The sequence below is a fragment of the Dermacentor andersoni genome, chromosome 11 (assembly GCF_023375885.2).
Source record: "Dermacentor andersoni chromosome 11, qqDerAnde1_hic_scaffold, whole genome shotgun sequence".
Classification (NCBI taxonomy): domain Eukaryota; kingdom Metazoa; phylum Arthropoda; class Arachnida; order Ixodida; family Ixodidae; genus Dermacentor; species Dermacentor andersoni.
Window position 1 is genome coordinate 97531804 of NC_092824.1, and position 123203 is coordinate 97655006.

The 123203-nt window shown below is 47.8% G+C and overlaps 1 protein-coding gene across 2 annotated transcripts; it reads right to left on the reverse strand.

Annotated features, from left to right (window-relative positions):
• Positions 1-22416: 22416 nt before the first annotated feature.
• Hil (peptidase hillarin) lies at positions 22417-121393 on the reverse strand. 2 transcript variants are annotated; one of them, XM_050185860.3, is made up of 7 exons: positions 119763-121393; positions 34317-34433; positions 33531-33818; positions 30256-30396; positions 29086-29168; positions 25968-26111; positions 22417-24534 (listed from the first exon to the last, which is right to left on the reverse strand). In XM_050185860.3, exons 1-7 carry the CDS (start codon positions 120276-120278, stop codon positions 23430-23432), a joined length of 2394 nt encoding a protein of 797 aa, XP_050041817.2. In that variant the 5' UTR covers positions 120279-121393; the 3' UTR covers positions 22417-23429. The 2 variants fall into 2 exon arrangements, with proteins under 2 accessions (XP_050041817.2, XP_050041819.2); XM_050185862.3 differs by lacking the exon at positions 119763-121393 and adding an exon at positions 48386-48532.
• Between the last annotated feature and the right edge of the window lie 1810 nt (positions 121394-123203).

Below are 123203 nucleotides of genomic sequence, written 5' to 3' on the forward strand. Positions count from 1 at the left end.
GAAATTTCGGCCCAAGCCGTCTAATTACGCATACAAGACGGCGGCACCAGCTATGAGGCCCCTCCCTAGTGTGACGCAGCTGTCCCGTATGATGCTCCGTCTGACAAGAATACGGAGTGGCAGGCGACGGTGATTACTTTTCCTTCTTGGCCAGCGAAACCGAAGGATGACTGCGTGGCGGCTTGGCCGAGCTCTTTTTTAAAGCAATCACTTGCAGAGTCGGCGACAAAGCGCGGTGCCACCGTACGCGTACTGACGTAGCAATCAAGTGCAGGATTACGATACTGGCTTTGGTTTAGTTTATTTTTTTTTTTGCCTTTTGGAGGCTGAAAGTCATGCAAGCGCTAAGCATAAAACAAAAGTGACAGCCGCCGGGCAGCACCTAAGTGGCCAGTGGTGTTCCAGCCACGCTGTACCTGTCCGAAGTGTATGATTTGAGGGCCCTGCATTGTGTACGCTTGAAAAACTGCTGTGAAATATCAGGATGACTGAACTGGCGTGAGTAGTGCACTTCATTGGTGTGTGCCTGACGATGTTTTTTATTATTCGAGGTTTTTGCAAAAGTGCCGAACAGATCAGGCATCGCCTTGCAAGCGCATTGAGTGAATCCCTGAGCTTCCATTATGTGCGTTCGCCTTAGCCACTGATTGCCTCTACTAAGCTGGGCCGTTGGAAAAAGCAAGCTCTGCGTTGGGACCTTCTGCGTTGAAAAATGGCTACTTCGTCTCGGTCGAGGTACTATTCTACGGCAGAAAAAAATTGATGTGCTGTTATCAATGGCGGAGATGAACGTCAATTCCGCGTTAGCAAGGAGTCTGTACGCGTATCGCCGTCCGGATCGACGAGTTCCAACCAAAGCTATATTTGTTAGCATTTTCAGACGTTTTCGCACAACAGGCTCAGTTCATAAAAAAAAAACAAAAAAAAACAACAACAGCCGAAGAAGAGCATCATTGATGAGGACATTTAAATTGACGTCCTTGCCTGCGCGCATGCATGTCAAATGTAAGCATCAGATAGATTTCTAAACAATGCGGGAAAAGTGTGGGAACAATGCACAACGTTTAAAAAAGCCCGAATTTCATCCATACTATGTGAGTCTTCATCGGGACCTAAGTGAGGCAGACTTTGGAAATCGGGCAGACTTATGTCATTGGGCCCTAATAAAAATTGACCAAGATGAGGATTTCGTACAAAGAGTGATTTGGACTGATGAGTCTCGATTTTGCAGGAACGGCACAGTGAACATTCACAATGCTCACTACTGGTCGCTAGGAAATCCTCACTGGCTGCGGCAACACAACCAACAAATTCGCTGGGGTCTAAATGTATGGTGTGACATACTTGGGGACAGAATCATTGGCCCTGACTTCTTCGAGGGAAACCTCGATGGAAAAAAATTATGCGCACGAAATTCTTGCTGTTGTCGCAGATAAATTTGCCTCGAGTCTGCCTCTCAACGAATTGCGGCAAGTTTGGTTCCAGCATAACGGGGTCCCACCACATTTCTCCTCCACTACACAGAACTGGTTAAACTGTAACTTTCCACGGCAGTGGATTGGCGCGAAAAAGAGACGTTTCGGCCGCTGAGATCCCCTGATCTCTCTCCACTGGACTTCTTGTGGGACTACGTGAAAGATTGCGTTTACGCAGTTGAGCCCACCGATGTCAACGACATGAAGATGAGAATAGTTACCGCCTGTAGAAGCGTCAACCCGGAAGTGCTGCGCAGAGTTGTCGACTCGATGTGAGAGCGGTTCGTGTATTGTGTTTTGGCGGAAGGCAAGCATTTCGAACATTTTTACCCTTTGTTTCTTGGCAATTGTTATGATTCTAAGTTGCGTAAGATTTCATATCAATCGAAGCTAATATTGTGTAAGCAATGATGTATTTGAAGCAAATTTATAAAATGTTTGTTTCCTTTGTGTGTAGGGCATGGATTTACACTGTAATTGGTTTATTTTTTGTTGCTGTTCTTTTATCCCCACTTCTTCCGAGGTAATGCCGGAATTGGAGCTGTGTGTAAATACATATGAATGTGACAACGGTGACACACTTTCATGCTTTGTCATGAGGACTGGTATATGTGTTCTAACTTTAAAAAGGTGCGTTTAATTTTAAAAAGGTGCGTAAACCCGCGTTTCCTAAGCGCTGACAATGCACGGCCGTAAATTCCCTTTACGCTTGTGAAAGGCGCCCTGGAAGCTTTAGTGGTTAGTAATGTTCTCTATGGCAGCTGACGCTGTCACTTCATGTTGTGGGATGACATTAATTTCAATGATTCTGCAAACAAAGCTTCCATTATTATTTAAAAAAAGAAACAGTGCAGTATCACTGCACCTGAGTGCAAAAGAAGTCTTTAAGCGGCACGGCGTCTTGTCACCCACCCTACTAGCAATTGCTCAAAGAAACAGGGCTCGTCTCACGTCGCCCGCACAGTCATTCTTCGGTTTCGATGGCCAAGAACGGAAACGCTGGCCGAGAACGAGAAGTAATCACCGTCGCCTATCATCCCACATTCTTGTCAGGCGGAGCATCATACGCAACAGCTGCGTCACACTAGGGAGGGGCCTCATAGCGGGTGCCACCGTGTCGCATGCGTAATTAGACGGCCTGGGCTGAAATTTCAGACGTGCATACCTCGGGACACAGGCGCGTTACTAAAATTGTACAAAATGGAATAGTCATAAAATGGCACCACCTCTGAATTTTCAATATAAACATACATGCTAACTGCAGTTAATAAAAAGTTTGTTATCGAATTTAATTAAATACTGACATTACGACGACTATTATCCTCACAGTTTGCGAGCGCCTGGCCGCATAACCTAGGTAGACAAATGGCTTCTGTGTGCTCGTCTTCGCATTTTTTTTAAGGCGGAAAGTCTAACGTTGAACATCCTGTATATATATGTGATTAAGTTTGTAGGGACAACATGGCCACAATTAGCACATGACCAGGGTAGTTGGAGAAATATGGGAGAGGCCTTTGCCCTGCAGTGGGTGTATCCAGGCTGATGACGACGATGATGATATATGTAATAACATCGAGTAAAACATATGTAAAACAGCCTCTAGGGCTTCACTTACGTGTCAGCCGGCCGCAGTCACAATTTTATATCTGTCTGACGTAATTCGCTCGGTTACCCGTCTCATCAATCGCTCCAATGTGACCACACACGAGAGAGAGAGAGAGAAAGGCAAAGGAAAGACAGGGAGGTTAACCAGAAATTATCTAACCACACAAGTGTGTACTCACCACACAAGTGTGTACTCAAGCGCGTAGGCGCTTAGGAGACTTTCTTAAATTTGTTATCTGGAGAAGATAAGCCCGAACGCTGCAATGACCAACGCATCATTTATACTACACCGATCTTCAGAGCTCAAAATTTTAATTGAAGCAAGGTTTTTAGGACGACGGAGCGAGGTTGCAGCTGCCTTAGTTCAGAAACAAATTACTGACGAATAATTCAATACGAATTTTGCTGCAACAACATTTGATTGTAATATTGTTGTGCAAATGTACATGTGCGGACAAAAGTAAATAGGACACGGGAGTGGCAGCCGACTGCAATGCAAGGTCCAGCACCCTCCAGCAGCCTCAAAGCTGCTAGAGGGCATTGGGATGGAACTACTGGGATCGCCGGACTGCGAGCATGCGTAATGCAATTTCATGCTTTCTCATGAGGCTGGGATGTAGGGATGGAGGCTGAGACGTTTCATGCTTTCTCAAAAGAGCACTGAAATGTAGTTCGACAACAGGTCCCGTATGCAAATTACTTTTGTCCGCACCTGTACTCTCCGTGGCCAGAAATAAATGGGAACTAGTTGTTTTATTTTCCTTGATGTGAAACTATGCTCAGACATTACATGTTATTTAAACGGCAAGACGCTGCTTGTATCTAATATGTTCTTAAGGAGGAATGTCTAGGTGGAGAGAGGGTAAAAAATGCAAACTGCATTTTGTGTGAGCGAGGTGCGCAATATTTCTTACTTCTTGCTCAAGGGTCGAAATACATGTACGACGTGTACAACGGTATAGTTACGCTGTCCGCCACTGTGCTGTAGCCGCCTGCCTGCCTAGTTATGTCCAATCTTAAGCCCTGGCCGTGCTACCAGATTATTCATCCTCTTGTTTGTGAAGGCGAACAATTGTGTCAGTGCGTATGAGTTTGTGAGAGATAGAAAAAATGACAAGGCAATAGTACAACGACCACCACACGACGTCAAAGACGAAAACTGCGTGGAATCACGAAAAAAATTCACCGACGATTACCATACTCCCTAATACGAAATTTGCGCGCAGCTGTATACGTGTTTTGATTTCTCGATATACTGACCGGTGCGAACAATCTGTATACATCGTTCGGCACGTTGCAAATGGAGCCAATTGAGGTGCGACTGCCTCGCTAATCTGGAGACCGCGAGAGGCAGCGCGTGGGTGACGCGTGGGCGCGATTCACAGCAACCACCGCCGACAGACCTCTCAGACGACGGGCGCTACTCCAGCGCCATCTCGTGGCCAATGGTCGCAGCACTACGCTTTTCTGATCCCAATGTAAGCGGGTAGACTGAACGAACCAACGAACAAATGAGTGGATGAGGAATGAATTGAACCAGCGAACTAACAACTAATGGACAAACCAACGAGTCCTTTTTCTTGTCCAGTCTAACCACTGAACATCGATCATTCACGACAACGGGCGAAAGAAGCAAAAAAAAAAAAAGAGTAGCTATTCATCTAAAAGTTGCAACCATAAACATTCTACACCCAACAGTGCAATTTTTTTCTGCCGCAGCAGTAAATAGTCGAGCCATCGAGGACATAGTCATCATCACGTCGTCATGTCAACGTCGTTGCGTCGCAAACCTGTTGTCTTCGTCAGTATATCACTGATGAGTGACATGCTGATATATTAACGGGTTCTTAATATAATGTGACGCAAATCAGGGGGATCCACAGATAACTCCTAAACAATGACGTGAACACAGAATCGAAAAGAGAGTTCCCGAAAGCTACTAACAGGAAGCCCCTACTGCACACAAAGCAATGTTTCAAGAATCGCCCTCAAGGAAAACAGGCACTCGCAAAAACAAAGTAGCATGCAATGCCCTGGATTCACTCCTAAAGCAGCATGCACAACGTAAACTAGTTTGTTCATTATTTTAACTTATTGCGCTCACGAACACCGAACAAACGATTTCCCATAATGATAAGATCGCTCTTAAAAGATACTCGGGGACATGAGCACGTAGCCGCAACAGCAGTGTACATGGCCGTCGGTGACCGACTACACAGAGCTGCTGAACCACGCTATGTTTTTTTTTTTTTTTTTAATATTACAGCTGGCTCAAATACGCGTGATTACAAATCTGTTCTAGTTCTCTGTGCACACACCTGTCATCAGCATTCTTCCTTCGACAAGCATCACACATCGCCTTTGTCCTCGTGACATCGCTACGTAGATGTTTCACACTGTGCATCCGCCTGATTCGCATTTCAAAATAGCTTCTGAACCGTGCAGTGCACAATTTTAAAAAAATGTACGATGTGATGGTTGGGCATAAACATTGCATAAATTTACTCGTTGTATAGAATGAAATTAAGCAATTGTATGCATCAGCGTTAGTTGTATGGTAGTTATATATTAGGCTTCCCTTCGAATAGATTATCGTGTTCCTTGGGCCTGCACAATATTTTCTTTTCGGCAGAAACCAGCAAAACTGCAGAAACCAGCAAAAACATCACAAAACGTTGTCCTTGAATGCGCCTTCAGCAAACTTTGAATGTCGTGTCGGAATGTGGAACGAACAGGTTATGTTTTTACCGCGCCGACATCAGATTCGACGAGGGGCTGAACGGAACTGGCAGCTCTAGTACACTTGTCTAACGGTTGATGCACCTACTTCGCGAGCAGGAAAAAAGCGTTTTACAGCAAATATCAACAAAATGTACGCATCGCTTAGCAGCTACACAAAAAGTTAATTGTGCGTAATTACTTCACTTCAAAGCAATTGAAAGGATTTTGCTCACCTTGTCACTTGGGGAACGGAACTTGGCTCGGCTGTTCCAGTTTTCGAGCTGGCCCCAGTTTTTGAACCATGAGCCACGGGAAGTCCTACATGCACGAGCACCCAGCATTCTTTTAGCCAATTTTGTGCCGCCTTCGAAAAATGTGCGGCCTGATGACACTATCTAATATTATTCACGAAAACAGGCAAGCCCTCTCGCGCTGAATCACATGCACCGACGAATGGAAAAAATGGCAGCCAACGCGAAAGGAAGCCGCGATATTAGGGCAGGCTACAACACCTGCTACTGTGGCAAAAGGAACGTTGAAGCACGAAGAAATGGCCGCAATCAGAAAACGCGATAGGAGCGAATTTATATTTTCGACACGCCGACATGAAATCCAGTGCAATGCTGCACTGGACTGGGAGCAGTTTGAATTTCGTCTAATGGTTGAGGAGCCTACTTCGCGAGCAACAAAAAGAAAGCGTTTCAAAGCAAAAGAAGCGGAAGGCACTTGCCATAGATAATACGTGATATTTTGATTGTGCGTATTTATTGCAAAACAGTTGCAAGAATTGGTCTCACCTCTTCTGCTGGGAAACGTAGCTGGGCCCGGCTGTCCGTCCCCGCATTGCTCGAACCACGAGCCACGGTAATGTCCTACGAAAATGAGCAGCCAGTGTTCTTTCGGTCACTCTGTGGTCCCTACGAAAAAGCAGCTGAGTTGCGGTCAGAAGGCAGAAACTAAAGCTGTTCGCGAAATCCGGTGAGCACTCTTGCACGCGACCACATGCACCGACATGCGGCAAAATGGAAGGCAAGGTCAAAGCAAGCCGCGATATCAGTGCTGGCTACATCGCCCGCTATTGCGGTGAGGGCAACGTCCCCATGCAAAGAAAGTGCCGAAATCAAACAGTGCCAAAAAAAAAAGAACAAAAAGACGCTGATTTAGACGATGGTAGCCTACGAAGTCGCCCAACTTGACGTTTTGAGAAAGAAATTGCAACAGAACGATAGGGGGATGAAAACAATCGTTTGCCAGCTGTGATTGTTTAAGGGGGCGTTACCTTGCGATTACCAGCAGAACTAAAAACATATACCTTGTTTGTACGTTGAAGTAGGCAGTTGCAGCATATATATACAGTACAATGTATACCAACGTCCTCATTTAGGATAGCCCAACCATAATGGACTCAAAAAATCCGCTCTTACGAAAGTTTTCCTCACGTCTTGCCATTTTTAGGTCAGTATGGTTTACAGGCCGGAAAATCCAACGAAGACGTTCGTGTTGGACGATGTCGACTTAAGGTGTAGCGTGAAAGCTTTTAGTGGCTTACATATGGCACCGTACTTTTGCCGCAGACGTGAATTAAGTTACGTACTATTGTTAACGACTTTTAGGTGGTCATGAATGTTGCTATACCACGAAAAGTGAAACAACTGGAAACGAGACAACGCGGACAGCGCTGCCTGCCGTCTATGTTCTCTGTAACATAGTGCACTCGGAATATATGTGGCTGACTCGCCTTTACAAAGAATACCGGCATCTTAGGGTGGACAAAAAAGATATGCGCTCTGCTATGCTAGTAAAATATAACTTTAACAGTACTGTCACTGCGTTTTTTCGTCTTGCTGGAGCCTGCGTTGCTAGTTTTGATATTGTGGGCCCAGGTTCAATCGCGGCCACATATTTGTGTAAAATTGTGCAAGTTGCTCTTGTCGAATGGCATCATTTGAACGGAGTGTTCGTTTTGCCCTAACGAGATGCTCGCGTGCTCTGCACAAATGGATGGGCCTGTATACTTATTCAGGACCACCCACCAATTGCACCAACCTTGCTAAGCGTTAAGTTCGTCGGACCACTGCAGTGAAGTTCAGCCCCTATTCGAGTAAATTTCTAGAAGCACCTCATTTCTGGCGCGTTTTAAGAGGCATGCTCGAAAAATAAAAACGCATCTCCTCCAGGGTGCGCCTTTCAAGACGTGTCCGTCGATGCAGTTTCTGGCTTGTTGCTCTTGAGAAAGGTCGCTCTCGACAACGTTTCTGCAGTGCCGTTTTTTATGGCCTATAGTTCACGCTGAGAAGTCAGGCGTCCGATAATAGCAAATGACCTACCGTCACAGAAGAAGGCCGTGCAAGCGCTATTGCGCTTTTTGCGATCTACCGGCCTGTGTGAACGACTTTAACTGGAACGCCTTTTGTGTGTGTGCCTCCATGTGTGCGTGTTTTTTTTTTCCTTCTTTTTTAGCGTTTTCCCTCTCTGTCATCTTTCTAACCCCTATCCCCCATCCCCAGTGTAGGGTAGCAAACCGGAGACTCATATCTGGTTAACCTCCCTGCCTTTCCACTTCATTCTCTCTCTCTCTCCTGCCACCACAATACCTAGTCGCTCGCGATTTTCGCTGCCTCGTCACGCTTTTTTTTTTTTCGGGAGTGGGTACTAATCGTTCTCGAACTTTCTCGAAGACAAGGAGATTAAGCATAGGTACGCGATTATTTCCGTCAGCGTCATCTGAAGGCTGCGCTCGGACACATAGCGTTCCCGCGCTTCCAGTTGACAAAAGAATTGAAAAAAAAAAATAATATTGACAGTCACTTTAGCGTACGCGAAAGAGGGTGAAGGCGAAAGCCTGCGTGCTCAAGAGGCATTCATTAAATTACTTGACATTCTCATTCGAATGTGTTGTTACTTTTTATTACTTGTTTTCTCCCGCCAGATGTCGTGGGTTCCAGAGCCTTAATTGACGCTAGCTTAATCAACTGTGTCTTGATTAACTTTGCCCTAATTAATACCAAAGGTCAAGGGCGCGACTCCCACGAAAGGTCGTGGGTTCAAGTGTTTGAATTAACCCTACGTTAATTAACATAGCTTTTTTTTGCATGATGAGTGGTTTTGGAGCCAGCTGTGGAAGAAGACGACGACGAACGCGCCAGCAGTGGCAAGAGCGCGTGTATGCGCAAGGCGAGCTTAGATTACTTTTTCTACCGAACGCCGTATTTTCCCGATCATCGCGGGTTCGAGCCACTAAGGCTTTCACCTTGAATGAAAGGCACCTTCACGGGCCAGTCAACTTTATATCTGTCTGACGCAATTAGCGTGGATAACTCTTCTTACCAATCGTGCTAACGTGGCGCACAATTGCAAATAGCACATCGACATACGAAATACAGAAGCCTTACGCCATAGCGGAAGATCTACAACACGACATATCTTTCCACTGGATTCCAAATCACTGTGAAATCATAGGAAATGCAACAGCTGATCACGTGGCACGTGCAGCACATCAAGAAGATTAATTATCACTACTTTCTCTAGCGGCGAGTGATCCGCGGTATCTATCGAACAAACTATGTGGTAGATTATCCAAGGAAACTTGGTTCATAAATGGTGCTCAGAACTAAATTATATAATATAGATCCTGGAATAGAATTCAATATTGTGTTTAAAATTAGTCGATCTGTTGAAACAACAGTTCGTAATCTTCGGCTAGGTACTGCCCATATCAAAAGCTTCCTGTAGAGGATAAAAAAAACACAGTGCTACATGCTCATGTGAACAGGCTGAAGAAGACAAAGTACACCTTCTTATACAGCGTAAAAATCATGATGCCCCCCTCAAGAACTTTTCGGAAAAACTACACGGCTTGGATAGACGGCTACTATGCTTAGGAAGAATTTTGGGTTCATGGCCAACATAAAGACTTCAAAACATCACTGCGCCCCTTAGTACAATTTTTGGAGGAATCAAAAATACTGAGTCATACAACAGTTATTTCTCGCATTGTTATTATTAACAAGCACCCTTAATTACATCTTCATTGTGCCTTCGTTTCCATGTAGCATTTGTATTTGTCGTATTTAGAGTGCGGCATTCAAGAGTGACCTATGTGAACATCTTGGTGTTGTGAACATTTATGCTGTGTTAAATCATGTGTTGCATGTGAACACTTCGGTTTTGTGAGTACTTATGCTGTGTGAACTGTTCTCTTGCGCGAACATTTATTTATGTTGCAGTACTGACACTTAGTACGTGAATGTTTGTTCATGTGTTCATTAGTCCAGTTTTGTGATTGTTGACAATTTCCGGACGATAACTATCACACGTGAGAGAAGAGGGTAGCCGGCGCCGCACATAGGCGCCAACCTCTCCCCGAATACATTTAATAATAATAATAATAATAATAATAAAAAGGCTTTCGCCTTATAACAAAGGCACGCTCGCATGCCTCACCTGTGTGTCAGCCGCGGTCTAGTTTATATCTGTCTGACGCAGTTCGCGCGGTTAACTCTTCACATTTGTGTGCGCGTGCGTGTCGCAGCTCATGAGACCTCACTGTGTAATTATCATCACGACAAGATGAGTCTTAACTCTGTAATTTCTAGCGCATCCTTTATACTAGACCCTGAGTTTCAGAGCTCAAAAATTATATTTAAGCAAATGAACCTGACTCGTAGCCTATACTAACGCCTTTAATACGCTGGAGCGAAGTTTCTGCCGTGGATATTGTAAAACAGTAATTACTAAATAGATCATTACTATACTAAAGCTTTTACTAAAAGAACATATTAATCGGCTTTTATTTCTTGGTGCAAATGCACTCTTCTTGGCTACAAAAAGAAAAAGGCGGACAAGTTGCTTTTATGTACCGTAACATGTAACTGCGTTGGGGCATTACGGGGTGAATTAAACAAGATATTGCTTGCACATAATACGTTTTTTATGGAGTAACAACTAACTTACAAATATCAATTTCCTCACTAAATACCAGCTGTTTAATTGACTGCAAGGAAAACTTGTAATTTCACAATAAAAATAAGCTAATACTTAAGGTGTAACAGTTCATTCGAAGCATTGTGCCTTGCAATGTTTCGCGAAATGCTAACTCTAAAATATACGACGACGCGCATTGCTTCCGCAGCAACTTTTCCGTAGTATGTATTTACGCTGGCAGCGGGAACGCATTCACTGCAATAGCAAAGCGCTTCCCTGCAGATTCCGATTCTCGAAGGTGGAGCGGCCACAGAATTTTTGGCAGAGGATAGCGCTTTCAGTCCTATAGCTGACGTCAACTCTGCAATTACAGCGGGCATTACGAATGAAATCAATATCGCTGAAATTAAGTTTCTGTAGTTGTGTTCGCTGAGCTAAGCGAACAAGTTATTCTACACATGCAATATACTTGTATTGCTTTATATTACGCTGTAGTTACAATATCAACAGTTACGGCGTAAATTAGAATTTACACCGCTTCTATGAAGTGTAACCAGTAATAATTGTTTTCTGAGGAACCCGCGTTTCTTTATTGTTTTTTTTTTTTTTTACTAGTACGAATCTGAGGCAGACGTCGCCGAATAGCACGCGAATAAGGAAGTGAAAATTTTTTAGCGACATTTTTTTTTTTTTTTTTTGTAACGCACCATCTCTCTTGCATTCACTTCACTCCGCACTCGTTTGAATAGTCCTCAGACTTCATCTGAGGGCTATTAAATATATAATAAAAAAGAAATACGCAGTACATTCATCATATTTGCCAATTTGCAACCAAAGAACGCCCCAAACTTATAGGCGCCGATATCATTGGATTTGTATTCCTGCGTCGAGTAAATGAACAACTGGCAAAGCTTAGCAACGGCATTATAAGAAGTGAGGCGCCACAAAAAATAAAGGAAGAACGGTTGGAATGGTACTCGCCGTCGACGTCTGGTTCCCGCCCACGGCCGGTAGTGCCTAGGCCCTCCTTACACGAATGCCGGCTGGAATCCGCAGCTTTTCTAATGCTCGTTTCGCTTTGCGCTGATGGTGCCGATTTGTCTTCTCGTAAAACACCGCTAAAACGCACACAAAACTCAGTGCTTACATCCCTGAAGGCAAGGTTGCGGACGGACGCCCTCCGCTGTTCGAACGCCATTTGCAAACTGAGTGGGCGGATGTTGTCAAGCAAACCCAACTTCCGGCAAGCTTACTAAAAAAAATAAAAAAATAAATACCAAATATAACCAAGCGGTGCCACAGCACCACCTGGTTATGAGGTCTGCCGTAGCGAAAGCACCGAGATTAATTTCCACCACCGTATGCAATACATGGCATACATGAACGTTCTCGCAATGCGCCCTAACGGGAGGCAGCTTCCGCAGCGGGGATCGAACCCGCGACCTTGCGCACAGCAGCGTAGGGCCTTAACCACTGCGCTAATGCCACTGGTGCGCATCCACGTTTTATTTGCTGGGGATAGCATTCCTGAAGATCACTGTGTTGGAATTATCATATTCGGCATATTAATTACTGTCGTTAAGGCGCAGAAGCAAACAAAGCGCACGCAGACGCACGCGAAGCTTTCCCGAGGCCGTAATTAACGCCATATCCCGCACAAACAATTTGACCTTCGTTATTAAATTACCCTTCCGCAAAAAAAAAAAAAAAATGAATCAGGATCATTTCACTTTGTGAAAGTGGGTGACCATAGGAGCCGTACATATGGTGATAAAAATTTGAAGGCCCAATCCACTTAGTGAAGGCGGATTGCCAGCGAAGCTGTTGCCGTCCACTTAACCTTAACGCGCATCGTATTCCCGTTGCCCATCGGGAGTTCTTACTTCGCATGGCCTACCCGTAGCTCAGATTGCATATGTTACGTACGATGTGTTGTTCGGCGACTCTCGCCGCGATCCATCACGCACGGTGACACCATGCCGCCCGTGTGCGCGTGCGCTACATGTGTTTTTTTTTTTTTTTTCGCGCCAAATGGTCGATTTCTAGAAAGCCGAGTTTTCTGTGGACCGCCACGAAAGACTCGCCGGTTGGTAGAGGTAAACAACTTCGCTGTAATATGGTGATTAAAAATAAAGGACACGTACCACAATGAATTTCGTTTTCTCATAAATTTTTGTTATTCTATTAAATTGCATACTCAATGTTTTTTTAACCTTCTTTTGTTTGCGAAAGACGTGTATCAATTCACAAAAAGAAAAGAAAGTACATATATTAAAAGAGAAATCGAAAGTTTCGCTAGGGATCGAACCACGGTACCTCGAAACACCAGCGAGAAACGTTCGCGCGGCGCCATGAAAACGAACACCGACGACTTTAGAACTGCTGATGTGTACGGGCGCTTTCTTTCTGTTTAAAAATATAATGAAAAAGATCTCCAGGCACAGCCGTAGTCTGCATTGGAAAGGTTTCATAATTGGTGGATTTCCGCAACATATTTTCCATTGTCGCAACGCCAGGTACGCTATTTAGCATTCGGAACCTAGGGCAATCGCTCCAGATTCGAACCCGGGACCTTCTGGTCCCGCAAGGGGACGGCGTATCCACTGCACTACCGAGGTGGATAAAAGATGCCGTGCTCATTTGGGCTTCTTTTCGACATTTTATGGTTCGCTTAACGCTGCTACGCGGCAATAAGTAATTAGAATGGAGGCTCTCGATTTTGGTATTTTTAATTGACGGTATATAAGGAGATGTTTGGACACGAGTACGGCGCATGCGACTTCTTCGCTCTTGAATGCAACACACGGTTGCAAAATACAACACATAAAAATTAACATGCAGTTACAACAAGGTTGCGTTATCACATACGAGTCCACATGGCAGCACGACACTTCAAAGACGCGCTTAAAGCAATAATGCGAACAACAGTATTGCACAAGAAACTCTCAAGCAACGATGCCAATTAATTTAGACTATCCAAAGTCTACCCAAAACACGAATACGTGTGCGTTCGCCAAGGCCCCAAAGGGAATGCCGCCCGCGCCGTTGGCAATCGAACCTGCGATTTCGTGCTCAGCAGCAGCCGCTTGATTGAAGAAAACGTTCATTCGTAAGGGCTATACTGAGGATTCTACATGGAACCGGCTATTCTGGTCACTTCACAGAGTGCCGTCTTCAACGATTTGAGCGAAAGATCGTAACCGAGAGTTTTAACAGGCACTCACTTTTCCCCCCTACTTTCATGTGTAGCGCGTACGGCATTGCTGCTGTCCACTGACCGGCAACATTCGAGAGTGGCTTCCGGGATATTGGGGAAATGAATTTCGTAAGAAAACTTGGAACACTAAAGGAAACACAGCAACTTGCGCTATTTCGACATTGAACACACATATGCCCACGAAAGGTGGGCAGGCCATTTTTTTTTTTTAGAAGGATGTGGAGCGCGTGCGCGTTAGTCAGTGCAGCCTATCGCATGCGGTGGTACGTGTGTATTTGAAAGTAATCCTTAAAAAAAAAAAAAAGATGCTGGCAGACACCACTGACTCTTTGATTCCATTAATTCAATTACTGCGCACAGCAGTCGTGCGAAGGCGAACGCTTGCTTCTCTCCATTGGCGACACGTAGAAGTGATAGCGCGAGCTGGCTCGAAGCTTATCTCTCTATTTACGCGTGAGCGTATATGCTTGTAGATTCGCGATGCGTGTGTATGAAGCTCAAGTGATAAAGGTTGGCACAGCGTCAATAATCAGTTCAGCGGCGCAGCTGTCCCGGCGGATGATGGATGACGTAGATAAGAATGGGCGATCGGCGCTGCGTATGACGTCATCGGCACAAGTAGCGTCGTGCACAGCGGATGGATTAAACCCCCGACATGACTCGGCGCAGCACTTGATCAGTTCTGCGTCAGCGGTTGGAGAGAAATGGAAGTACGCTCACGCGAAATACGGGTTTACTTCATGGAAAGAGGGTGGTTTATCTAATTTTTTTTTTCTTTCATGCTCGTTTCTACTCTCACAGTCGCCATGCCGAAGCCCTTTCTTTCGTACTGCGCATCGTCCTGCGTAGCCCGGCCAATCCACTCAGCCGAGAATGACACCGCGAAGAAAGAAATTCAAGAAGAGCGGACACTCCCATAGAGCCCAGCGGCCGAATCGACTGCAGTGCACCAAGCCGCCGGCATCAATACCTGAACCACACTTCCGGTTTCGGTTTTAGGCGCGCGCGTTTTGAACGCTACCTGGCACGCGTCACGCTGATTGCACTATTCGGCGCGGCATATTTTTTTTTTTTTCGCTTATACGGCTCTACCGTACGCGGTCTGTGCGTAATCGTTTTATTATTGAGTAAAAATGATTGCGAACGATCTTTACAAGCCTATACGGAATATGTGCATAGTGAAATTTCATAACGTAGACGCAGGACACCTTATGAAATGAGGAAATGTTTATTTTGCTCTATATAAATGCTCGTCTTTCTTGTGCATTCATCCAACGTTGTGGCACCTCGTAAGCAGCAGCAGTTCCCGTACGAAAGTCCACCGGGTAGCATCAGCTGAAAAAAAAAGTAAATTATAATGATGTGTCATTTTAGTATTTAGGCCTTAGGAAAACGACGTGTAGAGGCAAAACGTGTCAAAGTGGTAAGTGGGTGGCATTAAAAACAAAGCAAATTCGCTTTTACATACGTGGCGTAGAAAATACCATACTCATCCCAAACAGTACCATAAAATATGAAGAGAACGTTTGATTTCCAAGCATTGCCCCATTCCCGGGCATTAGTTCGCCACTTTAAGAGCAGAAATACACTGGCTACTGCGCGTTTCCAAAACAACTTTGCCTGAGCCGATGTGATGGTACACTATACGTACACAGAGGTGCCCGCAGCACAGGCCCTCAACCAGACTATGCTAGACGCTCGCTGAATGTCTTCTACTAGCACTCAAGATAAATTCGTGGGCGCCAAGCCTATTTTCAGTTTTTCAGAAGACAATTTTCGAGTTACGAGTTTCTAGTTTTTTTAGTTCCTCAGCGTTCTCTTTTACGCGTTCTGCCGGCGCAAGCAACACACTCCCGTGTTGTCACTCTAGGCAATCGCTCGCAGCGTTTTCAACAAGCGTGAGTACCGAAAGAAAGTATATGTTGTTGCGGGGCCATAAAAAGCGCCACAAACTTGTTCGACTAAGATTCATACACGCCAAACTAACTGTCACCGCGGCCGAGCTATTTTTCGCTAACTGCATCACAACGCGAGGCGCAGCGAGCGTGCCTCAAAATTATCCCAAACAGTAAAGAAATTAATTAAAGTGATGTTGGTGGGGGTAAGAGGAAGCGTCACGAACTTGGCCCAGTAAGATTCAGTACACGCGAAACTAACCACGTCACACGGCCGAGATGCTTTTCGCTGTCACAAAGCCGAGTGCAGCCACCGTGCCCAAAAAACTACCCAAATAAGTTACAATAATGTTACGACCCATAGAAAGCGTCATAAACATCTTCCAGTACGACGCATCAACTCCAATTAACTGCGCCAGGATGGCCAAGGTGTTTTCCGCTAACTGCTTCACCAGTATCGGTACGTGCCGCAAGCCTGATCGCTTCAAACGCGTCGCAGACTGTCAAACAAGATGTCTCATCTTGCCGTAGTCCAATAGGGCAGTGGTGCCGTCTGGAAGTGAAGAAGGAATGCAAGAATTCGCCGATAGCCCAACAAACCAGGCTACATCAAAAAAAAAGGGGGGGGGGGGGAAGAAAAAAGAACACGGATCGCCAAACTGGCGAACTTCGCATGCGCAGCCGGCCTCGCTCGCTTCGGTGGCGTGTTTGGCACATGACGCATGCATTTGGCTCGTCTGCCGTGCTGTTAGCTTGTTGCTAGGTAACGCATGAAAAATAAGTCACATTGTATGCTAACGGACTAACAGACTAAGTGCATTCAATAGATAATAAGGTGGTTGCTCTCACTAGCACTTGTAGGTTTTAACTGCCAACGACAGTTACGAGCTAAGAAATGGGCCGGTCATGTTTAGCCGTTTCGTATAGTCATGATCCTATCCTAGCCTGGCACACCCGTTAGCCGAAGTAAAAAAAAAAGATAAACGCTTCATAGTACCGAGCATTCGCCCGTATCCACGATAGATACGCGACGCGCGGGAATCGAACCACTAACCTCGACTTCACCTTATCAGGTAGTTAGATCAACGTTCATCGAAACCACTCGGCTACAGCTGGCGCAATCGCTTCGGGTTACCAGCAGGCATCATGAGTTTGATCTGGAGACGACGTTACGAAAACAGTAATTTTGAAACAATGGTGAGACGAGTGCAATACGCATTCTAACTTTTTATCGCGATGTTACAAACCAAGTAAATTGCTGTTTGCCAAGTTAAATTTTACCCTTTGATTATCTACGAGAGTTGAGGGGAGTCACTTGCGTTAATAAAGTTATAACACATAGTCATTTCATACTTCAATACTCTACACTACACAACGCCGCACTTGGAAACGAACTTCTGATAATTTAAACCTCCCACCAATTAAATGTATACATGGAAAACGTCTGCTAGTGGGGGGGGGGGGTTATCGGAACTAAAGTATGGAATAGCTTACTACATAAAATTTGGATCTCACAGAACTTGTTTAGATAACCAAATAAACATTATCTTTAACTAATGTTTTCTACTTCCTGAAGTGATGGGTTTTCGTGTTTTGATTTTCTCTATTCCTTTGTAATTCTTTTTTTTACTTTGTAGACGTGCTTATAGTGAAGTGTTGTATGATGCTATTCTATTATATTTATCAGCTGAAGAACCTCACTGCGACGCCTGTGCTGAGCCGGGGTGCCTCAAGGGCCGCGGAAGACAGTAACAACTTTTCCCTTCTTGATAAAGGACCACTTCTCTCTGCTGCAGCGAGCTGAAAGCGGTTTCACTGAAGTTGGCAGAATCGCTACAACATTCCTATCGGTAAAGTAGTTCGTTCAAAAGTAAGTCAGAGCAGTCTGCAGCAATTTCCCGCTCTCCCTCTCTTTTATTTTATTTTCATATCTTAAAAACAGTGCAAATACGTACATTTTATTCTGCGTAACGGCTTCACTGCAAGACAAGACACTGCAAGTAGTCGGTTTCACTACAGCACAGACCGTGGGAAAAAAATTTAGGCTTGATTGTGCGAAAGATAAGCCTCGCACTGTACGAGTAACGCCACGGTTTAAAGCTTCGCGCCACCAAGCTTTTTAATGCAAGTACGTACACATTCTACTACTCATTGGCTTCACTGCAAAACAGGACACTGCAAGTAGTCGGCTTCACTACATCCATGAACGTGGGAAAAATTTTTTTGGCTTGATTCTGCGAAAGTTAAGCGTCACACTGTAAAAGTAGCGTCACTGTTTCAAGTTTCGCGCCACCAAACTTTCCCCGTTTTTTTTTATTAGACTGTAATACATACATTTTTTGCTACGCATTGGCTTCACTGCAAGGCAAAAACATGCAAGTAGTCGGCTTCACTGCAGCACAGACCGTGGGAAAAAAATTTGGCTTGATTCTGCGAAAGATAAGCATCACACTGTAAAAGTAGCGTCACTGTTTCAAGTTTCGCGCCACCAAACTTTCCCCGTTTTTTTTTTTATTAGACTGCAATACATACATTTTTTGCTACGCATTGGCTTCACTGCAAGGCAAAAACATGCAAGTAGTCGGCTTCACTACAGCACAGACCGTGGGGAAAAAATTTTGGCTTGATTTTGGGAAAGATAAGCCTCGCACTGTAGAAGTGCCGTCACCGTTTCAAGTTTCGTGCCACCAAAGTTTCTACCCGTTTTTTTTTATTAGACTAATACCTACATTTTTTACTACGCATTGGCTTCACTGCAAGGCAAAAACCTGCAAGTAGTCGGCTTCACTACAACACAGACCGTGGGAAAAAATTTTGGCTTGATTTTGGGAAAGATAAGCCTCGCACTGTAGAAGTGCCGTCACCGTTTCAAGTTTCGTGCCACCAAAGTTTCTACCCGTTTTTTTTTTATTAGACTAATACCTACATATTTTACTACGCATTGGCTTCACTGCAAGGCAAAAACCTGCAAATAGTCGGCTTCACTACAACACAGACCGTGGGAAAAAATTTTTGGCTTGATTTTGCGAAAGATAAGCTTCGCACTGTAAAAGTGCCGTTACCGTTTCAAGTTTCACGCCGCCAAAGTTTCTACCCGTTTTTTTACAAGATTGTAATACCGACATTTTATACTACGTATTGGCTTCACTGCAAGGCAAAAACCTGCAAGTAGTCGGCTTCACTACAGCACAGACCGAGGGAAAAAAATTTTGGCTTGATTTTGCGAAAGATAAGCTTCGCACTGCATAAGTAGCGCCATCGTTTGAAGTTTCGCGCCACCAAACTTTCTTCTCGTCTTTTTCCTTCCCTCGGGTCTCGTCCTCCCGTTCGCCTCCTTTCTATTGGCCTACACTTTGCGTCACGTGACGCCATGCCATCGTTTATTTTTTTTCAATGTACGTACGTGATTCATCGCACTGGCCAACATCGGGGTTTGCCGGCCACAACGGCTTAAATGAGTGCGTACAGAGCTGCTACGTCACGTGATTGTGGTAGTTCAAGAGGAGGGATCAAAATGTTAGCATGCTTGGCGGGTACACAAGACTGAAGGTGCAGCGGCGCCAAATTTAAGATGACGAAACTGCGTAGTAGGACCGAAAATGTCGTAAAAAAATTTTTCCCATTGTCTGTGCTGTGGTGAAGCCCATTTCCAGCGTTTTGTATTGCGGTGCAGCCAACATACCGAAGCGTACCTTTCGCTCAAATTACATGACCATCTTTGCGCAGCCTTTATGCTACATATCCTGCTGAGGTCGACGCACTCTCACATGTCGTTGGCAGTCTGAATACTATGATCCTCATCGATTGTGACGTGAATACATTTTTTTAAACCCGAGGCCTTGATATTTTAAACGACATCCGGAACCACCACTTGGCATATGTATTTGTCCGCTTGCAGACACAATTAGTGACAACAGCTCTTCAACGTTGCTACAGCGCTTCAAGGGAAGGACAATCGTGAGCGTTACTTTTGTCAACATTCGAGCAGTCATATGAAATGGCGAAGCGGTGCATGGCTTTAAAGCTTGTTAACGCAGTTATTGAACTGTAACTGACAGCCTGTGTAGCCATCATTTAAATATAAGTATAGCTACATTGAAAAAAAAAAAGATATACCAAGGCGCCGGATTTGAACCAGGAGCCTCGCCTTCACATTATCTGGGTGAAAGATCAACCGCCCTCGAAACGACTCGGCCACGACCTCTTTCGACGTAGGGGCTCGGCAACACGTTCATATCGGTAATTCTGCATTTGATTTAGCGGCCACGCTACGAAAGGAACAGTATTTGAACAGCTCTTCGTTCGTTTAGTGACTAGCTGTTGCAGCGAGCTGAAAGCTGAGGCATTTGAAGTTCGTGAAGACCCCCCAGTATTACAACTGATGGTTTACTTCGCTTAAACGTAATTTTTTAGAGCGAGATTGTTTGTGGCTAGGCTTTCATGCATTTTGTTCTGCGTCAGCAAAAGCTATCATCATCAGCAATGGCTCACATCCCCCTTAAACGAGCAAAAAATGCACTCGCTCATTGCCCTCGTAATGCAGAGGATATATATATATATATATATATATATATATATATATATATAAAAGAATGAAGGGAAAATCAGACATCCATCCAATCGTAGCAGTTGCTACAGAAGCCCATACGGTTTCCCGAAAGAAATGCCTCACAGTTGAAGGAAAATTAGTCCTGCTCCGGGACTCGAACCCGGGACCACCACCTTTCCACGGCAGCCGCTCTTCCATCTGAGCTAACGACGCAGCTAGCAGATGGCATATATATATATATATATATATAAACGAGAAGAATGGAGGTTACATTTACCCTATGTTGTCCTTGGTGCTAGAGTTTGTTGGCTTCTTATGATGACTAATGAAAATCGGCCCCTCGGTTAACCCCCTTTCTTCTCGTTTATTACCCAATGAGGGTCTCGAATCCGGCAACATTGGTGCCTTCAGGTAGCATATGTGGGGTTATTGACCGGTTGCTCTCACTCAAAAAGATTACTTTCTCGTGACGCCTGCGGCAGAAAGGATGTTCCACATCCACCGCCATGGTTTGTCAGTGGTGGCGCTGGCTATCACTCCCAGGGTGCTATTACACTCTTAGACAAAGTTACACCCTTTGGCTTGCCCCTTCTGCCACACAACAAGAATCGTTATCTGCCTTGATGCGTTTCCTTTCTTTAACGCTGCGAGCCCGGAACTTTCCAGTAACGAACGGCACGCGCGTTATCAGAAGGGGCAATCCAAAGGGTGTAAACTGTTCTATGCTGATAACACGCGTGCCGTTCGTTACTGAAAAGTACCGGGCTCGCAGCGTTAAAGAAAGGAAACGCATCAAGGCAGATAACGATAATTGTTGTGTGGCAGAAGGGGCAAGCCAAAGGGTGTAACTTTGCCTAAGAGTGTAGGAAACATAAATACCCAAGAAAGTGGTTGGGGAAACTGTACCACTGTAGCTCAATTGGTAGAACATCGCACGCGTAATTCGAAGGTTTTGGGATCGTTCCCCTCCTGCGGCAAGTTGTTTTTTCATCCAATAATTTCACGTTTCTTTATTTCATTTGGTGTCAGTGTCTGTTGGCTGGTCATGATATATATATATATATATATATATATATTTAATCAACGAGAAGAAAGGGAACCGAATGGCCCGATTTTTATTATCACAAGAAGTCATCAAGCAAGGAGACTAAGGACAACATAGGGGAAATTACTTGTGCTGAATAAGTTGAAGCAATAATAAATTAATGGAAATGAAAGTTGATGAAAAAAGCAACTGGCCGCAGCTGGGATACGCACCCACGTCTTCGCATTGCGCGTGCAATGCTCTTACCAGTTGAGCTACCGCAGCGCCGTTTTCCCATCTACTGTGTGTGGTACTTATGTTTTTTTTTATCTTATCGCTATTTCATTTCTTTAACTCAATTAGTAAGTACAAGTAATTTCCTCTGTGTTGTCCTTGGTGTCATTGTTGGCTTGTATAGTGCATATATATATATATATATATATATATATATATATATATATATATATATATATATATATATATATATTACGTGCGTACGTGTCAAGTGTTGACACTGGAGCCTTAGTTTGGCCTCTAGCATCTCGTGCCCAGTATCCTAAGTACCAAGGCATAGCCACAAAATGTGATGGATGTTCGCCGTGGACGCCGTAATTTTTTCTTACCTCTCTCCATGGTTCGGCAGTTTCTTGAAGATCGTGCAAGCTCGTGTAACATGCCTTGCCGTTGTGAGCAGGTTGCAGCAGCGTGGCACTTGCCCGGATGACAGTCACCATTACTGGATGATCATACTTTACCTTGTTTTAATCTTGCTTTGAAGTGACGGCATTTGTTTCCACGAAGCATCCTGTTACTAAGGACGTACGTTCAAAAGCACTAGTGATAATTTGGATGTACTCTGAACACGAGTTAAGGTGGGCGCCTTAACGGTTTCCAAGGGTCCTGCGGGTATTTGGGTGCAGCTTCCACACCTCCCTCACACCCCACTCCACCCACAAAGGATGTGCTCTCGCCTCGGAAGTTCGCACGCAACCAAACAAACACAGAACTTGGCTGTAAAAATATATTAAACTTTATTAACTTACAGTGTATATATCAGAGTTAGTACAACGTATAAATATGAAACAAGAGCTACAGAGTACAAAATATGTGTGATTGAATTGGACCCTGGTGTCGAGAAGACATATCGGACACCAGACGTTGGCGTTTTGGTCTATGCATCATCGAGATAATTTTTCACATCATAAGGCACAAGTCGAAAAGAACGTAAGAATTGCAACGGCCTAAACAAGAAAATGTGTGTAAACAGTGTAAAGATATTTTGATGAAAACTATCTGAAGTAATGTGTCTTAATCTTTACAAAAAATATATAGGCGCTCTGTGTTAAAATTTAAATAAGTAGCAGCAGAACACGACCAGCAAAAGTGGTCACCTATAATAGCACATCACACACAAGTGTAAGACGACGAAAAGTTCTGTAAAAGCTCACAACAAACGTGTCACATTAGGAGAGAAACAAAAACAAAAAAATCACGTTATGGACATGGCGATGGAGCATCCAGCTCTCAATGGAATGCACTTTGAAGTAGTTTCACGTTAGAAACGGGATTAATCCGAAGCCGCAATGCGCTGAACTCGGTGTGCACACACAAAAGCTACATCTCGCAGAAGTAAGGCACACGTTTAGCAGCCGATCACGTGACAGGCGACGATCGCAGATGTCTGGATGCTTTACTGCACAGGGAATTCGCATCGATGGGCAACGCGAACCACTCATTCGACACTCAACACCGGCAACTTCCACGAGGCGTCGAACAAGTTCCACGCACAAAAGCAGGAGGGGCTACACTTCGTGGGCAAGGCGGTCGTTTCGCCACCGATCACGTGACCGATAACGATGGCAGCTTTGTGGAAGCTTTCTGCATAGCCAAGCCCCATCAATATGCAACAAAACTCGAACTGATCTCGAGGTTGGCTTTGGCGGCCTCAATCCAGGTGGGTAGCGAGCTCCTCGATGCCGCAGCTGCGAAGGAAGAGGGCACGGATTCCTCATTTCGAATATCATTTGGAGACGTTGATGAGATACTTGCAACAGTGCGTCAGCAAGTGCTTCTCTCCGGTCTCTATCTCGCCGTTCATCTCTCGCGTGTAGATGTCCATGCCGTACTGGCCGTCGTCCGGGAAGGCCAGGAAGAAAGTGACCAGGTCATCGTGTACCGTGTGCGAGACGAACTTTGAGAGCTTCTTCTCCTCGACGCCGTTCTTGTGCAGGGTCGCCATGAAGTCGGTCAGCGGCCGCGTCATGCGGAACCGCACCTCCAGTTCCCTCGAGGAGAAGATGAGCGCGTCCTCGTGAGTCTCCGGCACGAGGCCGAAGAGACGCGTCGCCTTCATGGGACCCCACTCGCCGGAGGCACAGTCGGGCAGCGGTACCATGACCGTCTGCAGGTCTTCGCAGACGATTTTGAACTTGCACACGCTCTTGAACTTCATCGGCTCGCCCGTGAGGTACTCCCGCGGCGTGACCGCGTTGGCGAACACGTCCAGCAGGAGGGATCCCGAGCACGGGGCGTGCACCCGGAAGGCGACGACGTTGCCGACCATGCTCTGCATGACGAACCGCTTGAGGCTGACGCCGTCGAAGGAGTCGCGGTCGCTGTCGTAGAACTTGAGGTTGTAGTGGAAGATGAGGCTGTGCGACATGTCCTCCGGCATGCCGATCCGCACCGTGGCGGCGCCCGTGCTGTCCGTGTACAGGGTGGCCTTGGTGTCGGTGTCCGGGAAGTACAGGCCGTACCGGAAGAAGAGCGACCGCACGAACGGAAGCTCCTCGAACTCGCGCAGCGAGATGGGCCTCTTGAGCAGCTGCCACTCGGGCTGAAGCGGGAAGAACTCGTAGATGAACTCGCGGGCGTCGGTGAGGAAGTAGTGGTCGTCGTACTCGTAGCGAAGCGAGTCGGACTTGCCCTTGCTGCCCGGCTTGGGCACCTCCTTGGCGTTGACCAGGTGCCGGGCGCCCCAGTTGCACTGGACGAACCGCCAGGCGCCGGCGACGTACACGGCGTTCCAGGAGTTGCGGAACCGGTTGTCCTCGAACCGCACGCCAGGCTGGTAGCCGGCGCTCTTGGAGTAGCCCTTGATGACCACACAGTGCAGGCCGGCGTAGCTGGAGAGAAGCACAGAGCGAGCAAGGGTCAGGCAGGTGCGTACAAAGATCAATTCGCTCCACCCCGTACATTTCGTGAACTCGTTTATTGGCAGTTCTGCGCTTGCACAGAAAAAAGAAGAGCGCGGCATTTGACGAAACCTGCATCTCATGTAGAACTGCAGAGGTGTCGCGCGCGCTCGTTCTGCACGACACCTAAACAGTGAGAAACGGGTGTCGGCGAGCAAATTCAGCCATGTTGCACAAAGGAAACAAATATTTAGTTCCAGTATCTCACCATCTAGGGCAAGGAAGTGCAGATGAATAGAATAATATCCGTGCTCGCGCGGAAGCACCCAGACAAAAGACATGCAGCCCTAATTTTCACACTAAAGTTCTGCAGAAGGGGATAAATGCAATACGTCAGAATTGGCAGACACCGCCGCACTGCTTTCAGGCTTCTTCCTTTCTTTTCAATAACATACCCTTCAAAACGTGTCCTTTTGTTCTTGTTCGGACAAAATGACACAGTAACAGCAAATAAAGCTTAATTAAGCGCAGTTAAAGGGATTCAAATTACTTAACTGTATCGATAGAAGAGATGAGATAAGTAGGAGCTGATGTAATCAGCCACTGAGATGCTACCACGTCAGAGAACAATATCAGTAAGGTATTTCTGATACGAAAAAGGATGTTCGTCATATCACAAAAACGCCATTCAATGCACATATAATGAACTATTTTCAGTGTTTGATATCACTTGTCTACGAAATTTATATGGGTTAACTTTGTCCTTAAATACCAGAGGTATTTTGAGCACAATAGTGCGGATTGTGCAACCTAGCATAACCAGGAGATGTTATCCAACACTAGGGAATGAAAGAGATGGCTGCTACCACATTCCCGTACAAATTATGGATACAATCGTTTAACCAATTGCGTCCCATCCTTACTATATAATCTAGATGAAAGCACAGTCGAGGTAAATGATGTTGCTACGAAAACAATGCGACACTACCTAATTCAAACCGGGTTGTTTATTTTCGTAACGTTACTTTATAGCTACAAGAAGTCGCTACCTTCTTATAGTGGCTTTGTTTTTCAATAACATGCAAGAATACTAGCGTTTGTGTGCAAGTGTGTATCTGTACTCCCCCAGGAAACATTTTTACTACCACGTGTAAGATTTTTGCGTAGAGGATATAACCTTTCAGACATTTCTAGAGACTTATATGCTGTCTTTGTTTTCTTACGTTAGTAGAATGTTAATATGAGCAATTCCTAACCTTTAGCAATAGAAAATAACTACGTATGCCTATTGCATCTGCGTATTTATGCACACCATTTATACTGACTAAGCATAGTGATTTGTGACCTCCTTCCTCCCACACACCCTATTGTATATTTATCCTTACACATTTCCGTCGGCAAAGGGCGAAACACATTTTCCTCACCTGCAGAGCCTCTTGAAGAGCACGTGATAGCTCTCGGTGCCGTGCTTGATTCCCCTGAGAATGCCCATCGGCGTGTCCGCGATCACGTTCTCGTCGAAGTGCATCGTGTTCAGGTTCTTGACGGTGATCCACCGGAATATTGTCCTGGAACAGAGGAAAACCACCCTCGCATCAGCGACTCTTGCAGTTCCTTAATTACTGCTGACATTCCGGCTGCCTGAAACTGGCAGTGATAAGCGTGCAGGCTTTACGTGTGCATGGTCACCTTACCCGTTTGCCTTCAATAAAGGATCAACTTTTTTTTTTGCGCCTTTGTTCGTTAAACGCTACACAAGCTACTGGAGCGTAATCCTCAATGTGCGCCTCGATTTTTTTTTCAGAGCCAAGCAAGCACGTGAGCAGTCGTGGCAGACGTCGTCGCTCATCGGGGCGTTGTTCCATGTCGACTTTGTTGGCGACACAACGTAAGTGAAGATGATAATTTGCGCGCTTTGCCAACGATATGATTGTACTTCAGCCGGGAGGGCACGGTGAACCGATTTTCCGCAAAGTCGAAGTGAAAAACACTCTCCGCAACACCATTTTTCTTAGTGTGTGGCATATGTCTGTGTGCGCGTTATGTAATTGTGAGGGATCCATTTCGTGGTCCCATTTTGAAACTCCTTAAGGAATGCTAGATGCTTAAAAGTCTCAGATTTGTTCATTGTGAAAAAAAAAAAGGTGTTCGAAGAGTAATTACAGTTTCGCGGTGTGTAAGCGTTTCTATGTCTTATATAAAAATTTAAGTTAAAATGAAAAATATTCGGGACCCGTTTTGCGACTGCCCTCATCTGAACATAGGCACCCAGCTGGCTCATCCAGTGCAGTGACGTCATTGCGCTTTCCCACCAGGCTGGTACTTCGTTCATCTACACAGGGAGCATTTCAGATGACAGATGGAATCAGAGATCAATGCCAGAAACAGGCTCCCCTGAATAGACTAAAGTATCCATATTCCTACGACGTTCCGTTGTAGGCATACGGATGCAGCAGCCCTGAAAACTCAGGCTCGGCTCATTTCATGACTAAAAAGACAAGAAAGACACAGTCTGAGTCCCCCTTCTTTGGTAGAACGAAAAGAATGAGTTCAAGATTCAATAAGAGGGTGAATTTAAATTTTTTTTTTTTTTTTGGCGTTAGAAGGAGAAGCATCGTTAGCATGACCATACAAGGGTAAAAAAAGAAGGCTTAATTTTCTAACTTTTAATGGTCGCGGATAATTTTTTAATGTTCTACCGATTCAAGTGACTTTCTGTCTGGATACAAAATATACCTCTAATTGCATGGTGCGTCATATACGATATGCGACAATTGCTGCTCGTAAAATGGAACCGTGCGTTTCTTTAGAAAGTTATGTTTTTTCGGGTATTTCCGGCATTAAAAAATTTAGATGAAACTGATTTTTTTTCACTAGAAAGAAAATAATCAAGTAGGGCATATGGACCATGGTGTTACCTGTTAAGTAAGGGTTATGGGTTAAATGAGTTAAGTAGAGGGCTAGCAATCATAAGTGTAACATCACGGTGATGATTCCCGGCACAAGGGATTCTTATTTGGATCAATGTGACCCCCATCAAAGGGTCCTGCGACACTCTGAACATGGTAAGTAAATCATACTAGACATGACGCAAAGCTAACGTGAGCATCTGAGCCAAATATTACTCCATTCCGTGGAGCTAGGAATGTACATTGCCTCTGTAAAGATCGGTCCTCCTTTCCCACGGCTCCGTCAAACCCTCTCCATCTAAACTGGACATGACGACGCCATGACAACCTCGTATGACTATTGGCTATAGATGCGTGTAAACGTCAACAGCAATTTTAACTTCATCAAAGCCCACAAAGGTGTTCGCAAGTGGTAACAACGCTCACGATACTTGATGCATTAAAAAAATTATGAGATAATACTGCGTTCAGAGTGTGCGCAAAAAAAAAAAAAAAAAAAAGTTTTCCAGTATTCGGCGACCGTTGCCTGCTCGAGCTGTGATGCCTCCTCCGTAACGTGAAATCGTGGCGTGGCTGAAATTTCGCTAACGTTTCGCTGACAGTTATCACAGTGCGCGTCTGCGCATTCCTGTGCGTCTTTCGCTCTGTGTGTAAAATTTGCATGCGCGCTCACTTCAGCGCAGCTAGAGGCTTAGCGCGAACGTGCCACGTTAGTTGTTTTCGTGGCTGTGGAATTCGTGCGAGACGTGCTTCCACAGCACCCCACCCCCCCCTCTTTTTTTTTTTTTTTTTTTTTTTTTTTACTGAAAATGAACGTGAAAGTGCTTTGTCGGTGTGCAGTTGTTGGTCGCAAAGACGGCGAGAATTGTAAAAAAAAAAAAAATGAAGCGCATCGATTATGGCAAGACGATCGCAGCCACGGCAAACCTGGCTAGGTGTCAGCCTCCGAGTTTATAGCTTTTAGTCGAGTTTAGCGTGTCGTTGTCGCGAAAACCGGATGCGGTGACGTCTCCGTGAACGCCTAAAACCAAATTTAAAAAAAAGATATGTAGTTTTACGTGCCAAAACCACTGTCTGATTATGAGACCCGCCGTAGTGGAGAACTCCGGAAATTTCGACCACCTGGGATTCTTTAACGTGCCCCTAAATCTAAGTACACAGGTGTTTTCGCATTTCACCCCCATCGAAATGCGGCCGCCGGGATTCGATCCCGCGACCTCGTGCTCAGCGCCTACAACCAAATGTAAACTGCGCTCTGCCGTAACGTTCAGTGGGCGTTCAGGGCCCCGTCCCGTCCCACACCTGCTGTAGTAACCTCCGCGATGCAAGCTGTTCGAGAAGCGGGAAAGAAGGGTGATCTTTGAATGACGTGAACTCCGTTTCTATACTGAACGAATTGAAACACTTTTGCTGGAAGATATTTCTGAAAGTGTGTGTGCGTTCATGTTAAATGTCTTGCTCAACTTCGATAGAAAGTGTGGCAGGGCCCCCATTTAAGCGAAGGCTGGTGTGTCGACGACGCTGGTCATTCTCAGTTAGGTCCAACCATCACTATCATGCAGGCTTTGTGATAACCGTGGAAGATCGTAAAATTAGTGCTCACAAGTAAAGCACTTGGTGAACAGCTTCTTACCTCGCCTTCTCAACGTCCGACACGCAGCTGCATATTAACTGCCGCACCAGGTCTGTGAATGTCTGCTGGTCCGCTTGCGCCACCTGCATGTCAGACGAAGCAACACTTTGCATTCACGCGACGCCTGTAACTGAGATGGCATTCGCGAAACGCTGGAGCTTTTACGGTGTCTTTTGACACGTCACAACACTCGCGAGCAGCAAAATTTTGGAGAGCGAGGCTGCAACATAAACTCAAATTTCTTCCTGCACAGCTCCGCAACGTGGGATTGCCTGATTACACTGCGTTATGCTTCCATACATGGCGATACAATGAACCTATAAGTTTTATCACTTGACTGCAGCCCAAGCTGCGAAGGAAAAAACTTCTTTTTTCGCGCCACCATTGGTCTTCAAATTTTTTCTCGCGATTGTTAACCATTGAAAAGGCAGAGGGGCGGGGGGGGAGGGGGGGTCGTAAAATTGCGAAGCAGTGACAGCGATAATTGGCGCTACTGATAATACCCGCCGCTCGTAAACCTGCTTCTCTCGCTCTGTTTATTTCCCTGATTCCTTAATTGTGAAATAATTTGTTTCTAATAATTTAAGCGATTGATTGATTTTGGACGCAAAATTGGAAATAGAAATCTGTGCCCTCCACAGCGTCCGCTAATACCTAAACATGAATTTTTCTGCCAAATAAAAGGGTATCGAGTCTTGGAAGAAAATGCTTCACGGTGCTAAATTATTGTTACTCTCAAGCGTACCCGCCTAAATGATAACGCTGTAAATAAGAGAGAGAGAGAGAGAGAGAGAGAGAAAAGCAATGAGCCAGTACTTTGCACCACAAACTCTCGTAAGTTTACTATCACATACCTATAGTTTGCGAATGCGATAGCATTTGTGCATTTATGCCATAGCGGAGTATGCGATAGTACACTTAGATCGTGATGATTGTGACGTCTGGATAGCTGCGCGTCGTGCCATTACAGGCGACCTTGCACAATCATTTATCGAAGTGACGTTTCTGTAACCTGGTATGTTTCAGGAACTTGCCATTTCGGGTTTTCGAATTTTGAGTAACCTCGAGTTTCCTGTAAGGGGCCTCGAAAGTTGAAGTAGCTCGCCTATAATGCTACCGCATTAAAGAGCGAGATCACAGGCGGTCATCGTAGGGAAAACAGGCACTCACGTTTATCGCGATCTGGTCGAGTTCCGAGAACACCTCGGGGTCGGTGTAGATGTCCGTCTTGGAGATGGATGCCGGCGTCGGCGGGGGCGGATGACTCGGGTATGGGTTGATTTCGTCGTTCGTGAACTCCTCGCCTTCTCGCTGCATTGGATATCGGACGTGGAAAAAAAGAATCGAGCTCAGACTTACGCCACATATATCGCGAGTCTATAAAACAATGGGCGGCGATCTTCACTTAAAAATAATTACAATAAAAAAAAGGTTTCTTTTCAAACAGGCCTGCAATTCAAGAATGGGGCTGACAGATGGAATGGCACACTATTGTATAGAGGTTATAAACAGGAATGAAGTGCCTCAGAAAGGCTGGCCAACGTTTCGATAGGTGGACCTAACTTCCTCAAAGGCCTTTGACGAAGATAGGTCCTCCTATCGAAACGTTGGCCAGCCTTTCTGAGGCACCTTGTCTCTGTTTATAAACTTTATACCACAGGCCTGCAATTACGAATTCTGCTGGGACTGCGCGGTTATTTCACATTTCAAATTTAAATCGAGCGCATTTTTTTTTTTCAAATTCAGTATTAAGCTCAACAATGATTGATGAAGAGAGATTCAATGTAAGGGAAAATGCTAGAGGTCGGCCTGAACTCATGCTAGTAGCATGAAGAAACGCCGAAACTTGTGGCCCACTCGACCGCTCGAAGTGTCCGCTCGAGCGGATCAATGGATGCGAAGATATTTGTTTTACTAGGTATATGAAGTTATACTGAGCCTTTCCACTGTTTCGTAAACGTTTCTGTGTGCGCCGGCAAGTTAAATGCTTATTGTTTGCACTGGTTGGTGTCCTTTATTTGCAAACAGTTGAGTCAGATTGCCATATATCACTGCACAATCTATACGGCACGCGTATTCCTCCGATGCTCGGCCTCACACAAAATTCAAGATAGTCTTGTGTATGGAAGAAAATAAGATATTTGAAGTATGCCTTTCCTCCATACCTCCTTTCTTTTACTTTGAAGATAGAAAACAAAATATACTCGCTATTCCGAACGGCCGGCTTCCCGAATGTTCTTGTTGAAATGGTAGCAAAAGAACGCGAAAGGGAGAGAGACAGGAAGAAGGGTTGACATGAGTACGTCTTTCCCTCTCTCCTGTTCCTGTTTTTTGTTCCTTGTTTAAGTCGAACGTCACTATAACGAAGTCGCACATGACAGGAAAAGATCTTAGTTACTTGATATTGTGTGTAACTATATTGTCAGGCTATATATATAAGCTATAACTATATATTAGAGAAATATTTCAGATGGACTTCGCTATACTCGACAGTTCAGTTATATCGGTGTTCCGTTATGTGGAGGTTTGACTGTTGTTTATTGTCACACATTAACTAGCCCAGATAACCATATTTGTGCACAATTTGGATTCGAGAACTTTGCGCCGTGGCTGGATACACCCGTACGAGCTCCTCCCAGTTCTCGTTGATGAGGTGGAGCCGTTACATCTGATACGCTGTGCAAATATATTGTTACGCGCTGATATGTGTGAGAAACGTTCTAGATTTACTTAACTTTACCCGATAATTCCGTTATATCGGTGATCGTTATGTCGTAGTTCGATTGTTAGTTGCCGTCACACCCTACCTAGTGTGCACCAGATGACCATCATCGGGGCGCACCCTTCGGATACTTCGTTATACCCAATAATTCCGTTATTTATTTATTTATTTATTTACAGCATACTGCAGGCCGTGTGGCCCAAGCAGGAGGGGCATGGTAACAAATAAAAGTACATGTATAAAAGGCAGAATTGCAAAAATATAAAATTCAGGAAATGAAACAATATAACACGAAACAGCAATGTTAGTTAGGAAATACTAAGAATATGAGTTTGAATTGATTCAGGTGAGTTCAGATGATGGAAAGGGATGAGGTTCCATTCTTCTGTGGTTCGAGGAAAGAATAAAAATTTAAAGAGGTTTGTCCTGGCGACGTAAGGGGAGAGAGCGAGGGGGTGGGAATGACGGGTTTTCCTGGATTTACGGTTTATCAAGGAGTAAAGAAACTGCAGGCTTATTACTTTTCGCCTCGTTTGAAGGGTGTGAAAGCCATTTGTCCGCAGTAATTCAGAGACAGACTCTTCTCGGCCGTATTTGGAAAAAATAAAACGTATGGCTCTTCTCTGTATCCTTTCAAGGGCGTATATGTTGATTTTGGTAAACGGGTCCCAAATAACGCACGAGTATTCCAATTTGGGTCGAATAAATGTGGTATAGGCTAAGGATTTTACTTCATGGGATGCATGTTTAAGCTTATGGCGAAGTAGACATAGCTTTCTGAAAGCAGCGGAGGCGGTAGCAGCAATATGGCTGTTCCAATTTAGGTTGTTAGTAATTGTAATTCCAAGATACTTGTACTCGCTCACTTCGGCCAAGGGATCTTGGCCAATAGAATAAGAAAATTTTAGGGGTAGTTTTTTGTTTGTTATACGTAGAAGCACAGATTTATCTCAGTTAAGTTTCATTCCCCACTTGTTGCTCCACTCAAGAATGTTGTTTAACGCTAAATGAGGAGATAGTTGATCATGAACTGTATTAATATCGTTAAAAATGATACAGTCGTCTGCGAACAGACGAATATTGACAGGGGCCTCTATTACATCAACTATGTCGTTACAATAAATAAGAAATAGTAGTGGGCCAAGGACGCTGCCTTGAGGCACGCCAGAGGTTACTGAAAGAGAATCGGACTGCTGCCCATCAATCACTACGTACTGTTTGCGACGCGTCAAGTAAGCTGAAACCCAGGACAGGATAAAGGCAGGAAGACCAAGGAATTCTAATTTAAAAATTAATTTGTCGTGAGGAACTACATCAAATGCTTTGGTGATTGTTATGTCGATGTTCGACTGCTAGTTGCCGTCACACCCTAGTGTGTACCAGATGACCATCCTCGGGGCGCACCGTTCGGATACTTCGTTATACCCAATAATTCCGTTATATCGGTGATCGTTATGTCGAGGTTCGAATGTTAGTAGCCATCACACCCTAGTGTGTACCAGATGACCACCATCGGGGCGCACCCTTCGGATACTTCGCTATACACGATGATTCCGTTGTATCGGTGATCGTTATGTCGAGCTTCGACTGTTGCCGTCACACCCTATACCTAGTGTACCAGACGACCATCCTCGGGGCGCACCGTCCGGATTCGACAACTGTGAACTGAGAACTGAGCGCTGTGAACTGTGAACAACTGTGAACTGAGCGCCCGCGCACTCACCCGTATGAGCTCGTCCCTCTTCTCGTTGATGAGGTTGAGCATCTCCTCGCTGTGCTTCTCGACGAGGTCGGCGGTGGCGGCTCGCTCCTGCTCGAGCAGCTTGCGCGTGAGCGATTCCTTCTTGCGGTCCAGCTTGATGGTCATGTTCTTCTCGAGGTCCTCCTTCTCCTTCTGGTGGCGCACGGTGAGGAGCCGCTCTTCCTCGCTGGTGATGAGCCGCTGCTTCTTGCGCCGCATCTCCTGCTGGTAGCGGTACGTGAGGCGCTCGAGCTCCTTCTCCCACTCTTCCTGCGAGGAGGCACACACAGGGCCATCGATTTATTTATTTATTGAGACTCAACGTGGCTTCGGAACAATTTTGACCACCTGGGGTTCTTGAACATGAACCCAAAGCGCGGCTGAAAAGCGTTGTAGCATTTCACTCCATTGAAATGTGGCCAGCGCGCGGCTTAGGATCGAACCATTGACTACTCAATCCAATGTTTGGTGAAGGTTCTTTGATAAACTGACGGAGTGAAATGCTTCAATGATTCACTGAATGACTGTTTACTTTATTGATTGATTGATTGATTGATTGATTGATTGATTGATTGATTGATTGATTGATTGATTGATTGATTGATTGATTGATTGATTGATTGATTGATTGAACCTACCTTATCATAGTCGCAGAATAAGCAGACTATAAGGTACTCAGTCTTCGTCAGTGCCAAACAACATACAAGAAATACGAAAATGTGGCATACTATAATTTCGCTAAAATGAATGCACTGTACAACGTCGTACCTGAATTTGGTGCGTGATATGGTGCTCTTCTTCTTGTCGCTTTTTGGCAAACTGCCGGTAGAGGTCGTCCTCCTCGAGTCGATGTCGCATCTCTAACGTCCGTTGCGTTTCTGGATCCTGAAATAGATTTAAAGGTTGGGAGAAGACATTAAATACAGTTTACTTATTTCATGTGACATCAGATATTGTGGCCACTGCAGTGGAATTATGCTTAAAGTGTAAACCGTTGCAAATGTGTCAATGCTTAATCGTCTAATTACCCCAACAGCGCAGGTCAAATACCATCATTTCTTAAACACACACAAAAAGAAAAAGAAAACGTTGAATGCTTAAGCGCTAGCCATGCGTGGCCGCATTAGCGCGGCCGCGTTAACCAAAGCCCACAGTATGCAACCGACCGAGGGCGGTTCGAATTCTATTTGTTCTTTAGAAGGGGGGGGGGGGGGGGGGGGGGTCCTACTCTACAGGAAACCCATCCATTCGGGGCAAATACATCGGATTTGCCTCGATACATCCCATGGGCCACAAACGCTCGGTGACCGTACCTTTGTTCGTGCAGGCAGTCTGTGTTTACTCGGACGTATCCTCACGTAGGCACGTAGCGGAAATAATAAGACCTGGCAAGCAATGGGTACCCCCGCCAAAGTCAGCAAGGACACCGTTCGAATGAGAAGGTAGTCTGACGGTTCCAGCTGGCATAAGCGCGATCACAAGAAAAAAAAAACGCACAGGACAACGCTGGACTAACAAATGTTGTAAGTCCCACTATTGTTATTCCAGCGTAGTCCTGTGTGTTTCTGTTTTCTTCTGCCTGCGTATACACTTGCTGAAACCGTCACACTATCACCATGCACCAACTGGCCCAGAAAACCACCTTACTCTACGGAGAAGGAATCGCTACATTATGCTGGCCTAGTAATTCGGGACTTGACACCGGGGCCACGCGAGCCATGGTGCCTGTATAACTGAGCAAAAAAAAAATGGCAGTTTTCGGCCACACGGCGAAACATTTACAGCGATAGCAAGGTTTAGCGTTGCATACGAACTCATCGGACGTGAACTGCACGTAGTTGCGACATGTTGAAGCGAAGTACCACGCATGACAACTATGCTGTTTGGCAGAAGGAACAGCGCCCTGGCAGCTACCAGGCAGCTCAGAACGCTAGCGCGACGAGGAATGCCGCCAGATGGTGTTGTAAGTAACACCACATCGATTGTGCACGAGATTAGACCGACGAGAAAGCGTCGACGTTAGTTAGTCAGCGCCTAGTGAAATTTTAGGTAACATTTGAAGCTTGATGTTTACTGCCCGCTCCACTCAGGCCAATACCTAGACACAGCAGTTAAGTAGGGGGCGCTAGTGTTCCTGTAGTCCTGCAAGCCGCGGGAGGAGCGTTGACAGTGTAGTGCTTCCATTGCGCTTCGTCGTTCTTGCAGCCAAACGCACTCCGCGTCTCTTGAAGGCCCTCCAACGGCATGCGTCGCCGATAAAAGGGACAGCACGGCAACGACGACGCCATTGGCGTGAACCCGCCTCGAGCGTCCGCATAAGTGTTGCCATAAAAAGCTCAAGAGCACTTCACCGCACCGCAGGAATTTCCTGCGCTCCAGGAATGCGCCAGTCGCAGTCAGCTTCAAAACGCGAAAAAGTAATAAAAGAAAAGATACAACAAGAGGGTTCAAGTGATAATAAAGAACCATATAAAGGATGAGCGAAACAAAGTATGGGGAGCCATCTCCGGGAGACGGAACAAAAGACCCGTCGCCGACAGAAGTTGACGGCTTCCGAGAGGAGACGACGCGTATTAGCGACACAGCTTCTTCGCGGCGAATCAGGGCGTTACCGGTGGGCGGCATTGCTTTGAGGGCGAGTCCCTATTCACGCAACCGCTCGCGAGCACACACACACACACACATGCGCGCACCTGAGCACAACAGAGCTTCTGCGCACGGATGCGTGCTATCGCTCCTCGGCCAGGGGGGCGCACGAGCGTGCGTTTCGCGTAACCACGTCTCCGTCGCGCCCAGCTAACCTGCCAGGGCAGCCGCCGAGGAGCGAAGAAATATTACGCTCGGCGTAGTTCGCACCACGCTCCAGATCCTTCGCACGTCGGCATTCTTTTAACCCTTGCGTGGAAATCATCTAGACCTAAGCGGATTGATCTGAGGTAAAAAAAAAAAAGAAATAAAAGGCAGAGGGTATCACTGCGAAGCATGACAATATCATTGCATAGCACAGCGTGACACAGCGTATACCGTAGCTGGTGATGGCAGAGCAGAGGATAGCGCAGCGCTGCAAATTATACAGTGTAGTGTAACATGTAGCACAACATAGCATAGAGAAAAGCTTAGCATGGCATAAAAAAGTAGAGCGTAACGTCGTAACACATAGCCCAACGGGTCACAGTGGAGTGAGCGACGTAACATGGCATAGCAGATGATAACGTGACATAGAATAACATGACAAATACAGCATAGCACAGCATATTATGCAGCATACAACAAAACCTCCCAGTTAAATCGGACACAGTGTGACCTAGCAGAGGATAGCATAGCCTATAGAGTATAGCACGGCATGAGCACGGCCTGTTTACAAATTCACAGTGCCAACTCTGACGAAGAACCACACACAGGACGCACACTGTCCCACTTCGAGCACCGTTTACTCAGAAAGGTGCTTTAATAACGCGCCTTAACTTTAACTATTTCAAGAATAGCGTAAAACGGAATTCGGTTGGAAGCACTGTCGGACTCTTCACTGACTGCTGGTATCAATCACGTGGCTCTCTGAAGTCACAAGAATACGAGCAGCAATAAGGGTACGGGCAATCTCGCTGGTGGCTTCGTGGAGGTGACCAACTCGTATCGAGACACGTCAGCCGCATTAGCGCACTCGCCAGCACTCAGCCAGACAGCCAAGCAACGCGCAGACGCAGTGAATCAACGCATCGAAGCAAAGAAGGCAAACGTCAGAGTTGTCTTGCGTAAAATTATCCGCTCGTTTTCGGCTTATGCAGCCGACATTCACCGTACGGCGGCGGAGGGGCGGTTCGCGGAGCGATTAAGTCAACCAGCAGACCGTGGTGACGTCAGGAACTGCTCTTGACCGTGCGCCTAGGCTCGTACTGGCCTACTGGCTCGCCGCGCGAAAAAGTGGCCCGGTGCAGGGGCGCACACGCAAGGCCATTAACGGACCTGTTATAGACGCATTACTCGCAGTGAACGTCTCTCTCGTTTCGTCATTACCTCCAAACGGGGCCCTCCGCTGCTGTTCAACCTCTTTGCAGATGCGAAAAAACAAAAGGTAATTACGTAGGCAGCCCCGACATGCTCTCTTTTCGAAGCCTTCTGGAAAAGGCTGACCCACTATTCTATGGCGTATACATGTACGTAACGCGAGTCGGACGCCAAACGCCAAAGCACGCTGGTTCGCGATACAGACAGCTGCTCCCGAGCATTCGTTGGTTATGTTACGGTTATGGGGTTCGTTCGAAGATACATAGTATGCAGAATAAATAACAGCCATTGTAGAGTGATGTCCACGTCCACCTTTTCCAATTATGTTTCAATATTTTCAAAGGCAGCCTCGTTCGGCAGTAATGTGAGCAAAGTCGAGTACGTTTACTGCCCCCGCGGCGGTCATAGCTTTCAAGCAACGTCCAGACCAGCCGCACCGATTCACGAGGAAAGTTGTGCACGATTATTGGTATTACGCAGCACTTATAGTACAAAGGGTATCGAGTGACTACATCGTAAATAACACAGAGAAACTAACAAGATGCTTAAAAACAAAAGCAATCAAAAGTGCCTTACGTAGCACAGCGTCGTTGTAAAGAGCAGCATTGCGCACGACGTTTGTAAAGAGCACAGACATATAACCTAGCTCTCAAGAAGGTGGCAACGTGCATATTATCACATAAAGGAATGTTGGTCGGGGATAAAGACGAGCAGGGACCGTAGAGAAGCGAAACAGCCAACGGATGTTTGTTGCCACGCTGCTAAACGAATGTATAGTACGTAGACCAGCTACAAGTCCTTCTGAAAGTATCCACAAGGTGAGGCGAGCTTTCGCTTTGAGTCCGCCGTTTTTCATGTATGTAAATCAACGCTCGCACAAGCCCTGTTCAGTTTTCTAAAGGATGACGATGTTGCATGGGGACGTGATCGTAGCAGCACGTATAACCTTGCCAACCGGTAAACTCTTGCCTGCATCAGATGGTACGCCGATTAGGAACAGTATAGACATTCCCTGCTCTAAAAGTGAATAGAAGCTAGTGGAATGAGTGAACTTTTGTATATAGGGAAAGGCTCAGCGGTCGCTACTTCAGAAATATGACGTACCAATGACATATTATATATTTCGGAACAGAAACCGCAACTTTCCACGGATACTTATGCATTCACCGGACAGTATAGCTACGTTGACATCTCGGCTTTAATTTCGCTGCGTTTGTCACATCTAACGGACAAAATGAAGCCACAAAGCCACCATGATTCAGAATTTTAAAAAGTATAGATCCTGCGGTCTCACATGTCAGAACCACGACGTGCTTATTGGGCACGCCGTAGTAAGGGGACCTCGGATTAATTTCGACCACCTGGGATTCTTTAACGCGCTGCTCAATCAAACTACAAGCGTTCCTGCGTTTTGTCTCCGTCTAAATGCGGCCGCCGCGGCAGGGATCGAACCTGCGACCTCGAGTTCGGCAGCCCGACGCCATAGATACTGAGCACGACTGAGCGTCGCTCGCATACGTCCGTAATTTTATTGTCTCCCCTAAAGACGGCAGCGTCAAACAGAACGCGCGGAGATAATGGCAAGTAATTCGAGGGCGTCTAATTTCATGACACCCACAGTTGCATGGCGACATAAACGAGCTCGCAGGCGGGACACGTAGTGGCTCGCCCTAGAAAAGCTCATAATGGTGCAGACCGCTACAAAATGAGGCAAGGGCTTTCTGGCGTCGCCGACCCATGAATACAAGCTGACAGAATACGGCGTTATCCGAGGGCTTCTCGTGCGTTAGAGGGACATAAGCAAGCGACTAAATCGGTTTTTGAGTTGTAAAGTATTCTTTCGGAAATGTGCTTGCATTAGTATAGCGGGATGGTTCACGTTTGTAGCATGAACATTCAACATTCTGTAGTAGCGTGACCTTCAGTGACCGACTCTACTGTGTGTGATCAGTACTGTAGCCTAACGCTTCTTCCTTTGAAGATGGGAGGTGGCGGGTTCAAACACCTTATAGTGTACATTGTGAACCGACTACCGGTGAAACGGTGATTACGTGCAGCTTTACTTGGCGTCTCATCGTGGAGAACACAATTAGCCGCATAGCGAACTAGCCATGGATGTGGTTGATAATTGTGGAGGCTGTTCGACGCGGCGTCACTTTAACTCCGGTTGCAGAGTTCTACTTTAGTCTTTAGATTTGACCTGTTGCAGTGTTCTACTTTGGTCTTTAGATTTGTCCTGTTGCTCTCCTTTCCTCTTTCCTTTTCCTCCCCTCCTTCCTATCTTCCATTTCTGTGTTGCTGTCACCTCCCTTCAGAGGAGTAGGCAGGCGTTGTGCCCCTTCCGGTGGCAGTTGCCAGCCTGCTCCTCGCTTTCCCTTTCCTGATACCTGTGTATATGTGTATATGTGTTCAAAACAAATAATAATAATAATTGCGGAGAAAAAAAATGAATATCGGATTCCGGTTTCTTGAACTTCGATCGCGACGCGCCTCACCGCCGGTATCGGCGTAAACCTCCGCTATCGGCGTAAAAATTCCGCAAAACTTCGAGGTGTCCTGCGCAACTGGGGCTACATGTCAGACAGTCACGTCTTTACCAATAAAAAAATAAGCGTTCTAACGCCCTGAAAACTGCTCGGTGGATTAGGCAGTGGTGTTGGAGTTGACTTGGAAGCCAGTGGAGTATACAACGCATACGTACCGACGTACTTACGTATACCCAAGATGGAGGCCAGGTTAAATAATTTATCGATCGATCAACTAATTGAGTGATTGAGTGATAGCTTTGGTGTAACATCACGAAGTATCACCAAGGCTTTGATAGACATCGTGGCTGAAGGATGGGAATAATTTTGACCACCTATATATATATATATATATATTTACATGCGCCTAAAGTGCAAGAGCGTTGTTGCATTCCGCAGATTTAAGAACAAAGGCAAGGGGTTTCGTGTCACAAGGCATAAAAATTACAGGACAGCTGTAGCTGTTCGCATGCAGCAAGGCTATCCGTCAACACGTAATACGCGGCACCGTTATACAAGCCGTCCGTACTCAAGCGAACGGTATCACGCACGTTGAGACGCCCGCGCTCAATGGTGCAACGATGCCATTGTCAAATGCGCCTTTCAATCCTGTCACAGATTTGTGCCTAACTTTCCGCGCACAATTTCTCCGAGTTGTCTTGCGGACACACACACGCACACACACGCACACACACACACACACACACACACACACACACACACACACACACACACACACACACACACACACACACACACACACACACACACACACACACACACACACACACACACACACACACACACACACACACACACACACACACACACGCGCGCGCGCGCGCGCGCACGCACGCACGCACGCACGCACACGAACAAACAAACAAACGCGCGAGTCACAACTTTGCAACCGCTCAACGGCAAATATTCGCCAAGACGCAGCGAATCGCTTCCCAACGTCGGTGCGTGCTTGCATACCTAAGTGAAGTCCCAGTAGCCACGCGTTGCAACCTGTCGTGTGTGGAATCGTGCGATCATAGAAACGGCGGTACAGTACTGAGGTCCACCGGAATCTCTTCATTCAGACTGCCTCCCTTGCCGCCCAGCGCAAACACAGAAATTGCACGCCGATCCCTTCCCTGTATGTCGAAACAATCGCCGCGAATCGAAACTCGCGTGTCGGGTCGTCCTGCCAGCCGCGCACTGTACTATTCGGTTTTTCTCCCCCCCCCCCTTCTTTTTTTTAAAATCTCCAGCCACGGACACTCCTATATGAAAACAGCATTACGCACGAATTGCAATCGTAGGCGAGGCAACGGCGCGCCTTTGCCAGACCGAAACCTCCTGCGTGCGGAGCTTGCAGCGGCGATTGCATATCCCTCGTGCGATGCGCATTCACCAACCACGCGCGCTATAGTTAAAGCGAAGCGCGCTTTGAGAATACCAAAGACGCAGCCCAAGGCAGGGAGGAGGGCTCGCTCGTCGGCGAAGATTAAAGCGAGAAGCGCTCAAGAAAACAAAGAGAAAGAGAGAGAAGAAAAAGTAAGGGGTGGGGAATGGGCGGACGAAACGAGTCTAACTAAAACCGGCTGGCGTCCTGGTTTCACGGGAACGTCTCACAGACGGAACGACAATGAGCGCGCAGAACACTTGCGCAACTATACGCGCCGCGGCCGCCCCAACTGCTTCAAGTAGCGGGCAGCAACCTCTCGCTTGTTTTATATGTTGACCACGCCGTCGGCCTGGCTCGTTCCTCGGATGTGATTTCGCGCGTTCTTGTACAAGCCGCTGCTCCCTGCGATGTTCCGCAGCTTATTTTACATACGGGACGCGAATTTGTACAGAGAGGGCTGCCGCGTGCGACGCAGGCTGGCCCACGTGATAAACGCGAAATTATTAGCGTGGCTTGCAGAAGAAGACTGTATGACCTACAGAGCAGCGCAGGCCGAACCTCAGGCGCCCTCGAATCAAAACTCCACTAAAATCTAGGAGGGGAGAAACTCTTATGGCTTGGTACCAAGCTTTGTGGCTTCGAGTATACGCAGAGGTTCAGCCAACGCTGGAGTACGCAAACATGTTGCCAGTGGTGGAGCACATAAAGGTTTTTTGCCGAAATTGGTCTATATAAAGATTCTGCCAACACTGCATTACGCAAACATTCTGCCGACAGTGGCGTACATACAGGATCCTCTATCAGTGCTCAGTGAGTGAGAGAGAGAAAAAAAGAAGAGAGAAAGCTCATTATTGATATTCAGAGTGGTTAGCCAGCGCATATTCGCCTACATGCTACTCTGCAGGTAATGGAACGGAAGGGAAGAAAGGCTGTAGAGAGACTCCTGTTTGAAGACAGGTTTAAAGATTGTGGCTTTGGAGCACGTACAAAACGAAACTATGCGACGTTCATTGCTCCTTGATCATCATTTCGCCGAAGGCGAATCACAGTGGATATCAAACGCTAGGCGTCTGGGCCAACTTTGAATGGGCTTGTCCTCTGCTGTCTTGAGTTAAAAACAACACGCTGTAGGAGAGAGAGAGAGAACGCTAATGCGTAGACAGTTCGCGCTTGTTCGAAGTCTGCACGCCATCCAGAAGGTGGGACCATTTCTTTAAGAACAAAACAAAAGAAAGTGTTGAGGCTTCCAGATGTTTCTTACTACGTTTTCACTATTTCCTTTATTACCAGAACGAGACGACTCGACCGCTTTTCCGGTACTGCTGGTGTTACTGTTCTTTCCGTACCCTTCTCGGCACCAACTGCGCGCTATTTCCGGAAGTGGCTGACTATAGAACGAAAAGAATGGCAAAAGCATAACGATTACAAGACGCCGTTAGCCGCACGGAACACGAACCTCCCACCCGCACAGGCTCTGTCTGCCTAGCCTCGGGCGTGCATTAACAGTGGCGCCCCCTGGCGTTGAGACGAGCGCTCCATCAAAATGACTTTGGCGTGTGTGCACGTGGCGGGATCTCGATGCGTGACGACACGATCAAGCGAATGGAGAAAAGGAAACGACATTAAAAAAAGACGAAAGAAAGAAACAGAACTGAACGAATCAAGGAAGGAAGGAAAGGAAGATACGAAAAAAAGAAAAAAAAAAGAAAACGACGTACCGTAGTACGCGCGTACAGTCTTTACGTGTTCCCAGTCGTGTTTTGGTTCTGGGCACGTACAGCTTTAGATCATCGCGTCCGCGGAAGGTTGCTCTCGTGGGAGCTCTCGGCTAGCACACGATGGCCGCTCGTCGGACACGCGAAGAAATCGTGCAGTTCCTCCCCTCCCCTCCCCTCCCCTCCCCTCCCACAACTCGCGCGCGGGTGAACAACCATTTGTCTCCAACAACAAAAAATGTGAACATGTGACAAAAGGAAAAGAGAAAGACAGTAAAGAAAGAAAGTAACAAGGAGAAGCAGAGACTACGATAATCACTGAAGCATCAACCCAACCCCCCCTTTCCCTCTCTGGCAAATGATGTCTGCCTCACTATGACGCAAGCTAATCCGCTTTTCGCCACTCGATATATTACGTTACCGTACTGCGCACGAGCCAAGGCGGAGTGAGGGAGAGGCCTGCGCAGTCGTCACAAAACGCGTCCGGCGCGCACGAATGATTCGTGACCGCGCTCGCAGATTCTCTGTTGCTGCTTTATTATTGTCCATGTTGCACGCGACCCATGTATGCTTAGAGCAACGACTACGCTGCTGCAGACGTGGTCGGATCACGCGGGTCATTGGAGGCGGCGACGGTTATCTCTGTATACGGTCTCCAACCGGCAGTCATTTGTCAGAGTGCGTGTGCGTCTCTATTCGCCTCCGCTCGGCTTCTGAGGCTCCGTGAACGTGCCCCCACGAAAAGCAGAAGATCATGCATCGCGCGAGAGTGACTTATTCTGGTTGACCCCGCGAGAACGCGGGGTCGTAGAGCTTCTCATTTTCATACCGACGTACCGCGAAATCACAGAGACGAGGTGGCGGTGCACCTCGTATGTTGTACTCGGAGCTCGTTTACTCTCAGATATACCGTATGCACTCGTGTAATACCGTATGTACTCGTGTATGTACCCGTGTGTTTTCGCAATCTCGACGAGGTGCGGCTCTTACACGGGGCTGGGCCGGTGTGGTCTCATCTTTATGGGCATCTGTAAATCCCTCGATTTCGTTGTGCAAAGAAGAGCGAACGCTGTTTTGATACCGCGTAAACTTCTTCACTCAAGCCTGCCTCGCAGCTGGTGCCCGTCTATAGACTTTGCTACTGTCGCTGTCACCGTTCGTCAGATCCGATTCGGTAGCATGCATGCACAGGGTCGTCCCCTGTGCCCTCCATAGCGTCAGATATGACGGTAACGCCAAAGCCTTTGACAGCGATGTCCGAAGACCCTGCACGCCACGCGCTCAGAATCCGAGAGCATACACATAAGCTGTGAAGCCCTCTTCCAGCCTTCGAATTCTTTATTTCAGCATGCTGTTTTTTTTTTCGAATTTCTGGCTGACAAGTTGGGGACGCAGCTCTTATATAAGTTCGGCACTTAGTGGACTATGTGCGGTAGTTCTTGTTTGTTGATAGGTTATCTTGTCGTCGGTGCTTCGGCGCACGTCCATTCCAGCCCTATCATAGATATTCCATACGCCTTTGATATTCAGTATTTTCTGGGCTCATGACATTGCGAATCGCGTGAGTGGTGCCTTACCTTTCGCTTTCTGTTACGCCTTTGGCAAGGAACTACATACTGACAATGTAGCACCAACTTATTGTGCTAAGTCATATCACGGTGGAGTGTCGTTGGACAAATGACTGGTATACTGGGGGTAAAAAATGAAATTCTGGGTTGTATAACGTGCCAAAACCACGATCTGATTACGATGTGCACACCGTAGTGGAGGACTGCGGATTAATTTTGACCACCTGGCGCTATTTAACGCGCACCTAAACCTAAGTACACGAACGTTTCTCCATTTTCTCGAGTCGAAATGCGACCGCCGGCGCCGGGATCGAACCCGCGACCTCGAGCCGAGCCGCGCAACGCCATAGCCAGTGGGCGACAGCGGCGGATGATATTGGAGTTTCAACTACTTGACACGGCATCTTCTGGCGGCTTGCTCCCACCACAACTTTCATTGCTATAAATTCATGAATTCGCTGTTGCCGGCGCTTTGACACCAACTGAGCTGCACATTGCCTGTCATTACAATTACGATTTCGTACACTCCGATGAACCTAACGTCCCCAGGCGGCGCCACAATAGCTAGTCTTCGGTATTCCGTAGAGGGCAAAAACGCTTACGGACGATAGAAACCTGCACCTGCTAGGTGCGGATTTTCGCAGTAATACTACCGGAACACATAAGGGCGAAGTCCTCACTGAAGCATATAATGGCTACCGCAAAGCCCCACGCCTGACAGACGTGGGCACCCCGAAACTCGATTGCTGACGTCAGGAATCTTTGCGAACCGGGTTGGCGCCCGAAACCGAACCGGTGCGCTCGCGGTTGGCGTCCCTTCGTAGAAGCAACCGGATTGAATATTTACAACCGGTCGACGGGAGCCACCGACCCTGAACACACGGCCCGTAACTGCGCAGACAAAAGTGAAATATAAAAGGATTGCGCAAGAAGGAACAGGAGTTGCGAGGGGTGGAGCAAGCAGTTACTTTGAACCTTGAAGTGTCACTGCGCAGAACACAATTCGCGCGTTCCCTGGCGCGTGCACGGTGGAGCGCACAACTTTTGTATTCCTCGCGCTGGGCGCCAAGATACTGCCTCAAAACCGTCACGCTCGTCACACCGGCGTGAACGCAGTAAGTATTTGCGAAGAGATAAAGAACGGAAACCCAAACGGAACAATGCAAACGCACCTCACACGCAACGGTCCTTTCCCGTCCTTCAAGAAGTCGCGAAGCTACGCAAGAACCGTCGTACCGTTTCGACACCAGCTCGCAAAGATGACGGCACATTTTCCCTCGGAGACACTGCGGAGGTATACATAGTATTTGAAGTAATCCTACGCTTATCTGGCCTACTCGAGGAGCGTCATGCTCGCGTATAATATAGGAAGATTGCATGTAGGTACCCCAGTAGGATGTATGTATGTTATGAGCGTCCCCTTTGGAACGGGGCGGTGGGTTGCGCCACCAAGCTCTTGCTATTATACTGTATAATGTCCTACCTAGGTTAAACAATAAAAAAAAAGAAATAGAAAGACACTATGAACTCCTACAATCAAATTTTCTAATCCCCTATTGCGAACTGCGCTTTTGAACGTCTGCCTTTTTTCTCCCTTTACGTCTCCCTTCCACCAATCCTCACATGTGCACAAATGTACAAATGTGGTCACTGCGACCTCTGGTGTCGAACCCAGAACCTCGCTGCGCGTGTTCAACGGAGCGTACACAGACAGCGCGAGTTCCTTTCTCTCATCACGTGGCCTAACATTCAATTTGAATCAGACAAGTTACTGCGAATAGCCGAGGTGCAAGAGATGCGCCAAATTGCTGCAAATAATGCGCACGAGGCCAGAATGAGCTCCGGTCATCAAGTTTTTCGATGTCGGTACTTTGTAAGAGCTACGTTGGACTCTAAAAGATGGAAACGCAAACCAGAATAAGCTTCTTTATTCGTTATCAAGACAAAATTAGACACTACATAGAGTAAACTTCCGGTTTTTCCCACACATATGCACACTTTCTAACGCCCCAAGAAGTCACCGTCTCAACTCCTTGCATGAATGCCTGTAAGCCATCCCTGAACTTGCCATTTTACCTTCTCACGTTCCTCAATTCAGCACCCAAGCAATGCGGCTCATCGCAGTGTGTCTCAATCAACGGTGTCGAATTTCTTCCAGCATAATTCAGAGACTAAAATTTGATCCTTCCTGTGGCACCATTTAGGCCTTACGTTCTCGGTATATACGCAGCTCATACAAAAGATCGCGAATGGACAACTACTAAGCCCTGCGACTACGGCATACAGGCACATGGGAGGGAGTCAATCACATATTGAGCTAGATATTCTCGTCTGCAACTACAGGACGAAACGACGCTTGCGGCTATCCACACCCCGATTTATGTTGAAACCACTCCTTCGCGATCCATCTTCACCCGCGCGGACGAACGGTAGCAGTTAAAGGCTAGCCCCCATTCCAGGTAACGACCCAATAAACACAAGCTTGCCGCTCTAGTACGCAGCGCGACCGTAGGATGTCCCCACGAGCGCTAAAAGCCGTTCTGCATGATCCCAAGGAGCAGACGCCCACAAACAGACGCACACGCGCGCATTCCTGTGGGAGGCAGACGATGTTAATTTTCCTTACTGTTTTCTTTTTTTTATTTTTCTTTCATTAACCTCTCCTTCAGTAGCGGCGTTTGTCTTGTGTACCCGCGACTTATTAATTGCCCTGACGACCCACAAAAGAAACTGCGGCCGGGTTCTCGATCGGCCTTGCGATCGCGGCGATACGTACCCGACCGCGATTCATGGCAGCGAAGGAGTGGCGTGAAGGTTGACTTCGGCAGAGGCTTCTATACATAGAAACGTCGCGTCAAACTCTCGGCGCCAGAACTTTCATCGCACTAGCTATAGAAAGAAAGTTGCTCGGTGCCAAGCCCTTAAATGGGCGTGCAATGGTCTTCATCGCACGTTATTCCCATTGGGTGAACAGGTTGTAAGTGTATCCCAGTATGGGTATCGTGACCTGTTAAAAGTTCGCAGCATAGCATCTCCCTCACTCCAAACAGATGCAGGGTTCTCAAGGTTGTCAGATAAGGAGTACTAAAGATTAAAAAATGAAAGTGCGATTACATTATCTATAGGTTGTATTGCCGCCAATGTGTTGAGTTGGTTGCCTTCAGTGTTTATAGCTAGAAACGCCACAGTCAGCCATCCTTAATATACACTTTGCCTAATCAGCTTGGTGTTCCAGAACTGTTCTAATCTGCATGTTCAAGCCAACAAAAGCAATCGAAAACACTCGCAAGGCTTTCACACTGTTCTGCAATACTACAAGCATACTGCGCAAGGTTACCGCAGATCATAGTTTAAATGCTGCAAGTCCTAGAATGTCCCCCCGTTTCGCCGCTACTATTTCACCGTTCGCTAGCTTAGAAGGGCAAGTCCTCCAAAAAAACAGCGAGAAGTTATTGTAGTGCCAGGGAAAGTGCTGCAGTTCGAGAATCCGCAGCTACTGGCAAGCGCCCTACCTCAGGCAAGGGCTGGCAAGAATTAAAGCCCACGTAAACAAACGGCCGTGCGGGTACGAGGACGCTAAGCCTAAGTGTGCTGCCGCCGGCAAAAATGAGCGAAGAATCCAAGTACTCACAACCAAAACCTCCATGGTGGCCGACTTATTCTTTTCCTTTCGCCAAGAAGTAGCTTTCCACCCGCAGATACCAGACGCAGCGCTATCAAAACCGTTATCAAAATCAAAACACCTCGCAGACGGAACGACACACGGCGTAAAACTCCTTTCGTTTACTCGGGACGCACCAGCAGACGAACACGAAACAGCTGCCGTCTGCGACCACGCATGGGCGGGGCTTGCAAGAGCGCACCTCTAAAAGAAACTACAGCAGACGACTCGGTGAGCATTTGATAAAAAGCAAAACAGAACAGCAGAAAGGCGCTGGAACGTCGATTGGAGCGTGGGCCGAAGCGCTGAGGCCTGTGAAAGCCAAGACAAACGCCGCGCAAAGAGGGCCGAGATAGGCCCTCCATTTGGGAGTGAGGCGCCATACAACCAAGGTCGCAGCGAGAGATCAGAAGGACCATTCATGGGCAGGTGTACAAACCCCATGGGTGCCGCGATGGAATTGCGAATGCCGCAGACGTTCTTTTTGTTTACCGCGTAAGTTTTTCGACGGCTCAATAGATGGCGCCTGCAGCACAAGAATTGCAAAAAGTCGTTGCAGTAAACAAAGAGGGAGATGGCGAAATATTTACTGTAAGGGGAGTCACTGTAAACAGTTGGTATTTAATGCTCGCAGAACTGTTTATTAGCCAGATCAATGGACGCGGCAAAACAGTTTTAGACGAACGCAGAAAAGCGCAATATTTAAACTGTTTGCGATTTATAATTCCCGCGAGCGCTTCGACAGAAACTGCAGCAGTGCGAAACAGGAACTATAGCTGTTGCGGTGGCGTGATACAAGGATTCTCTAGAAATCTTCCGCATAATATACTGGCGCAGCGGTAGCTTTCATTTACAGCTGGAATTTGCATTGTGCTTAATAATGTGCAGCTCTATAGCACTATTCATTCATTCACTCATTCATTCACTTTCTAGTGTCTTTAATTAGGTTCCAAGAGGACATGTTTTGCGGTAGGATGTGTCGCTAGAGACGCCAGTTTAAGTAATTTGTCATAGTTATGAGATTCGACATGTCGATCGTGTTTTGTTGTCATATGAATGATCAAAACTCCATTGAGACCAATGCCATTGTTTACTGAAGTGACCAACTTGCCACATCCAAAGTCATAATAACTAACTTTTACTAGTGTTCTACCGAAATATCATATACGAGATGACCAACAAGTATTATGGACTTTTTTTCCTTCAAATTGCCTGTTCCAAGCAACATATTTCTAGTCCGCGAGCTGGATTATTCAGAGATGTGGAGATTAACTGCACGAGAAATCGAAATACACATTCAACTAATTAACACAAAGAATTAATTACCTTCTTCATTAGTTACATTACGGCACATATTGGAATTTGCAAATTGTGACCAGTGAGACTACGAGGAGTATCCGTATGGAATGAAATTGCAGAATGACACCAGTTTAAAGATATGCGTCATCAAACTCGTCGTAAAAACGCACTGTTGTTCCACTTACTTTTCTAACAAAACGGCAACTTTATGCAGAAGAGTACGCATTTGGGCTGGTCGGTATCGGTTGGTTGGTTTGGGCGCTGTTTTCTGCTCGCTATTTTATGTATTGAAGAAATGTTACTGCAACGCCCATGTATTCCGTCCCACATTAGGGAAATAACTCGCAACTGGCGTCATCCTGGATATTTATTTCAAGTGGATATGTCTTGCAAACTCACCGGCCGCAATTCGTAAATTGCAATATGTGCCGTGAAGCATTTGAAGCTAAGAAATTGATTAGTAAATTCTTGGTAATTATTTGAAAAGTGTTTCGATTTTTCATGCAAGTAATGTCCTCCTCTTCGAATAATCCAGTTCAAGGACAAGAATTATGCTATCGGCCACAAGCGATTTTCCTTTTAATTCAGGAAAACTCAGAAATGTATATATTAACTACAACCTGTGCTCAAAACGAGACAGAAATTCCATATTACAATGTGCAGCCCTGAACAGTTCCTGTTAATTGCACATTTGTTAATTGCATGTTAATTGCAGTTCCTGTGCACATTTAAGCAGTTATTTTTCATTGAAAGCCACATCTGTACTACCGGTGCTCCCGTTTAAGCGTAAAAATAACATAAATACACTTATTGCTGATACAGCCACAATGGAGAAGGAAGATAGAGAAGAAAAAACAATGACTTCATTATGAACACGGCGAACGGTATTTACTTAATTCCTTGGCGTCCATACAGCTAGGGCCAGTCATGACCGCGCGATTCTTCCTACGTTTGAGTAGGAAGAACATCGCCAGTCCTCAACAAGTCTTCATGCTTGAACGTTATCACTACATTATCTGCTTACAAGGGTAGTCGATTCTACACACACACACACGCACCATTATCATTCAGCCAATTTTTATGTCCACTGCAGGACGAAGGCCTACCTCCAAATACCCGTCTTGCGCTAGCTGATTGCAACTTGGGCATGCAAATTTCCAAATTCCATCACCCCACGTAATCATTGTCTTTGTCTGCCGTCCTCGACTGTGCGTCCCTTGTTTTGGGCACCCATTCTCCAGCTCTAATGGTCCACCGGTTATCTTCCCTACGCATCACGTGGCCTGCCCAGCTCCATTTTTTTCTTCACCTAATGTCAACTAGAATATCGGCTATTCCCGTATGCACTCTGGCCCCCGCAGCTCTCTTGCTGTCTCTTAACGTTACGCCTAACATTTTTCGTTTGGTCGCTCTCTGCACGATTCTGAATTTGTTTTCAAGCTTCTTTGTTAATCTCAAAAGTTTCTGCCCCATACGTAAGCGACGGCAGAACGCAATTATTATGCACTTTTCTTGTCAATGATATCGGTAAGCTGCTGATCATGATTTCGTAATGCCTGCCGTATGCGCTCCAAGCCACTTTTATTCTCGTGTAAATCGTGTAATTGTGTGTAAATCGCGTGTTTTATTCTCGCGCAAGTCATGTAAAAGAGTATCTACAATTACTATCCAACTATGCAAATAGGCGAAACGTGTCACGTATGAGGCGCGTGCTGCAGCCGGACTCCTCAAGTGCTTCCCTGCGGGCGCGCTGCGCCAATGAGCGGCGCCGACGCGAAGTCTGCGCATACCCGGTTACACATACCCAGTGACACAAGCTGGCGTCACGAAGTTGGTGTCAAAGAGGTTCATTGAAGAGTGGCACATGCTCTAAGAAACGGCCCACATTTTAGACGGCGCTATCTTCGGGATAGGCCCAGATTTTCATTTAGTTAGGACAGACAGACAGACAGACAGACAGACAGACAGACAGACAGACAGACAGACAGACAGACAGACAAGCGGTTTGACTATGCAAAGAATGCTATTCGCATTAACCAATTGTCCGCTACGGTATCAGAGCCATTGTACACACGCAGGAACCTCCTCTGATACGCGTTTTGCGCATGAGCAGTAGAAACACTCCGAGAGCGCACATATCTGACCTACCACGACTGGAGATCGAAACGCGGTTGTGTACGGTTACGCACGCATGTCATCTGTCACAGCGCTCCTGTCTAAACGGCGCACCTTCCGAGAGGCCTTCGAGCTCGCAAATACGCAAAAGTAATGAGCAGCTACCGGGTTTCGCTTTAATACCCAGGCTGGCGAGGAGACCCAGGCCGGCAGCGCTACGGGGTGCGCCCGGCCCGTTCGAACGCCGCGGTTTCGCTTACGGCGCGGCTACGCGAAAACGCTCGGAGACGAATGACGCGCCGCGGAAATGTGGACAGGTCGGAAGCGTTTGGCGCGGCGATTAGCGTATGTACGTATCGACTAACCCAACAGGCTATATACTAAGCACTCGAGGACGCCGTGGCGAGCCCTTTATGGGGGGGTATATTATGGAACTATCTTTTACGCTTTGTTTCGCGACTGCAGGCTGGTTTACTATACGTGAGTCAGACGACGGGGAATGCTTCTCACATGGGACGCCGCCAGTGGAGCGAGAGCGACTTGTCCCCATTTGTAGCACGGCCTCAGCGACGATGGAAACAAGAAAACAAAAACAAAGAAGGACGGGCTAAGAAAAACGGGACAATGAATGAGACAGGTGCCCGTTCGGTTTGTGGGAAAAGGACTCGCGCGCCCGACGAACGACCTCATTGTCTCTGGTGGAAACCCGAGGCGAAACGACTTGTCGCCTGCGGGCAGTATATACGGGTCCGCATAGACCACCGCGTTAGCAAGACGCAGTGCGTCACATAGGCCTAGATGCCTCGGTGCGTTCGCCGGGACGACGCGGGCGTGCAGCCTTTGCCGAAAGCGAACGGACCACTGAACACGCCGCGACTGATTGGTCTCATTCTGTATGCATGCCGCGTGTTCCCGTGACGACTGCCTCAGATTATGAAGAGTACGGAGTTCCGGACGAACAAACAAAAAATGGTAATTTCACAGCCGAGATGTTGAAGAGACTTCCCACGGCCGTTTTCGTGCGGTGCTGAATAAACAAACATTTGTTGGGCTCAGTACCTCAATCCAGAGTCGCTATTGAGGACATCGTCATCTTGTCGAATTGGCCATTTTGTCGGCGCTGATTGGTCCAGAGCGCTGCTGTACGGCTTCCCTGATTGGCTCGAAATGCCGCCATTACACAATGTGACAATGTGGCGCAACTTGCTGGTTGCCAGAATATAGCACCCCAGGTTCATGGGGGCAGGATATCGGGACATTGAAAAGGGATTCAACCTATGTCCCGGATAGGCCAAGGGTCTCAATAAGCTCCGTGAAAGCCGAGGTAGGCGTGAGGCTGCGTGCTCGGAATGAAAATGTCAAACCACGAAGAGTCAGCAACGCTACCTGTGCCGGGGTCCAGAATGTTTTGCGTTGAAACTTAATTACAGGTGTTTGCAAAATAAAAGTTGCTTTCAGTAACAGCAATTTCTTTTCTGTGTTCATTTTAGCCAGTAATCAGTAATTTTTGTTTCCCAGGTCGCGTGTCACCTGCCCTAAGGTGGAGGTCGGCCAAGAACTTGTACGGCTGCAGCTGGGAAAGAGGACAGCACGGTTCAGCAACGTAGACCGCGTGGGAGCCCCGAAGCGGAGGTATGACCAAACGTCGGCAATGACTTATCACAATAGCAACAGATTCATTGTACTTACGATAACGAGTGTGAGAAGTCGCTTATGTATGTTCGCTGCCTTTGATGTATCACTTGCTCAGATAGACATACGTTGGCGCAGGATATATTTTCTTTATCCATGAATTAGTAAAGGCAAGGCGCAGAAGACCTGGACTCAAGAAGAACACACACGACAGGACCGGCGCCTCCGGTCGCTGTTCTTCTGCGCCTTACCTTTACTAATTCAAGCATGAACCAACTAGCCCAAGCAAGAGTTTTACTTGAGCATATTTCTTTATCCAATTGCTTCTTAGGCCACTTATTTCGCGATAACCGCCAATATGACTTAAAAAATTTTGACAAACTTAGTTACTCTAAAGGGCAGGTTGTAAATGCAGAATGGAAGTTAGCCCATTCTCAAATCACGGTCCTTTTGATATATAAACTCGGTGCTTTGCACCAGTTTAGGGAAATAACGACACCAAAATGTGCCGCGAAATTGCATTGTCGTGTTGAATAACCGGCCGTTGCTGTTCCACTGCTGGATCACAGCGGACTGCGCTTCCGGTAAGTATGCACAAGTCCAACACGATACATAAAATCATTTAATACAAAAACGATTCTACCCAGGGTCTCGCTGAAGAATGCCAAGCAATAAATGAGGGCATGATCATAACTAAACTTCTTCAAACCACTAGAAAAAACAAATAGGGCGGGGGGGAGGGGGGCAGCAGTCGTAAGCGATTCCTTCGGCTATGAACTAGTTTACTGCGTCAGCAACATTTTGCTACAGCAAATACCACCATTTTATCTTCGCTTTCCTCTTCCTATAATCATTGCGTTCAACTACAGGGAACTGAACAAGAACCCGGTAATTATAGAGCGGTTTGTTAGGTTGGAGGGGTGCGGTCGTTAAGAGGAAGCTTTAGCTCGGGCCCAACTCCGACGCGGCCTATTCAAATACATGTAAAACGCAAGAACGTTTTTCTGAGATAACCCCTGGACTGATTTTCATGAAATTTGTTGCATTTGAGAGAGAAAGTTAAATTCTAGTGACTGTTGGAAGCGGAATTTCGATTTAGTGCCTGAAATATTTTAAGAATTTTCAAACATTCGAAAGCTTGAACAAAATTCAAGCACGAAGTTTACAAATAATAGCTCTGCATCAAGAACAGATATCGCGGTTCTGTAAACGGCCTCCATTAGATCATTCAATACGAACAAGTTCTATATGTCAACTGATAACTAATTCACGTAAGCTACGCTGTGTACAATATTAATAATTTTTTTTACATGCATGTGTAGCATATCAATTTTGTCCACTTTAGATGCAATTCACAGAATTGTGATATTTTTTTTTTGGTGACTTACGGAGTTGTAAACTTCATAGCTTCGTTCTCTCAAAATTTGCAATTTTTGCCAATATTCAGTAAAAATATTTACCACCTACATCATAAATGGTCAACACAACCAACTATAAAATGTCATTTTTATAAGCACAACAAATATATCGGCACGCACTGTTATACGCACTGTTATACGCACAGCAAAATAAACAGTATATTCGATGAGCACTTTTCTTTAGTCAAAAAAGCAATTTCAAGCACTGTATGTAACAGGGGATGGGCTCATGACGACGAGTTCCATCCTGCCGCTCTTTAACGGCGCCTCATTCGCTTAACCCCCCACCCTCACAGATAGGTGGCTCTAGGTGCCTCAACATGAACTGCGTCTGGAGCGGAGTTTCGGAACTGACCTATGAATGTACTGTGCATGCAAGACAAACTCAACAACGAAACTTCAAGTCATCCGCCCGACTCTAAGGGCAGAAACGGAAGCGTTCCGCTTTCAAGGCGCCACTATTCTTGTCAACCAAAGTGGTCGCCGACTCGCCAAAGCCCCAGCGATGACGCAGACTCGACACCATGTATGTATATATATACACGCGGTAGTAGCAATACACGCGACCACTTGACGGTCATTTACATATTGTCCGACAAGGAGTGCTCTCTCTCCGCTTGGCGGTACGTAAGTATCTTTGCATCCTGGTCAGCTTCGCAAGAGCCTTCCTGCACGCGCTGCCGCGATCGGGACCACGTCGGATTACAAGTCGCGGAGACAACCCCCCCTCCTCGGAGACACACTTGTTTTTTTACACGTCGACGTGCTTGTAGTGTGTACACGGGCTCTTCGGACGCGACAACAACGTCGCCATGTGTGTACCGAAGTGGAGCGAGCTCCGTGGAGCGTCCAGCTTGACTGTCCTCTCTCCGCGGTGAACATCTTCGTCTCCGACAGACAACAATGGCCCGTCTCCTCCTCTACCTCCTCCAAGACAAATATAACCCGGTCGCTCGCTCGTTCGCTCGCTGTAGTCTCGGCCGGACGCTCGCGAACGTCACCGTGGCGCGTATGTCGGACAAGGCGGTCGGTACAGACCGTTGAGCGAATACAAAGCACATATACACGGTTGTCTACAGTTACCAGCGGCATGCACTCGGTATCGAAGCTAATACAACGTAGACGTGCCTTCTACTTCATTGGTTCTCTGTCAGACTTGTCGAGCGTATAGTGCGGAGCTCCTTTCTCTACGCACTGAAACGAGGACAATTACACGGAAGGCGTGCAACCGATTCATAGCACCCATAAACTTCCATCGGGGACTACTGGTCATTCCGATGAGGAAAGAGCAGGCAGTACTGAATGCTAGTCCGAGCCACAGAGGACCAATGAGAGCTACGTCCAGTAGTCGTAAGCCGTGTGGAAGGTGGTTTACCACGCGGTCCCGTATGTACGGAAAAGAGAAGTGTTGGACCCTGGTCACAGCTGACATCCGCCGGAGTGGCCCTAAAAGCGGCATTGTGTGCGTGCACGCGTGTGCTTTTAAATGTCGGACCGAATGAAAATTCGTAGTTGTTGCCCCTTGCCTTTTTCGTGCTTGAGCGGACAAATTATCGTCATATCTTCTCATCGTTTTTATTCTTTCCATATTCCCCAGTGTACAGTAGGTAACCGAACGGTTAATCTGGTTAACATTTCTACCTTGCATCTTTCTCTCTCTCTCTCTCTTCTATCTCACTGGTAAAAAAAAACTGATTGACAACCTGTTAACTTCAGCGAGTCCTCAGGCTTAACTCATGTAATGCGACATACAGCAGCATGCAGGCTATCATACAGCGGATAGGGCCACCTTCTCAAGAACAACTTCGGGATGCAGGCAACATCGTGTACCCTTCCGCTACAGTATTGCCTGCCGTGAGTTCCGAAATACAGGCACAGGCATAGACACTCTCAGTGTCCGTATACAGTGTGAAAAAAAGAAAAAACAGACACAAGAACTGCCTAACTCCGAAGCTGTGCAAAAGTCGTAGTTGTCGGGCTCTTGACTGCATGAACATTGCCGCAGCGGCATGATTTGGATCCCGAACTGTCCTGGCACGTAAGGTCATGCTGAATGTACCACGTAGCCGATTCTCACGTGTAAAAGCATAAAGGCAGGGTTTCCGACTGGAATACTGGTTTGATGCATCGGGATGACACAAAGCGATGTATATCAGCAACTGGAACTGACGATACCCATTACATCGCAGCTGTGTTGACATCCGCAGAAGAAATGTTACGAAGTCTGTATTTTACGCGCCCTTCGTAGTGGCGTGAATGAGTGCCAGTCACCGGTTTACGCTTTTAATGAGTATCGATATTCGACAGATCTTTAAAGAACTTTCCTTTCGTCAGTTGTCGCTTGCCAGTATGGACAAGCTTTGTTGATGGATGTTCTGAAACGTTTCCACAACGTCGAAGTGGGCCCCCCTGCCATTAGCATCACTGCAAGATGATGCGCATAGTACCTCTCTAATTTGCCCTCATCGTCACTGAACGCATCGGCTTATAACACTGAAAGGAGCAGAGCGCAGGGGCGTGGGAGCGAAAGGGGGAAGGGAGGGGGGGTAGGGCTGAAGCACCATCGTCTGAAGTGAATGAAAGTGCCCGTCCCACCCATCAAGGACTTCTTACGGCACTCCAACGCACAAAGCATTCGCACTTGATACATTACTTGATGATACACTTGATGCATTACACATACGCGGGTGCCGGGAGAAAAGGCTAAGAAAAAAAACGAGGCTCGTGAAGATAAAGAAAAATGCTATGGCACTAAGAATGATCTGAAGAAAAAAAAAGAAGAAGCGAATCACCAGCTACACGTGAAGTCAGAGGAGTCAGAGGGGGGGGGGGGGGACGGCGCGTGCAGCTGCAACGCAACCAAACAAAAGACCGCAGCCATCGTGTCCCTCTGCTGTTGTCGCCGCCGTGGACGTGGCGGCGGCGGCGGTTGAGGCGGTCTCGTCCCCACACCGCTCTCTTCCGGCTTTCATTCGCCGTCCCCGACAAAGAAGACCCCCCTCGCACAAGAAAGGAAAAACAGCCGCCGCCGCTTAAAGCTGTTCATTCCTCGTTGTGGCTCCTTTCGGCGCCAGACGGCTCGAGCGAGGGAGAACGAGCGCCCGTCGGCGATGACGCGGTATATATGGCCAGAGAGAAAGCCGGTTGCACCACCGCCACCACCAACCACGCTCGCTTTCTTAACGCCGAGGAAAGCTTCCGCTCTTGGCCCTTTCCTCGCCCGCTGCTCCGTCTAACCCTGGAGCGACAAAAACCGACCGGCGACTGCTAAAATTAACAGTCCTGTTTTTTTCCTCAGCGCTTGGTGCCACTTCATTAAAGGGACACTTTAAAGAGCAACGCGAAAGCAGTTGAAGATGGTGGACCACTGTTCCAAAACTTCTCATTCAGTCGACAAACAAAAAACAAAGAGAGGGGGGGGGGGGGTATTCGCATGACAAAGATAGCCAAGCTTCGCTCTCTTGAATTCAGCGTCCGAACAGGAGCAGCCGTGTGGTCAGTGTGACGTCATCAATGTCTCAGTATTTTTGTCTGTTGAGGTCGTTTTCTTGCTGTTGAACTTCCGGAAAGCTGTTTGGGTGAGTATTTAGTTCATTTGCAATGTTATGCAATACTACTTTGTCGATAACAAATGACCTAGTCCCGAGTAGGACCTACCGAAATTCGCGACTTTACGTGAAACGAGGCGGGAACTTAGTGTGTGTGTGTTTCACGAGCCTTCGCTCATGTTAAGACCATCTTTTGGTACTCAAGGAGTTTGACCTGTACGAGAATAAGAATAATTTTCAGTGTTCCTTTAACGACAAAAAAAAAAGAAGATTGCAGGTGAACCGTTGGCCAATGGGTACGCAAGAAACCAAGCAAAGTGCAATTATTACGAGCAGAAAAGAGAACATGCACGGATATGTCGTTCTCCGAAGAGTAAACAAGTTGCTTATAATTTATCTGCGCTGCCATTGAGATTGGAAGCCTGTTGGAATTCTGCGACGCTTAGTGACGTTGTGTTGGCAAGGACGTGATAACACTACGCCCTTGTCCTTGGGCTTGCGCGAAAAACAAATTTTTTCATTCGTTCATTCATTCATCGTGATGATGCATTTACTCGCACGTGAGCGAGCAAGATGGCATGAGAAGGTGATGGAGGAAACGGAGAAAGCTTCAGTATGCCTCTGAAAGAGACATGTTCAACGTAGGTTGTCCGTACGCAACCTTCCCGAGAATGGCTAACGACGTTAGCATACCTGTTATAGAAGAAACGGGAATAGGTGCCAAGAATGTTAACAACGCGGGAAATGATCGAGGGGTCAGCGCTTGACCATGGGCATGTGGCAGACGCGAATATGCCGACGCACTATATTCAAGGAAGCTGCGCGAGCAAAATAACAATCAGTCCTTGAAAAATTATCGTTATGGTGAATGGACTTCGCTATTTCTTATTTTATTTTTTCGTGCTTGGATGTTGCGTCACTAGCTAGGTTTTCGTGAAACCGATAAGTAGGGTCAAGTTGGCTTGTCGGGCTAGAAATTGGTAGTCGGGTTTGTGTAAACGCTAGCGAGCACGGTGGAAAAACAGGATGGATGGATGGATGGATGGATGGATGGATGGATGGATGGATGGATGGATGGATGGATGGATGGATGGATGGATGGATGGATGGATGGATGGATGGATGGATGGATGGATGGATGGATGGATGGATGGATGGATGGATGGATGGATGGATGGATGGATGGATGGATGGATGGATGGATGGATGGATGGATGGATGGATGGATGGATGGATGGATGGATGGATGGATGGATGGATGGATGGATGGATGGATGGATGGATGGATGGATGGATGGATGGATGGATGGATGGATGGATGGATGGATGGATGGATGGATGGATGGATGGATGGATGGATGGATGGATGGATGGATGGATGGATGGATGGATGGATGGATGGATGGATGGATGGATGGATGGATGGATGGATGGATGGATGGATGGATGGATGGATGGATGGATGGATGGATGGATGGATGGATGGATGGATGGATGGATGGATGGATGGATGGATGGATGGATGGATGGATGGATGGATGGATGGATGGATGGATGGATGGATGGATGGATGGATGGATGGATGGATGGATGGATGGATGGATGGATGGATGGATGGATGGATGGATGGATGGATGGATGGATGGATGGATGGATGGATGGATGGATGGATGGATGGATGGATGGATGGATGGATGGATGGATGGATGGATGGATGGATGGATGGATGGATGGATGGATGGATGGATGGATGGATGGATGGATGGATGGATGGATGGATGGATGGATGGATGGATGGATGGATGGATGGATGGATGGATGGATGGATGGATGGATGGATGGATGGATGGATGGATGGATGGATGGATGGATGGATGGATGGATGGATGGATGGATGGATGGATGGATGGATGGATGGATGGATGGATGGATGGATGGATGGATGGATGGATGGATGGATGGATGGATGGATGGATGGATGGATGGATGGATGGATGGATGGATGGATGGATGGATGGATGGATGGATGGATGGATGGATGGATGGATGGATGGATGGATGGATGGATGGATGGATGGATGGATGGATGGATGGATGGATGGATGGATGGATGGATGGATGGATGGATGGATGGATGGATGGATGGATGGATGGATGGATGGATGGATGGATGGATGGATGGATGGATGGATGTATGTATGTATGTATGTATGTATGTATGTATGTATGTATGTATGTATGTATGTATGTATGTATGTATGTATGTATGTATGTATGTATGTATGTATGTATGTATGTATGTATGTATGTATGTATGTTATGAGCGTCCCCTTTGGACCACCAAGCTCTTGCTACTATACTGCCTAATATCCTACCTAGGTTAAACTATGAACAAAGAAAAAAAAACACACACAGAGGCATGTGTACGAGCGGCACCGTCTGTTTGCAGAGAGAGCTGACTGCAACTCTGCTCGGGCTTAATTCATCCCTCTGCCGGCAGGAGCGCTGCAGTGTTTTGGAGGCGGGGGGGGGGTTCATCATTTCCTGCCGTCTGCTACCCCATACCGTCTCGCACAAGGTATAATGCCTCGTACCTGTACGAAAAATGCGAAATTTGCGAAGTTAAGACATTTAATCGTTATTATAATATATATGTCGATGATTGGCAGCTTTATAGCGTTAAGGAACAAGTGATCAGCGATAATACCCGTAGGGATGCTAAAGCCCCATAAGAGATGCATGGGGAAGCCTATAGCTTATGCATGCTAACCAGGAACATCGCCGCAATTGGCAAGCCGTGGTTTCTCGCCTTACGTGAACAACTCGAAAAAACTTTGCAATTCGCGATAGCCGGATGGTTTACCATTTGTACCAGAGTTGAGCGCTAGTAAACACGCTGTGTCTACAGTAGGCTTTCACGGGTTGCAAAGCACAACAAGGTCTGGATGAGCGCTACAGAGTTTGGATATTTAGGAAGATACACCTAATCTTGCTTCCCAAAGGCTAGCCAGACTGGTACACAGGCACATACGAGACAATTTACTAGCGATTCTATATATAGCCGTGAAAGGTAGTAGTAGTGATTCTTAAGAGAGGGGGAAAAGACGTCGTGAAAAAGAAAGAGCATCCGCTGACAGAGCGCGCCAGCCCATACAGATGCGCCTGAATAACGGTGGACGAGGCTGCCGTCCAAGGGCAATGCATGGAAGGCGGAGAGCCGAAGCAGCCAAGAGGAATGCCTTCAGAAGTTGACCTCGAGCACAGCGTTGTGTCTCGTATGTATGCACCGGACGAAGAATCACGAGTCGGGACTGCTCTCTTGTCGTGCGCAAGCAGGAAGCAAGCGCGCCACCCCAAAAAAAAACCAAGGATCGATCATGCTGGGAACCTGTAGTACTTTCTATACCGTGTAGTACTTTCTATACACTCGAAGGCGCGCCAACCAGCCGTGACAAAACGCGTCGCATACCATTCTATTCCGCTGAGATTAAAGTCCTAAGCCCGGTAACCGGGCAGTGGAGTTTTACGCCTATTTCCTAACCCGTTTCCTCAGACCATCTTCTTCCACCTTGTCTGAAGCCTGTTGTGTGTCACAAAGCAAACTAAGAGGCTCAATGAGTGAAATTATATCTGCACGCTGATTTTTTTTTCTTTTGACTTTAAATCAACGTCGGTGGTTCTTTCCCCGTGTGCTGACGATGGATGTGTGTGACATGTGCTAGTGTGTCACAAAGTTTCGGTAGCGACCGCCTTAATGTGCCCACAATGTGCAAGAAAATGATCACTCAGAGCGCCCAACGGCCAATCGTAGGCTCTCGGGTATACGATTCGATATTATCGCACGGGGCTATTTGATCGGGAATTATGATGCACATAAGTTTTCTTCCACGGTAAGACACCTTAAGTACCGAACATTCTGCATATTAATCTTACGTTCAAGATCGCTTAAAACACTCAAGGTTAATCGCTTAAACGCCCAGGGTTGCTTAAACGGTCTTATCGGCCCCCATTCTGTCCTCTAGACGATAAATAATGCTAAAGTTATATGTGATTAAATTGAAATAAGCGCACGGTGTACTTCCTGAGAGTGACTTACCCTACCAAACAGAGATAAGTGGTCGTAAAAGAAAAAGAGAACAGGGAGTGGTATTATGCGTGCGTTGTGAGCGTACTGATAGAACAAAAAGTAGCTTCATTGTTTACTCAGTCACACAGAAGGCCGCGCCTCCCCATAAGATTACCTTCGCATTCCAGTGGCAGGCAGTCAATATGATCTTGACCTGCACCACCGAAGTCGTACCCGCATTCCGTTCATACAAAAAAAAAAAAAAAAAAAATGCTTCGACCTCACGGGCGAAGAATGAAGCACGCAGTGCGACCTTCAATCGCCGCACGCAACGCCAACGCACACCGGCCTGCCTGACAGGGCGGTCGACCTGGATTCGCAAGATGAAATAAAAGAATCAAACCACGCGGCCATAAAACGCGCCAGCCTCCGGGACCCATAGGGGCGAGCAGGCCATTAAACTGACGCTCGCCGCATGCATCATCCTTCGCGTAACAACGACGCTGGGGAGACCGAACGCGAGAGCCGTCTTGGCTATTGTCACTTTGCTTCGCTTACTGTCACACGCCGTCTTTCCTAACGTGCGCTCACACAGCCCCTCGTCATAAACTACAAAATCATTCGCATAAGAATGCGGCTGAAGAGACTTGCAATAGCGGGTTATCGTCTATCAGTGAACAAGGAGCAGCTGACGTATACTTTCAATTCAATTTCTATTTTGCAACACCACAGTGCACAGTAGCTGTCGAGCTGTCGCAGTAACTTGACGAGGGCCCAGGGCACATTACAAGGCAGCATCATCTACAATGTGATAACATACAGTAGCATTTTGTAATGTACCGTGAATTGCATAACGCGCTCTTCTATTGCCACTCCAGGTGCACTGATGAGTTTGCGCTAGCAAGGCACAGACCACATGCACCTTCGTTCAGCTTCTGTTTGCTGCGGCGCGCTTTAGTGGCGTCACCTTGTGGCACCACAAAGCGCCACCACATCTCGGGAGCACATATGACACACTAGATGCTTCAAACAATGTATTCACGACACAGTGCAAACACTAAGTATAACGTACCAAATAAAAAAAAATCATTTGGCTTTTTCGAGCTAATTACATATCGCAACCCAGAGCGATTTTGAGAATCACGGCTGGCACAGATATCGCTAGAGCGGTTCGAAAGGTTGGAATCGGGCGATATCATGCCTAACGTTAATTATGGGCAGGACTACACGAGTCTTACGCGATGTTCATTCAACACATCAATTTAAAGGGAAACAACGTTTAAGCGAACTTGAACACAGCAAAATATAAAGCCAGGTGGTAAAAAGGCAGATGCTGCCCTTCGACTTTCCTACAAGCAAGCAATCGCAAACCGATGCGACTAAAAGAGATGTGAAACGCAGAATCATTTACGTTTCTTTTACAAATAAATTCACTGTGGTGAGGCAGTACGCGATTGATATTTATGATTGCAAAAGTAGTAGTAAAGGACTTCAGATTAATTTGTTTCGCATTATTTAACTCGCACCTCAGTCTAAGTACACGGGCTTTCATTTTGTATTTCGTTCCCATCGGAATGCTGCAGCCGCTGCCTGCTGGAAAATCTATCCCGCGACTACATACATATACTTCCACAAGATAGCTCCATAGTCTACGGGAACGCAGCGACCCTGCGCATTTTCTACTTTAACCTGCCTACCCCGTTTATGGCATACCTACCATAAGGTGCCAGTACGCTTGTAATCAAAAGTATGCGGAACAGGGATTCCAAGGAAGAAATAAAGAAAGACTTGGCAATTCACAATGAGAACCTAAAGCAGACGAATGTACCGCAATGTTTGCAATGTCAAGTATGAACTGCAATCTTGATTTTCAGGTTACACGCGAAGAAATCGAAGAAGTCAGGGTGCGCATACTATTGATAAAGGGTGTAAAACTTAAGCTGCCTGAGTCATAAATAAAAATGTCGCGTCGAACCGCCTTGTGTCGAAATCTTATTTGCCAGGTTCACGTGAACGCTGCAGAGTGTCGGGCCGAGGGAGCATCGGGACGGGTTGATTCAACTCGAATCGTACGCAAAGGTGCAGTCGCGTTCGTTATGAGCTGCAACACCGGGCCCGTGGTCGAAGGGGCCCCCAAGACTGCACGGTGGCACCGACGCACCAAAAATTTCATAGCTAAACATCGTTCCAATTACTGGTAATTATTACAAAAATATTTCTTTGTGTCGGATGTCGCCGCGCAGTATCGAATCCCCTGCGACCACGGACGCCGTGTTGCAGCTTATATCGAACCCGACTGCGCATGCATACACACTCGGCTGGGCAAATGTGGGTCATCCTTTACTTCTGCCCCCCACCCCCCCTACTTGCGTCGAGGTTATGATGTATAGAGATAGGTTGTGCTAAGGAGGAAATAAAACACGCAATACGTATACAAAAAAGCTGACCTGCATTCAGTCAAACTATCATTCTACTCTCTCACTACGCAAAGGGGATGAAGTTAGGAAGAAATGATTTAAACGAGTCACAATATCCGAAGTCGACACACGGTCACACCGTAATATCCACACGACGCAGAGAAAAGAACGAGAAAGAAAGAAATGAAGAAAGAAAGAAAGAAAGAAAGAAAGAAATAGGAAAAGAAAAAAAGACTGGCTATATCACCAGGTAAGGGGACGTCCCAGTGTACGCGCAGTGTACACGAAACGAACAACCCAGTACGTGTGTTCCTATGATCATGCAATGAACGATGTGGCAAAGAAGCATATAACGTCACGAACAAAAAAAAAAATGGTCTTCAGGTGCCTTCGAAGTGGGTTGAGAAGCTTTCGCTTCCCTTTTCTGTATACTTTGGTTTGTAGCATGCGCCTACACGTCTGCGTGATTACACAAGAAGCTATACCTGCTCGGCGAACGAAATGTATGCCAGCAGGCTCATCGCTCACTACAGGTTCAATCGGCACGCGAGCGAAAACTGGTTCAGCCGTTTGATAAAAGTGAATTTCAAGCAGATTGCCTAGCCTTCTTATACTCTTTTTTCTCTTTTGTTTACGTTGAAAGCACATAGGTTGTGAGCAAAGCTCGCTAACAGTATTTTATTTGGTCTGTCGAGTTTCACTGATTTCTGATATCCTATAGCTAGATCGTCCATAGAGTTCATGTAGACTTGTCTCCTTATAGACTTGTCATTTTTTTTGCAGCAACAAAGTTCGTTGGCAATACTATTCCTTTAAGTCACTTGCGGTTTACATACCTTTAGAGTTCTGTGGTTCTTCTGCAAAGTGTGCCCTTCCAACTAGGGAAAGCAGACAGGCTAGCACACTGAGTGATTGATTGATCGCTGATTGAACGTCGATTGATTGATTGATTGAACGCTGATAGAACATTGGTTGATTGATTGATCAACAAATTGTTGCATTCATTCATTGATTAATCTCATCCAAGACGATATGGCCATATGTGGAGAAGTGGGGGGTTCCGGATGAACTTTGACTACCTGGGATTAGTTATGTACACCTAAATCTAAATACAAGTGTGTGTTTGTGTTTTTGTGCGTGCGTGTGCGCGCGCGCGCGTGTGTGTGCGTGTGCGTGTGCATGTGTGTGGACGGGCGCGGCCGCAAATCGAACCCTCGACCTCGTCGCGCTCAGCAGCTGAGCGCCACACTGAGCGCCACACGTCCACACACGCTAATATCAAAGTAGTAATCTTTAATATACACTTGTTCTATGAGGACAGGAGTAGCCGGCGCCGTCTAAAGGCGTCAACAACTCCTAAATACCACATATTAAAAATAGAGAAGGAGAGAAATGGGCCGTTAATGAATGGTCTTTCGTTTGGTCCACAGATTTCCAAACGGAATGGTTGCACGACATCTGCGGGAAATCACCAGTAAAAAATGCGAGGCGACACGTTTACATGACGTCCATACAAATTCTAATACATATTTCGCAGTATAACATACACTGTCCATAGACTGCCCGAGTAAGTGCTGCTAAGGCAGTGGCTCTCTATTGCCGTCTTAGCGCTACGTCCTTTACAAGACGGAACGTGTGCCCTAGCGCATTGAGGTGCAGGCCCGATATAGTACATACAGCGAACGGAACGGAACTGGTTCGACGTGCGCCTACCGCACACGTTTCGTTCGTGTGCGCCCTGAAGCGAACCTTATAGGAGGAAAAAAGAAAAAAGAAAAGGGAAAGCCGGACATTCGCCTCACGTTCTTGTCGCCCCCTCCCCACCTGTGCTTCGTTATTTCGCGTGCCGCTTTCCGAACGAGAATGAACGCAGCGGCGCTGCCGATCTGAAGACCGCGAGGGCAGCGGGACGTTCCTGCGTGTCCGTTGTCTGCTCGTGTGGGCGGGAAAGTCTCTCGGCTCAGTGAAAGCGTGGCGAGATAAAGAAAGAGAGGAGCGTTCGCTGGGAATGTTTAAGAGAAACGGCAGCCAGCGGGAATGGCTGTCGTATACGGGACACCTATCATATTGTTTGTCACGCCGAGTGTACACAGTTCATCTCCGTCTTCTGCGGCGCCTCTGTCTCTTTGCGAGTTCGTATCTGCAAATTTCGCGCCTCCGTCTTCGATATTTGCGCTTCCGCCACCAACTCGGCCCTTCATTACGCCACCAACTTGTCGATCAATGAATTGGCCCTTGCGCCTACAACCTCGCCCTTTCGTCACAAACATTTAGCCCTCAATTTCGTTGCCAACTTTGTGCTTCCGTCAACAAATTGGCCCTTTTCGTCAACAAATGCGTGCTTTCCTCAGTCACTTCGCCCTTCCGGCCCCAATCTGTAGTCGTTGATTCCGTCACCAACGTGTAGCCCTTCCGCCATCAACTCGGCCTTTCTCTCACCAACTTCACGCTTCTGTCACCATAATGAGCAGCGCGTTTCGCCTTCTTGCCCTGTTTTCGCGCTCCAGGACGTTCACCACGACCGCAAACCTACACTGGCCCACAGACAAGCCATTACGAACTTCCGTCACCAACATTTGCGCTTCTGTCACCGGCATTTGGGTCTTCATCTGCAACACTTGCCACTCTCGTTAGGATTAAAGAACTTGTTTCTCGGAACAACCGCCTACAACGTCCCTGTTGAACGCGCACTCTTGAGCCAGAAAACACGCCTAACATCACTCGGCTTCGGCGTCTGAAAGCCGACTAGGTTTCCGCGACGCTTCGACGGAGCGTATACGCTTGCGTGAGCCATAAGATGTCTCGCAATCGAAGTGCCGACAGCCCGGCGATCAGCGAGCGTCAAACGTTTTCAGCGGTGATGCAACGTTAACCAACGACGTGCGGTTCAGGAAGTCGAGGCGCAGGAAACTAAAGTGTTGCCAAACGTCGACTGCGCTTAACAAATACACGAAGTCGAAGTTAACGCAGAGGGAGCGGAGAAAGCTATAAATGCCCTCGCAGCAGCGTTTCAAACCAAGGCCGGTGGTGGGTGCGGAGGGGCGCTGTCGTGCATTCATTAGCCTTGGGGCATGCGAGGCGAGAGAGAAAGGAACGAGAAAGGGCAGTCGGGCACAAAACAACGGCTCCCTCGTTTCGCTTTGTGCGTGAATCCTGCATTAGGAGACGCGTCCCGGCAACATACCGCAAAGATCCGCGAGTTATATACGTGGGTCTCCAACGCTATAGCTCAAGACGAGGCGATCTGGGAAAAAAAGACAGTTTCACTCGGCCTCTTTAAGTGAGCGAGCGTTGCAGAACGCCAAGCAAAGCTAGCCTGTAGAACGACCCGCATAACACCGATTTCCTCGTTGCGTGGGACACGCATAATTTTCTTATTGTTATTATCACCATTTTATTAATGTCATTATGCTGCTCTTGTGAGCCCGAAACGAGGCGAGACAGGAACTGCCTGACCGCAAAATGGATGGCAGCGCAATGAAAGAGCCTCAGTCGGAAAGCAAGGCGTTCATCTGTAATTGGGCCGAGAGGCGGCGATATATGCCAGCGTGAGCTTTTCTATTTTTTTTTTTCCGGGACCCACGAACCGCTTCCGGTAATTATTGCTTATCAATCAAGGAAATTCGCTGCCCCGAACGGCGAATCTGAGATGAACAGCTTGCTTTCCCACTGCGACTGTTTGATGGCGCTGCTATTCTGTGTGGACATGCGCACAGTCGCGTGATATCTTTATATTTAGCGGGCACTCTCACTCTCCATTTGCCGGCAAAAAAAAAAAGTAAAGTAAACAAGCGATGTGTACGTTACTGTAAACACCTCAATTTGACCTGTCCTACAATTCTCTGCAACTTCATAGTTCACATATCATGATAATTAAAGCAACAAATTAGAAGTTAGCTAATGGCTTTTATTTACTAATCGAACGTCAATGAGTCAAAATATTACTGGCGCTTTCTCAACAAGACTTTAAACAACATTCACTCGGTCTATTATTCACGTAGAGTAATCCGTTTTGTCTGTTTGTTAGTTGGTTTTTTTGTCTTCTTACCCGGTGTATGATAGCCGGCCGCCTTACATACATTCGTCTGTTGACGCTCGAGCCGCCCATCGCCGCACCGCACGCGTGCGGTCGCGCGAAATATTGCAAATATCGAACACTTGGGCACGAATGTCCGTTTACACTGTGTACAGAGTGTAAACCGTACACATTGTAAAAACCAAAATTTGTGCAGAAGTGTTCGACATGCGCAGTTTTTCGTGCGACCGCGCGCGTGCGGTGCGGCTTGCGGTGATGGGCGGCTCGAGCGTAAACAGAACACGGCACACACCACACAGTCACCGGGTTCAATTAAACGCGAACGAAAACTCTCTACCCCCCCCACCCCTGCCTAGAAGTGCGTGGGCGGTCCCGTCTTCCCCGCGTCCGTCCCACGCCGACGTCGTTACGTGCAGTTCGTATATAATTGGACGTAATTTGAACTAAACGACTCGGAAACGACTACGACGACGCCGTCGTTTCTCCTTTCGCGAGCGACCGGCCGTTTGGTTCGGCGGCGATGCGCGTTCGACGGCCTTGGGCAAAATGGCGCCGCCGCGGCTTTTGTGTGTATGTGTACACGGACCGTGTGCGCGCAACGCGGCGTACGCATTGGAAAGGTCAGTCGTGCGTGGCCGGAACTTTCCTCCCACCATGCCCGAGCTAATCGTGCGCGAAAAAGCGACGCAGTAAGAAAGTAATTGAGTTTTGATGGCTGCACACTGCGCGAACCCCCTGAAGGCGTAACTATACGGGTAACTGGTACAGTATGCACTCCACTTCCTGTAACCGGAGCCCGCAATTGCATTTACGGGGTGTTTCACTTGTGTCAGGCCCGAGCTGTCGCTCGCTGACCAATATAACGAAACAAAACTAAAATGAGCCTGTGTGTGCGTTGAAACGTTTTGGTACAGTTAAACATCGTCATAAAAAGCCGGTTATAACGAAGCAGCACATATAACTATGGAAGTACGGCTACGTCTAACTTTCGTTATAGTGAGGTTTTACTGCACTTCAGGCACCTCTAGGAATGGCCGTTTGTGAAAGTACCTGCAAGTGGAAATATCTGCAACTGGGTCGTTTTACAGTAGCCAGAAGGGAGCTTTCGAACACACTACGGTAGTTTCAGGGATACGGAATTACCTACTTATTTACTGAGGACACTGGCTTGTGCAAGTTTTACGGAGTTTACTGCGTCCGGCCAAACGTGCTTTGAACAAGAGCGCAGATCACTTATCCTTTTTCTTGCGAGTGCGTGTTTTGTACGTGTGATATAACTTGACATCTGTGTTTTCTTCTTGAGTTTGACACATGTTCACATATTGTGCGCTACTTACGTATACTACTTAGGCATGCCTTTCCCTCTTCCCTCCCTTAGTTTTCTATTAGGTAAGATCTTGTGATAGGCCAAGTCGCTTGGTGGCAAACCTGCCCATACCTTCCAGCTAATAAAGAATACGATTTTCTCAGATTTGGCGGATGTCTAATTACAGCGTACAGTGTGTAGGGTTACAATAAGAGAGAGAGAGAGGTTTAATGATACGAAATGCAGAGAGGTAGGTTTAAAGTACATTCCTCTAGCCAGCTACTCTGCATTGGGGGAAGGGGGATAGGGAACGAAAGATGGAAGGAAGAGCCGCGTGACAAAGAAATAACGAAAGGAATATGAGAGGACGCATGGTTATGGCAAGATATGAGCCACGATCGTCCCTCAACGCTTCCTCAACTCGGAAGCTTTGCTTTGTAATCAGTGGCCGTACCGCGGTATATTTCAGCTTGGAGACCTCGCAAATACGACGAACCTCCGTTTACAATGAGCTAATTGAAAGCACTGCTGATGCAAGAAATACGTAGGTACTCGGGGCACCCAAATCAAATAAGTCATTCTTCCAACACAACAGGTTCAAAATGGCGAGTATACAGGGCGGTCAAATGGCCAGTAAGGGCCGATTTACGGTCGAGCCGCCCATCGCCGCAAGCCGCACCGCACGCGTGCGGTCGCGCGGAAGATTGCACGTATCAAACACTTGTGCACAAATTTCGGTTTACAATGTGTAAGGTATACACTGTGCACACAGTGTAAATGGTAATTTGTGCACAAGTGCTGGATACGTGCAATTTTTCGCGCGACCGCAAGCGTGCGGTGCGGCTTGCGGCGATGGGCGGCTCGACCGTAAATCGAACCTAAGGGCCTGTTTACACTCGAGCCGCCCATCGCCGCAAGCCGCACAGCACGCGTGCGGTCGCGCGAAAAATTGCACGTGTCGAACACTTGTGCACAAATTTCCGTTACAGTGTAATCCGTACACACTGTAAACCGAAATTTGTGCAGAAGTGTTCGACATGTGCAATTTTTTGCGCGAGCGCACGCGTGCGGTGCGGCTTGCGTTGATGGGCAGCTCGAGCTTAAACAGGCCCTAAGATGGCTTGACGAGGCCGAAGGACCTGCACACATAGCAGCAGCAAATACAACGGTCGAGCAACAATTCAGCAGGCAATAACAGTACTTCAGTAACCAAACAGAAAAAGAAACAATTCTCGCAGAAATGATCTTAGGATCACTGTCAACGTTTCTGCGATCGGCGAAGGAACAGTGTAGCGACAAACCGCATTGCGACCGCCGAAACGCGTCACGTATGATCCGTGTGCTGCAAGCGGGTTCCTCTCTCGCACTTCCCCCCGGAAACCTCGCGCCATATCGCGGGGCGCGCGGTAAGTCTGCGTCGCGATTGCGTGGCCTCCGAGAGTGCATCCGCAGCACGCCGGCGCTCGTGCCAGCGCTGTGAATTATTAGAGTTTTAGATTAGGGGACGCAAGCCGCTTGCGTCCCCTAATCTTAAGCTATTCCCTCGATGCCCCGCGGGCATCCGTGGCGCAGCGCTAAATGGTCGAGCTGCTGTGCTTCAGGAAATCGCGTGGCGTGGTTGCAAATCCGCCCAGCATAGTTAGGGGCAAGTTTTGAAGGATTTCTTCAGTTGTCGATAGCAGCGACGAATGCGCCAACATTACGGCGGCAATGTGACGGTCACAGCACGACGAAGCGAGAAGGCACGAGAACGATGACGGCAAGACGATGGCAAAGGCACGGCACCGTGACGGTGACAACTCTGAAGACGCTGCCATTACAGCCTACACGTGGCAGTTCGAGTGCTTGGCGGGCACAGACAGTGTCTTTTTTTCTGATCCCTCCGTCTGCTGAGAAACCAAGACGCAAATGTGGGAGAGCTGGTGCGCATACGCAGCGACGGGTACGGCGCGTAAATTTCAAGGGCAACAGAGCAGGCACAAGCGCTCAGAAGAAAGAATGGCCAACTGTCACATTCTCATCATCACATATATCAACAGGTTGTTACCGACACATCTGATGTCATATCAGTAGACACTATCCAGAAAACTTTTTTTCTCGGAAAGAGCTCACGCATGCGTGGCGATTTTTGATTGATTTAATTACTCCCTTGGCGATTTGCTGCCTATATGCCTGACAGCGCTTGTAGTGCCTGCTATTGTGTTGCATTTTTCGCAATTTATCGATTTCTATGTATCCGCTAAGAAAACCTGAGGATAGCCATGCCATATATGCTTGAAAATTTCATGCGCTTTTCATTTATTATTGAATGTATGTAAGGAAACGTTGGTGCCTCGAAGAGGCGCTGACTGCTCCTAGGCTCCGACTTGCAATAAAAACAACATTTGCAGCTATCGTTGCAAAAGAGGGGCGCCAGAGGTGTTACTTAAGCCAGAAAAAAAAAAAACACATTTTGACGGTAATGCACACGTCTGCAAGGCAAGAAAGGAATGGTCGAAGTGTATGAAGCAGGCGAAGGGTCCATCCAAGAGTCTAGCTTTTCAGGAGGAAAGCGCGGACAGGTACGGTAGGCGTACGCGACGCATTACCTGTAAAGGTGACGGAAAAGAACGCGCGCACAGCTCAAGATGGTTGGGCGGTCGAAGCGGCACACCCAACTTATACGAGTAGCTGGGAGTTTGTCGTACAAAAAAGAAAAGAAGGAAAGCTATAACTACGAGGAGGTTGTCACACCGAACAAACACCGCGAGGCATGCGCGTTAATGGCGCTCAGTGGGAGTCGCAGGAACACCCGTACACTGCTTTGCGCCACGGCTGGCACGCGGGCCGAGCCATTCCCCGCCGTTACACAGATGTATCCCGGAAGGAAAGTTCCTTCTTGCATCAACACTTGGGGTGGGAGCGCGCGACCTGCCGACGCATGCGCGTTACACGAGGCGGGGACTGCGCGTACGTATACGCGTAACGGTGTAGTGCGCAGCAACGGAACGGGCGTGCCCGTCATTTGCAGTCTGTTTCCCCGTACGGAGCCATGATTAAGGTTCCGTGTTCGTGACGTTTATTTTTCCGCGTTTCGGTGGAAATTCGGCGGATGCTTTCTTTCTTGTGTTTTTTTTTCCGGGGCAGCAAACGCAAAAGAATAAGGAAAGCTAGCTTAGAGCAACCTGCCGCCACCCATTTCTAAGGGGATGTCCGTCCATCCATCCATCCATCCATCCATCCATCCATCCATCCGTCCATCCGTCCATCCGTCCATCCGTCCATCCGTCCGTCCGTCCATCCATCCATCCATCCATCCATCCATCCATCCATCCATCCATCCATCCATCCATCCATCCATGTGTCCACCCTTCAGTTAATTCACTCACATCTCCATAATACCAATGAATTCACTCAAATCCGTCAAAACCTCTATCAATCAGCTAAAACCGAGCAACGCATTAAAGCCCTTCAATCCATACAATCCACTGAATTACGATTCTATTCATTCCAAGCCAATCCAATCTCATTTCAATCTCTCGTCCGATTGAGTTAAATACGGAATTGTAAATGCTTGAAATAAATATGCGGCCGGCTTCTCCACAACGTTAAGATGTAGTCAGAATGAATAGAATAATTATTTAGTGACGTGAATGAGTCCTTACGTCTATTTAGCAGTCCGCTACCACACGCGTGCAATCCCTCATCCTTTCAAACCACAATCGAACCGCAGTACAACCTCAATGGCCGATAACCTAGCACTTATCCCACTAGCTACCCGACGCAAGATCGTCGGTCTTTTGCCGTTTCACCCAAAATTTTACATCATACCCATCTTCACGACGACTTCATTCTGCCACCGCAGTACATTTCAACAACGTCGATCATCGTAATAAAGTTCGAATTAATTCATGCTGTACTATTTCATTCTTTCATTCCATCGTACTTCCCAAGAGTAAAACCACCCTACGAGGAACACGGCTGTCAGGCCGGGACTGGTAGCCACCGCCTCAGCGCGTTTGATGGCCCGGAGCTGGGCGTCCAGGCTTGTAGTCGTTGTGGTTCCGTCCCAAGCATCCGTCCATCCGTCCGCCAACCATTGCATCCGTCCATCCGTCCGTCAACCATTGCATCCGTCCATCCGTCCGTCAACCATTGCATCCGTCCATCCGTCCGTCAACCATTCCATCCATCCACCCGTCCGTCAACCATTCCATCCATCCACCCGTCCGTCAACCATTCCATCCATCCACCCGTCCGTCAACCATTCCATCCATCCATACGTCCCTCAACCATTCTGTCCACCGTCCATCCTAGGACAGTCCCTCGACGGCGACTGTCCTAGGAGGTCCGGTGGGGGAGGGTCCTTGCTGCATGCCCAGATGATGTGGTCCAGGGTGGCGGTCTGTGTCTTGCAGAGGGTAAGTTAGCCTGAGGGTAAATTTAAAACTTTAACGGTATACAAACTGCAGCTAGATTAACTAGATTTCAAAAGATGAAGCGCCAACAGAGACAGCACACAAAGAAAGAACAAAGACAGGACAAGGCCTTGTCCTGTCTTTGTTCTTTCTTTCATCTTCATTCAAATTCATCTTCATCTTTTGAAAGCTACGAACCAACTAGCCCGACAACGTGTTCTACTGCAACGTTAACTAGAGCTCGGTACGCACGAGGTTCCCGCATTCCATCCCAGCATTGGGGCAAGTTACATAGTCGCCACGGCGACATAGATACGGCACGGTCGTCGAACCGGACCATTCTTCGCGTGGGGGGCCCCTACAGCCACTGCGTTACACATTCTGTGCACGCCCCGGATAGCCACCACTCCCGCGATTACACACATGCACATGCCGCCGCTATATACGCCCGGCCCAGATTCGGTTACCACGACGGCAGAAAGCGAGCCGTCACTCCAACCCCCACGGGTGGTGGCAGGGTGATTGTGAGCGCGCATCAATACCTTAACGTTCACGGACGAAAGCAATCAGCGAGCGACTTAAGCCAAGCCAAGCCCGCGGGAGCACGACGCAATATATATAGGTATGCACGCGCGCGCGGCGGCAAAAGCCCGTCCCGACCCAATTTTTTTGAACGGTAATCCTGCTTTGTGCAGGGTGCAAATAGAGACTCATCGCTTCTTTTTTTTTTCTGTTCGTGCGGCGCACGGGAACGCGCACAAAAGGATCGACGTCGTGAGAGACTTCGGAACCTGCCGAATATAGGGCGCGCCGATGTGCGGCACGGTTCCGTACCATAGTAGCGAAAGGAGGCGGCACAGCTACAGCATACGCGAACCATTAAAGCAACAATAAAGTGATCATTTAAAGGCGGAATAGTACAGGCTGTGACGAAAGCTTTCTTTCCTTCTTTTTCCATTGTTATTGCATATTTTTCTGTTTTATGTCCTTATGATGTTGTATAATTGTGAAACGCTTGTATAAAACTGAAATGTATTGAACGACACGGAAATTCCAGCATTAGGCGACTTCAATCATTACGTGACATCGACGACCACGTGGCATCGAAAATCAGGCGTCATCAGCCATCAGGAACCGTCAGGCGACACCTACCATTAGGTACCATCAGGCGACATTAACCGCCAGGAAAGTACTATCAACCATCAGGAACCATCAACCATCAGGCAACACCTACCATCAGGTACCACCAGACGGCATTAACCAGCAAGAAGGTACTATCAACCATCAGGAACTATCAACCATGAGGCGACTTCAACCATGAGGCAACTTCAGCAGGCAACATGAGGCAACTATAGCCACACTACGAATCGTTGGCGAATCACGCGATCAGCAATACCGGTCACCAGATTCACCAGTGATTCCGATGTAACCGTTCGATCACCACGGATTTCGACAATCACCGAGTTCGATCACCACCGGCCTCAGCCATGAGAAATTCCCTCAGCGTCCTGTTGCCTCGGTTATAATTTGCATCAGAGACCGAGTCTGACCAATCAGCGCGCGGAGCCTTGCACAATACAGTTCGTCTGATCACCGATTGCTCATCCACAAGTAATTACGTATGCCGACGTCGCACATGACTGCCGGAAACGACCCTAGGTGTTTGTCAGCTGCCAAGCTGCCAAACTGGAATCGGAACTGGAACCAACGCAAACACAAGGACAGACGACGGGGACAGAAAACGAGAAAGACCGCGACAGAACAGAAAAAAAAAAAAGCTCGACACAACGACGACAATGACCCCTCGCTCGCGCGAGCGACGTGCGCGTTCTCGTTTTCTCCCGTTACGTCCGCCACCGCACGCGACCTCCACCACCGCAACGCTCGCTCTGACACGGGGAGGGGCACACGACTGACACGGGAGGCGAGAGAACGGGGATGGTCCAAGCAAAGTAAATTGCGGCTATAAATAAAATGCCGCACGCTCGTGAGTAAGAGGCAAGGACGCAGTGAAGAGAGAAACCGGATTTCGTACATTGAAACCGCGTATAAGACTGCAGCGTCGAGTTCTCGCGCGCGCGCTGAACCACCGCCGCTGCCAGGCTGGCAGTCGCTGGCGTTTCGAAAAGCGGGAAGTGCTGATAATGCCCACAACGAGGCACGCCATCCGCGGTACTACGCACAGAGAGCGCAGGCAGACTTTCGCTGACTCTGTTCAACGGGGTGACACATGAGTGAGCAACCGGGAAGGCATCAAAGGAGTTGCTGCGTGCTGCTGCTGCTGCTACCGATCGAATCGACGCGCGAACGAGTAAGGATCTATCAAAAAGCTCGGTTTCGATTGGGTGGTCACAGCGCGTGTGCGTTGGTTCCTACTCAGAACCGCTCCCAGAAGATGGATCGGTATACAATGTGACCTACAATCGGCGACGAACGAAGCGCGGCGAAGGAAGCGCGCCGCGATGATGGTGCCCGGTCTTCAACGAGTTGGTTTCGCACCGTACTTTTTGAACCAACTCAGCCCAGAGGTTCCGTATGTTTGCCTTACTGTCCATGCGGAAACGGTGCAGAATTGATATGGTGCCCGCACAATTCAGGCATGGGAATATGTTGGGAAGCATTAGAAGCTACGAGTTCAGCGAGTACGGCGCAACTACGGTGCACGAAGAAACAGTGATCTAACGAACGCTGACTTGCGAGTTTACTTGAAAACTATAAACGACTTGTAAGCCGAGGAGCATAGTAGAGAGTTTTAGAATAGGGGCCCCAAACGTTTTGGGGCCCCAAAGAAATAGCGTCGAAGCCACTGCGCATGCGCGAGACGCAAACTGCCTTTGGGTTTTGCGTTGGGAACGCTATTTCACCGATTTAGCGGGAGCCCAAATAGCGGTCCCAAAAGCTTTGCATCAACAAACATGGCGGCACCCATCGAAGCGACGGCTCTAACCTAGCACCAAACTGGGTTTGATTCGCGGTAACGCGTGAAGTTCGCAAGCTAGGAGAAGTGACTGCGGTTATCGCTTTCTCTCAACTAGCGTGTGTTATGAATATTGATTCATTAGATGCCGCTGATTCCGAATTCGAGTGTGGATTTTTCGGCTCGTAGGCCTAACACAGCTAAGCTTGGCTGGTGAAGGCACGTAAAGTTGGGTTTGTTGCTCAAAACTAAGCGCAACTAATTGTTTGCTGCTTGAAGAATAACCTCTAAATAGTAATTAAACGCGAATACATCCGTCAAAATTACTATTCCTATCATAAAATGGTATATTTTACTTAATTATTTCTAATAGCTTTTCTTAGACGCCGTAGTGGCGCTGTCAGCGCAAGACGCTATCCGCAAACGCAAAGCCCTATTCTAAAACTCTTCACTCCTGCGTGCCCCAACGCTAACACCCGCAAAGCTCTTTGGGGCCCCAAAATATTGGGGCCCCTATTCTAAAACTCTCTAGTATAACAGCCAAACAATTCGTATCAACTCGCTCGGCGGTCAGTGGGAGTCGTGAGAATAGCACTTGCAATGCTGCGAAGATGCACGACGAGGTGCGATATCAGAGGCCACGACGTGCCGATGAACATGAGGTCGCTGATTCGAGTCCCCTCAAGCTCCCCTTCGTTTACATCAGTTTTCCCTGCGTTTAGTTCTATGGCAGCAATAAGAAAAATAGCCGCGGCAAGTTCACCTTCGGCTGATTTTTTTCAGGTCGGGCAACGCTGAAACACGGAGACGACAGCCTCCGGTCGCGCGTCGAGCAAAACGTCCGCATTTTTTACTCCCCCTCCCTGTTTTCTTTTTTTTTTTTTTAATTTTGTCTGCGTTTTGCCATTGTTCGCGGAGACAAACCACCGCAATAACGCACCGAAGTCCACGCATATACTGGGTACAGGGAAAAGTAAAAGCCATCGACGAAGAAAAAGAAAAAAGACACAACTTTCCGGTTTGGCAAACGACGCGTGCGCCATGATTGGAACGCACGCGGAGCGCGACAATGGCGGCGAAGGCTGCGCACAAAGAGGGCGACGTCCCGCGCGCATATTCGACTTTCGCAGAAGAAAAAAAAAGTGGGCTAAGTGAATTCAAGAACAATGGGACTGTTTAGAATGGAACGTACACGCACGCAGTGCGAGTGTGTATACAAGCAGCGCGCTACCGTGCGTTATCACGCGCGAAGGCCAGACCCATGCGCACCACCGACGGGCCTGAATGCCAATGGAGTGTGCACTACGCCCCGGTTTCTTTTTTTACGGACTCCCGACGGAAGATGGCCCGCCGTATGTGCCTCCGAGCTCCCAAAGAACGAGTCCTTGGCGAGCACCATGACTGGCTGACCTACATTCTTAAACGTTCCATGTCTGGACTTCAAAGGTGCCGGCGGACTAGCCGCGCGGTGCCTCGGTGGAGGGAGCCCGAGGTCGCTGGTTCGGTACTCTGCTGCTCCGGTCCCATTCTAAATCAAAATTTAAGCAAATTACCCAGTTCGATGTAACGCTACCGTAAATTGACTATAGATTGTGTCGATGTGTGAAATAGAACTAATGATCGTAGTTCCATTGGTAGTAGCTAGCACGGTAGTTCGCTAACGTTAGTTCCTAATTGTTGGCTAGCGACACTACAAAAATAAATAAACATTCACGTAGAAACTACTCTGGGACTTATCTAAGTATATGCGTAAGCATTGGGCCACTTGTTCATACCGGTGTCATTATCAATGTTATGAAACTTGATTCGACCAGTATAACCGACAGCGCTGCGGCGACACGAAGTACTGCGGACGGCGACGCAAGGTTAATTGACGCAAGCAAACTACTGCAGGCGGCGGCGCCAGGTGTGCTGATGACGCCTCACTGCGATCATTATAAGTCGTTATCGCTCTTTATCGCCTTATCCATCCGCGTCGAACCATTGTAAACCGTGATGAAGCGTACTCCGGCGACGTATGGCGGGGCCGCGTGGGCCCTATGTTGAAAGCGATCTGCGATGGGGGCAGAGTGCGCCAAGTGCTGATACCTTCGCGTATGCTGTGCTCTCGCCGCTTAGTTCGCGTTGAAGCGAGAGGCAGCACGAAGGACAATTCGCTCGCTGCTGCGGGCCCTACTTTCAAAGTAGATCGTCTTACCTGTGACGGACGGACGGAGGGTGGGAGGGAGGGACGGGCTTCCTCGTTAGGTAGGCATAGCAATGCTTACGCATTGAAGAAAATATTGCGGTAACCGATTGCCCGAGGGCCTGTCCTTGCAAGCGCCATGGCTGCCTGACTTATACATTATTGTATACGTTCCATGTCTGGACTTCAGAGCTTCCAGCTCACGTGCTTCACGTACGGGCGTACTCAGCTGCTGCCCGCAGTTCAGTGGCTACGCTTTACGAAGTTGCGCGTCGCAACGAAGTCGCAACGAATTACTCGGTTTAACGCCCCAAAACAAACGGAGCTATGGCGCACGCCGCATTGGAAGCGCTGCGAATTGCATTCGGCTATATATAGCCGTATATAGGTGTACCTTGGGGTCCTTCAACATGCATTTCAATCTAAGCCCCGCAGTCTCAAACGATGTCATTTATCGACATCCCCTTCGAAACGGGGCGGCGACAAAAAGTCGCCTAGCCTGATTGAACTTGCCAGGTAATCAATGCACGCTTATCAGTCTATCATTTTGCCTATATCTCCTCGGTCTTCCTTAAAACCTTATACCTGCCTACGCCTGTGGTCGTTCCTGTCCGATCAACCTCAAGAAACGCAGATGTTTGGGCGCCAGCCGTCGAAAGAAGTCACTGCGCTTCATGATCAAACGCGGTCGTTATTGATAAGCGTAGCGTCTTCACTAACCGTGGGGCGGCGCAGTGCTCAAGTCGATGAGTGGAGGAAAATCTTAATTCCCTTCCGAAACGAGCATCGTTTGAGAATACGGGGGTAAGCATATATATATATATATATATATAATTTTTTTTTTTTTTTTTTTTTTTTTTTTTTACATTTAGCGCTCATCAGAACGCGGCTGCCGCGTCCGGGCAACGAACCTGCGACTTCGTGCTTAGTATACGTGCACGCGTCGAACCAATACGGATAGAGTTACGCAAGTGCTACAGGCTGCATGACCGATTTTCGCCCCACTTTAATTCGCTCCTCTCTGATATCGCGATCTCCGGTTTAGATGGCCTAAAATAGAAGGTGGAGACAAAGCCAGCCAACGTATCAGAGCATACTACGCTGTTTTGAAATATCAAAATTGTTATTTCAGGGCAAGAAATTTAACGCATAGCCTCTAATGGCATTTTTGACATGCTGGATCGAGTTTTCAATCGCGAATAGGTTAGCAAACCAGTTACTCAATAATTGGTTACTAATTACGTTACTCAAATAACATTTCACTTTCTTGTACGTCTGTGTGCAAATGTATTTTCCAGGGCGAGAAAAATAAAGGTGAAGTTCTAATTTTCATTTATGTGGAACTATATACGTTTGGGCATTACTGGGTTAAAGACGTTCGGACCACGACCATGCACCTCCGAAATTTTGTCTGGCTTTAAAGCATTCCAGCCAAATGTGCTGCTCCCTGATACACGACGTAACTTTTCCGTGATGCCTTCCGCGAACGCAGTTCGGCCCAACGAACGAAATCAAGGCGAGTGTACGCATACGATAACGAGCTTTTCGAAACTGCATCCACGTGACCCGAGTGCCGCAACGGGTGCTACCGCTATAGGGTGTCCGGAGCCGCGACACACATCGGCGGTAATACACGCTCACATATGAGCAGGCGCTAATGACGCAACTAGAAGGCGGCCACATCGTGGAGGTCGCAGTCATTGTCGACGCCACGACACCGCCCGTACCGTTGGCAACGGGGCGGGCGGTCAGCGACACACGGAAACAATAGAAGGGGAGGTAGGGGGGGGGGTGCCTCTCACTTTGGATCATTATGTCCGTTAGCCTGTTACCACCAGCCGCGAGAAGGCGCGCATTGCCACACCGCCTTCGGTAAGCGGCTCCGCCTCGTGGCGTGGCTGTGTCGACATGCACTGAGTGCATGGAGCGATGCGGGAAAGCAGGTGTGCGTCACTTTCGAGTGGCAGTAGGTCGGCCTTGAAGGCAACACTAAAGAGAAACGCTGTTTGGGCTGTGTTAGTAACTACCCTTCTTCAATACCAACTAATCCAGTCTTAGCGCGAGAACAGCATTAGTAAGCCACGAAAAGACGCAAAAGAGAAGACAGGTGGAGACACCGCCTTGAAGTTGCCGCATCAGCTCGCCGTGACGTCATTGATTTTGACGGTGTCTGCTCGGGCCTATAGTAACGTTCCTACCAGTAAATGTCGACTACAACATTTGCGTTCCAAAGCAAGTTTCAAGAACTTTCACCGAGCGAGAAGGCCCAGATATGGAGGGAAAATACTATGGAATTCGAAACGTCACACTGATGCACCGACGTTGCAGTTTCGACGCGAGATTTTATTAAGTTATGCTATAATCTTCAACTTTATCGCGATAGTAACTATACGGACTCTCCTGGCGCATTTCTGCCGTCGCCGTGACGTTCCGTATAAAGTTCAAGGGCGATAACATCGTCGCCGCACGCCGAATGCTGTATGTCCGAGTGAAAGCGTGCGGGCGGCTCAACTCAATCTTGCGCGCGCAAGGGAAGAAGCGCGCAGTCTTTCGTCGCGCGCAAGGCAACGAGGGGGGGGGGGGGGGCGACGTTCTACTCCGGCTGCCGCTAGGTATGTTGAAAGCGATCTGCGATGGGGACAGAGTGCACGCCGAGTGCTGGTAGCTTCGTGTGCGCTGTGTTTTCGTCGCATAGTTGGCGTTGAATCCAGAGGCAGCAAGAGTGTCAATTCGCTCGCTGCTGCTGCCACGCATCCTCGCTCCAGCGTTTTGACAGTGAGTGCGCTCGGTCATCGAGTGGGGTGTGTTGATGTTTGCTTGATCGCGCGTGACCACGTGTTTGTTAATTTCGTCAGTAAGCGAATGTTTATAAGTTTATGCTGCCCATAAAACTACTCTCCTTATTTCGTGTATAGCTGTCTACTAACTGGCTATCGCAATCGGTGCTTCGCCTTTCAGGCGAAACTGCGACTTTTTCTTCTTATAATCAACCTGTTCTCGCAATATTGGTGAAAATCGACTTTTGAAAAAAAAAAAAAAAAAGAAGGGAGAAAACTTGATCAGTCCAAACTGATTTAATGTTTCTTTTTAGGGCCCCTTTAAACTTAGGAGGTACGTACGTGTGAGACGCCACGTCGCCCTGCAATATTTATGATAACGAGGTGAAAGAGGAAGAGAAGATGATTACGGGAAGTAGAACACTGCAATAACTTTTCGACTTGTCTCCGACAAGCACAGGTCGTCTTGGACAACTGAAACAGGACATACATGTTACAAATAGGACCTCTCCTGGAGTGCATTGAAGAATGCATGCCCAGATGTAGCCACGAGATGCAGAGGACATAGCCTCCAACAAATTGCGCCACTTTTTCTTTTGCGTTTCTTGCATAGACGTTTAGTGTGGTAGGAACGGCTATGGCACACATTGTCAAGTCACGAACACCAACTTTAGATATCCTTCAAAAGAAAAGCATATGTCATTGTGTATTCTACCAGTGTAAACTATGCGACCGAAACTTGGAGGTTAAAGAATGCCAAGTACAAGCTAACTATACTGCGCAAGAATCGAGTGAGCAAAAACCACAGGTGCAACGTTAAGAAACGGGTAGACTGCCATACGGATTAGAATGAAGACGATGGTAACTAAAACTCTGAAAATAGAGGGCCACCGCAACACTTTTTTGAACACGGTAAAGGAAATGTTCGCGGCATGTTTAGACAATGGCGCCGTAAACCCGTGCGAGCCACATATTGTTCAGCTGCATGCGGCAGCCAGCCTACAATCTCACATAAACTATCGCTCGCTCTCCCCTGCGTCTTTAGAGGCCCCTTAGTTTAGGAGCGTCGAGTGCGAGTCGACCGACGCGATAGGGCCAATTGCAGATGGCAGTCGAATTCAACATGATGACGATGATTATGACATAGACGGCGAACGGACAGACGAAAGGCCACCTGTTCCGTCAACGCACAGGCCCTATGCCCACATGTCGCGTAGGCAAAAAAGTCAGCGAACACGTCATCGCTCGCTCCGGATCCACGCGCACCGCAGATGGCACAACGCTCGTCTCAGACTCGATTAACGGTCGTCCTCGATTCTGGGACGCGACGAGAACGCAGGAAATCCAAAGCGCTGGAGGGGGGCGACGTCTACTATTGCGAAATCTTGGCGGCGCCGCGGCGCCGATGTAGACCGCATACGCAGCGAGGCGGATCGCGTGGGTGGGGGGGGCGGCTGTCCTCTCCGCGACAGCAGCCATTGTTCCCTTTGCATCCCAATCATTTACGCGGGCGCGCAGCTCGCGCCTCTGTTGTACGAGAGTGTGCGCGAACGGGAGGCGACAGAGGGGGTGTGCGTGCGTACGCCCATTACGGTTCACATTTGCGTGCATCTGTCTTCGAAGAAATAGAAAGCACCTTGAGGTGCAGGGTTGAGGTCCTATGTTGGACATCACGACATTAAAGGGACACTAAGGGAAAATACTGTTAAGGAAAATTAGACCGACAGGTTATTCGTCTAGGAGTCTAGCGCAGTTTTCTGTGTGCCGTTTCATGGCGGTGTCGCGTGGACAAATTGCCACCGATGGTGCCGCCGCAGCTCCTCGTTTTGAGTCGCCCCATTTTGAGTTGACGCTATCCTCTCGTGACCTCCCTCGCTGTCGCTAGCCAGTGCTGACGTCACATGAGAGGTGCCGCAGTCCAAAACAGGTGGCGCCACTTCGATTTTCGCTACATTTTCCGCGCGTACAAGAAGCTCTGTTCTCGCTACGAATGACCAATTTGTCATTGCAGATGCCTAATCTTTTAATCCAGATCGAATTTCATGTCCCTTATTTCTAAACTGAGTTCTGGGGTTTAAAGCGAAACTAAAGGGGAAAAAATATTGAAGCTGCTTTAGTAGAGCACCCTTTAATACACACACAAAGAAAGCCTCTTACCGAGAGAAGCTTCGCTATAGATTAGTTTTGACTACCTGGGGCCGTTTAATACGTACTAGAAGTTCTGAATTCCATCCCGATTGGAATGCAGTAGCTTATGCTGGGAGTAAACCCACGACTTCTTGTTCCACAACAGAAAACGTCGTGAAATTCGACTGCGTGCATCAATCGCAAAGTAGACTGGAAGCGGCCAAAAGCAAGTGTCGAACACGTCCTTCCCTGTCTCCTCGTTACGGAAACACACACAACCAAAACGCGTAGACAACAGCGAACACAACATCACCATACACTCGTTAGGTACCGTGCAGACGAAACAAGCACGTCACCGAAGGTAAACGCGTCTCCTCGTTAGGCCGCCTACAGCCTAAAAGCATAAGCACAACACTGCGCACGTATATAGTTGCGTGCAACGTTGCACGTACAGTATAAAGCGATGAAGCGCTGTGCCGCTTAACGAATAAACGCATCTTTCGGGGCAGATTTACAGTTTGAGAGATCTACAGAGCTCAAACTCAAAGCCACACGAACCTAGTATGCTGTATACCTTGAGTGTTTTCTTTGCACTTTCTTCACCGCTTTACTCACAGCCCAAAGCTAGAGGGTTTTAGACTACAGCGACGGAAGTCATAGTGCATATGGCACGAAGCGTCTTCGGCTCTTCGTTGGGCGGCCTGCTTATGAAACGCGAACGCGACCTTGCACTCAACTATCGCTGTTCTCGCTGAGCCCATTGCGATGCGAACCGCTGCACGCAACAACAGAGAAGTGACGTAAAGCACGTGGGGTGACATGGCCGCCTTCCAATGGGTGCCGCTCATTGAGAACAGGCGTCGATCTTGGCTACACGGTGGGTGCTTCGCGGAGGAAGGTCTATGCGACAGGGTTTACCTGTACGGAAGCACGCCGCTAGCCACCTACACGTCGTCTTCCGGTCTTGCGATATTCTCGCGAGACGGCTCGCTCTGAACGCATGCTACATCCTAAGCGCTTGGCGAGACCTGTAGGTGGCTACGTGCCCAAGGGGTCCACCGCTGAAGACTGTAATGCGTAGCAGTAACACTTCAGAAGGACTCTTCTAGAGTATTCGCTGCGGCATGCTTGTAGACCAGAGCGTAGTAACATAGAAGGGGATTTCCTAGTCCCGCGTTCTCATTCTGCACGGTACGGAGGCCATCGGTCATGTCAGACGTCATACGCGCACGTTTTCGTCAGATCACCAAATCTGCCGAGTCTCCAGACTGAGTCGCGAAACGTGAATGAGATGTCACGTGCTGTGTGACTACCCTTCTTACGTGGAAGATCGACAAAAGTTTAGCAATGACCTTACGCACCTCGACAGCCCGCCGCTGTCGGATGACGTTATTTCGGACCTTTGGCCAGACATCAAATCGAGTTTTAAGGCCATGGCCTTACTTGAATTTTTAAAATGTGCGCGCTTGAACTGTAAGCTTTGAGTAGACCAAATTACTTGCTATGTGTTTTACATCCTCCTCCTCTCACCATCGTAACCCATCATACGCCTCTTCCTTCCCCTCTTCACCTTCCTCCAGCGCAGAGTAGCTGGCTAAAGGAATGTGCCTCAGGCCGACCTCTCTGCATTTCGTATCATTAACTTTTCTCATTCTCTCTCCCTGCCTCTCTCTGCTGCTCAATAGTTTATATGTTCGCCTACATTTTGAGAAAACAGGTTAAAGCAATAAAAAAAGAACCTCAAGGTGCCTCCGTCTGTGCATACGCCCTCACCCCCCCCCCAACCCCCACACCCGACCTCGAAACACACACAAACAGTGCAACTATATACTATAGCCAGGTAGGGGTTAAAAGAGAGAAGGTCACAAACATTCAATATCAAAATTTCAGTATCGCGGAGTTCAACGAAGCGCATCGTCCGAGGCTATTGGAACTTCGAAGTCGAGGGGAATGGATGCCGAGTTCATTTATCAGACGAAGTATCGAACACACAAAACGCATTTACCGTGTATTTTGGACGCATCAACGTTCTAACAAACTAAACTGTTCTCAGACTGTCTTATATTAATTGTTAATTTGCGCGCAACAGACTTCGGTCAGGAACCAGAAGCGGCCATGGCATGCCACGCCTTATAATGCAGACGCTCCGACGCAAGTCAGGACGAAACCGTGGCGAAAACACGTAGGAGGCACACGTTCCGTTGTGGTTGCCGTTTGTCACCACTCGTTTGGCCAGAAATTTCACCTCTGTGCTACAATGCAAAAAGTAAGAAGCAGTTTTTATTTTCCCTCCGTCTGCCTACTGGTTATACTTTAGAAAATTATCTTCTTCTGCAGTCACCAGAGGTCATGGCACAATGCACGATTCTCTTAACTGCGCTACGCGTCATCAAGAAAATTAAGATAATGACGAACTGTTCTTTCGTCTTTGTCGCTCCTTCAGTTTTCTGTGCTAACACGCAGCGCAGCCGTTTGCTGCACTTCTGACCGTGGCATAAGTAACCCTGCGAGGTCCAGCAGCCCTCACATGCCAACGACAAAGAGTAATTTACTCATAACATGCATGGTTGGCATGAGAAAACGTTGGTGCACCAACCTTTTCAAACTGCAAGGGCCCCGTTATCTTAACGTCAACGAAACAGAAGTACTCGTTCTAATCGTAACGAACTTTAAGCGGATGTCCTCGTACGCCGACTAGAACGAAACGAAAGTTTCCGTTGTATGTTATCTTAACGTAAACGTAAGAAGTCTTTGTACTGTCAGTCGGATGTTCACATGCGCGCTAGTTGCCCTCAAAGAACTGAGACGCGAGCACAGAAACCCCGCCCCAGTCGCACCGTAACTAGTCTACCAGAATTGACACGCAACAAGGACGGTAACAGATATCTCATTGTTTAAAGCGATAGTCTGTGCTACACAATACGGACTCTGCGCCCGTGCGTTTGCTTCAATGAAACAGCAGCCCTTATTTTTCATGCCATCTAATTTTCTTATCTGCAAACCTCCAGCCAAAAGCAACAATTACACCTCTCGCACACCACGTGCAGTTCGTGGACCCACGACTATACTGCGCGGGAACCAGCCTACATGGAAAGCCAGGTTTCAAGGACAGTCGCATGCGCATTTAATTTAAGTCTCTGGGGTCATTCGTTTACGAACGTGGACTGTCGCTTAAACGCTATACATTTATCTCTTTTTTTATTCTCCTTCTTGCGACCAAAAATATAGAAAGTCCAACATCAAGGTGAACGCCCTTTCCAGATGAAACTACTTAAGTGTAGTGCAGGACAACTTTCGCTCCGAATGCTCTTTTATTGCTTTCGTGCTGTGTCGACCATCACACGTAAACCCTGAGTCGCGCTCGACCAGGATTATCTTGATGCACACCACGAGGTCGCGGGTTCTATTTCGAACGCGGCGGCTGCGCAAAGTTGGTAGTGTTATTCTCTGTTAGTTTCCTTTCAGCATCCTCTGTGATAGGTTCAGACTATACGTGTTTTCACAAAACATCTCTCGTTACGAACACTTCATCCCTATAATATTGTTTTTGTTTTTTATGCCGCGGCTAAACACGTCAACATGTTTGTTAACTATCACATGCATCTGTCGCATACGCCTCGACAGCACATGTCTGCACAGATTGATCGGCGTTCTCATGCAATACTTACGCGGCTTTCGTCATGACTGGCTCACTAGTGTATACGTGAGCGAGTGAGGCTTAGGGTGTGAGCAGACGCGAGTATGAGCGTGAATGTGTACCTACGAGCGTTCGTACACGTGAGTGTGAAGCCTGAAAAAAATATATATGTGGGTGAATGAGTGAGTGAGTGAGTGAGTGAGTGAGTGAGTGAGTGAGTGAGTGAGTGAGTGAGTGAGTGAGTGTTTATGCTGCCGACCTATGCTAAAGCCGCGTTCTCTCTCCCTGCGTAATTAGTAACCCTGTACCGTCTCCTTCACGTCCTAGTAATTAAGAAAACAGAGAGCAAGGCCTCGAAGGCTTCCACAAAACGTTCCCAACGAGCTACGCCGCGACATGGCTCGCGCGGAGCGCGCGTAGTTCTCACTCACGTGGGAGCGCCGTCGCGACATGCGCCGGGGCCACCTACTCGCCGCCACAGCCACGGCCGCCAAGAAAGGAGCCATAAAGGCTGCGCGCTCCCCCCTCGGTGGCGTAGGCATATATCGTAGCGCTCACACACACTGACACACACGTACAGACAGACATACATACACACACACTGACACACACGTACAGACACACACACACACTGACACACACGTACACACACACACACACACACACACACACACACACACTGACACACACGTACAGACACGCAAATGCGGTTCCACACACACACACGCACGCACGCACATCCGTGTGCACGGCGAATAGAACGCGACTGTGTGCGGCCTCGCGGTCGCGCACACATACCAAAGGTGCGCGCATGCATACGCGTAGTACGGCACCCCCCGAATTATGTGTGCGTGCGTCAGTGGGGCTGACCTCGTTCCTACGAGCACGTCGCCCACTAGTTGTTTTCCCACGTGCACGTTCTTCCCGCGGGTGGCGCACGCGGGCGCCTTTCGGCGAGAATCGCACGAGGGGCATTGCCGGCGCCTTTCGGGTTGTGCGGGTGTTTCGTTGGCCAGCGCCTTGGTTTCCGTTGCCGGTACGCTAGAGAGAGATCTCGACGAACTGTCGTGATATTTTTTCAGTATTGTCACGGGTATAGAACTATTTACACGGTGTATTTACAAAACGTATATAAACAGTTGCCGAGATTCCCGAGAGGCTCTTGCCACTTCGTTGTCTTCACCGTCGACGACCTTGTTCTATTTTCCCACCGTAACAATATCTTTGTTCTTTTCTGCGTTAATGTGAAGGTACGAACCCTCTAAAGCCGATCGCCCTAGTACCCAGTGTCGAACCCTGTGAACAACGGTTTTCATCATTTCCAAAATTGAAGATAAAGCGATAAGCTATTTTCTTCCAACGCAACATGAAGCTAGAGATACAGGCAACAGCCACTATATATATATGTCAAGCATGCGTTTTTTTTTTTTTTTTTTTGCCAGTTTAAGAAAATTGATACGTTGTGCGAGAGGTACCGCTGAATCGTCGCCGACGACGAAAAACTAAAGTGTAGTGCATTTCCTGTGCCACCAGATAACGCTGCAATCTTGAATAAAAGACCGATCGCGGGAAACCGCAATGTGGTGTTAAACCTGTACACCTGTATGTTTAGGAAAACGAAAGACTCCTTCATATGAAAAAAAAAAAAAAAAGACAAAGAAACTAGCGAAATGGAGAAGGCTGTCTGAAACACGAAAACGTGCCGGGCGAATAGTCGCGCGGCATTTTTTCGCCTGTTTTTGCGGGCTTCTTTTGGGCACGGAAAAAAAAAAAAACTTGCGTAGCACGTATTGAGCAGCAGAAAGATGGACGGGAAATTTTTCGCGATGGCCTACGATTTCCTGGTTAACAATTGTGCTTAATAGTATTTGAGAAGTTACTTAATGATAACTATTTATGTAGTTGAGCGATATACAAAACACAGTCTGACTTCCTCCAAGCGAGGGCAAAGAACATTAGCTTGGTTAAGTGCAACTACGTTGCATTCGCGTATTTTTAATTGGTGGCACTACTTACGTGGGAACACCCTGTACGTCACGCGGGTTTGATTTCGCACAACACCGGTCACAATTCAAACCATTTCTGTTTGTCGTTATTGAAGAGTGGCACAAACCCGGTGACACAAGCTGGCGGCAACGGAGCTTATTGAAGAGCCGCTCATTCTCTCGCAGACATGGAGGAAGGAAAAATATAGGAGGGGGCATCACGTCACGCAGCCAGCCTTGGCAAGAGAACGCTCCGTGAAGCCACTGTGGTGGCCCAACACGTGATCTCTTGCGCCGAGATCACGGAGCTAGAATCGAGATTTACTGAGACGTTAAGTTCCCAGTAGCTATTCCATTAGTTTCTATTCGGTGCGCACTTGTTCACCTGCCCTGCCGTGGCTCTGCATTGCAGAGCGGGAACACTAAAACCAACCACGCACTTTGACGTGCGATCACGTGTTGAGCCACCACTGTCCCAGAAGATTTCGGCCTCAATCGCGTTGCGGTATGATGCCTCCTCTTGTTTCCTTCCTCCATGCTCACGGACAACTTTCTGTGGCAATGAAGGGAAAGCGACAGAAGGAAACCGCGCGCAAGTACAAGAGCGTTCCTGAAAATAGTCCCTCATTCTCATCCGGGTTCGTTTAAGATAGCGAAACGAAAGAATTAGCATCTTGGTTTACAACGGCAAAATATGACTGAGCACACCACCAAGAGTAAAATTTCCTTATTTTTCTACTTTTCTCTTTCGCATTTCGACAAGCGCGCAATCGTCGCCCGTGGAAGCTACTCTGATTCAGCATCTGCTCCAAGGAGCCAAAGCACCGTCAAATGCTGCCGAACTAACTGGCGCAGTGATACATGTGCTGAAGCTCCTTCCCCTTCAGTGTCACAGACAAATACACAGTAACCCAGATTAGTGGGAAAGAGGCTAGATGCAAACAGGGAAACGGAAGGTGCATGGGTAAAGTTCGCAAAGAATGATAATGTCATTAAAAGAAAAAAAATAATAAGAACACATACAGACATTGCGAACTCAAGTCGCATAAGAAGAAATGAATACAGATCAGAGCTTCACACAACGTCTGGCCGCATGTACAAAGTTAGGTCACTTAAAACACTGGGGGACGAATGATGCCCACTGCAATTAATGTTTTCCGTGAACAGGAGTGTTTCAGTGGTGTTTTAGCACTAAATGCCGAAGAAATGCGTTAGCATTACGTCGCACATTTTTGAGGTCCTGGATCCATATACATGTATACATGCAATGCTTTTCTATAAGCTCTCCCCCTTTATGCCTCTATCATGTCATAGCCTTCCCACACTTCACACACTTTCTTTACACTGACAATGCTAACGTTAACGCATTAATAAATCAGAGGCCAGGCAGGTCATGTGATGCGTAGAACAAATAACCGGTGGTTTATTAGAGCTAGCAGTTAGAGAGCCAAGAGAACGGAAACGCATGCAGTTTCCAGGACGCCACAGCATTAGGTAGTACGATCGCAGATTAGGAAGTTTGGAGTAGATGAGAGACCGTGGTCCTGCAGCGTGCAGAGGTAAATCGCATACGACGATGATGAACGAAATTAATAACAAATGTAGCAATTCAATGCCGTTGGCTAGGGAACAGACATTGTCGGAGTAGATGAAGTAACTATGACGCATGTCATTTTATACTGCGGCGAAGCTGAACCCCGAGGGACCGCGCGCATGCAGGACACCGCGCATGCGCAGGTGAAACCCCGACTGGGCCTATTTCGGTAGTGAAGCGCGTTATATGCAAACAATTCCACACTAAATTTCCTGGTATCAGTGACAGTTACTACTGGCTTCTTCCATACATCATTCAACAAATCCTCTCTTTTCCCCAAGAATACGTCACGGATTCGAATAAAATGGTTTTTCGGGTAAAGCGGTTAGTGGCCCGCATTATATTCTGAGACATTCATATAACTGTGTGGTCTGGTATCAGTAACAGTGATTCCTGGGTTCTTTCGTACATCACTCAACAAATACCCCCTGTTTCCCCTTGAATACTTCGCGGATTCGAATAAAGCTTTCTCGAGTAAAGCAATTAGTGAACCGAATTATATACTGAGACATTCCCATCACTGTGCGTCCCCCGGTATCAGCGACACTCCTTCGGTACTTCAGAGAATCAAAGCTCTCACTTTCCCCGATTATATTGCAGATTCGTATAAAACAACTTTTCGAGTTAAGCGAAGTCTTTGTGAGGAGGAGTTTAGCCGTGGCAGGATCTGCAGGATAAATAGCGTGGGCCTCCTAGCTCAACGAAGCTGTCTCCGCGATCTCGCTACTCGAAATTCGCTGCCTCGAATTAAATCCGCAGTGTGACTAACTACCCGTACACCATTCGTTAAGCGAGTGTAGCTGATACCACTGTGGAGCACCGTCTACCAGCTGACCAGGTTTAGTTTTATCAGCCCCAAAAGCATCTATACACATTTGTCGAGAAAGTAAAAGGAAAGAAATGCAAATGATGGGGTTGTCTACGAAGGAGACGCAAGGATACGCACCACTAAAAACTAATGACCACCTTGACTCCGCCACATAACTAAGGAAATCCTGGCGCGCCTAGTCTACACATGAACACACAGGACCGCTAGTTTGCTATCACTGCCGCAGAGCAGTTCTCTCTTGAACGCACCGCATGGTTGATTTCCGCCTTTTCGGCAAGCAAATGCTTTGCGCGGTGACTCCAAGAGCTCATTAACACACGCGCGCGTACGCGCGATCATTAAAAAAAAAAAAAAAAAAACCGTCGTATGGCAAAGGAACACCCTTTCAGGGGAATATTGCCCATCAATATACGGCCCGCTCATTAAGGCTCGGGAAACCGTGCCGGAGGAACGTCATTCGCGCTATCGCGACGGCGCTCCTCCGCGAGCCAAAATAGTTCTCATTTTCGCCGCAAACAGCTCGTGAAACTACATCCTCATCATCGACTGTATATACGGAACAGTGTCTCGTCGACTCGAAGAGAAGATACTCGCGTCCGTGTAGATATATACCACGGAGAGACGCGTCTCCCCGGACAAGCGATTGAGGAGAGAGGGGAGGGAGAGATCATGAGGCGGATGGGGGTGGAGGAGGGAGCTTGTTGTCTCAGAAGCTCCCACGTTCGTTACAATAATAACCCGCAACTCGTTCCGCTTCGCGGTCTCGTCTGGCGGCTCACGCGATCGACAATATCGCGAGACGACGATGTGGCCGTACGGCGCACAGCGGGGAGTACTTCCATGGCGGCGCCCGGCCTTTCTATAAAAAGAACAATGGCGCCGCCACCGCCCCGTACGCAAACATCATGTCTTCTCTCTCTCTCTTTTCCTAGTAGCACGCGCGTGCGCATTTCAACGCTACGGGGATTTCCGCCGCTTGTCACTGCGACATTGCGGAACAGGACGCACCCGCGTGATCCGTCATCGGCACGTACAACGCACGCGTGCATGTATAATTAGAACACGTAGCGGTGAATTCGCGACGGCTAGGCGCGTGAGCCCCCTAACAACACTGATAGCGTGTATAGTGGCGCGTGGCAACTGCGCATGCGCCGTTGACTGCTTGACCGAAGAAAGCGTTCGACTGAAGAAAGCGGCAACAGGGGAGCCTGGAAACAGAGAGGGGGACGCCAAGCGCAGTGCAAACAAAAGTATTTAAAGGTTAAATTGACTAATGCGATATCATTAGAAGATCCCATCATTCGATGAATATCGACATCCACGTGACTTCCACCTGATTCATCAGAGTTCATTATATTCTGCTGAGGTTATCTACATGTATACATCTGCTAGTATCTATAGGCAATTCTACGTCGCCTATGGCCAACCACGAAGTCTGCTGCTCTTGATACGCATGCTACACAACTGTCGCTATATATGTAGCCTAGATACCAAGCAACTCTCGCCATAGAAATCACATGTACACTGATCATACCTATGGCTATAACCTTATATGTATAACCATGCACATATACCCCAATGTCGCCCACAGTTAGCGCTTCATTAATTACCTCCAGATAGGACAGTGTGGTCGAGAGCATTGGGCAATTCCAGCGCGTCCGCCACTACTACGGTCACGTGCTGGTGTACGTCACACCAGTCCGCTGCTTCTCCTTTCCCGCCAAGTTGTTCTCACCAGCCAGCAGCTCTGCCGAGTATCTTAGTGATCGTGGCTTCACGCGTTCTCGTAGTTTTATTTACTGTGCATCTATCTCCCTTTAACTAACGTTAGCTTAGGCTTGTTTTCAAATGAAAACCCCTCGGACATTTTTTATTCTATGTTAACATTCTTTAGTAGAGTGACCAGCAGTGACCAACCCTATACTGTGTGTGACCTGCACTAGTGCGTGTTCTGCTTTATCCTTTGAGATTTGTCCCCCCCCCCCCCCTGCCATGTAACTCTTTCTTTACTCTTCCCTCCCCTTCTTCCTATCTTCCATTTTTATGTTTCTGCCTCCTCCTTTCTGAAGAGTAGGCAGAGAATGGGTATCATGAAAATTCGTTGTCAGTCCCTTTAAGTACGACGTCTCATGCACAGTGAAATTCTAATTTCCTGATCTTAGTGGTCCCACAGGAAAGTTCAAATCGTAAGGCGCGCGTGCTCAAAGTTTGCGACATATCAGCGAGCTTCATACGAACGTCGCTGTCAATAGGCTAGACATGTAATCGGCAAATGAAACGGCATATTTATTCGAAATCCGTAAGCCAAAGCACTTCCGATGCGCTCATTTTTTTCTTCTTTCTTTCCTTTTTTTTTTGAACTTCGGCGTTCGCGTTTCGTTTGGCGCACACGCACGTGCACGCCCCCCCCCCCCCCCCAAAAAAAAAAAAAAAGATTTAAATGTGTTCCATTTCTTATCCTACATGCGACCGCGCGGCGGCGCACTGAATTCAGCTTCAAAAACCATTAATCACACTCCACGTTAGCAACAATTATTAGTTATATGGTTGGCCGACTGCGGTTACGCGGTTTGTGCCCGAGCGGAGTTAAGACTTCTGCCGAAGCCAGTTAGGCCTAATCCGCTTCGACCGCAGCGTGGGGCGGCGACGATGAAGATAAAAAGTGCCAGAAGCCGTTATAATGCCACGCGCCCGTGCACCTACCACGACGACGCCCTCGAGATACGCCCACGTTTTTCGCTCGCCGTAAACTTTTTCTTTTCTTAATTTTTTCTGGGCGCTTCCGATTACCTTCGATGCAGCGACTCTGGCATAGTTTCCCGCAGCTGCCAGCCATGCAATGAAACGTGTAACCCGAGACGAGAAACGTCAGCACCGACTGTGCACCCCTTGTTGGTGCGGTTAGAGAAAAATAGAGGGGGAGGGTGTCGTTCCATCCCTATGATGTACAACACGGTGGGTTGTTGAGAGGAACCTGCAATTAGTATTTAGCTACGCTGAACGCGACGATGTGCAAAATTCTGTATAAACAGGCTCACGCACTCATCGAACTCCCCTTCGCCAAGATGCTGGTGTTCCGGCTAGTAGCACTGTTTTTAAGAGAGGAAACGCAAGTAAGACTCTAAACGGTGTAAATCACGTACATCGACATAGAAGCACACACGCGCGTACGTTTGGTATTCGCATTGATTGATTGATTGATTGATTGATTGATTGATTGATTGATTGATTGATTGATTGATTGATTGATTGATTGATTGATTCCGAAGCAGTAACTAGGCTAGGATAGACGCCGTGGTGCAGGAGTCGGCATGAACTTCCATTACGTGGGGTTATTCAACGCGTACCTATAGGTGTATAGACGCACAAGCGTTCCTGCACTCGGCGTCGCTGCGGCCGATATTCGAACCCGTGACCTCTCACTCGGCAGCGTAACGCCACAGGCGCTGAGCTGTCACGACGACGGATTCGCAAGGACTTCGTCGCCAGATAGGGACTGTTATTGAAAAGAGTTTCCGCAACTGCAGTTCGATCGGAAAACAGCACTCTAGGCTTCAGCGTTCACTGCACGCAACTTCGATGAGCGCGTTCGGCGCGCGCGCACGGGCATGCGAGATTTTTGTCGCCGCCAAGAGGAAGTTGCGTGAGCGCGGCTTCTTTCAAAGGGGGAGCGCGCAGCGATAGGGATCCGTGCCTTTGAGAGAGAGTGCGGACCACTTTCTGTCGAGCCTGCACGATGCTCGCGTGTCTACCCGAGCGTGCGTGTGTCGCGAATACACACATCGATATGTCTAGTCTCGCAAAGTATCGGAGCCTCTCTCCGTTCAGCCGAAGCTATTCAGCGATAGCCGAAGCCTTTTTTTCTTCATGCGCCGCACACACGCCCAATACGAGTAGGAAACGAGGAGAATCGTTTGTCTTGTCCTTTTCCTTCTTTCCCGTAACGTTCCTTGCATGCCCGCCTTTCGGTAATTAACAGGAATTCCTATACCATATGCCTGCCTAACCTTCCGAATGATTCGTGAAGTTTACGAATTTGGGCTCGTTTTACGACTTAGCGAAGGCTGGGTCAAGATTATGAAAAAAGAAAAAAAGAACTATGTTCGCGAACAAGATTTGCTCGTCGGTCTCCGAACTTTCCATTAGAAGTTATCTCTCTCTCTCTCTCTCTCTCTCTCTCTCTCTCTCTCTTTCTTTAAAATGGTGAAAGGACGCCAGAAGGAGTTCTAACTCTGAGCAAGTTACCGAAACGTAGGCAAACGACAAAAAACGGGGACGTACAAAAGCAAAGTCGCAACAGGGGATAAGAAAATTTGGTTGTGGGAGTTCGTAGTGTTTTTTCTTTGTTTTTTCTTCTTCTTTAGCCTAGGTACGACATTTAGCAGTATAATAGCAAGAGCTTGGTGGCGCAACTTACCGCCCCATTCCAAAGGGGACGCTCATAACATCCATCCATCTTTCCAGTTCCTGAAGCAGGCGAAATCGTTAACATCAAATTTGCAAGTAAAGCCACTGACCTAAATACAATGCGTTGCTTGCCATGTCTCTGGTGTCCCAAGTTTGCTGATGCTTGTGCACTCCGTCCAAAGATAAAAGATTCTTAACGAAGTGAATGTGTGACATCCTCAAAGTGCGTGTGCTCAGTGCGTGAGCTTAAAGAAAAAGAAGAGCTCCATGTGTAGGAAACCCTGCGCGGAAAGGCCACACACAACTCTCAGTCGTTTAATTGCTGCCAATCACATCTAGTTGCCATCGAAATACATGCCCGCAGTGAGACCATCCTCGCCTTTACATGGTGCCTACACAAACCTGAAATACGCCTCACCATCCCAGGAATCAAGAAGAAAACTAACATGCCATCGTTTGCCCGAAAGCATGCAACATTACAACTTTTACATCAGCTACACGGTGGCCGCGTACATGTTTACATCGATGGCTCAGTCACACCTACAAGTTCAGCTGCAGCGGTGGTGATTCCAGCAATATCCGTCAAAGTACAACTAAAAACGTCACCTGTGTCAACAACGACAGCAGCGGAACTGGTAGCCCTCCCCGTGCGGCTCTTCATTTCATTCAGGAGGAACCACCCCCTCCATGGTCAACCTATGATTTGATACCAAGGCAGCCCTCCAGAGTTTACTCTCAGCACTGAGTTATGGATCACATGAGAAGCTCATCGCAGAAAGACTAATTCACGATCGACTAGTTGACGAAGGACACGATACAATATATGAATGCTTGCCTAGTGACTGTGGCATACATGACAATGATCAGGCGGACGCAGCTGCCCGATGTGCCCATGACGGCGTCAACTGCGTTGCCATTCATCTTTCGAGAGTCGGCGCAGCGCTAAAGCTTTCCGCGCTTGCGCGTAACCTGACATTGGTTCAATGGAGATCATCCGACTTCACAAGCGCATGCCTTCATACCCTGGACCCTATAGAACTTACAGCTCTGCATTCCGTCCGACCTTCCACGACGTGACTGCGCTTTTCAAGTCCGTCTGTGGCTTGAAGTAGAATTTTCAAATACGTACTCATTTTTGGTATGAATGGCAGATAGCCCACTTTGTGACTTCTGCTGGTGCCCTCGTTCCAACTCGTAAAGAGCGGTCCTCTCAGCCATGCTAGATCAACTGGACAAGCGCCCACTCATGGAAAAGAACACAACATTCTTGGAAACTGGTCTATACATGAACATCAGCGCGAGCCGCTATGAAGGCACTGCTGCGCTAAGAAACACAGGTTTGTGTGACAAGTTGTGACTGTGCCCTGGGTGACGTATAAATGTGTGTGACGTTTATAGAATGTATTAGTGGGATGTTGACCCTGTGTAACACTATGTAACGCCTTCGCAGACTGCGACAACGCCCGCAGAAACAGTTCTGTAGTGTACGTGCGTGCGTGCGTGCGTTTTCGTATTCCCTTTCTCTCATCCATCGCATCCCATTCCCCTCCCCCAGTACAGGGTAGCCAACCGGAGATATTCTTGGGTTAACCTCCCTGTCTTTCCTTTACGCACTCTCTCTCTCACTCTCTGTAGCGCGGGTAGACGCCCTGGTGACGTTCGTTCCGTCGTATATGAGAAAAAATTCTTAAAACGCACGCGTCGCCATGTGTGACTGAGAAAAGGGCAGAAGCACGTGGAGCGTAAGAAAGACGTTCGCGACTACTTCGACCTAAAACCATTCAAAGGTTCTAGTGGCATTGAGTCCACTGCTTCACACGTGCGTGGTTATGAGATTTCGAGTTAGAGGAGTGAGAAAGCGAGTGTCATTTCAGGTAGTGGAACGTGACAGCAACAGTATGAGTGTGACAGAGTGAGGGTGACCCTGCGAGGGTGAAAATCTACGAGTGAAAATCTGAGGGTAAAAATGTGGTGCGATATGGACAATGTGATGAGATGCCGTAAATAGTGAGAACGGGTCCGCTGTGTGGCGCCGAGTGATGACCGCATGAGCTGGGGATCGAACCCGCGACCTCGAGCTCAGTCATAGCAGTACTCCGCGGCAAGCGGACCCCAGCCGCAGCGGATTGTTGGTGCCAGGCGCTACGGCGTTGCGCGCACATGCGTAGTTTCTATAGCTGCTAGTAATGATGCAGCCTGCGTCGGCACAAAAGCGAGTAGTATCTTTTGTAAAGTAATCAATACTGAGCAATTTCTCGCGCCGACAACTCCACACCGCCGTCACAAAGGAAATGTTTTTGCTATTGCCTTCTTTCTGCGTGTTTTATTTTCTTTTTTTTTCGCGTGCTATTATCCTGCCTGTAATAATTAGAAAATGAATTAACCAACTAGCCGAAAAAATAAATCTCGGGTTTCACGTGCAAGAACCACGACATTATTATGAGGTTCGCCAGAGTAGGAGACTCCGGATTAATTTTCACCACCCGGGGTTCTTTAACGTGCACCCTATGGAGACTAGCTGAAACCGCAAAGCTTTATTCCGGCACATACCGTTTGGCAACGAGTAGCGCAACTCAACACGGTGTCTAGGCATTAACAAACTCAAGCAACGACCGGGGCAACACAGAAGCCGCCAGCACAGGTGCGCCCAAACAACAAACCCTGCCCGCTCGCTGCCGTCTAGGTTCGAAAAGGGACGCTCAGAGAGAGGACCGCCGCGCGGTGCTGTCGAAATACCGGTTTAGGAGTCCCCGTCCTCCATTGCACGAGAAAGAAAGAAAAAAAGAAACAAACAAACAAAAACATTGCGAGCTCTACTTAATGACCAAGTGACGACCGAGCTCCCACTGGCTGGGACGGTCAGCGCGGCCACTGGGAGGCCCGACGGCCGAAACGGGCGACGTGGGAAGTGTTCCGGTCAGCGTGTGTATAAACGGTCGTCTTAAGCGGAACGGTCGTTTTAAGCGGAACGCTCGCTCCGCGCGGCTGCCCCGAAGTGGCGGCGCGACCGAGAGACGGCGGTGGGCGACGCGGGCGATTTTATTAGAAGCCTACGGTAGCACCACGAAACTGTACCATTTGAGCTTCTGTTGGTCATCACGTGACATCGTATGGGGCGACTGCATGTTGACGCGGCGCGATGCACAGCTATAGGACGGGCCATCGCGATGGTGTGAACTCTCGTGCAGCCCTCTACAAGTACTAACATACTATTTTTTAACTTATCTCTTTCTTTTTTGCGTTAAAGACCTAGACCTCTATACCCTAGAAGATAGAAAAAGCAATGGCAAGCTTTGATAGCGTCTTAAATAATTTCATATGAAACGTTTTCTACAGCCAGTTTCAGTTTCGTTTCCCACGAGGTTACTGTGTCATATGACTTCACGACGCAGAATGTGGTGACGCGGAATCAAGACATTACGACGTTTCGGCTCTCACACCGGCTCGGTCGTTCGCCTCCTATGCTGCTACTTGCTGTGACGCCCGATGTCATCCTGGAAATTCATGTCAAGTGAATATGTCTTGCAAGTTCAGCGGCTACAATTCGTAAATTGCAATATGTGCCACAATGTAATTAAGTTAATTAGTGCAGTTTCTTAATTCGTTGAATAAGCGTTTCGACTTCATGTGCTGGTAATGTCCGCCTATTCGAATTAATCCAGCTCGAGGACAGGAATTATGCTATCTGCCACAGGCTATCTTCAGAAATTCCGCAAAGCCTTAAAAGCATCACCAGGTATATTCGTTTTGTATGAATACAACCGAGTTGCCAGTTAAGGCTTGTCGATCCCGTGGTTTCGTTGTGCGTTGTCCGTTTGCGCTGTTGCGATACGCAGTCCATATCCTATCCATACGTCACAGATAACTCGCGCACGCGACGCTACAGACGCAGCTGCTCACGCGTGATGGTTCACCAACATGGCGGCTAGGATGGCGTCAGAGGAAGCCATACGGAAGAGTCGGAACTCTCGTCGACGCAGTCCAAAGAGAGCGATGCGAGAAGTACCCCCCCCCCCCCCCATCTTCCCCCTTATAGTAAAGACATAAAAACGAACCGTTCTCTTTTTACGCGCGCCGCGGCTTCTCTATACGGCGCTCGCTGGCCCGCACGCCGTCCCGATCATTCCAGGAAGGAAGGGGGGCGCACCCGATGCCCGCGGGCTACGCGTCCGGACCAGCCACTTGCGCCGGTCCAGGAATGCGGCACCGTTCTCGATCGCCCCCTCGCACACACAACACGCGCAGGCGGGCGCCTTGAAGGATGACCCAGCCAGAGCCACGGCGACTTGACGGCGCACACTTAATTTATTGGCATGCCGCGCTGCCAGAGGTATACATATGTACTATATATACAAAACCGTAACTCAAACACGTACGACTAGTTTATGGCGTAATAACCAGTATTTCTTCCAATAATGCTGTCCTAAATAATGCTATTCCAACTATATGTCCACAGTGCGAGCCTTCTAATCGGCGCAGGCTTGGCCTGGACTGGCGCGTCCAAGCGTAGACCGAGGAGGCTTAAAACCATAAAAGTTTCGTACAAAAATTACTAATGGGAACTCTGGCGTTAGTGTCTACGGGAGCTGAGGTAAGGCGATTCCGCCAACACAGGAATTACATTAGTTGGCACACGTGGCCACACCTGGCCCTTGCGCCATTAAACATCATATATATTCATTCATTCAGCACACGTGGAGTTGCACATAAACTTCGTCCTTCTGGCTTCGAACGGCTTTGTGACTTTGCCAAACTGATCGTTCTCACCTTTCATATAGCGTTATAAATGCGGCCATCCGCAACGGTTGCGAATGTGCGCAGGTTCTTATTATTGCGTTCCCGGTTCAGAAAAGTAGCGTTTCTCAGAAATGAAGGCCGATAAGGGCAGATAAAGCGTAGCAAGAGCAAAGGCACAAGAACGCCTGAAGCGAGCAAGTACGAAAATTAGACAAATCCGTGCACTACTCGCGATTCCCACGGTATCTAAAGAATCGAAGCGCCAGAGCTTCCTCTAGTAATTTTTATAGGAAACTATGAAGTCACACATGGCCTCCGAGACTGCGCCGGCGCCGTTGCTATCTCTGAGGCCACGAATGACCCAGCCCGAACCACGGCGCCTCGGCGGTGCGCCCTTCACTTGGATTGGCTAGAGTTACTGTACAGGCTCAATTTAGGCTCCCTAAAGGGAGCCTACGTATACAGTAAGTCCAGAACTGGCATGTCCAGCTGTACAGACCAAGGAGGTCCAAATTACAACTTTCTGGAGTGGCCGGCCCCGCAAATTCTTACTAGCGGAGATGAAGCCAGCGCTTGCCGATATGTATACTTCGCCCTAGAACGAAGCCGCGCCGGCCGTAGCCAGCTCACGGTTGTAGTGTTCTTGCTCTCTTAAATGTAAATGCGGATTCACTATTTCTACAGCGCAAAGGACCAAGAATCAAGGATACGTGGAAACGACAGCTCGATCGCGCGGCCGCTGTTTCTGTCGCACCTATACGTGGTCCTTGTTCCTTGCGCTGCAGAAATAATGAACGCGTACCAATTCACCCAATTTTACCGTTCTCGTAAATCATCGACTAATTGCAAGAGGTGGCCTGCGATTTAAAAAAAAAATTATGTCGCATTAAATTAAGACCCGGAAACATTCCAACGCTCTCTATATACTAAAGTACACGATTTTTGCAGTCAACTAGCCCAACAACTTACTATTCTACAAGTACACTGGCCTGCTTGGAAGATGCGCGTCCAGTGCATAGACGTTCCTCGAAAATTACGAAGCACGAGCTTCAGCAATGATGCCAGCCTCTTGTTCCAAGTTATCCCTAGAGTAACCCCTTCGCCATCCCTAGCTTGCTGGGGGAAATCCCTAGGTCTAAGCATTTATGTCATTTTTTTAATGACACCATGGTCCGCTGTAATATGCGGCGCTTCAAATTACGGTAAGTGCGCGAAAATAGAAAGACAAGAGCGCCGTAACTCTTGGCACGTACTAATTCTTTGTAAGTCTCAAACTTTCTCATGCTTACAATAAGGCACTACGAATCAAGTTCAAGTTGGTGAGCTTTCCATTCTTGGCTTCGTCACTCACGTGCTTCGAATGGTGGCCGCCGGTTGTTACCATCAGTTTTTTTTTTTTTTTTCAAAGAGGGCACGTGTTATTTTGTAATTTCGCTTAATATCCAGCCGGGTGCAAAGTATTCAGCATTTCATGCATGTTCTGATGCAGCATCTCTTGTCACAGTATTCGTGCGCAAGATCTTATGAATTCTGTTCCCGAGCAGTGAATTCGTTGCTGCGGAGTCTCTCAACAGTCCCCCTCCCCCCTTTATTTCTGCATTGTATTCAGCGTGGCAAAACCGCTTTCATGGCAATATCCTACAAGAAAAGCCCTGAAGCTTATGAGAGGCTACGACGCGTATTCCAGTCCGCTGACATCGTTGTTATTCTGTTATGCCGCCCGGCTTCTGGAGAATGGTAGTCACCTAAAAATTAATTCTGATACTCCTTTTCTACACTGAGGAACCATATGGTGTCAATTACCGTGAACATCAGTGTTCGACCAGATGCAAAACATCTAAGTTGGAACCAATCACTATGTTTTAGTTTCCTTATGTATCTGGCATTAACATCGACGCAATCGCTGTGAACTAATCACTATGTTTTCGTTTCCCTATGTAGTTGGCATTAACGTCGACCCAATCGCTGAAGCTACGTATGTAACGATCCGCTGTTCATGTCTCTGATATCGGCAAGGCAAGTGTCCAATCCCAGCGATCACGACGACGCCCCAGTCAGGGAACGCAACAGTACTAATTGGAATGAATTAATGATCACAAAATGCAGCCCCAATTGTATGAATCCGTCATTTGGAAGCATGTCAAAAACCCTTCAGCACCATTTAAAAATCCCTGGATATCGCCACAAGGACGCCACATCCCCAAGTTTGGTCCAATAGCTCAAGATCTAGGGTTGAATTCTTAGAGTTCGCATGCACCGAGCTTAGGTTTTCCGCGAAATAACGATGGTTACGCAAGTTGCAAACGCCTGCCAATACGCATGACCCTCTTGCTGGCACAAATCCTGCTAGGCATGTAAAACGTATATCGATAAGTAAATCGCAGAACGAAGTGCACGAGGAAACTACGTGCGCGAGCTCGTTGAGCAAGGCGTGTTTCTGATATTGTCAACAACATGTGCTAATAGTCGGCTGTGCGAAAAAACACTCTTGTTTTCTAGACAATCGCAAGTGCCCATAAGCGTGATAGGAAGGTTAGTTTTTCGCCTGCACACCGTCGCCCACGGCGCGGAGAAAAGCAGGCTCTCTCTCTTTTAGTAGAGGAAGTGTGTCGCCATTAAACGTCGCAGCAAGAGTAACTTTATCGCAGCGAAGAAACTTGTCCAGGTCGCGCGAACGCGTGAGTACAGGAACCCGCATAACTGCCTCGTAAAGACGCACCGGATACGCTTTCAGCTTCGTTCGGACGACGCCGACGCGGTCAGTAGGGCTGCAGTCGCAAACTGCCAGCCTCGACCGGCGCGTGGAAACGTACCGTCTGTCGTCATCAGACCCAGACAGCCCAGGAGCCACAAGCCACTTTTGAAGCCGCTACTTTATAATTATGTTTCCGCCTCGTTATGTTTCTACCGGCCGCGGCGACTCAGTGCATGGCTATGGCGTCCCGCCGCTAAGCCTGAGGTCGCCGGTTTGAATCCCGGCGGCGGCGGCAGCATTTTAATGGGGGCGAAATAAAAAAAAAGCGCGTACTTGGATTGTAGGAGCAAGTTTAAAAAGAAAAAGAAAACTCAGGTGGTCAAAGCTCATTCATAGCCTTGCCCAATTACGGGGTATCAAAGCAACTAGTGTCTTCTTGGGACGCCATATAAACCCTACAAATCAATAAACCCTTATGTTTATTGCCGTGAAAATATATTTTATTTGTGTTAACACAGAGGTGAAGACGTGACACCGTGTGATAGGTTGGCATACTGATGCTACTATCTAGATCTATGTGCCAACTCGCACAATTCAAATTTATTTATTTATTTATTTATTTATTCGTTTATTTATTTATTTATTTAGCACTCACATCTCTAAAAAGGCATTACAGGCGGAAGGGAGGGGGTTGTTACAAACAGTATGAAACTTACATGGAAAATTGATTCAAATCAATAAGATGTACTGACCGGTGCTTCTCGTTTCGTCTGTGACGACGCAAGTGTCAAGGTCAAATTACTAGTGGGAATTTTCGGGAAAGCTGACGACGAGAATATGGTTAAACTGCCCCATACAGTTCCTAAATAAATAAATAAATGAATGAATGAATTAATTAATTTTTTACCTCTGACCTTATATACAGGACGAATATGTTGCGTAAACCCTTCCGAATTTCTAAGAGGGTTGGAGGCCCCACGCAACAGTGGTACCCAATTATATACATAGGTACCAAAGAGTATATGGTTGGAGACAACCTCAATATTTCGCGGATGCCTCACTCAATTTACGTGTCCACGAGAGAAGCCGAAGCGTAGGGATCCGCAATAATCTTGGAAACTCGGAGTTGTTGTATCGTACACGACCAAATTTCGCTTGCCAAGGCTGGCTGCGTGACCGTAACGCTCCCTCCTAGTCTGAACTCGTTCCTCCTTGCCAGTCACTCAGCAACTAACCCTTTAAAACTAACACACCAAGGATGACAAGGCCGCCTTTCGCGTAGATCCACCTATCGAAACGTTGGCCAGGCTGTGTAAGGCACTTTAGCCCTGCTTATACAAATTTTTGCCCAGCTTTCAGCAATCAAGACTCCCACTGCTTGAGACAAGCATTTCCGAATATATACGCCGACCGTGTAAGCTGCCGTCACCGTAGACTTTCAAACTCAGGTCTGTTTTTCTGACGCAGCTAGAGCAGTCAGAAAAAAAAAAAAAAAAAAAAGAACAGAGAAGCGTGCAGCCGCGAGACACACACAACTGGTGGCGGCGAGTTCGACGGACACGGCTCACGTTCAAAGTCCGCGATAGCGAATCCGCGAGCGTCTGCGAATGTTGCGAAGAAACGAAGCCCGCGTGTAGACATTTCCGTTCGGGAACCGGTTGGTATTCAAAGGTTGTCCGGAAAACGTGCGACAGTTACTTCAGACTATATATCTGTTTGCTTCCTTGCCGCAAGTTCTGAATGATGTGCACTTGTATGACAACTAGCGTCAATAAGAAAACCTTTAACGCTCCTTCGATTGTGTATTGAATAGACATTATAGTGAAACACTGATTTAGTTTAGATTTAGTTTAGACAGAACCACTTTCGCAGATTTCGCGGTAGTATGCTAATTTTTCGGACGGGAAAATGAAGTTTAGTTCCATTTCTTGACTTTCGCGTCGAAACCAGAACGGGTCTACGTCAATGTGACGTCATGAATTTCAAAGTATATAATTATTCTCTTTAGTGTCCGTCTTAAACGCCGTCTTCTTGGAAATTCCGGCATAAGTAGCACCCTAAGGCCGTGACGTCGTTCGAGGACTGGGTGTGGGTCCATCCACGGGTTAAAGTCAGTGACATTTTAGACTCACTATGCAGGTTTACACTGTTAAGCTTCCACAGCGAGCCCCGCTAAGCTGCCTTCTTCGTCCCTTCCCCGAAGAGGCTTTCGGCGATTGCTTAAATATACTCTATTTGTTTTCTTGGTTATCTGCTCCATAACCAACTCATCTGTACTTCTTGACTTCCTGTACCTTACCCCGCACTCCCCCCCCCCCCCCCCCCTTCCGCTCGCCCTACCCGGGTAATGCCATCAGTTGGTGCCGTATGGTATGAAAAACTTCTGGACAGCCCTGAGTTGGTCCGCCAGCAAGTCACTGTGCAGCATCCGCTGCCACCACTGTTCAGAATGGTCTAACAAATAAAATGGTACACCGGGAACGGCATCCGTAAGGGTCTGTAATCACGTGTCCTTTCGGCGCCTCGCGGCGTTTTAGCGTAGACACGAAACACCAGCTAACCGAAGCAACTGTATAGAACGCATCGCACAACAGCCAGGAGGCGGGCACGGGCGAGTGTAAGCAGCTGCATCGAGTGCGCCGAGCTGCCGAAAGAGCGGCGCGCGTGGAGAATACCCATGTTTACACATAGGCGCGAGCGAGCGGGGTTGCACAGCGGCACGCCGACAGGCGAGGGATCGGGTGCCCCGTCGATCTCGGCTTCCGCGCCTGACACGAGGCGCGAGCAAAAAGAACGGAGGCTCGCTCAGTCCCGACTCGCCGAAGAAGAAGAAACAAAAAACAAAGGCGTCCAGTATACCGCGTTCGGTGGTTACACGAAAGGCAACTAAGCGCTGCCAGTTCTGCGTGTTATGGGACGCACGGAACAATAGCGTTCTAAACTGCGAGCGATTGCATACCGCCCTCGTCCTTGCGGCGAACGCGAACCAAGGTCGGAATAGTGCGACCTCTGAAGCGTGTGCCCGAGACCGTTGACTTCCGAGGGCAATGATTGTTCTGGGTCTGTGTTTTGTTAAACGTGTAGACGGGAGATCAACGGGACACCGTCCGGTCAGGTCGAAGGATCATTGGTAAAACAGGTCACTGACTGATGCAGAAGTCGTCTTCTTGTAAGACCTTGCGTTAGCGTTCAGTTTGTTCAACCTGGAAAGCAGCAGAAAGCCGGGGCTCAACATTGAATCTATGTTGACCTTCTGCGCATGCCTGCGTGTGTTTGTGCTTGAGCGTGTGATTTGCATGAACGTGGGGGGTTCGTTATCGGCTGCGGACGCACGTACTCCCCTTGAACTGCGGCCGGATGATGGCATTGATGTTGGTGACGAGGATTATGATTTTGCAATGCCGTTTCTCGCTTGAATCGCGGTGGTGACAAATGTTCGCATAGCCAGTATGAGATATACGAACGTGTTACATTGTCGTAAGCTATAGCACTCAGTCTTTCTCAGTTGGCATCTCGCAGTTACCTACGTCGGTGACGATCCCGCTCCTATTCCCTATACACACGTCTCCTGCTATCTCGACCGCTGACCAGTCGAGCGCTCTTATCAGCTTCTAGCCCCAGCGCTTCTGGAAGGTGGACGGTCCCTGCGGTTCTGTCTTGGTAAATATACATTCGCGTTTAGTAGCAACATGCGAAATCTCATCTGGATTTCTTTTATGTAGCAGACACAGGCCTGAAACCCTTGGAAATATTTGCTCGTGTGCGTTTTCGACTTCAGGCAGCCAGCTCGGACCTCAAATATGGATGGATGGATGTATGAATAGATGTAATGAGCGTCCTCTTTGAAACTCCACATTGCTCTAAAATCTATGCTGCATGTTCTTTGCTTTCGCGCTACCACTATACTTCAGTCGTCATTTACTATTCTCCACCGCGGGTTCATTAATCTTCCTTCACTATCCATAAATCCCAGTGACTCGGGCAGGGTTGGTACGTCCTCAGTGACCTCTGGATGGACACTGATCGAATCACTTTGAGGACCCCTGGATGTCCGTTTGCGAAACGTTGCCTTAAGCAGCGTGTGACGTCACTATATAGATAGGGGCGTTGAAAGATCGCGCATTCGCCTCATCTTTGCTGTGTCTGAGGCTCCTCCTCCGCACTCGCCGACCCACCTTCTCGCTGTCATGTAGTCACAACCACCAATGGTTAAACGCGCAACTCGACTCGCTTGCACATTCGTCCCTCGTCGCAACATTCCCGTCGTCATCGCGTCGCATTCGAAGAACACAGCGAGCCGACTCGCACTGGTGCGAGAAGTCGGCACGTTGTCGACACTATACAGCACGCGTGTGCTATTTAAATAGTGTGTTCGGCGACTAAGATGGCTTAATGATGTTTACGAAAATCAGCGTAGCGTGTAGCATGAACTTGCGCATCCATGACTCCGTGAAGAGTCGCGCCGTATATATAGCACCTTGTGACGCTACGTCATTCTCGCGTAATCTTTCGCTTCGAGGAAATGTTGCTGCTTCTCGACAGAGGCCGATTTCATTTGCTCTTTCCAAGAACGAGGCTGCGGGTTCGATTACCTGTCGCGACTGCCACATTCTCACGGTGCGGAAGGCGAGAGAGAGAATAAATTTTGCTTTACATAGCCCCTCGTCCGGCGCTCTGGTTTTGAGAGGTATAGCATTGTTGTCTACCAGGTCTCTCTCAGCACGCTGAGGACGTGCTTAGCAAGAGCCTGAAGAGCAGAGATGCGAGTTCTGTAAGAGAGCCAAGCATTCAAAGATGTGGGATGCATTGCTGGGTGAAATATGTTTGCTATAGTACGGGACTGTGGTATAAAGTTTACAGACAGGGATAAGGTGGATAGGCTGGCCAACGTGTTTATAGGTGGACCTATCTTCGTCAAAGGGAGCCTTATCATCCTCGGCAGGTTAGTTTCAACAGGCTAGTAGAGTGACGTCACGCGCGGTTGTTGTCGGTGGCGGCTGGCTGTGAAAAGAGAGACCGAAAAGAAAACGAGCGCTGTCGCTTGACGTCTCTAGGCGTGGTTTCTATTCTAAGACGAGGGGACATGAGCGGGAGAGTGGGAAGGCGGCAGGGAACAAAAAGGAAAAGGAGTAAAATGCAGAATATAGCGAAATGTCTGCAAAAACGGCAACACTCGACGCCAGCACGCGTAGGTCTTCGTTGCGCGCTTTCAGCTTGCGGAGAAAGTCTTCCAAGTCCGATGGCTTTTGTTGTAGCTACCTTTGTGTCTCGTCTTTGGTTTTGTTTTTTTTTCACCCGGCGTCCGTAGCCAGGCTACGCCGGCTACTCGGTTGGTCGGTCGCACGCGGAAAACTGTGGGAGCGTGAAATATGCAAATTGTCTTTGGTCCTTCCCGATAGTGGTACTGGCTTCTGAGGCGTCGGCTACTTGCGCTCGCCTGTCTATTGCTGGCACTGCGGCGTCCCGCGCCAGTGGACGTAGGGCTGTTTTTCCGAACTCGTTAGCGCCGATGACAATTGGCGACGTGACGTGTGTGTGTGTTATAGGCTGTCTCTTCTGCACGTGCTTTTCAGCACGTGCTCAGCCGCGCGAAAGCAATGCGATTTGCATACCTCAGTGGGAACCAGTATAGGCACCACGTAGGCCTTCCTTCTTACGTCCGTGCCTCAACTTGTCAACGAACAGCGTCTTAAAAAATCGAAATCAAATTACGAGGGGGTTCACGTCCCGAGGCAACTCGCAGGCTTCGAGGGGGGCTCTCCTCATTAATTTCAACTGCCTGGGGTTCCTTTAACGTGCACCTGAATCTAAGTACACGAGTGTTTCCGCTCATCGAAATGCGGCCGCAGGAATCGAAACCGCAACCTCGTGCTTAGCCGCAGAAAGCCAAACCCATATGAGCCACCGCCATGGATACTATACCTACAGAGAAATTTTGCTGGACGGACGCTGGATAGACAGCGAAATGCAAAAATGCTTGTGTGGTATGGTTTAGATGCATGTCTAAGAACCCCAGGTGGGACACACGTAAAACCCCATAATTAATTTAATTTATTGACTGAAAGACAAAATAAAACAAAAACCGAAAGAGAAAAGCAACAGGACAGAGCGTTAGTCATCAACTGCCAAATTTTGATCCCTTTGAGCACTGTCTTAATTTAGCTAATTTTATCTTTGTTTTCCCTTCTTCAGGTGTATGGCAGCCAACCGGGCGCGATTAACCTCCCCGCCTTTCCTTTTCTAATTTGGGCTAGCTGTTTGTGTGCAGGGAAAGCTTGTAAAAGTAATGTTACTACCTTTAGTCACTGCATAATTTTTAATGCAGTGCAATCTTTTTGTTACTGATGAACACTTACACAGTGCCGAGCAGACTATCAAAATTCATGATGTCGCGGTTTGCTGGTGCCTTCTGACTTACGAAGGTTCACCTCGGCGTACGGGCAACCCATGCACCTAGTGTTAAGGAAGTGTCATGTATCAATGCGAACGTCGCTTAACCATATCATTACATCCATTTGGCGCTCCTTTATCTACTCTTATAAAACCGAGGTCACCAAGCTCGGTTTGCAGTCAACCGCTGTTAGTGGCCTAAGGTCCGTTTCACATGCTGTGTAAATGAGCCTAACCACCACGGTTACATCAACTAAGGTTAAGGCCTCCCGTGGAACAAGGATTATATTGTCGAAATTTGCTCATCTGCAGCTGCGACACAACTGGAAAAACGCGCGCGCGTGCGTGCGTGTGGAGCCTCATGTGACAATTATTCGCTCCGTTCGTGAGCTGTATTTTATTTCACAGCATCACTCGCGTTCGAGCAGTCCAGATGATTTTCGTATCAATGATTTTCGTATCATTGTATTTCGTGGCACATTTATGTGTGCGTGTGTTTGTGAGCCATCAATTGCCGCTGCGAAAACTGCTACTTCAGACGGCGGTAAGCTCGTACGGTGTTAATACTGTCTTACTACCACCGCACGAGCTTTCTGGTTTCTTCTGACCTGCGCAAACGCATTCGCAGCCCTGTCTGCTATTTTCTGAAAAGTTACAACGCTGTTTACCGCTCTTTTTCAGCTTACCAGTGAGAAACAGTAAACCACGGGACGAACGCTGAAGCTTTTGAGAATATTGTGTGTGTGCATCGCTAGAGCGGCCGTCCGAAACCACAGTGGCCGGCGCGGCCACAAGCCGAGGGTGACTTTGCGCCGACCCAGTGGAGCAGAACTGCTTGCACGCCGTACGCGGATATCGTTTTTCTTTTCTTTTTTGCTTCATCTGGCCTGGACGATATAAGTTGGCCGCATTACTGATATTACGCTTGGATGACTGTGCTTCAGACATATACAGAGCGGTCCAGCAGCCTTTATTGCGCTATAATAGACGCATACAGGAAAACGTTGTACGTTATAGACGTACAGGAAACCCGTTGGGATACAGTTTTATTAATATATATAGACGTCTTCGAGTCGGGAAGCTTTCGAGTCGAACTGATAGCGAACGTACGAGAAATATCTGCTCCGAATTTAGAATCGAACTTTGTTCCTTAAAGAAGAGAAAAGTAATAACCAATGAAACAGACAACGAATATAAACGAATGTCGAGAGGAAAATGGAAAGGTTCTGTTAATTTTCATCAATGCACAAATATTCGCATTGGTAAGGCCGTTCGATGGCCACAGCTTGTTGAATAAGCTCGTCACGTTTCCAGGCTGGCATGGCAATTAACGGGCGCACTTCAAATGAACCGTGTACCATATGTGCAACTGTATTCTCTGGGAAATGCATGTGACGATGATGATTAATAGATTTTCATGGCGCAATTGAGGGCCAGTGCTGGATGAAGAGCGCCAGTGAAATGCAGGTTTCGGTTATCGTAGTAACCCCTTATATTCGGGCATAATCGAATATTCGAAGGGATCGAATATCAAGAAGGGGGCGCCAGTGCGGGTCAATTGTGATCGAAATAACCGAAGCGGCATGATTTCAAGTGAGGACTAAACGAGTTTTCCTTCCGTAGCAATGTATGTTTTCTCGCCGGGACTTTTCAGTGCATTCGAGTTAAGCGAAGAATCGAACTAACCGAGTTCGGATCAACGGTAATCGACTACATTGTCATAACCGGCGCTCCTGCAGAGACTTCGCCGCATGGAGCCGACATTATGTAAACTTGACAAAACTCGCTGAAGAGTTCGAAATTGTTGGCCTGTGCGGCCGCAGCACAATTTTAACGATTCTGAACGTACAAGGAAGGTGGAGAAACTAAATTTTAAACGCACAGAAAGAAGTGCCGCCTGAAAAGGGATGAAATATAAGGTAAAGCTGAACTTACTCTGACTTCCAAACTAACGTGCTGCTTAGCCTAAAGCATCTGCAAATACGGCGTCGTAATCGTATGGCTAATCATTTTTAATGTTCTAAACACGAATAGATGACATGGGCATAAAACAACGTTTGTTCTTCGGCAGCCAAGCATCTGTTTACTATCCGAAAGATCGTGGCAAACATATATCATTGTAATTGCAGCACAACTAAACCGACATTCTTCTTTCCTCTTATACTGATACGGTCCCGAAATGGCTATAGTACATTATTCAGGCTGGACGCAACGGAAGTAATGACACGTTCATCGTTATCTGCATGAATTGCCCCTTCACTTTCTGTGACAATGCGAAACAATTTAGCACGCTTATATCTGCAGGAAATGACACCACGTTACCAAACAAAATTGCCCAAGGAAGAGAGTATGTCCAGTATGTCGACAATGCAATAACTTTCCGCTTGTCCTTGCGAAATGTGAACACTGGCGACAATTCGTGAAAGTGCATTATAGAGCCTAATCTTACCGCTTTTTTTTTTTTTGTAGGATGTACCGTCCCGTGCAAGTTAAAGCGATGCAGACGCTAATGTTCTGATACAACGAACATTTGCAACAGAACACCTCGGCGCACAAGGCAAGCTCTCGTGTACCTCCGCGTGATTTCTACCGGACTGAGTGACCGTCTGTGATGTAGAGCTGAGAACTGTTACTGCGTCGTCAAATCTTTCCCTTCCCTTTTCCCTTCCCCTAGTGCAGGGCTCAGTCGGGCTCAGTCTTTATTAACCTCCCTGCCTTTCGTTTATACTTTTCCTCCCTCTGTCGCTCGCTGTCCTCCGCTTGCACTCCACGCGAAGAGGCGTCGCTTCGAAATAGCTCAGAAGACTGTTTGTTTGTTTGTTTTCCCTCTGCTGATGGCTCATAGCCTCTATGGGTAATTGGCCAAGATACCGATGGAACTATAAGACGCATTTGGTATGCTGACAAGAATACAACAAAAATGTTGGAAGAATCAGAGGAATAGAAAATAATACGGAGTACTAATGACTTAACCACAAAATCGGCTTGAGACAATTAGAGAATTTAGAAAGTTCGTGAAAGAGAGAAAGTAGAGAATCGGACAACCAAGTGAACTACAAGGCAAGAAACGAGGCGGAAGAGGCATAAAATCGACACATCGAAATTACAAGAACGGCCGCCATCATCCACGTGAAGGAAACGCGATTTGTTCGAAGAGGAGTGATACCGACGGTCGCACTCACGCACACGTCACCTTTCCCGTCGACGCAGAAAGTCGCATGTCGCGTGCACGCAGATCTCGTAATGCTTTAGTATGTTGCACTGGTTACGTAACGCCTGACAACTACATCGGCCGCAATGCGCTGCTAAGTGGCTGCCTACACTTCCCTTCATTACATTGGCATGTTCCTTTAGGCGGTCGTTGAGACACCGGCCAGTTTGGCCGATGTAGCAACGACCACATGCGGAGGGTATTACGTATAAAATGGCGTGGCAGCAATCACGAATCTTTTCTTTCTTTTCGCGTGTGTTTCTTATCACCACTTGCGTAGGTCATTGTCCTCTCTGTTCACTTTTGGGAAAATAGTGGAAAATTAGTTTTCTGCTGAAAAAGACAACTCGGCAATGCCTGCCTTCTCCGCCACCCTTTTTACGCGGCGTGACACTCGATGCGCATGTGGAATGACAACGGCGGGCGACATTTTTTATGTCTGCGATATATTTTTTTAATAATTTTTATCAATATTATGGCTGTCTATAAAGAAATTGCCTTACCTTCACGTGGACGATGGTGTCCATTTTGTAATTTCATTTTTTTTTTAATGCTGCTTCTGCCCCGTTTCCTGTTTTCTAGTTCCCTTGATTGTCAGCTCCTCTCCTTTTTCACTTTACCGCACTTTTATACATTCGCGCGTGCGCAATTTTTATCCTGTCTTGTAATATCAACTTATTACCGCGATATTAAAGAGAAAAAAAATGTGATCTGAAAAGATACTTTACCAGACTAAAGTGATTCAGTGTTTCGCTTTAGAATCCCTTTAAAAATTCAAAATTGAATTTCTCCCTCTCTCTCGTAAACAGGAATGAGTACTAGGTGGCCACGAAGGTCGAAATGTGAATGACCGGTCTTTCTATATAGTTACTAACAAACAAACAGACAACAAAACAATGAACAGTCTTGCAACAACTAATACGCGCAGATAGCAGTGTAACGAAACCAACGTAACAAGGGTGGCCGAAACGGCATGTTGGTAATGTTGCATCTAATTGGCTAGTAGCGCGACCATCTACATGGAAGTAAGCGATGCGACAGGAAAGAGCGCGTTTTCTTGTTCAGTATTTACTCGTGCAAACCTGGAGTATACTATGTAAACATAGCGCACAATGTTTATAAAACCCATCAAAGTTGTAAAAAAAAGAAAAAAAGATAGCAAACAAGCCCTCTTGCTGCTCTCGGAAGCCCCTGAGGTGAAGCATTCACCGTGCGGCGAAAATGTCTACAAGGCGCATCATGAAAAGCTCGAGTAGACGTCCCAAGACAAACTCGACGAACGAGCCGGTGCCGTGTTGCTTTACTTTTGCTCCTTAGGATTCCCGAACGGGTCCTTCGAAGATAACCTGCGGATGGAGTTAGCCGAGAAAAAAAGTGCAATCTATAATAGCCTACGCCGTAGAGTAATCCTGTACTCTGGGGATGCACTACGTTTATTTTCTCGAATTTTCTGCATCATTCTTTGTGAATTCTCTATTGTACCCACTCGGGCTATATAGCCCTCGTAGGGCTGCAGTATCTAAAACAAAAACAAACAAACAATCAACTAATAAAATAAAGAAAGAATGAATGAAAGAAAGACTGATTAAAAGAAAGAAAACGGACTGGGCAGTGAGCGAGTGCTGCTTCCAAGCTCCGTGAATTAAATTGTCGCGTTAAACTTACCGAAAACTACACAGCAGAGGCGTCAGTTTTAATTTGTTTTACCATCCGGGCTTCTTTGGCGAACACCAAAAGCGCGGGATACGAGCGCTTTTTACAGTGGAAATGCGGCCGCCGCAGCATGGTATCGGATCCTCGACCTCGCGTTTCGGAAACGCAGCGCCACAGCCCCTGAGCCCCACCATGAACCGGTGAGCACCGTGAATACCCTCGCAGATTCGACTAAGATTGCCACTTGAGCCTGTTGGCGTGCCACTGCTATACACAGTGTGGTTGCGAAGTCCTGTTCCATAATAAGTGCTCAGTTATCGAGAGAAAGAAAAAAAAAAAAAAACTAATCGACTGACGCGATCGATCGTAGAAGCTGACGATATTGCTAGCTTGGAACACAGAAGCGTGAGAGTGGCATCTATCGCACTGTCAGTTAAAGAATTTGCATTCCCGAGTGGAGACACGTGCAGAACAGTATATTTTGAGACATGCACAGTACTAGTCTTATAAAAGTGGTCACGAGATTTCGCAATACATTTTTTTGCGAGTTAGCGCTACGTGTATGCGTACCGCACGTTTCTCGCTTGCCTCCTTGTCCGTAACCCGCTACATAATCTGTGCCATCAGAGACCACCACCGGCACCACGAAAGCGGAATACCAATGAGCTTTTTTCTGTGTGTGGTCACTCGATGTGCACAAGCTCGCTCGAAGTAAAACAAAGAAAAAAAAAAGAAACCGCTGCTTCGCAGCTTAACCGACGAACGCCGCGAGTTGCGTCAGGTGAAAACGAGTTGGGCGACAACAACAACCTTGCAGATGCGTATATTCGACGGCCCCAAGTCCGAGTAGTGCGGCCGGCCTCTCACGTGACAAGCGGCCAGCGCCACACTCTTTCCTGTCGCGCATGTGACCGTGCGTGCGCGAGACCACTTCCGGACCGGTGCTCGCGCTGGTCAAGGTCACAGCCCCGAGAGGCAGAGAGCGCGTCGGCGCGGCGCGTCATTTGAACCAGGCTCTCACCTCACGCAGATGAGAGCGTCGAGGCAAAGCCCGCCCGACGAACCGCCGAAAGGCCAAGAGAAACGCGCACAAATGTTTTACAAAGAATGCCGACTTGGGTCAGTTGGTACATGATGAAGTTAGGTATTGCAAGCGCATGTGCCAGGACTAAAAGAACGAAACGGACGAAGTGCTGTCTTCCAGCCAATCTTTTCCTTTTTTTTTTTTTTTTTTTTTTTGTGGCGCACGCAGCTATAGATTAAGGTGCGGGAAAGTGGAAAAGAACTGGAGGAGCAGACAATCAAATGAGCCACAAGGCTGGAAACGGGGCAGAAGAAGCATAACATCAACGTCACAATATGCCCGCCATCATCCCTGCGAAAGAAACGACAAAGATACCGACTGTCGCACTCGCCCACGTGGCACCTATCCCATCAATGGAGAAAGCCTCGTATCTTATGTGCACACTGGTCCCGATAACGTCCTAGTACTCTGCACTGATTACACAAGGCCTGTAAAACCCCATCGGGAGCAATGCGCTGCTAAGATGGCTGCCCGACACTACCGTTCATTGAGTCGGCACGTTCTCCCAGACGGTCGTTGACACACCGGCCAGTTGGTCGATGTAGCAAAGACCACACGAGAGGCGGGTATTCGTGCACAACCTTGTGGCTGCAGTAAATATTTTTTTTGCGTGTTTCTTATTACAGTTAACTGAGACCATGTTCTGTCTAGAATAGCAGCTTGGGCTTGTTGGTTTTCCATCCTGGTGTCAACAGCGAAAAACGCAGACGGGACCCGAGGCGGAAGACGACACCACAAGCGCTTGTGGTGTCGTCTTCTCGTCTCGTGTCCCATCTACGTTTTGAAGTGTTTACACCAGGATGTTCTCTCTGTTCACTTTATGACACATAGTTAAACATTCGCTTTTCGCTTAAAGAACAGTTACCGCCGACCTTGCTACATATTTTGTTATGTGGTGTGACGCACGGTCACGTAAGGAATGACAGCGGTGCGCGACTGCGACGTTTATTTTAATACGTTAAATTAAGAGTGTCAAAGTGAGAAAAAGTGTATGCGTGTTAATTGCGGGAAGCTGGTCACATTGTAGATAGGAAATGGGAGAGCTTAGAAGAGCATTGTGTGTGTGTGTGTGTGTGTGTGTGTGTGTGTGTGTGTGTGTGTGTGTGTGTGTGTGTGTGTGTGTGTGTGTGTGTGTGTGTGTGTGTGTGTGTGTGTGCGTGTGTGTGTGCGTGTGCGTGCGTGTGTGTGCGTGTGTGTGTGTGCGTGCGTGCGTGCGTGCGTGTGTTCCTTTCGTCCACTTTCATTTCTAGTTCATGATTTTCTACATTTCAATTTTCAAGCACAGCTGATTAACCCTATGCTTTCATTGCATACAGAGCAAGCCCCCATCAGTTGCACTATTCTCTCCTCCAAGAGGCAGAACGTGTGCCCAGTGAGCTCCTGAACAACACTTTGCAATGTTGTGAAGAGGGTTTAAATCGCGGATCTGTCACCTTAAAGAGGTGCCGACGTAAGGCTAACGGATTTCTCTCGCATTTACCGCTTAAGTGACTCATTTCTTTTCCACTCTTTTTGATTGTTCTTTTTTTATTGATTACTGTTTTATGTCGCATCCCCCTTTAAATGGGCCTTTCACGCTCAACCAACGACAGGCGTGTTCAAAAATTGAAACGTCGTCCACAATGTTATCGCAGGGCTTGTTTCGGAACGCCTTGGTGCAAAGCCTACGCCCCCCCCCCCCCCCCCCCCCCCCCCCCCCCCAGTTGCGGCTTCGCAAATATCCCAACCCTGTTCCTTGTTGGGATAATCGTTTCAGACACGCGGAAGTGCTTTGCCGATAAAAGATAAATCCAATTGCAACCACAGTATGCAACAGACAAGACTAGGCCGCGATAATGTTATTGTTATTAATAACAATTATTGTTATTTTTGGCGCTCCGACAACGTTATCACAATATGATAGGCCGGTCGTGAGCGGTGGACGATAAAATCATACAATCAAACAACAGGAATAGCTACATTATACCGGCCCTAGTCGGCTGATTCGCACGCCGTCGCGTTACCGTTGTGTTATCGTTCGAATAGCCTAGAGCAATAGATAAAGAAAGTAAAAGAATCCCAACATAGTTAGGTCCCAAAATCAGAATTCAAGAGGCGGGATCATCGGCCTGCTCTTCACACTGAAAATTGTTTCTAAACAGCTCCTAACCTGCTTAGTAAGATTCTAATGATACTTGTAGTTGGCGAACTTCTCAGAGAAAGCAAGAAAGGAAGGCGGAGGTGGGTTTGCTCAGGGGTCGATGCTCTGATACGGAAACACCACCCTAGTTACGCCACCGGTTTAGAAGTGCTTAGCTGCGCGAAGCTTCGCCGACACCTGTTGAATGTCTCCCAACGGATCTTGAGCAGCGAGAAACTAGCGGGAGCATAACCGGTTCGATTCGATCAAGAGGTGCGCAGCAAGCGTCTTTGCACTTTCTCTGAACAGTGTCAGCGTTCGCTTTGCGAGCTGTTCAAAAACCTGCTCGGCACTGCTTTCTTTCTAACGTAGCCATCTGCACAGCAGTTGGGTCGCCGCAGTACGAAGACCTACGGAGTCAAGTCAACCGGTGGCAGGACACGAAGTCCCACAACGACAGCGCAGACAAAGTGAAAGTGCAAGAGAACGCGTGCGTGCGAGGATCCAGCATACACTCGCCCAGCGATTTAATAAAGACCTTTCATTTGCATACTATATGGGAACCACCCGAACCAGCTCCACCTGGCTTCACAGTGTGATCGCCTGTTCACTTGTAATATGCCACAGTATGATGCCCCTAATAGCATCCAGAGGTCTGCCGTAATTCAATCCGGGACAAACTACGAGATTCGAGCACTTGTTCGACTATGCAAAAGCCATCGACGAAGCGACAGCGACAGAGAACGCCAGCGTGCCGGGAACTCACCAGATACTCGTCCATGTTCCGCTCGTAAGCGACCTTGCCTCGATGCACCTTGGTCGCGTTCAGCGCGTGCGTGATGTGCAGTGCACTGGCGTCGAAGCGACCGGCCCTGTTCACGGCATGCTTGTATTCCTGCTCGTGGTGCTGGTGGTGGTGGTTCTTGGTCAGCGCCGACTTGATGCCCAGCGCGTCCGCGTCGAAGGTTCCCTTGCCGGAGCCCCGAATCTGGTCGTTGACCAGGTTGTTGGTCCTGGGCACGCTCAGCGCCGCCTTGATGCCGACCGACATGCCGTCCAGGTGACCGGGCCCGGTCTTGGGCACGTGGTTCTGACAGTAGACCTCCTTGTCCTCCTGGCTCTGCTGGTTGTTGAAGTACGTCTTCAGGGTCAGCTTGGTGCCGCACACCAGACACTTGAAGCAGCCCTGGTGGTAGAAGGTGAAATCCTTCAACGGTCCCACCTTGTCCACCTGGTAGACGGTCTGGCCGCACCGCAGGCAGGTGTTCTCGTACGAATTCATGGTCGTCGTCGTCGCACGCAGGGACGGCGGTCGCCGGACACTCCCCTCACGGGGGCGATCTCTCTCACGGCCACACACACACTCCCCTTTGGCGGCGGGGAGGACACCGAACAAGAACACTGCGAGCCGCCAGAAACGACCTGCGGCAATCACTCGTCGTCGAGGCGACGACTACGGCACGAAGGCTCCAGCATCGTTGGCGACGACGCGGCTTTACGAGACGGGCCGGCAGCTTCGCATCCGCGTTGTCGAGAGCCGACGACGAAGCGGCCTAGGCGGCCATATTGCCAAACCTGTTCGCTGCCGCCGCTTCTCGGGCCGACGCACTGGCGTGTGTGTGCGTGCGCCAGTCGAGCACGAGTTGGGCCGTCGACGCCGCCGCCGCTGCAAGCTACTGCCTCGCGTGGATCGCTAGCTCCCTCGCCGCAAGCAGCCGCCTCCTCCGGCTGGGCCGCTCCGCTGGCTGCTCTCCGCAGCCGGAATGATTACCGCTGACGTCACGGTCCTTTCTTTTTGACCCTCTCCCCCAACGCTCACCTGGACGCCCTCGCCCCGCGTTGGTACGCTGTACGATCACGGGGCGAGACCACGCGGAACCATTGGCGAATAAAAAAAAAAAAAGGAGGAGGGGTGCATCCACGCACGACGGCAAAGGAGCGTGGTGTAGCCGGCAGCAGGTCGATCGGCCCACAACAACCAACGGGACGGACGGCAGATACGGCAAACGGCATCGGTGACGGGTTCCTGTCACGGGACGTCACGAGAGGCGCGACGAAGCTGCGAAGACGCGTGCTGGTCCGACTCCTCGTGTTTGACGAGGGTTAGAACAGCCGCGAGTGACTATAGTTCGAGGCAGTAAACGAGAAGAAAGGGAGCTAACCGAGGGGCCCGATTTTTATTAGTCATGCCATAAGAAGCCAATAAACACTGGTACTAAGGAAAGCATAAGGGAAAAAACTTGTGCTTAATAAACGAAATAAAGAAACAAGAAATTAATGGAAATCAAAGTGGATGAAAAAACAACTTGCCGCAGGTGGGGAACGATCCCACAACCTGCTTAATAAATGAAATAAACGATAAATTAATGCAAATGAAAGCGGATGAAAAAAAACAACAACTTGCCGCAGGTGGGGAACGATTCAACAACCTTCGAAGGTTGTGGGATCGTTCCCCACCTGCGGCAAGTTGTCTTTTCATCCACTTTCATTTCTATTAATTTATCGTTTCTTTATTTCATTTATTCAGCACAAGTAATTTCCCCTGTGCTGTCCTTGGTGTCAGTGCTTGTTGGCTTCTTATGATAGAGTTCGAGGCATTGTATATAGCACCTCGCTGTTCGTTTCTCCACTGCAACATGGCGTTGTCTGCACGTTACCACTCGTTTCACCGTTTCACATAGTGCATGCTTCCTGCAAAACGAGCTCACATCTTTCCATGCAATTGCGGAAGATGCAAGGCGGCATTCTGCACGAGCAAGGAACCGCAGTTAGTCATCTCTCGAAGGGGCAGGAGAACCGAATGGACCAGCGGTTTTGCCCCAGGTGTAGGAGATTCCGCTCCGCGCTTCATCAGGGGGCTCGACCCACAGCAAGCTGCACGGAACTGGGGAGAGCGCTCTCGCATCTTCTGCTGGCTGTATACACCGGCTCCCTTCAGATCCCCAAAGTTAACCATTGTTGCGTTTGGTCAGTAAGTGAGGACTCGGCAGAAGACCGCATCGGAACGTCCACTGCTGAAACCAACCTTGTTGCCGTGGAACATGGTTTATGTGTTCGCCTTGAGCAATACAGTCATGTCAGGGTGGTTAGATTATATAGCTGCACGTGTCCACTGGCAGGATTTAGACGGGTCCTCGTCTTACGCGCTGTTTACCTCGTCCAAATATGCAACACCAACTAGCCCAGCGTCGATCCCTCATGCACTAGCAGGAAGTGTCCCCTTTTCCTAGCCATTACATAAATCATATAAAGATCGCAACACTAAATCAGTTTAGATTAGTGAGGAGCCTTTCAAGACTCTAGTTCCGTTCATATGGCGGGTGAAAGTTGGTTACCAGCAGAGAAACTGAAGGCCAGAGTTTCTCTTTCTGACTTTGGTGTCGAAAACTGCGGCGCCTGTACGTCAAAGTGATGTCACCGATATAAAAGTATTTATTTCCGCGCACTGCCACCGTTTTATTTGCCCTGAAAGTTATCGAGCACGAGCTCTCCATCCTGCTTATCTCCCCCCCCCCCCCCCCCCAAAAAAAAAGAAACAGGAAAAGAAAATCCTGGCTGCGCCGCTGAGTCTGTGAGAGCATCTGAAGCGGACGAATGTGATGTGCGAATTCACAGATTATGTAAAATTGTCACAATGTTTGCGAATGTTTCTCAAATGTCCTAGTTGCATATATGTGATATATTACAAAGTGGTGATCATATGTCAACAGGAGAACAGCGCGAAAATACGAAGGGCAAGAAAAGTGACAAACAACAGCGCTGACTGACGACTGAGTTCTTTGTTAAGAAAGGAACACACATATATTACCTGAAGAAAACAAAAGTAAATCGCTGTGCATGACAACAAGAATGAGACACCGATTAGGTTTCCCCGGAATTACTGCGGTTGTTAAGTTAGTTCTGCCTCAGTCAAGGCCAAAGAGGGAGTGCTGACGGAAGACGCACCATTTGCTCAGATAGCAGCAGCCTCAAAGACTTAGTGTGCACGAGCGTCCTTGTAGCGTTTGCGAATCGCGCACCATGAAATATATCACATTTGTTAGTTCTTTTTTTTTTTACTGATCTCATAATCCGAGGCCCTAAAGGAAAGTTCTTCATGTAGTCGATGAAATTCGTATTTTTTATTTAGAGGCACCAAATTCAGTTCAGATGGTTTAACGATTGTCTGATGAAAGCATGTCTGCGTTTTACATGTTCTCGAATAAGC

Coding starts and splice junctions, on each gene's coding strand:
- Hil (XM_050185860.3), bottom strand. CDS start 120,278: ATGAATTCGTACGAGAACACCTGCCTGCGGTGCGGCCAGACCGTCTAC. Junction 30,397..33,530: donor AGAGGGACGAGCTCATACGG/GTGAGTGCGCGG, acceptor TATCCAATGCAG/CGAGAAGGCGAGGAGTTCAC. Junction 29,169..30,255: donor TCGACCAGATCGCGATAAAC/GTGAGTGCCTGT, acceptor TCTGACATGCAG/GTGGCGCAAGCGGACCAGCA.